The 102,073-nt window shown below is 38.9% G+C and overlaps 1 protein-coding gene across 1 annotated transcript; it reads left to right on the top strand.

Annotated features, from left to right (window-relative positions):
• The first annotated feature begins 19,995 nt into the window (after positions 1 to 19,995).
• Positions 19,996 to 101,651, top strand: CDC42SE2 (CDC42 small effector 2). The gene is made up of 8 exons (XM_063422444.1): positions 19,996 to 20,136; positions 20,999 to 21,065; positions 33,259 to 33,299; positions 34,995 to 35,059; positions 68,359 to 68,681; positions 94,748 to 94,849; positions 99,177 to 99,294; positions 99,733 to 101,651. The coding sequence occupies exons 5-7, from the start codon at positions 68,628 to 68,630 to the stop codon at positions 99,273 to 99,275; spliced, it is 255 nt and encodes an 84-aa protein (XP_063278514.1). The 5' UTR covers positions 19,996 to 20,136; positions 20,999 to 21,065; positions 33,259 to 33,299; positions 34,995 to 35,059; positions 68,359 to 68,627; the 3' UTR covers positions 99,276 to 99,294; positions 99,733 to 101,651.
• Positions 101,652 to 102,073: the final 422 nt, after the last annotated feature.

The raw sequence follows: 102,073 nt of genomic DNA, 5'->3' as shown, positions 1-102,073 counted from the left end.
AAACATCTGGAGCCAAGGCAGGACTGAGGTATCCACGTCAGGGTCTGGAGTGTCCATCTGTGTGGCAACATAAAGGCACCAGGGAGTGTAATGAAACCTGCCCACGCTGCCTGGTCCAGAGTGAAGAAGAGGTCAAATGCCACTGAGCTCCAGATGTCTCGCTGATTGAGCAGATGAATGTGGCTGTGTATCTGCAGTGCATTAGAGGCAGCTGAGGGTAAAAAAGTAGATGCTGTCAGCAGAAAGGACTAGAGCAGGTTATAGTTCCCAAAAGGCAGAGAAAACTATCTGGAGAGCCACAGTCAGGTTGTGCCATCTGCATGACACCACATTTGCTTTTCAGAGTGACTGTGTCTCTCTTTTGTCTTCTGCATTTAGCTGCAGGAACAGGACCACTGCAAAATTCAGCGTTGTTGGGTGTGCATTGGCATCCACAGCACAGAAGAAGCAAGGCGATGAGTGTGCACCACAGTGACTGTACAGAATAACCAGAGATTGCTCTGGTTTTAACCCCAATACCCTGTACAATGTCAGGGCACACAGGTGGGACGGGGTGAGAGATTGTCCAGGGAAAAGTGAGTATGGGTGATCAGCATCTATGCACATAATCACAACAAAGAGGACACTTCTTAAACTGGAACAGAATATGCAACATGAATAGCCAAAGGAGCAGAACAGCACTACCTTGCAGCTGGCCACAAGCAGACCTGTGAAAGGGGGCTAGGAAAAAGAGAAAGGTTATAGTGGCATGGCAGAGTTTCCTTATGGGGAAAATGTGAGCCCCTTATTAATGGAATCAATGGTTTGATCCTCCAGGGCACAAGAACAAGGCTATCTGTTTAAAAGTACTGTTTTTAATTATGCACTCCAGGACCTGCTCATGCACCTGGGTGGCCTTCTCTGCCTTCTCCCACAGTGTTGTGAAGATGTAACAGCAGAGGTAGTTCTCATTTCTCATCTTTAAATTAATTTCTCCCACAGCTTTGTGAAGACATATCAGCAGAGGTAGTTCTCATTTCTCATCTTTAAATTAATTGCCCCAAAGAGGAAGCTGCATGAAATAATGCCGGGAGGTTTCATTAGTTTGGTAAGAAGAACATACCTGTCTTTGCTTCTTTAAGCTGATTTTCCATGACATGTCAGCAGACCTAAAACCAGCATATAAAGACCTGGAGGAAAAGCAAAGGTCTGGGACTTTGGGTAATGTTGTGGAAATCATGTCCTCTTTTTGACAGTGTATGCCCAAGATGGATGTAACAATACTCTTGGGGGAGAAAGGTCCTGCTCATATAAGTCATGTCTTTGTTATTTAGTCTGTTTTTTGTACAAATAACTGTACCTTGTCATATTCATCTTGTAATGCCCAGTTTTAGAACCCTCTCCCTCATATGAGGAGACTGATGCCTATGCATGTGATTTGCATGTTTGTGTGAGCACTCACAAACATATACATGAAAAGTCTGGATAGCCCTATTGTCATCTTGTCGTAGGTCAGGCTTGGTAAGGTTGAAAGGTTACTTTCTAGTGGTTTTATAGTGAAACAGTAGTACTTTTTAGGGCTTTATAGCTAGAATAGGAAATCTGGGATCTGAAGAATACATCTGCAGGGACCAATATTGATCCAATTTTTCTGCTTCTCACAGCAGGAATTTTTGTTAGAAATCACTCCTTAAAGTCAATCCAGTGCAAAGCTACAATTCTCTGATGAATTGCATACAGTGTCACTGTGCTACAAAATATTTCACATGGAATGTATTTTCTGAGCAATAATTATCTGTCAGACATGCACTATCCATAGTAAAATTGGGGAAATGTGCTAGTGCCCACAAGAAGATAGGAAAGATTATAGAAAACTGCTGGAAGTTTATAAATCACTGTAATAATTGTTGTGTGTGCTTGTGTTTGATGTTATACACTCCTACAACATAAAGAAAAAATACAGCCTGATTGCCTTCAGCTTGTCCTAGAAGAAGCTCTGAAAAGTATGACTGTGTGGTTAATAAAATGCCTAGATTATGGTTCATGATCTTGTGTGCTTGCATGTTTCTATATAGGTAATGCTTGAATGTCTGGAGCCATCAGGTGAGACTTAGCTCGTGAGGCTCTAACACTGGGGAGCTGCCCTTGCCAGAGCTGAGCTGAGCTCAAGGTCTGAACTGTGTCTGTGGGTTTCTTGCTCCACAGCACAAACTGGATGTTGCCCAAGCGTAGGGCTAGGGCTCTTGCAGGGGCACAAGGACAGGCCCAAACAATGCCTGCTGCACCATGCAGGTTTGTCATGCAGCTCATGCAGGCTTGTTTGAAGTCGGCTTAACCTGATGCTGACACTGGCAGGCTGTGTTTGACAAAATTACACTTCAACACCCGTAATGCTAAAGGAAGTTACGTAAGGAGACACTGAAGACATAAAACCGATTGGTTCTGCTGGTGCAAAATGCATCCAAGATGCTTATTTAGTGTATCGTTGTTGGATTAAGCTTCTCTATGATGGAACTGCCTCTGAAAAGGGGAATTGTGCCTTGCTCTCAGGAACGTGTTGTTTTTCCTATCAAAATTAGAAATTATTTGGCAATTGAGATAAGCCTGTGGATCTGGTTGAAAACTGTGAAAATTTCTTTCTTCAAGAAAGAAATACTGGCCTTCAGTAAGATCAGAGAGTTGATGCCTCGTGGCTGAGGGACCCCTACTAATGTGCAAACACATGGCAAATCTGAGCAGCTGGAGAGCACAGGAGGAGCAGAATTGCTTCTTTTAACAGCAACAGGGCCTAAAATCAGCTCAGGGTGACACCACACCCCCACCCAGGATTAACTCAGCGCTGCTTCTGACTCTCAGAGGATAACAGAGCACCTGGAAAGGAACAGCTAATGTCCTGTTTCATAAGGAATCTCTGTTTTGGGTTGAAAAAGTCTTAATGAAGCCACAGAAAATATATGCCTCTGCCTTTCCTAGGTGAATTGGACGTGACTGTCATTAATTGAATGTTTTTGGTTTATTGGGTTTTTGTTGTTTTGGGGTTGTTTTTTTTTTTCAGTTATAGATGGGGACATTTGCAGACTGGCTTCAAGTCCTCTAAGGTATTAGCAGTCTTCAATGGAAATGGAAATTTTCACTAAACTGGTACTGCTGTATGCTCATTATTGAAAGAAAACAAAGGAGGGAAAGAACATTAGATCTAAATGAACATTAGATCTAGGCCCTCCCAGCAGCTGTAACAGCTCACACTCCCATTGAAAATCACCTGAGCATATAGTTTTGTGGAGCTGATGTCTTGCTTTATGACCTCTGCCTGCCTGCTCCCAGAGAGTTATTATGGATATCTATCACATAAAATTTCTTAATTTACCTTGTGGTGAACAGCATTGAACAAAAATAACTTTGTCTCTGCATTGGTAACAATATGAACCAGTTTCTCTTTCTTCACAGAAGACAAGCTTGTTAAAAACATCAATTTTTATATAATTAGCACTTGTTTTCGTACCTAAAATGCCTTGGTAAAGGAAGGATTTCATGGCTTTCTAAAAGCTGTACTCAGAACAGTTGTCACAAGCAAACTGATTCATAATCAATGTTGCCAGGAAGGCATGCTTGAGGCAAAGGAAGTATGTGGGCAGAGGAGTAAAATAAGCCCATTAAAGGAAATAACAGCTGCCTCAATATATAGAAGTTGCTGGTTATAAATATCAGTAATATGGAATTTAGATCAATTATAAAAATGAAATTTATTGCTCTGATGACTGATGCGTGATTCTTTTTTTCTCTTTATTCTCCTCCCTTCCATACCATAAGGTTCCCAAATAAGACCTAGATCATGTGATGGATATATGCTAGCTATTGCCACTTGTGAAAAAGCTAGAGGCATCTAGACAGAAGGACAAATCCATTGCACTTCTGAATCTTGTATCCGTCACACTTTTTGATGTCTAATTTAGTGGTGGAATGGAGTTTGTAGCCTTGGCTTTCTCATCACTGCCTGAGATAAACTGTGTGCTAAGAAGTGGGGCTCATAAAGGCCATCATTACTAAGTTCTCAGCACAGAATTACATAAGGAGAAATCAAGTGCCAAGGTTAGGCTGTTCCTTTCAGCTGGTTGACTTTCTATCTTTTACTGGACCTCCAAGGAACTACCTACCTCTCCTGACTCCTTTCCCTAAAACAGCCCTCATGTAAACCATCTTTTTGGTGGTTTTGTTTGTTTGTTTGTTTTGTTTTGGGTTTTTTTTGGTTTTTTTTTTAGTTTAAAAAATTGGTGAAATTTAGATGTATCCTTTACTCAACCAGCTCTTACCCCCTAGTGTTGCAGTACAGTGGTACAATATAGCTCATAATAGCTGAAACTGATTGGTAGTGTCAGGCAGACTGGCAGTGTTTTAGGAAAAGGGAACTGCACCATCAGTTAAAATGGCTCTGGGGAAAGACCCTTGAGAGATGGAGAGAGAGGGAAAGGAAAGGAAAGGAAAGGAAAGGAAAGGAAAGGAAAGGAAAGGAAAGGAAAGGAAAGGAAAGGAAAGGAAAGGAAAGGAAAGGAAAGGAAAGGAAAGGAAAGGAAAGGAAAGGAAAGGAAAGGAAAGGAAAGGAAAGGAAAGGAAAGGAAAGGAAAGGAAAGGAAAGGAAAGGAAAGGAAAGGAAAGGAAAGGAAAGGAAAGGAAAGGAAAGGAAAGGAAAGGAAAGGGAAAGGAAAGGAAGAGTGAGTCAGGAGAACAGGGGAAATTGGCAGAGTGACAAGCACCTCTTCTCAGCATAATTTTCCACTTTTCCCAAATGCTCCATTTCTCAACTTCAGAAAACCTTCAAATCAAGAGTCAAATTGTATATACACTAAAAATTTTGTTCATTTTCAAGATACACCAAAAAGGATGAGCCAGACAATTTTAACAGATTAAAACCCTTGGGAAAAAAGTTAAATGGCTTATATTCTTACTTTGGGGTTTCTAAACTATTCTCTGCCAAATTTACCGAGACCAACAAATCTATGAGGTAAATTCTGCAATGAAGTGATTATAGGTCTCTACTATAGTACCAACCTGCAAAGTAGCCATGGTCAGCCAGCTGCACAAACCCCCGGCTCAGACCAGGGTTATGTCCATCCCTCATACTGTACCGAGTCCATCAAGGCCTGGTCAGTAACACCTGGCTCTTGAGAGACAGTCTGTACTCATTAATTGCAAAAGTACTTTCATAGTAAAATGTAGCTGGCGAGCTTGGAAAGTATTTCCATCCTCATTTGACAGGTGGAGTAACAGATGTGGAGAGGTTAAGTGGTTTATTGAAGGTCTCAGGTAAAGTTGGTGGCAAGCTGAGAGTGTTTCAAGAAGACTAATTCTCATGACCTTGATCTACATGACACTCTTTGGGAAGCATCTCATTATTTATACCTGCCTTTTTTTTTTTTTTTTTTTTATTTATTTATTTTATTTTTTTTTTTTAATAGAGATAATTAATTACATGAAAGGAGAACTATAAGAAATGGTAAATTAAGAGAACAAGGCTAAAATCATTAATAAAACATAGCAAATTTAGTGCTGAGAGACTACTATGTTGAGTAAACTGGGAAAATGAACACTACTAGTCCTGGCTTCTGCAAACAGAATTTGTTAAATTAAAAACTGGCACAAGTGATTTTTTGCTGCATTTCCAGATATGGGCTTAGTTTCCCCAGCGCTGTCCTCCATGTATTCATGTTTTAAATCATATAAACTATGACTTCCTGAAAATAAAAATAGCTTTGTTAAACTTAGACTTTTAATAAAGTACATCAGATTACATGAGGCAGGAAAAGTATTTCTTTGCATAATAAAAGCTTCTGGCTAGTAATAAGACATTTTAAGACTTAAAACATTTGCAACATCCTCTCATGTTCAGCAGTTCAGCTCTAAATGGAGTGAATGCTTTTTCTTTCCACAATTAATTTTCTCCTCATAGTGAAGTTCAAAACAACAATAAAACATTAAACCCTCAATCTGAATTGTTCTATCAGACAGAGAAGTGAAACAATGTAGAGAAGGATCAGCATTTTGTATTTTCTTCTCCATGCACAGCAGGAATCTGCATTCAAATTTGTGAACAGTCCTACTGAAGGCAATCTAAATATTCCCATACTAGGGGATAAAGAAGAAAAATACGTCTTTTTAGCTTGTGAGACAGATTGCCATTCTAGAGTTATCCACAGGCAATCTCTTAGGCAAAACTGCAGCTTCTGGAGGTGGACTACGAGGTCATGTGGGCAGCATTAAACTGCTGGGCTACCTGCACTCCCTTGAGAACAGGCAGGTTGAGTGCAAGCAGCACAAAGCTAGAGCACAGTGACAGGCAGTGTCAGACACGAGTGGCTTAGCACTTTCAGACTTGTTAAATGAATGAGACAACTTGTCTCTATGAAGTTTGACATGGATGTATGAAGGGCCAAGGCCTTAGCAATGTAATTGTTATTGCAATTATATTTTCAGGGAAAAACTGAAAAGGAAAGCTAAATCCTACAAATATCTCCTGAGACCCAAACATAAGCAATGTACTATACCATCTTGCTGAGTTTGTTTGCAGGCCTGAATCACAGAGGATTGCTTACATTGCATTTTGTCTGTTCACCACAACATGGGTTTCAAACAAGTTAGGGAATTTGGTTTTTATTCTTGTTCTCTCTTTAACAGATATGGAAACCCTTTGCATCATCAAAGAATGAATGTTCATTCAGTCTAATCCAGGGAAAATCACATGCCAAGGAGATTGTTCCCTTGTTGAGGAGGATACTGAGGGAAGGGCCCTTCTTCCATGGGTCCTTTCATTCCTCCCTGCCAGTAGCTCTCGTTCTTTCATTTCTGCATTGCTGCAAGAGGTTTATAACTGTTGGCAATTGCAACCCCACTTCATCAAAGACAGCAGAGTGAAGTGACAACTGGGAAAGATGTGTAGGAGAAGCAGCAGCTAACACAGCTTTCTATAGCACCCTGCTGCCAGCCTGAGGAGACATTACAGAGCTATTCACAACATTTTCTGCAGTAGTTATTTTATCTGGGATAATAGAAGCACAAAATGAGAAAAAGTCATCTTATAGAATTATCCGCCTTGCAGTATTGGCATATTGTGACTATATAAAGACAGCAATCACTGAAGTTGCTTCAGTTGTTTCTCTCCAGATAGCAGCAGTGGCAATGACCCAAAAATACAATATGAATTGCAGCAGAACCACTGATACAAAATCGAATAAACAAGAACAATGGGCATGTTTTTAATCAACCACTTGGTCGGTTACAGGCAGTTTTAAAAGGTTAGTTTTACGATTACTTTGTATTTATACGCTGTTATTTGCAATGTGCTGCTGCTAGTACATACCACTCACTCAGTTTGAAAGGCACTTCTCTGGTTTTTTATATCCTCACAGGAGTATGGATTTGTTGAAGCCTCATGGAAATGGTTCTTTCTCTCTGTCAACCATGCATGCATGCACGTGGATTTGATCTAAATATTTATTAATTCTCTGTAGAGAATATAAATACAACAATGCAGTCCTTGTATGGCCAGGGTCTGGCAGTCTAACATTTCTGAGCAATATTGAAGTGAAATATTCTATGCATAGCTGTTCAGTTTACATCTTTTATTGTACATCAGTGAATTCAGGTGGCCTAATTCAGTTTTTAGGGCACGCTACTATATTTTGAGATCTCTGTGTCGTAAGAGGTTTATCTGAAACTTAAACAAGTATATATAAAAGAGGTTTCCTTTTTGTACTGACAAATGAAGATCCAGCACTAGCTGTCTTTTTAAAACATTTTCTGAAACTGAATCTGTCCTGTTCCTGGATTATAAATTTGCATGTTTGATGCAGAGGTAGTTTTGGGAAGGGAGAGAGGAATTTTGTAGCTTCAAGAGGAGGGTTTGGGGTTTTGTGTGTGTGTGTGTTTTTGCATTCTTTTTAAGTCTCATTTGAGAGAAATGGTAGTAGGAAATTTGTAAAGGAAGACCAGAGCATATTTAGTTATTCTGTTCCTGTACCAGATTGTCCAGGCATAATAAATGGAATACAACCCCATGTCTCTAATTTAATACTTTGAAAGTCCCTCATTCTCTTTTTTGCCCAAAGTAGACAACCATTCTGTCATTAAAGTTCTTTAAAGCTGCCAAAGCTTAACCCAGTTCCCACTGAAATAAATGGGAATTGTTAAATTGATTTAAGTGGGAACAGAAATAGGCTTTAGGATAGGTCCTTCCATTACTATTTATTTCCTTTTATTTCATCACATTATGTCATCATAGGTACATCTGCATTCCTGGGGAAATGGCCTAGGAGATAAAGAATTTAATTTCCCAGGAAAGCTCACATTATTTTCCAAATTTAGCATGAGTTGGGGTGAAAAAAAAACTTGGAAGAGCCCTTCAAATCTGTCCTGTAATCCAAATTAGTTAGTACCTTGTTTTTGTTTAAACACCCATTAACATATGCCTAGATATTAAACTTGATTTCCCCCTGCAAATATCTTAGAAAGAATCTTGCAATACCAATCTGTAAACTTTTGCTAGAGGCTAGAATTTTTTTTTTTTTTGTCAAAAAATCCCAACCTTTTCCAAGTGGTGTGAATTTGCTGGTGTAACATTACACGGAAGGCTCTGGCAACTATGTGGAACAGGTTTGAGCAGCATTGGTTGCCAGCAACATGTCTTTGCTGTTGTTCCCACTTGTTTTCCACATTACTGAAGTTCTCTAGCACCGATGGCACGCGGGTTAAAAAATATCTTTAAACAAAAGCTTAGTGCCTGAGAGGATTTAAATAGTTTTTAAGCATGATCCTACTTTGCCTGGGTAAACTGGTCTATTTTCCAGCAAGACTGTGGTTTTAACAGTGATCTGGCTATCAGCACTTGAAGTGCCATGGGGACAAGGCCTCAAAATCCAACCACAATACATAACCAGATGCTGACAAAACTGTGAGCACTGGGGGCAGGAGTTACGAATCAGAACATCATTTCCAGTCTTACTCTCACAGCTCCCTTGGTTTTGGTGTCCTACACATCCTCCTCCACCCAATAAAGCCCACGACAGCCTGTGTGGGGCTCTTTGATGTTTTGAATTCCTCTCTCCCAGACATGGCAATGCAGTGTGTTAGCAAGGAGGATGTCACAGCTGGTTTGGTTTTGCCCCACAGGTAGGCTGCAATACCCTTGGTGAAGCAAGTGGTGGTTAACTTGTTTCCAAGCTTGTATTTGGACCTGCAGGGCTAGAGAAACAGAAACCAAAAGGGAAGGAATCACCTGGCAGAGCCAAAGCACCAGAGTACGCACTGACTTTCCAAAATTACACATCTTTAAATCCTCCAGGACACAGTCCTGTTTAGATATCATTGCCACGTACAGCTCAGCTGTGGGCTGTTTGAGGAAAAAGCCTTTTACAGTTTCAGTCAGGTACTCAGCACAGTAATCCTTGGAATGTTTTCCTAAATATAAAAATGAGTGGGATATTTTATAGAGTTGCTCCCTGCTGCTGTCCTCCACATTTTCATTATAACTCTTCTTATTTAACTTTATTCTTGTTTGGTTTTGGTTTCTTATGTGCACTGTAATCAGTCTCTTTGTCAGGGATTTTTAAACTGGAAACACAATTCATCAGTAATTTGCTCGGACTGTTTTTGGGACATTAAAAAAGGTATCCTTTGTACTATTTAGCAAAGGGTAGCATGTTAAACTGCTGAACCTGGTCTGGTAGAATACCTAACTGGTATTCATACACTAGTGCTGTGTTTAAAAAACGAACCATACAGGATTGAATAGCTGAAATCTACTCAGACACAATGAAAATTCTATTGCTTTCTAATACGCGATGTCCCTGAAGTTGTTGTAAATTACAATGGGAGTTCAATATCTGGAGCACCGTCCAGATTTAATTTGGAACATGAATTACATTTACTACCCATTTAAAGCTTAGATTGTTTTTAAGTTTGTTCCCCCAGTTTTACCATGCAGTTACCATGCCTGTTTTTCCTTTGCAGTTACTCAGAGTCCACCAGGCTCTACTCAAATTGCTAATTAGCAGGAGCTGAATACTTCTATTTAAAGGGGAAAATCAGGTGTGCATTCCTTCACTTTTTTTTTTTCAGAGAAACTTAATTGCATGAGTTAGAGTGATTTTTTCATTACTTTCACCTCAAATATTTTCTTTAAACAGTTCCAGAACAAAATGGAGGTAAGACTTCTGTGAGACACGTTACGAAGCCTGAATGTTCCAAGATTTCTCTGAGTGAGTGGAAGGGAAGGTGTTTCTCAGCACTGCAATCGCCTTCTGCTGTGCTACTATTGATGTCCCACTAAAAAAGGAGGTTCCAGGAATACTTGCAATGCAACAGAGAGCAATACGTCAGTTAAAACAACTTTTGTGCCATTTAAAGTGTTTGTTGTCATAATAAAGCATATTTAAAGTATTGTCTCACTGAATGAACACCTGATACAAATACCACTGCAGTGGGAAGGAAGCTTTGGTCATCTCACTCTCACCAGTACCAATGTACTGCACTGCACCTGTTGTTGGCTGCCAGGTAGAACCCTGAAGGCACAGCAGCAAACTGCTGCCACTGAGTGCTCATAATTCTGAAACTCACTTCTCCTGACAATTCTCAGGACGGCATAATTGATTATCTTGTAGTTTGCAAGGTACCAGTTAATTCAAACAGCTTAACTTTTTCCAAGGCATCAAATCCCCTTAGTTTGAAAATACGTTTGTATTTTCTTTTGTTTTTCAAAATAGTAAGATTGTACTTAATTCAGCTTAAATATCATGATGCTCTGATATGTTAGACAGAAATGTTGCTACTGAGAGCTCAGCAGTTGCATCTGAGGAAAGCTTCCCATGTTTTCCATGGTTTCCTGACAAAAGGAAATAAATTAACTATATAGAGAAAGTTTAACCATTGATTAAATGATGTTTTCTCAACTTTGTGCCATAGGGGAGAAAAGGCAGTCACTCAACACACAGAGGAAATACAGTTTAACAGAATATTTGGATTACAGTGTGATTAGATGGCAGATTTTATTGCCACTTATACTGCTAAAGACATAAAGCTGGAAAAAATGCATTCTGGCTGCCTGTGGTAAGCATGGTTTTCATCATGGCATTTCCTAGGCCAATTCTCCCAAACGCATAAATGTGAAAAATAAGAGATTTCTCTACAACTATTTTCCTCTTACTCTATTTGCTGTATTTCCCAGTTTTGTGCTACAGTTTTTTATTCGTTTGTTTGTTTGTTTTTAGTTTTTGTTTTGTTTCTGCATAAGTTAGGCTCTTCTTACCTTAGTTCAAATCGTACATGCTGCACCTATCTGTGCGATTATCACAAAAACCTAAAGTCACAGATCTGTAGACTCTACAAGTCTGAGCAAAAGAGGCCCAAAAGATAAGAGAATTACTGTCCAGGAGGTGGAAACCAACAGAATCTTGTTTCCCTTTATTAGGAGGTGGAGAAATTACACAGTAGGGACTTCCTGAATGTCTCCTCTACACTAAATACTTTGGTCATCTGAGTTTTTACCACACACCGGGGAATCGATTGCAGGATAGAAACTCTGAGAAACCAGCATATATGGGTTACAGAATTCATGGAACTTCATGCTGTTCTCTTATTGATAGTCCATCTTAGTCGTATTTCAACCTATATGCATACTTTTGTCTTTTGTAGTTTTGGCACAGGCTGAGATAGCTCTTCCTTTTGCAAATCTGAGGCTAGCATTCAGAATGGATTCTAACATCCATTTCAACTTCAGGAAAATGTTCTCCTACACCATTGTCAATGTTATTTTCTAAGTGGGCTTGTGTGGTTCAGGAATGAAAAGGCAGGTGTTTGGGCACAAGCCTATGCAGACATTCATGCCCTGTTGTGGCAAATTCTGTCTGTCTGGCAGTGCTGCTGGACGTGCAAAACTGCACCTTTCCCAAGAATGAATCAGTGAGGCTGATGGCAAGATGATAAAAATCCTCTGTAACCTCACACACACATTTTCTGGGGCGTGAATAACAGCTGAATTTAATTTTTGAGGTGACTTCTTATATGTTCTGGCTTGACCTGTGAGTCTTCCGAAAGACTTCCAACTCTGCTAGCAGTTAGTGGGATTCTTGTTATAGGAAAAACTCAGTATGGTTTTCCAAGCACATCAGCTAGTTCTGCTATGAGCCCCACCTCTTCTGACCAGTAATGTGGACAAGAAATAAACACCTGTACTCATCACTGTCTGAGATCCCAGCTACAAGTTCAAAGCATATGCTTCAGGCTTACAGTCACTGTTCAGATGCTGAGGGCGGTTGTTTTCTTCTCATGAATATGAATATCCTATTCAAAATAAATATTGGCAATCTGTGGTGGCCTAAGACTGAAAACAATTCCAAATTAATCTAGCAGGTTGTCAAGAGATCAAAAATACCAGCAGTGTATGAGTTGACGCAACTTAGTTCCAGTTACATAAACCAGGAAAGCATCTAATGGAGTGATTGATTGCACAGCAAATGCTACTGCAAGAGGCTTTTAGAGTTAACCCATCATTTTAGGTTACCTTTCCATTAGCTGAGTAAGACTTGCCTAACATTAAATAATTAAATTTAACTAGCTACAATAAACAGCATAGGAGAAGAAGAGCAAAATCAAAGGAAAAATTACACTGTATTTTATAAGATGGAACTGAACATGAAAGCCCCTGGTGTAAAGAAAAAGTTCCCAAACACACACAGCCCTCTGTTAAAGCCTGAATTTTTTTACAAGGTGAAAAAAATGGTCTCACTGAACACAGCAGTATGTGTTCCACTAAGTCATTCAAGTTTTAAGGTCAGTATCAGACTGAGGTACCTCCCTGTGTTTAAGAACCAAGGAACATTTAATGGATATGACAGAATTCACCTTACAAGCACAAAATACCCCTGATGCTGGATACACCATTCTATTTTGTTTTTTAGAAATCAGAAATAGAATTATTCTGAATGTACAGGAATTGCTAGTTTTCTTTTGATGTTCCTTTCTTTTTGGTGATGTGGCAAAATGGGTTCAAACAGCTTGAAGTAAGAAAAAGCAATGGAGCTTTATATTAGATGAAGATCATATTTTATTAGATGAAGGCTTACCAACGTGTCATTAGTCCTCAGTTACACTGAGTTGGTTTATTGCAGGGACAGGTAGCTTAATAGTGGTTGGAATGCGAGTACACCTGGTTTGTAATTCAGAACAGGGTTGATGCAGTTGCATTGAAAAAAACCCAAATGAGTATAAACCTTTAGTGGAAATGGCAATTAAAAAATAAAAAAATGTAGCAGGAAAGAACTAAACTCATATCAGCTTTCAAAAAGTGCTGGCTGGATGCTAAAAAGTCAGAGGGCTTTTTCCCAGACAAATAAAAGTTTCCTTGGAAAATACTTGAACCTGGCTAGCAGCACTTATGAGATAAGTCTGTAAAACTGTGGCATTAGCAAGGCCCAAGGAATATTAACAGCAACAGTAGGAAAAATTAGATGTCACAAAGGATTCCAGAGTGTTTCCTCCCATTCCCAGACCATCCTACCTGTTTTCATATTAGCATGTTGCAAAGCCTCTAAAATGCAAAGCCTGCTTTTTACTGTGCCTAATGGAATGCCCCAATCTCTGGTTAACCCGGCAAAACTATATTTTCATAAAGAGGAAACCAAAGTTAATCCCTAGAGCTTCAGAAATAACAATGATTTTTAAAAGTGTGGAGTTGTTTATCATTTGTATCACCATAGCAAGAAGATAAGCCAAAAAATTTCGAGTTGCAATGCACAAACATAGCACAAACATCACAGAAATATGCAACCTAACAGACCAGACAGCCAGAGGGTGAGAGAGGAAATAATTAAAAACTTCCAAAGCCAGAATAAAAACCAAAGGAAGTCAGAGAAAATACATTAGGAACCTAATTACCATCAGAGTTCTTGCAAGTGTAAAAAATGCTATTGTTCATGGAGTTTTCTTGCTGTCAGAAAAATAGGACAATGAATAAAGGTATGGAGATACTTAATTCCAGGCTCATAATGAAGCGACTCTATCACTGCAGCTACTTAGCAAAGCTCTTTTCTGATAGAAACAGTACTATTATCTGTGAAAATCCCATTGGATTTCCATTTGGTGAGTTTCTTTTGTTTCAGGATCTTTGTTTTATTATGCAGAAAAGCTCTGAGCCACTTTGCCAAGTTCAGGTCTTTACATGTTGAGTGAGTAGTGAGTCAAGAGGACACACATTCTTTTCCATTCTCCCCACAGTTTTCTGGTGAGTGGTATATCTGCCTTACACTACTGGGTGAAAGAGCACCTCAGCTTGTGTTTCACATCCCTGGATCTAATTCAGAAAAAGACATATACTACCTATAAAGCCTTGAGGGAGCATGCACGGCACATCAGCTTCCACATGGGTAGTTATTAAACCACATACAGATTAAGAGTTTGTTGGGACTTCACTTCACAGCACATTTAAACAGAGGGTGAACAAAAAACTGTCAGAATTCTTAACATAAACCAACTGCATAGCTAGTATTTGATGTATATTGCCACATACAGAGCAGAATTGCTACTTTTAGTATCGCCATGACTACTGATCACTTTCTGCAACTACATGTGAATTTTTATAGTGCTTGAAACAAGTCTATGTGCTTTTTGTAGTTTTCCCTAGTACAACTGAGTCTCCTTTCTCATTCTATACAGTAAAAATTAGCTATTGTCCAGTTTTGCCAGTTCTTCTCATACAGCATCTTATCAGCTAGGCTTTTCTCTGAGTTCAACAACTCCCTGGTGGTAAACGTGCAGTGAAGGTGCAAGTAAGGTGTCCTTCATCAACTGCACATTGCTTGCAAGATCTACAGTGAACTGCTAAATACTCAAAGCCTTCCTTAACATCCTTCTTCAAATATAATTGTTGTGTATTTGATGAACCCCCCCATTGGTCTTTTTTTCCTATGCTTTTGCCAAATCGCAGAAACTCAGATAACTTTTTAAAATAAGCAGTGCAAGTGGGTTTGAAGCTCTGTGTTACTGGAAAGAGGCTAACATCTACAACAGCCAGGCTGTCCTAATAAAGAGAGAGCACCTAAGAGATAACTGGCTTCCTGCCTTTGCGATGCTCAAAGACTTAATCCAGCCCTTCATCTCAGAAGAGATGGCATGGAGTAAGTATGCCTTGAACCAAATTGCTCCCTGGTTTGGGAGCAGGAAGTCTGAAAATACTTTGTTTTAATACATGAAAGTCAATTAACTGTACTCAAGTCCTATGTCCAGCTAAAGCAATCCAGATTTTCTCAGCTGCCAGAAACCTGAGATAGGCCTAGAATTTCACATTTTCTATTTCAGACACAAGTCACTCACTGAGGGCCAGTGTAAAAAGTGAATTACAAAAGTATCAGAATAGAATGCAAAAGGGATCAGATTTTTAAAAACTTAGATATAGCAAGCTGTGGGTCATGGATGACTGCTTTGCAGAAAGTGCAACAAAAGAAATTTTTTTGTTTATAAATGAAGCCCATTCAGTGGGCTGAGCTCCCCTTAAAACTGGCAGCTGTGACTGGAGTCTCCTTCTGCACTGGCCACGAACAGACCCTTGCGACTGACTGAGCAATCAGAGCACAACACATTGTCTCTTGTTAGCTGAGACACATTAACAGGCCGTATTTCTGCTTCCTGGCCTCTGGTAGCTGCAAAACAGTGTAAGTTTGCCTAGGCTGCCATCATGAATCACAGAATCACCAATCACTTGGTTTGGAAAAAACCTCCAACATCATGGAGTCCAACCTTTGACTGATCACCACCTTGTCAATCAGACCATGGCACTGAGTGCCACTCCCAGACGTTTCCTGAACATCTCCAGGAATGGTGATGCTACCACCTCCCTGAGCAGTACATTCCAAACTTTAACAACCCTTTCCATGAAGAAATTCCTTATGAACGTATAAGAGTAGACAGTTGCCACAGGTGAGAAATGCAGGTATGGTCAGCTAATGCAACTCAGTGAGTAGCTGTCTTCAGCACTTTTAATTGCTGCTACATACCTTTACTGACATGTATATGGCTACACCAGAAATGCTGTGTTCATGCACTACTATTTAGTCACACTACTATTTAGTCACAGTTAGCGTGTGCATTTTATTGCTCATTCGAAGAAGCAGACAACACATTCTTAAATTTGTAGTGATAACCTAAATTTTCCCTTTTAAAATCGATCGTTTCTTTTTTCACAGACACCATCAATCCCAATAATGATAGATTTCTCTATCTGTTTTGTTTGGTATGTTAACTAGCAAATATTCTGGACCATAGAGTGGGAAGAATGTAATTTACTGTGAAAGGTTCATATAAATGTTATTTCTGCCTGACCATTCCTTTCAGGCTTTGGCATGTGGCCCTGAGGACAGCAGGAGAGGAAGAGGTTTCTGAAAGATAAGGTTCTTGCCTGTCTTAGGATATGGGAGAAGTTATCATCATAGGATTTGGGGTGGCTGAAAACAACACAGACTCTCCAGTCCCAGAGACAAAAGAGGGCAATCTTTATTTTACATTGTCCTTTTCATAGACAGTTCCGAGCAAATGAAACATGACTGGATACTCAGAACAACACCCCTCAAACACACTTGCGAGTAAACAGCAAGTTGGGCAAAAGCACCTGCAAGGACCAAAACCAACACCTCTGGAGACTGTATTTCACTTTCTAGGACTGTTATGATTCCTCCTCACAATTTCTCAGGCCAGTGTGAGAAAGTTATGTGACTCAATTTCTCACAGACTCTGCTATTGCTGCCTGACCTCTTGTTTTCAGCATCCACAAGAAGTAATTATTGAAAGTAGTCAGTAATATGGGCAAGACTGTCACTGAAGAAAGAAATCAGGAGAATTGTCAGTATTTAATAAGAAGGACATGAGAGAGATACTTGGAAAGTGGTAAAGGCACCATGACTGCACTTTCAAAGAACTAACCATAATAAAGCAGAATAAAAAACTAGATCAGAGCACATTTGTCCAGTTCAATCTTCTGAAGGCCTGAGTTCACTTGCAGGCACGGTTGGCTCTATACACAGTTTGTTCTCACACATAACGTGATTAGTACTCTGTTAGTAATGATGGCAGCTGAATTTGTACCACTGCTGCCAGAAAAAGCCTGGCACACGACTGTCCTCTGACAAGCATTTGGCATATGCTTTCACAGTGCAGATAAATCTTCTGGCTCTGCTGCTAGACCTGGTTTGAAGGGGTTGGCTTCTTACAGGTGGCCATGCTGCTGGCTACACAATGTCACTTTGGGCACACCAGTGTCTGTTGAGACACTCCGTGAGAGCAGAGAGGCGTGAAACTCCGAAGTGATACCAGAAGCATCTAACACAGATGAGTGTGGATGCACTTGACATATCTTTGTTCCTGGAGAGGAATTGCTGGGGGAACAGTTGAGACTGTGTGTAATCACAGTGCTTGATGAAAATGTCACAACTCTTTAGAATATAATGGTACTACTACTGTGAACAGTCCTTCAGGATACCATTACTGTGCTAGCAGTTTTGGCCAAAGATTTTTATGTTTTGCAATTCACCTGCTCCTGGAAAACTGGAAGCTCTTACATCACATACTTTCAATGTACATCATTGAAACAACACATTGCATGGTGTTCCCCTTATTGGTTCCTATGCTTATGAAACCATTTCTGCTGATGTTTTATGTGTAAATATTTTATTGTCAACATTTCCATGTAAGTACCCATAATTTTCTGTGCAAATTCAACAAAATTTCTTTTAGCATGTCTTTTTCAACATTGCTTTGCTACTTCTCACAATAGTTTTTCATGAGTGGAGTCCTGAGAAAGAGAGCTTGAGAAAGAAAATGAACTTATGGTTTCAAACTAACTGGATCTGCACCAAAATTCTGGATTAAGTTCCTGGTTTTGCCTCATACTATATATATACAACCTGAGGCAAGGTATACTGTCTCTTTATGCCTCAATTTCTCATCTTGAAAGCAGGGGTAATAATAGTTTCTCTACGTAACAGGATTCTTGTGTAGTAAAATCCATGAAGAGTAACGATAATCTTCAGCGGAATGGAAATAACAATTGCAGCTGCTCTTTGCAGGTATAAAAGAAGGCTGAGTGCCATGTCCTGCATTGGGTCTCGGCAAACTCATCCAGCACTGGGGGAGAGTGGTGCTCAGCAAAAAGGGACTTGGGGGTGCTCGTTGTGAGGCAGCGTGTGCAAAGGCCAATGGCATCTTGGGCTGACCCAAGAACAGTGTGGCCAGCAGGACAAGGGGAGTGACCATCCTCCGGTCCTTGGCATTGCTGAGACTGCACCTCGAGTCTGATTCACTTTAAAAAGGACATTAAGGTGCTGGAAGAAAGAGCAACAAGGTTCATGAAAGGACTAGAAAATATATCTTATGAAGAATGGCTGAGGTAGCTGGGTTTGTTTACTCACAGGGGAGATCTCATTGCACTCTATAACTCCCTGAAAGATGAGTGAGGTGGGGGTTGGTCTCTTCTACTGTGCCTGAAGTGATAAAACCAGGGGAAATGGTCTTCAGCTAAAGCAGGAGAATCAGATCAGATATTAGATTCTTTTTTTCTTTTTCAGTTAGGGCATGTCAGGCATTGGAATAGTTTGTCCTAGGAGGTGGTGGAGTCACCATCTCTGAAGGTGATTAAGAGGCATCCAGATTCGGTGCTGGATGATGTAGGTTAGTGACTTAGGGGTTACACTGGTAGTGGGCTGATGCTAGCACTTGGCAATCTTAGAGGTCTCTCTCAACCGTGATGATTCTAGGGTTCTAAAGAAGGGTGTTCATCATCTAAACACACACAACAGAAACACCATCTGCAGGGCACTGAGCTGAAACTGGCTTTCAGTGACTGGCTCTTGAAGGGAAGATCGTATCAGGGCTTGCCTGATGGAGGCGCTTCTCACACTATGTCCTTCTGAAGGCAAATTAGACTCAAGCATATTGGTGGGCACAAAGCCCTCTTAGAAAAACATACAAAATTGTAGAAACACAGTCTGGAGAAATACTAAACCATAAACATGTTAATAATAATAATAATAATAAAGTATATTGCCACATTTTTTTCGTTTTAACTCACGCCAGTGAACCACGGATGACATGCAAAACCAGGAAGAGTCTTGCAGAGGAGAGATGGCAACCTAAGTGTTTCTGTAAAGAACCATGGCTTGATAGCAACACGGTGTCACTGGCTATAGCTCGCAGCCATACTTCTGCACCCAGCAGGAACACCTGATATTTCATATTCATCGCGTTTCATATTTGAGTCATGCTTGCCACCTTTAGCATTTTCCCTTTATTTTTTACTTTGAAAAGACAATGTATGATCTGTTGGAATGGAGCGGAGATAGCTCTCTTCGAGAGTCGCAGGCGCCCCATACCTATTTTGAATCAGTAAAGCAGCTACAGGTGTGGAGCCCCCATGATGACTCACCACCTCTCTGCCAGCAACCGAAGTGACTGCCGAGGGAATGGGGCATGTGGGACGCGGAAATTCTACCGACCCGCAGAGTGGGCTTGCTGCTGTCAACAGCTGGGGGTCAGAAGACAAATCCCCTTCTCATTTCCTTGTCCGACCACAAGCACACCAGCTTTCGTGACCTGCTTTCCGCTACTCCTTACGTGTGGATGCCAGCACATTCTGGCTAGGGAGCGGTCAGCGCGGGGGTCCCAGCGGCGGGAGCGGCGCGCAGCGGGGCGGGCAGGGAGCGCTGCGGCGCTGGCAGAGGTCGGGCGGCGCGGAGGCGGCGCAGAGGAGCGGGCGGCACAGCGATAGCGCTGACGGGCAGCGGCAGCCGCTCTTTGTCCCCTCCCCTCCCCGGCGCGCCCAGCCCAGCCGGCAGCGCGGAGCGGAGCGGGCCGGCCTGGGGATTCCCTCTCCGCCGCGGAGGTCGCCATCTTCACCCCGAGCTCGCCTCGGACGCTGCCGGCCGGGCTCCCGGGGAGCTGCCGGGAGCCTGCGCCGCGCCTGCCCGCTGCATGTGACCGGCGGGCGGCAGCGGCCTCCTCCGCGGATCTCGGCTGCGTCCTCCTCCGCCCCCGGCGCGGCGGGAGGGGGCGCGGGGCGCCCGGCAGCGGGAGACGGAGGTGCCGGGGCGCGGCGGGCACACAAAGGAGCGGGCTCCGCCGTGGGCAGCGGTGAGTGCGGGGCAGCGCCGCGCCGATCGCCGCTCTCGCCGCCCTTCCCTGTACCTGCCGGCGGGCTGGGCTGCGGCCGCTGCCTTCCCCGGGGGCGCGATGTGTGTGTGTTTATGTGTGTGGGGGGCTCTGTTGCACCGCCGCCGGGGACCGCCGGCGTTTCCCGCAGCGCCAGCCCCACGGCCGGGCAGCGGCGGGCGAGGGCCGAGCGAGGTTCCCGGGGGCGGCGGGGCCGGTGCTGGGCGGGGCGATGCGGGGGAGAGGCCGGCCGCGCCGCCTCGGCAGCGGGCAGTGCCGCGGGTGATGCTCAGCCGGGATCGCGCTCGACGCTCGGACAAAGAGGAGCGGTCAACAAATTTTGTGGTGGGCGATTAAAAAGAAAAAAAAAAAAAGAGAGGGGTTTGGGCTTCCTGGGTTTTGTTGGTTTTGGTTTTTTTGGATTTTTTTGGCTTTTGTGAGGCTTGGGGGAGGGTGGGTCGGGGCTTTTTTTGTGGTTCTTTTCTAATGCCGTGCTCCTCCGCGCCATGGTGCGAGCGTGCGGGAGAGGGCAGGTGCGGCGGAGCAGGCAGCGGGCCTGGGCCGGGCCCGGCGCTGGGCGTGGTGCCGCGGCGGGGATGCCGCGACGCCGCCCGCCCTCCCACCCTGCCCCGAGAGCCGTGCGAGGCCCTCCCGGCGGGGAAAGGAGGGCGCTGGGGTGCTGCGGCAATGGCTTTGGTGCTCATCTAGCGAGGTAAATTAGCGCTTAGCAGCGGCTGTTTGAAATGTGGCGCTTGTCTGGTGGAGTGAGCGTGCGGATTTCAGGCAGTCACTCCGTGTGCGTGAGTGACCCTGTGCGCTTACCAGAATTGTGACTCTTCCCTAGGAGAACGTTCCAGGAGAACGTGAGGCCCTGTGACATTTAACTCTGAAGCTGGATATGCATTAAAACTGTAAGTTTTCCAGGTTTTGTTTCTGAACTTGGATTGATGAACAGAGTGATTATTTCATGTCTGCGAGACAAAAACTTAAGGAGACCGTAGCCAGACTTTTCCCATGCCCCTTGCATATATATATGTCCCTCCTAGACTGCAATAACTGGTTAAAAAATAGAAAAGAAAATCTGGGAGAAAGTGATGCCTTAAGCTCTTGCTTTAGGTATGGTTATGATGGTGGGTCTGACTTAATCTTCCAGGGCTGACAGTCAGCCTTTTAGACTTAAATCAGTGTATAGGAAATACATGTAAGTGTAATACCAGCGTGTTTCCCTGTATATGACTGAAATAACTGAGATTAGATGTTGCTTTTTCCTCATTCATTAGGCATATTTAGTCAAGTATTTTACTTAGGTGGTCTGATTAATAGCAGCTCATTGAAGGTATAGATATATTTCTGAATTGTTTTTTACAGTGTTAAAATACAGATGCATTTTTGAAAGATGTAATTAAATATTAAGTTTTTACTGTAATAACGGGGTTTTTTGAAAGGTGAAAAGGACTGTTGTCGATGAAATTGCAGGAAGTGATCAAGTAAATGACTACAAGCACTAATGAAATAAATAGCAGATCAAATAAGCAATGAGATAATTCACTGTACAAATTTAGTATATACATAAATTCATTGTATGTCAATAGCTATATTGACATTGTATGTCAATAGCTATATTGCTCTTTTAAATTTGGGTCCTCCCATTAACTTGAGTGAGAAGCTGGAACCTGGGTATAGCTATCTGGGCATCTAAAGTGATTTTGCTAATAAGTATGAGTTATTCAATGTTCAAGACACTTCCTGGTGAAGCTGCCCTATATCTAGGCCAGAGTTGTGTAGCCTACAAATTACATCACGCAGTCCATATAATGTTATATGGCATTTGTGCACCAGAGGAACAAAGAACTCTGAAACTGTTGTTATATGTAGCTTGCCCAGAAATATTACAGTTAAATGATCTTTTATTCAAAGACTGTTGTGCCAAAAAAAATTGTCGGTTTACTTGTACTTTACTTTATACAAAATAAATTTCATTTGGAACCTGCTAGTAATTCTGACACTATGAGTGTTTTGGAAGTTCTGTGGTGGCTTGGTGTACAGTGAGGTTGTCTGTGGGAATTTTTGAGGACATGGTGACTGATCACAATAGAGAAAAGACAGTTAGAAATGTTTCAAATATCCCATCATCTCAGAAAAAAAATTAAAAACACAACAAAACAACAAAAACCAACCAACCAACCAAAAACCCCAAAAAACCAAAAAACAACACCCCAAAACACATCACCAAAAAAACCCCACTTGAGTTGATCTGGAAACAGGAAAAGGAGATGAGAAATTGAGTGTGTGTTCCAAATTTCTTTCAGTATATTTTACTGTGCCTTTTATATCAGAGCTGTATATCAGAGCTTTCATTGCAGTGATAAAATATTAACCCTAAAGTGGTTTCAAAAAATCAGATTGTGTGCCATGGAGTTGTTACAGTAAACAAGAAAGATTAAATGTCATATTTCATCTCTTTCCCCAACAAGAAGTTGCTTTTCTGGGAGTAATGGTGGTGAAACAGTGCTAATCAACAGTTGTTGCTGTAATTGATTGTCCACTACAGAAGAGTCCATGTAACACCTATTAACTTGTGCAAGTTTGCACAAACCCTTAAAATACTTGTGCTAGACTTTTTGACCCTGAGGTGGGCAGTGAAGGGGCCTCTTTTTCGGCCTCTTGAGTTTCTCCACACTGGAATCACAGTGCACTATTAGAAAAATACTTTTTCCTTTGCACCACTGACAAGGAAGAACATATTTCATTCTGTGATATGTCTTTGAGGTAGCAGTTTCTTGAAATTCAGGATTTGTTTTTCAAACTATTAGGAAGAGCAGTGAGATACTTGCTTTGCTTAAGGTGATTTATAGACCTACCTTTTAGGCATAAAGCATAATGTGAAATTAAATTACTCAATAATGGAAAAAAAGAACCCTGGTGTTGAAGTATTCCCTGGAGATACTGCTGTTGAACTTTTTTGGTTGTTGTTACTTTCATTTTCAGTGAACTTAGCTTGACAAATTAAATGTAAACTTAGCATACCATACTGCTAAGGAAGATCTTGCGCCAGTCTGTTTTGCATACTCTGTCATGTTTCGTTTTAGCTCGGGACAGAAACCCACTGGGTTCTGGTCAGTGTCAATGAGTGCTTGGATAGAATTCAAACTTGACTAATTTTCACTTTTGAGTGAAACACTTTGCCTATTCAAATTCATTTTCAGCAACTCAGTTGCAGCTCTTGATTACACTTGACAGCCTGAGTCCAGGTAGTGAATAGCAGTTTATCATATAATTCATTTGTGCAGTGTATGTTTTTCCTAGGTATGATTCTAGCAAGCATGACAGACTGTTGCCTTACGTCAACATGTGTAAACTCTTATCTTTGGTCACCGCCTTACCCCTGGGTGTGTGTTTCTCATTCTAAGCCTCTGTGTGCATGTAGATAGAGAAGTGGATGGAGGCTAGCATGGCCCTTGTTCCTCGTGCTATATTCATTAAAATGTGTTTGTTACTACCATATCTGTTTAATATTACCTGTTTTGTGTCTCCTAGCTTTAATATTGGCTTTGTATTGTACGGTGAATAAAAGTGTTTTAAAAGAACTTAGGGTGTAGTAAAAGTGTTAGTCATTGTTTTCGTACTTTCGTGAGAAAATTGCTTTCTTATATATTCTGAAGTGCTGTAGACAGTTGACTGCTGAACCATGAATGCCTGTTTCCAATCCAATTTTATCAATGCTCAAAGTATACTTAGCAGGGTAACATGAAGGAGTTATTTTAATATTATAGCTGCTGTGTTACTTTTGTGTTAAAAAAAAAAGTGTATATGATGTACGTATGTGTATATGATGACTGCACAAATAAATTACTTTCTTTTTTTGACTAGACTAGATGTGGATAGAAAAGCAGGCATACGTGTAACCAAGCCTGGAGGAAAATAAAGGAGAGAGGGGGAGGAGGAATGCTGCTGTGAAGGATGCTGGTGTTGAGATGGGTGGATTGGATTAATTTTTCTTTAAAGAACATCAGTTCATGTGAAGTTGATTTTGAGTATTCACAGTCACTTAAAGGTTTCATGTTATTTTGATGAAGCAAGGCTGTCTTGCATGATGTCTCATTTTATTGTATGTCTAGCAATGATAAGAAATGTTGACACATTCAAGAAAGAAGCAACCTGAAGCAATTGAATATGAGTAAGAGAGCAATCAAACAGCTGCACTGAACATGTTTAACTGAGGGCTTCACATAAAGGACAGATTGAAGAGGAAGTTTAGCAGCGAGAAAGCTGCCTATTAGTAGCAAAGTGAATGTAGGAAAATTAGGCTGATGAGTGTCTTATGAGAGGGTCTTGGCTCAGTGCCTGTTACATAGATGGGTAACTCTGTCTGAGGACTCCTTTGGTCTTTCTCATGTTGAATGTTTTGTGTGTGCTTAGAAATGGATGTGTGAAATGAAACTACTAGACCTAGGGTAGTGATAAGATAAACAGTAGTTTCTGTTGACTGCTTCTTCTCAGCTCCAAGGGGAAGAAGAGCTCTCTTGTCCATGTAGAAGGCAAAGTTTGGGGAGTGCAGACCTACTTCAAAGCAGTCTTTGTCAGCCATTAACAGAATGGCTTAGGGAGGAGGGGTAAGGAGGAAGATGTAAAGTGTCAATGCAGTTGTCAGCAGGTTTTGCTGGCTTCTTCCTGGAAACATAACTGAATTATATTAACTTCCTCTTCTAATTTATTTAGTTTTCTGTCCAGTCAGATTTCCACTGTCATGAGGTGTCAGAAGGAGAGCTGCTTGTATGACTTTTGGGAAGGTCCTGTGCAGGGCTAGGAGCTGGGCTTCATTATCCTTGGGGGTCCCTTCCAACTCAGCATATTCTGTGATTCTGTGGTACCTTCTGTCTGCATGTGCAGGAGTGCACGAGTGGGGTGTGGGAGAAAGCGAGTTGCTGGTCAGTGCACTGCCTCAAGAGCTAGCAACTGCTATACAGCTTGCTTCTGTATTGCGGCTAAACTATATTCAACAAAAAACTGAGATGGGTCTCTGTGAGTTGTGTTCAATGGTTTACTTACTTAGCTCATGTTCGAAGTAGGGATCATATTATAGGCTGACATCTAGTAATGTCAAAGGCCTACTGAGTTGCAGTTACCTGAGCCCTTGGTCTGGTGCCATAGTTATTAGAAAACAGTTACCCCGGTTCTTGACTGGACACAGCTTGAATCCTTTCCCCACCACACATGAATTGTAACAGAAGTGTGCTGACCTGTGATGAGGTTTGTTTACACCAATGCCTCTGTGTTGGGGAAGAGGTGCTGGAGGAGAAATGGCAGTTCATCTTTATAGAAAAGGAGAAACTTTGATATAAACAGTAAGGGGCTTGTAATGCTGGGAGAGTATTGCACATGGAGATGATCTAATAATCTTTCACTCAATAATAATCACTCTGATCTAATAATTTTTCACAGCTTAACAAAGTGCTTTGAGTTGTGCTTTAGGCAAGCAGGGATAAAATACTGTAAGTATCTCTAGTCATTTAGGCGAAAAGAAAGACCTATTTGTTTTATCAATATATAAATAGTACAAGGGCAAAACTGTGCATGAACCAAGAAACTGATTACAGACTGCATCATGGTTTGCTGAGTATTTTAGTATCTTGTACTTTTTTACAAATCGCTGTGCAACTCAACCCTTTTTTTTTCTCACTCTACGTGCCTTGAATTTTATCAGTTATTACAGAGAGTTCAGAAATGTTTCCTTAGGAAAGCTTTGTTTTCAAAGAATAGAAAGTGTGTTGTCTCCAAAGCCTCCTCCATTAAAATCCCAACTGTCCTCAGAGAAAAAATAAATGCGTACCTTTAGACTGAGGTTTGTGAATTCTGTCTTAAATCTAGTACCTTTTCTGTCTCAAAGTTCTGGCTTACCTTTTTATGGGCTTCATATGCTTTTCCTATGCTTCATTTTTGGGATGGGATCTTTAATCATCTTTTTTGTACTCACTCACTGAATTTGGAGACCAACTGTTTAAATCTCATGCAAAAATAGGACTTCTCTAATTTGCAGCTGGCTTCCTTGTCAGAACAGTCACACTGCTTAGTATTGAAATATTATATGCAGAAAGTGTCATGTTACATTTATTGGTTGCTTTTATCTTACAGCTCATATTCGATAAATCTTGTGCTGTCTGATAACATCTCTTTTAATTGGCCCCATGTGATGCAGCTATTAGCATCAAACACCATTGCTAGAGGAATTCCACCTACTCCTTTAAAGCTTCCTGAGAACAGTTTTTCACTTGAGCTCAACTACCTATTTCTTCTCTTAACCCTTCAAGTGAATGGTATCTTGCCCTGGTATATTTGCACTGAAGTTCTTTTCTAGTGAGCTGAGTTTTATCAAGTTCGTTCTGCCTTGATATAGTTAAAAAAAACTAGAATTGATGTAAGAATGTAGTTTCAAGTTAAGTAGTCCTGTTCACTTGAACTGTATAAACAGATTTTGAGATACAGTAGAAGCTGTTTCCTCCAGCCAAAATTACGTGTAAGTATTTCAGAATTAGGAGTTTACCCATTTTATTTGGTGTAGACATATTCAAGAAGTCAGTGTACAGTGGACTAGAAGAAAGGCTTAAATTGCTTATTTTAAATAACATCTAAATTTTAAGGGGAGAAAGAAGGAAGCACAGTATAGTCTTCTGCAGTTATTATTGGTACTTCATGCACTCCTTGCTCATCTGATTTTTTTTTTTTGGTTTGTTTTGTCCTCAAGCATATGCAAGGAATAATTTGCAGAGGTAATAGAGAACTAAGCCATGATGCATTCCATTACTTTATTTCTTTTTGGTTAGTTGGCTTTGTCCTACCAAAAATTCATCTTGCAGAGATGTTTAGGTGATGTGCTCACAGTAGGAGCCTGTCACTGGTACAGGCAGGGTTTGCTACGTAATCAGGTCTTTGTTTCAGTGTTGAAATAGGGACTTTTTTTAAAGGATAGATCTAGGTGTGTTCAGCTCTGCTATTTCTTATATTTGTACCCTGTTTTCTTCTAAGCTGTCTAGTAAATGGCAAAGTCTTGTGATACTCTTCAAAAACCTTAGTTCAACTTGAGACTGCATTGAGGTGAATTGGAAGGGGTAGTAAGTACAGCCAGTTTCACTCTGTTGTAAAACATGTAGACCATCCTCTAGGGTCTACTGTATCCAAGCTTCTTGTAAGCTTCTGTAGAAGAACCTCTAAATCCTGCACTAGTGCCATCACTTTCCATGAATGATTGTTTTAAGTGGTGTTTTCACTTAGTACAGGCCTTTTCTGGGAAGTCAGCAGGAGTGGTGACCTCCTTTCAGCTCTAAGCATTGCAGGTCAGACCCTGTCTGTGGTTAAATTAATGGTAAAGCTTTCGTTGAGGTCCTAAATTCATTACAATTTAAAGTCTGCAAAACAAATTAGCTGCATCTCTGCAAGAATGCATTTGCAAGGGTGATACTGGCCATCAACCAGCAATTATGCTGGAGTCTTATTCCTTGTATTTTTCTTCAGTAGAATTGCAGATAGTTGTGTTCAGAGGTGCTTACAAACCAAAGTGTGAGCACTGTCAGTTTATTTATAGAAAAAATACAGATACTGGAGGTTGTGGCAGATTTGGTTCTTAATATATTTATTATTTGGTTGGGGCACAATTGTCACCTTTGCTTCCAGTCTTTTGTTCTCTGTGTTGTCAGGATATGTATGTATTCACAGTAAGATCATCCTTATTTCTTAATATTTTTATTATTATTATTTAGTTCAGTTGAAAATTGTAATACATAAAAGGAAACTGCATCAAGAGTGATCCCACTTGGGAGAAACTCACAGCAGGTGCAGACCTGTGATAGTCCAAACGTGTGCGTTTTGATGAAATAGCATGTAAATCAAGAATTCCATTAAAGAAAACCTTTTGTTCTGAAAGTGACACTTCCACAGATCAGCTAGGTACTCCAATACTGGCAGAGGTAATGGGTGATTCTAGATTATGCTTTTTATACTGTATATATGCTACCTCTTTTTTCAAATACTTAAACTTTGTTCTTTTTCTTTCAAGGACAGAAAGTGTGATCTGCAAGCTTTGTTGCTTTGTTTCTACTGGTTGAGATCATGTTCAGATATATTTGTCAGTGTTCTTCTGTACAGACATTTTTATCGTACCATTTGTGACTTCCCGTTTTTTAAAATGTAACTTGTGTTTGCATCTATTCAAAGATGCTGAGGGCATTTCAAATGCAGTACTCTTCTGAAGTCCCAGGCAGCAAATTTTGCAAATCACCATGGCAATGTGCGTGTGGGAGGAAGGCTAGTTGGAATCTGCATTAACAGAATCTGTTAATATTACATATGCTCTGTGGCACTAGCACTGCTTGTTCTTTGACATGCATGTTCTTTGACAGCACGTTCTTTAATTAAAAACAAAGTAATGTGATGGAATTAAAAGCCCCTATTGTCCGATTTTTAATCCTTTTTTGTGTGTGTGTGTGTTTTTCTGGAACACATCTACTGAAATCATCAGATGTGGGTAACTGTGGAATCTTCTTTCTGTTCAGAAAATGGCATATGATAATCTTGTAAACTGGCAAAGAATCTCCACAATTTCTTTGTTTCCTCTCTGAGATGTATGGATAGACTTAAAAGTCATTTTGTTATACCTGGAGATGTCTACCAAGAGCACTTACTACTGATAGTGAACGTCCTAGCGATTTCTGCTAAAATGTTGTGAATGTTTTAGGTTTTGGGTAAGCATATTTGGATTCTTTTGTACTTGCCGTTGTTTTCTCAGACACAGAATTAGTTCTGAAGTATCTTCAATACTAGTTTAGGGGTTTTTTGATGAAGGAGAACTGTGTTCTGTTCTGAAACTGGTTCTTAATTGCCCTTAGTCAGTGTTGACGACAGATAAACTTATAAATGCCTATGAGTTTGTAGGAAAAGTGGATAAAAGTTAAAGCTGACCTTTCTTGTCTCTTTCTTACTGTAGTCCAAATAAACTTGGAAAAATTGGAGACTTGGATGAAGAATAACTTATTTTCCCCATTACTATGTTGGTTGTCTAATGTCTCAGAGTAGGAGAACAATAAAGACTGAAGGATGTAGAGGGGAAGCTGAGGAGTGGCTGAGGTCACTCAGTTTGCTGGACCTGGAGGAGAGTGAGGAGAGACAGAGACCTCATTGCAGTCTACAACTTCCTTGTGAGGGGAAGAGGAGCAGCAGGCATAGATGTCTGTGATGACCAGTGACAGGACCCGAGGGAATGGTATGAAGCTGCTGTGCTAGGAGGGGTTTAAGTTGGATATTGGGAAAAGTTTTTTATCCAGAGTGTAGTTGTTTCCTGGAAAAGGCTCCCTTAGAAAGTAGGCACAGCACCAAGCCTGACAGAGTCCAGAAGTGTTTGGACAGTGCTCTTGGGCACGTGCTGTGACTCTTGGGGCTGTCCTGTGCAGGGCCAAGAGTGGGATGATGATCCTTGTGGTTCCCTTTCAGTTCAGCATATTTTATAAGTCAATTAAATTGGAATTACTCGCAATAATTTACTAGCTTAGAAATACCAACCCACTGCTATTGAGATTCATAGGCATTGATACAGGTTCAGAATGCAGACCAAGTCATTATGATTTTGTTAGATGGCCAGGGAGAGTGGGCTTCTTATCTTGTTCATTGCATACGTAAACCTTACAGCAAAACGACCAAGGATGGGGGGTTGAGATGCTCTTGCTGTATCGGAGTTCAGATGAGTCAGGATGTTCACAAGAGCTGCCTTTACCACCAGTGGGGCAGAGTTATTAGCCTGGTGTGACGTGAACATTCAGACTGTCCTGAACTTGGGAGGTCATCTGGAGATCTGAGCCATCTGTGCGTGCATCCACATTACTTGGTGCGTTTTGTTTTTACAATGCTATTCACTTGTTGTACACAATCTGCCATAGTAATAACACTTATTACTGTGATATTTTTCTTTCAAAATGCCAGGCCTCCTTTTGAGAGTGCAAGTGTGGGAAGTGATGACTTTGACAGTCTTTGCCTTAGGAAAACAAGATGTTTTTTCAAGGCTGCTTTTGCAAGGGCTGAACATCACTGTATATGCAGTGTAGTCATTTGTATATCTAGTGACTTGGTGGCTCCATTTTTTTGCTCTTTGAGGATAAAGATACTTGCTGTCCACTAGATTATCTCTCTTTATAGTTCTTTAAAAGACAAAACTTGAGCATCACTAGGGCTTCAGACAGTGAGCTGTTGTAGTTTCAGGTGGGATTTTTTTCACTGTCATTCTCTTGACCTGTCTACGTACAGGATCTGTAGTAGCACACAAGTTGATTGTCACCTGGGTGATTTAAAGCAGACAGCTAAGGGATTCTTGGTATTAGATTTTGAAGAAAAGATTTAAGTAAACTACTTCCTTTATCTGATTAATCAGTGAAGTTACTCGTGTCAGGTTTTTAAAGTCTGTACTGGCAGGTGTGAAAACAGAGTACCTGCTCTGGGAAGCATGCTGCTAAATGCACCTCCCTCTCACTCCTTGGAAAAAAAGAAAAGCCTTTATGGTAGTAAAATAATCTGAGAAAGAAATATTAGTACAGATACTTTTTCTTTCACTTTAGAAAAGTTTAGCCTCTCAAACTTTGTAATACATAGAGAGTTTCTCCATACTCAAAATTCAGTGTGTCTAATTAAAGTAAAATACAAGGCTTCATCCCTTGGGTAGCTGAATTTCTGCACTTTCTGTTTCTGATCCCAAGGTACCTTTCAGTCTTCTCCCTAGAGTGTTCATACAGTGTTAAGTGTTCATCTTCTAAAGCAGACATGTGTGTCTCTGATGAGGCAAGGAATTTCATTAGAGAGAGAAGAAACAGGAAAGCATGATGCCAGTACAGATAAACATGACCTGGACACCAGTGTTCTGGGTGGCTGACTCCTACTAGTTTCTTGGAGAATTACTTGCCTTTTTTTTTATGACTTGTGGGGATTTCCGGAGGCCAGCCAAAATAAATACAAGCATTATAAAGTATTGAGATGTCTTGATGCTGCTATCTTCTAAGGATCTCTTGAGAACAGTATTTGAAGTGAGGAAAAGGCATTCACCAAGTTTAAATAGGCTACTGTCCCAAGTCCTCTTCTAGGCTAAGTTGGTGAGTAGAAGTATCTTTCTCCTAAAGAAACAGTGTCTTTGTCCTAAAAATGTATCTTAAGTGTAAACTCCATCTCCATTTTGTCCTCTAAGGAACTCTAATTTTGAAATTTATATCCCTCTGATTGGAGTGGGAAAAACTTAAATGAACCTTTACAATTTTTTCAGCTTATCTCTAATGTTACATAACTTATGGCTCTTTTGGTGCCAAATATGCACAGCTCTAAACTCACTGACATTTCACTGACTCCATTCATTATGGTTCTGTATAATTAATTGCTGTGTCAGTTGCAAGCTTCATAGTGAAATAATAAAATATGCTCTATGGTCTGTAATTTTATGTATGCATGTGACTTTGCCTTTGACTAGAATAGAAAGAGGATTGTAAATCTCTTTGTATGAGAGACATATGGTATATGTCTACAGAGATAAAAATTACTTAGGTGCAAGATTATTCATCGGTATTTTTTCCATTTTTGTTTTTAAGAGCTTTCAAAAGGATGATGAAGTTCTAATGAAGACAGTGAAACCCAATGCAAACTTTAGATTTTTATATTCTAATGGATGAAACAGTGAAACTGCTGAAGTTCACTGGTTTTATTTCTTCCAACAGACAGAACTGAATGTTTGCAGGCTATTTAACTGTTCATGTATTGTAAATTCATGGACTCTTTAGCTTAGAAAATATTTTTCTTTATGGTACAAATATATTTGTAAAGTTTACACTCTACATGGGTAGTGTTTTCAAGTTCTGCGTCAAATTTCAACCTGTTTTGTGTAACTTGAGAACAACTTATTAGTGTAGCTCCATAACATTTTCTGATCTCTGAGTTTGATATTTAGGAATAGCAATATTAATTTTATCAATTCTGTTGATGCTTTTGATGCTTTTATAGCTGTTCCACTAAAATACACTTCTTTGGCATTGAGGTTCTCTAAAATAATGTGTCTCTCTTATTGCAGAAGCACCGTACTAATAATAATGTTTCACTTTTCCAAGGGAACCCATATCTCATTTACCCTATTGGTTTGCTTTTTGTCATCTTTGTTTCCATACACAGGTTTTATAGTGAACTTTTCATAGAAGGCTAATGTGACCTACAAGCTGGGATGGACTAAGTAAAATAAGAAATTGTCTGAGCAGATATCAGGATGACAATGAAATCAGCTGTTAATGTGACAACATTAGTGATTTCTTGTAACTGGTTAAATCAGTAATGTAATTTTTATTTAGAAATACAGGCTTGAAAACAAGGCTTCACACAAGCATACAGCCTCAAATTCTCACACAAATGATACCACTTAGACAAATGTTTGTTGTAACAGGCTTTTTTAATGAATGTGATGTGGACAGGTCTGCTGAAAGCTGTCCAGAGTTAATAGAAAGTTGGCACAGCTTGATTAGTAGTTTGCCTTGGCAGTACCTGCAAACAACTACTTTTCCCACTCTACTGTCATTTAGTAGCCTTTTGAGCCAAAAGCCTACCATTTATAGAAATGATTTTGTTAATTAAATTGTCCATTAGGATGTAGGTTTAGTCTACAGGCTTCATACATCTGGGTTTCTAAATAGCTGTGATGTGATGGCTTAAAACCAGTGGTCCAGATCATCTTATTTCTGACTGATTTTTTGACATGTTATTATACAAGGATGGCTTTCACTGTTCTGTCCTGCTGCTCTTCAGCACGGCCCTAGATTTGTAATGCTGAAGCTTAGGAAAGTCATGGTGTCTGTTTTTCTTTAAGGAGAGGGGTGGAGGAAGACATTTGGCTTGGAGATTGTAACTATAGATATTCTTATATCTACTGTTACCTCATTTGTATAAATGTTATTATATATTTAAATTGTTTATTCAGAATTGGTCTCTACATGCTTAGGATGTTATGTATGCTATTGTTGTGTTTTCCTTGCTAATTTCTCATAATGCAGTTTTCTCTCAGTGAAATTTATTAATATGACTCTTTCTCCATTTTGCTTTCAGTTACATTGCATTTGAGTGAGGAGATCTGCATTTAACTGCAGGTAAATTACTTTTTTCTCCTATCTATGTATCAGATATTGTCCACAGAGTCTTTAACTAGAGGGTAGTTAACTTTCAATGACAGTTCTGTTATGAAATTGGCATCTACTCCAAAATACATACTTGCCATTCTGGATTTTTAAGGATTTTATTTGCTTTCATATTGGACTTTCATAGCTCTTGGCATGTAATACTATGCAAACAAGTTTATCCCTTTTCCTTCACAACATTTTTCTTTTTGTTTACCATTTTCTGCATTTATAGTCTATTTTACCTGCTCTCATCTGCCTTGGCTCTTGGTTTCTAGCCCATAATTTTTCTGACAATCTTCTCTCAAAACTACATGGGCAAAGATAAAAACCCCTTTATTTTATTTTTAGAATCTGTCTTTGTCAGTCTGAGAAGAAAGAGAAGACTCAATTCCCTATTTTGTAAGCAAGGAAGGGCTCAGATATGATAAAAAAGCCCCTACTAACAGTCAGCAAGCAAATGCCTCACCATATAACATGAAGGTTAAAACATGGGGAACCTCAAGTGTAGTAGCAAGATGGAGTTTTTCGTTTGGGGGATTGTTTTGCTCAGTTTTGTTTTGGTTATTTTAATAAAATCTGCAAAACATTTCCCTGTCTAATGTAGGAAATGTACAAAATTTCATTTACTACCACATTTACCTTATTTTTATATGCGCATTTGAAGTGTGAACAAGATTGTTTAGCATTTTCAGCTTTCCTCAAAGGCTTCTGTCTGTTTTGAAACACATTTCTGATATGTCAGTGCTGTCATGACTGTCATTGCAGGTGGAGGCTCTGTGAATGCCAGGGTATTCCGGTTTGTTTGGGTTGGGTTTTTTTGAATAGAGGTTTAACAACACTAAATATTCTGCTGCTACTTCAAGTAGCAGTGATTCTTCTTGTCACTCAGAGCCAGCTCTTATGAACGTGTTTCTGTTATTGCCTGCAGTACTTGTAATCCGTCCTTCCTTTTACTGAGAACTGCTGAACTCTGTAACAGATGTCATGGACATAATTCAGTAACAAACTTGTTTGCTAAACCTCACACACTTCATGGTATTTAACTGCCAAGTTACACATTTTTATTGGGAGCTAGTACAAACAGTTATTCCCTGAACTACCTGCTGTTACCAGTAATTTGAAATTTGATCACTAAGAAAGATTGTTTAGCTAATCTTGCAAAAATAATGTTGGAATATACATACAAGTCCCACACACCGTTGCTAATATGAAAGTCTGACCCTATCAAAGGAAGCAGCCAAAACTAAGGAGATACTGCTTTTGTACCCGTGTTCCTTATTTAGTTCATGTAACTAGTGTCAAACAGATGCATATATATAAAAATTATTTGTATATTTTAAAGAGTGTGTAAATGTACTGGGATATAAGAATGAAGAGGACCTGAGGGTGCACAAGTCAGTGAAAGTTTTTTTCAGCACTACTGTCAACCAGGTAGTCCATAATCCTTGAAATCATTTGCAAGTGGGAGTAGCTCAGTCTACTCTGACACCTGTGGTGCTTTGCAAAGGAGAAGCCTTGGAGGAACTCCTGACTTTCCGTCTTGGTAGCTGTTTTTTTCCTAAAACCGTGAAGGTACATTGCTTTCCACTGTGAATAGTTTGGATTAGGTGCTGTAACAGATAGTAGCTTAATGCTGTTTTTTTCTGTTTTTTCCTCACTCTCTAGATTTGGGGATACCTTCACTGAATAACTTGCTGCTTAAAGAAAGTAACAGAAGTTGGGAAATTCAGGTAGGCAATATTTTCAGTTTATTTTTCACTTTAAATGTTGATACAAATATGTATGACAGATCTGTATATACTCATTGTGGTACCAAAACCATCAAAGCATGATATAGATTTTAACCTTACTAAGATTGAATGTGGTTTCAGGGCACCTCTTGTAAACTCTAAGCAGCCCCTGATAAGCCTCTGATAAGAAGTCCAACAGATTTATGATATTCAAGCGTTCTTTTTGCTCATAATTAAATACAGTTATGTTCATCTCTAATATAATAGGAGGTCCAGGTACTTTGTAATGCTCAATAAATGTAACAAACTATTTTTGACAGTGTTGTCTTGCTGCCCCAACAGGCTCTGGTATTCGTGGTATGTGCAGCCACATACACTTCAATTTCTTTTCCTGATTTTCTTACCAAGGAAAAGTTTTGATGGGTTTGCTAATTGCATCTATTTCAGTTCCACTTCATTTGTTTCAACTAAGGCTTCTAAATAGATCTCCAATAGCTAATTCTTATATAAGATGACAAAATTATTTTGGAGTTATTTGTGTAATAATTTTCATGGCTTTAGTAATTTAATTTGCAACTCCATATAATACAGTGTTGTTTATCCTGGTTTGCTCTGATTTTAAGGATCCATCCAGCTTTAATTCACTGCTTCCTTGTTTTTCCTTCAAGTACAGGTGCTTTGATGTTGTGTTAAATAATGTGTAGGAATGGCCAGTGGTTTTAATTACCTGAATTTGCCTCCACCAAAATTCTCAGATAGATGTACTCCTATTTGGCTTCAGTCACTGATAATGATTGTAGCACATTTATGTAGCGTTAGTTGCTGTGAATTAGAGAATACCAATGGAACAGTTAAACCCTGAAACTACTGCTGATTTCTTATGAGCTCAATTCTAAATAGCAGTTTTAATTTTAGAAGCTTGTAGTTCTCCTTTAATATTTTTATTTACTGTGTTCATGTTTTACTTTCTAAAGATCCAAATGAACTGTGTGAAAAAGGATTCTGTTGGATATCAGTACATTAGAAAATGTACATAAAAAATCTCTTACACATAATGTTTCTGCAGAAATAGATATAACTTGTGGAGCACATTGCAAAAGTTCTCCATGTAGTGTTCTATTTTACCTTTCTTTCTGCTTGGGATCACCATTCATGTAGTATGTAATTCAAGTAGCAGTAAAAATTGATGCTTTACCCTAGAAATACTCAAAGTACATTGAATCGTGTTTAAATACTGGCAAAATTACATTTTACACTTTAAAATACTGGTTAGTGTTACATTTTCTGTTTTATTCTTCCTGTCTCCCTTCCCCCATGCTCCTTTGACAACTCTGAAGTGTTTTCAGTACGACTCATGATACCAGACATGTTTGGGCTTATCCTTCATGTTCTACACTTCCTCTCCATTATCACCTGATCTTTTTAGCTCCGATTTCGCTATTACTTGTAAAATGCTTCTGCCAGAGAGTCTGGGGAAGAAAGTCTGCACAGGAATTTACCCTGGAGAAGCATGTGACAGAAAGGTGATTGTATTATTAGCATGAGAAACTGAAATGTAAGTGACATTCCCCACTGGGAGCAGGAGCTGCAGCCTGTTGCTGGCCCTGCAGCTCCTCCCCTGGCCTGCTGCTTGCTACTGGGACTCTGGGGCATCCCCAGATGTTTTGTATGCCCACCATGTGAAAAAATGTTCCACTGCAGAATGAGAATGGGTTGTGCAGATGGGGAATCTCCTTCCTTCTGACTCTGTCAGGAAAGGGGAGAAAGAAAGAAATCGTAGCCGAATCGTAGTCAGTAGCCCAACCCTAAGGTAATTTTTAAATAGTTTTAAAAACTGCCAGCCCCATAAAAATTCACAGCCAGAAAAATCCCGGCCTGTGAGGGTGGATGGAAGGGGGAAGAAGGAAGGCAAGTGGTTGGGTGGCATGTGTAGGGGTGATAAGGGTAGGTAAAAGATGGTGATAATGTCTATTTGAGAAGGAAGTCTCAAACAGACATCATCTTAGCCTCTGAGTCTAAGACTCAGGGAGAAAAAAAGAGCTATGTTTAAAGCCAGAGAGAAGCAAGGGCTGTACGGCAAGTGAGGGCTGTCCTGTAAGCAGCAGCAGCAGCAGGAGGGCACAGGGATGGATGACAATTGGTGCAGAAAGGCAAAAAGGGAAGAATCAGAACTTCTGGAGCAGTGGTTCAGTGAGTGGTGATCCCCACTGGAGCAGGAGCAGACAGAAAGCAAGGAGAGCTCCACAGTGCAAAGATGTGTATTTCATTCTTGTGTCAGAAACAAGTGAAGTGCAGTGGGTGTTTCCAGCCGGTTGGCTGGCCTTTCTGTTCAAGCTCCAGAAGTGCCTGCAGGAAGCTTCAATCACAGATCAGGAAGTACAGCCTTCCTGACTTGCCTTGCTGGCAGCTATGAAGTTGGTGACAGTAAAATCTCCATAAACACCTTATGATGGGGACTATTCCAGATTAAAAAAAAAAAAAAAAAAGCCTTAGATCCTAGTATTTTTCTTCATTTATCTTAAGTTTTTGAGGTTCAGAAATTGAAAGGATGTAAGATAGTGATGGACGATGCTCTAGCACCATTTCCTGCTGCCTCCTTGCCTAGAACCCTGCAGCTTTTCCTTTCCCTGCCTCACTGCAGTTGCGTGGGTGGCCTTGCATCTTTGTTCACGTGCCAGAGTTTTCTGTCGCATGACTCTGACCACGTGCTTTGTGGATGTCCTTCCAGTCATGTGAAGCAGAAGCATTCAGGCTTGTGGCTCTTCTTCATAGTTAGTATATTCCTCATCTGGCCTCATGATACTCTTAAACATACACTTTCCAACTGTTTAGGGAGAACTTAAAAAAACTGAACAAAACCCTTCAAAAATGTGTTTTTCTCAAATTCTTCATTCTCATATTATTCATCCACCAAAGTTCTAGAATACTGAGGTGAGGGAAAAGATGGGAAAAAAATTCTCTCTTGAAAAGGTAGTGTCAAAACTGTAAATTACTTAAGTTTGGCAATGTAACTTTGTTCCCTTCATGTCTGGCACTAAAAGCTGGTGCAGCATTCCTGCATTACTCTTTGCATCCAGAAGCCCTACCCTAAAATGCTGGTGGACTGTTTGTGTGTTGTGTGTGCATCTTGATGCCACCACACATCTTCAAAGTCTCGATTATGTCTTTGATGTTTCCTTGCTTTTTATAGGATTTATTTTCAGATTTGGTTCATGGGCTGTCTTTTCTGCGCAGGTTTTTAGTTTCCTGCATAAGGAAATGTTTAGACTTCACCCACCACACTTTCAGTAATTCTCTATGACTCTAATTTTCAGTTTAATAATTGATTCATTAATTTGGAGCAATGCCAAAAGGAGAAATTTTAGTTCATTTATGTAACTGAAATTTAATTCAGTGCTTTTAAAGTAAAAAGGGCAAAGGAATTTAACATTTTGTTTCGTGAGGGACTTTTGCTTTTCAGTGCAGCTTAACTACCTTTAACTTCTGAGTTCATACGATATCATCGTATTAATCCTGTAGAATAACTACAGTAACAGAGGTAGAAAACCTTCCTTCTGTTACTCCATTTCAGATGCCCATTTGTGCAACACATTTCATTACTGCTGGCTTTTGTACCATCTGTATTTGTATCTGACTGTCCTCCAATTCCTTCGTTGTTAAAATTGGGTCAAATCACTGGGGTGCACCTGAATTATCTGATGATCCAGCTTCTCATATAAGTGTTCAGAAATGGTTTAGTTTATTTCCCTGAAACATTTTATTTGCATTTTGAGATAGAACACAGCTGATTCAGCTGAACTATATTAATGTGAAAGTCCACAGTCAGTTTGTTTTCACTTTTCACAGTATGTGGAACTTGAAGCACAAATTCTCTGAAGCTTTGTGGCTTTGGAAGCCATAAAACAGAGGAAAGATAGGAATTAAAGTTTGTTAATAAGAGAACTGCAGTCATGGAAACCAGATTTCATTATACCTGTCTGTATGAAGAGTAGTAAACAAAAAGTAGGTTAAAACAAAAAGTAGAAAAGTGTGTAGGGAATATTGGTTGATGTCTAAATTATATACTTAAACTGGTTTGCCCCTCTCTGTGCTGTAATGGGTAAGAAAAGGAAAGCACAAGACACACAAGGAATTATGCTGGGAAATACACCTGCAGGATGTCTAGTTTCTGTAATTTGAAATACTGAATATACACTTGAGAGATCTTTCATTTTTGGAGTTTTATAATTCGAATCCACTTTATATGACAGATCAAATAGTTCTCTTGTATAAGTGTTTTTTTCTCCTGGAAGTTGTATGCGATGATCTTTTTCTTAAATTGGCTAATCTTACGTACAGTGGGAAATAAGACTTCCTGAAAATCCCATTTCCTGCCCTCTTACACTGTACTTTGCAACCCATTATTTTTTTTTTTAATATGTGATTTTATACTGGAAAGAAATGACACAAAGCATAAGAGTAAAATTCTGGCTTTTTCCACCTTGAATAATCACATCCCCCAAGAAAATGCCCTGAAGTCCATTCAATACTTAATGTTTGGGACAAAGTGCTCTCTGCAGAGAGAATGCCAAGGACAAATGTCCTGGGTGTGCTTGAACATTGGCATCCTGTTTCGTGGGAGAGCCTGGGCAGTGTTAATAGTCCTTGTTATGTTTACTGTTTGTCTTCTGTTCATCAGATTTGTGTGTGCAATGCTGTCTGTTCTCTAAGGCTGCCAGACAATGCATCAGTGTTACACAGTCAGATTAGACTGGTGTAGAAACGAAATAATTAAGGACTCCTATTCTGCAGCATGAAGTTACTTGAAATACTTAAAACCTAGGAAGTTAGGTAGCTCAAATGCAGAGAAAAGCTCCTTTGAAACCTTAAGAGCTGGCTGAAAATGAACACAAGCAGGGGAGATCCGTTTGTTCCATTAACATATCTAAATGTTCTTGAATTGTGGGTGGAGCTTCTAATAATGCAGCTGTCCATTTTCTTGAAAGGAAAGAAACGGATCCTATTCTGTCCTATATGAATGATCTAGTACAAAGAAGGAAAGAGCAAGTAATGAACAGACTTGTACTAATGGCAGGATTTAAATTTCAAGTTCATCTTTGCCACACAAAATAGTCTTGCAGTCTGTATTTTGGACCAACAGTTGGTGCAGCACACTGAAGGACACAGAATGGATTATATTCTAGCTTTGTTCTTAACATTATGTGCAGCTTACTGTGTACTCCCTTATTAGGAAAAGCACTTTAACCTGTGTCCTTGAAGGAGTGATGTCTTCCAATATGCACTTGTTCAGAGTTTTGGCACATAGACTCAGAATACTGTCTTGAAAATTTTGGTAAAGTTTTCCTTTGGACATGCAGGTTTTACAGACTTCTTGCTTCCTTTCTGTCACTTCACAGAGACCTAGTTTGCATGTCTGCTCATGTCCAGAATTGTTTGACTGGGCTGTTTGGGTGCTGCCTTATGTCCAGGAGACACTGATCCTGTTTCTTGGAATATACTTCATTCAAATCATATTAGGCTTACCATGAGACATCACTTAGTTATGTAATTAAAAAAAAAAATACAATGAGTGAAGCAATATCTTGCTGCTCCTGCCCCCCTTTAGCATGAAGTAGTAGCTGTAGTTTTTTCAAGAATCTGGTTTCTTCTTTTGGTCAAGGCAATTCAAAAGAAACGCGTCTTGTCTTTAAGTCTTTCTCTGCATTGAAATGTATATCAGTCTTTAATCCTTCCAGTCTTTCTTCATTCCCAGTTATTAATCCTAGCAAGAATGTTTCCTGTTGCTGAGTAAATTGGGGAGGAAGGGTAAGTAGGCCAGTATTTCCATTATTCCTGTTGCATAATAAGATCTGCGTCTCTCTGACTGTATTATGCATGACTGACCCTCCGTTTGGGGCTGGTTTGTTAGACTTCATTTCAAGTGTTTGTCAACGTTTTCTTTGTCAGTCATGCTGGGCCTCACGTGTGGATCAGTTTGGAGGCTCAACTGCATTTGTACATCCTGGGCACATTCACTTGTTGGTGCATAGTTGGAAGACCTGTAAGAGTGGATGGCCTCAAGCTGTAACTTTAAATCCCATTGACAGGCAGAAGAGGAGTGCTGCTTTTGAATTGTCTCAGGCAGGAGAATGGTGGGGAGTTTCAGTAGCTTCGGTGGGGTTTTGTTTGCTTTTTAGTTAACATGAGTGAAGTAAAAAATGAAAAAAAAAAAGCTCCCTTTTTAAGACCGGTTTATGCAAGGTAGTGCTAGTGTTGTGGGAAAGATGCTTTTGCTGTAGTAAGGAGGAAGTGTGAAATGGCTCTTCTTAAAGAAGACTACACGGGTGATAGTTACTTGTTCTCTCTCTCTCTATATATATAACCTTAGGCAGAAGAGGGATGGGAGGCACAAAGAAACATTGTGATTAATTGCTGGGAGGCTGAAGCGCCAGAGGAGTTGTTTGATATGTAAAGTAGCAAGCTAAATCTGTAGCTGAGTAGCACCTGCATCTCAAAAAATCTGCCAGGAATGAGTGGAAACTGCTGGGTACTTGGCATGTCTCACAATCTGACTTTCCATCTGAGTTTTGAGATGCTTCTGACATAAGGGCTCTAACTTGAGAAGCCACAAGGGACTGCTGTATTGAATGTTTTCTGCCTTGTAATGGACTGTGATTTAACAAGTAAATGAAAAGCCACACAATAACATGAATCTCTGGTCCCCACTGATTTTAAAATGCAGATCCCCAGACTAGTGTGTATATAGGTGTTACTACTTGATTTAGTTGTTGTAATGAAAACAAATCCATGGAAGTTTGCTGAAATTTCACTTTGTTAACAGAATTGCTATGGAAGAACAGCACAGCTTACTGTCAAATTTTTTTTTACCATCAGATAACCCAGTCTAGAGAATGATTTTGCCAACAAGTTCTTTCTCGTAAATACAATGGTTCCTTTGTTTCTGTATCCTCTTTCTTTGGCTGTCCATCTAGCTCCTCCATATCTCCTGCAGCTGTCTTTGCCTGTGAATATTTAACATTTCAGCAATGCTTTTTAGTGTAGTGAGTTGTCTGTTGTGCTTTTACTTCACAGTCTCAGATTATTTTTTGTTTAAAACCAAACAAATCTCTCACCCACTTATTTTGTATCATAAGTAAACTTCAGACCTGTTTCATAAGTATAGTTTGTCTCTCTCTGCTGTGCTCTGTCTTGCTTCTCCTCTTCATCTCTTTCCCCCATTAAAGCACCAGCCTTTCCTGTTACCTCCAGTACAGCACTAACCCTTCCTGTTACCTTTCTGCTTCTTCCTTTCTGCTGCTTGTGTCTCAGAATAGCTGTAGTGGATCACTGTGGTGGTTCTGTTAGTTTGATGCAGGATTTGAAAGCTCATGGATAGCCTTTCCTTATCAAGTCCTTCATAGTGGGTGGTACAGGAGAAAGACTGTAACTCTTTCTGTTTTTAAGGGCCTGGGAAAAAGTGGATAGCTCTGCAAATACTGACCGTAGTGCCGTTTACAGGGAAGGGAGTTGATATGTGTTACAAATTACAGAATGGTTTGGGCTAAAAAGGATCTTTGAGGTAGTATTGGAGACTCATGGATGCTTTGTTAACCTATGTCTTGGTCCTATATATTGGTTTTCTATGACTAGTAACCCCTTGTAAACAGACATGTAATTCCCCAGTGTAAAGTTTTGTAGCAGAAAAATCTCTGTTATATGTCCCAAAACAAACTGTTAAAAAGGCATGAGGTTGTTCTAGTCTCTAGAGGTTGATATACTTTCATTTCCATATGTGTTTAAAGAAGTCACGTAGCATTTACTCACCGGAAGCTTTACAATAGAGTAGCACTGCAGCTATTGCTAATTTGGTAGTTCAAGCTGAGCTCAAGTGTGGAAGTGGTTTTTTGTTTGTTTCACTGCCTTTTTTTTCCTCCTTTTTTTCATATAGCTGAGAATTCTCTAGAAGCAAGATTCACATATGTCCAGAAATAATAGCTTGTTTTGCAGAAGCTTATGATGTTCTGAGGGTCTGTTTAATAACACACTTACTAGTAACATGCAGCTACAAAAGGAACAAAAGTCTATCACTTAGTAAATAAGGAGCAACAACATCTTGGAAGACCTGCTAAAAGACTTTTCACTATATCATTGTTGTGCTATTTAGTATTGGTACTCTTAATTTTTGATAAATTGCATTTTCAATAGTACAGTAAAATAGGATATTTGTCAAGAAGTGAAAAAATGTACTTTATTGTTTTCAGAGTTTTTACAAAAATCCTAAGCACTGTGCCTTTTTCCATCAAAATGCCAGTACTGTGTTAGTCGAAGTTGATGACCTCTGTGCACTGACTGTTATTGCTGGTGTTATCAGCACTGTCTAAATTTTGCAGCTCTCTGGGATATCAGTATATTAAGTTAAATCAGCCTTTTTTTTTTTTTAGAGCGATAGGATTGTGCACATCTCACTAGAGCAGTTGAAATGCTTGAGATATCTATCTAGCTATATAAAAATATACACACCTGCTAGTTATTTTCAGGTGTTCAATAATGGATATACTAGTGACATAAAAAGAAGATTCACTGTCTTTTGACAGGCGTCAGCAATATTCACTACATTGCATGTTCAAGAGCTGCAGTTATTTCAGCATCACCATGTGTTATTCTACTACTCTTCTCTTATCCCTCTTTATTTTTCTAGTTAATTCTGTCTTGTGGGCTGCCTAAGGTAAAATACATGTGTTTTTTGTGGTAGTTTTAGGTTTTTTTCTTGGACTCAAGCTGATGTATGTCTTTAACATGGAAATTGAAATTCTTTCTACTGTTCTGTCATCCCAGTTACAGAGCTATGCAGCAGGAGGAGGAGAGAGAGATATGAGATAAGGCTAGATGAAGGAGCAGGTGGAATCAAATACTGAAATACATAGTATTACAAGTAAACAATGGTACCTATACTATTTCTTGATCTTATTTTGTTTCTGCTTTAAATATTTATGATATATTCACATGATGGAAGAAACCCCACAATTGTAGGTTAAGAAAAAAAATGAAACGTTTTGTTGTACTAGAAGTATTTCACTCAGGGTCCTTGAATAGTATCAGTTGTGTTCCTCAGGATTGGAGGCTTTACACGGAACTGAGACAATTAATTGTAAATGTGCTGCTTTTTCTAAAATGTGAACTTCTATTTTGTTGAAAGAAGATTTGCTCAACTCTGCTTTCTTTATGCCCTTCAGAAATAAACAGGAGGCTCAAAGACCTCAGTAGAACTACCAAGGGGAAGCAAAGGAGGGAAAATCTAACCTGTTTCTCAGAAAGCTGCTATGAACTAGACTGGGCTGTCCTTTGTTAATACCGAGTTAAAACAGCATGCCTCTGCCTATGGCCCTTCCAGCCCTAGGTCACTATTGTCAGACCTTGGGGCAGGTACCAGCCTTTCAGTTTCAGACTGTATCTGGAAGTCATCATCGCCTGACTATTCAAGTGCACAGCCTTGCCAGCGTGCTCTGGTAATCTTGCGGGCAGGAAACAATGGAATTCATATTGCCTTCTCTGGAGACTTGGTTTCCTCAGAGCTGGCACAGATCCTGGAGGTTTCCTCCACTGTCCACTGTTGTAAAGAGACAGATCTTCAGGTACAGGACTGCTGATTTGATAACATTAAATGAAAAATTAGTCTGGCCATTAGTAAAGGCCTAGATAAACCATGATTTCCTTTCCACCTTTTGCTGTGTGATTGTCTGAGACCCTATGTGAGAACGCTTTTCTACTCTATTTAATCTCTGCATCTGCTATTAGTGTAGGACTGACAATCACTTAATTAAAGTGTATGTGTAAGATGTACATGAAATAAATACTCTTTTTCTGTTGTAAACTTCTTACCTGTACATAGCCACAAAAACATATTTTATGAATTGCTGTGTGTTGATACTCAGGGTTCTCACGAAGAGTTAATGTCTTCCTTTTCTCTAATAATTTTCTGCTCTTCAGCACTGACTTTTTGCCCTGAGAAAGAGAAATCCAAAATGAAAACAATTAATTTTGATTATTTTCTTTCTTCTGACACCAGAAATGCTAAACAACTTCTTCTTAGGAAATTGCTGACAATATTCTGGCATTTACAAGCAAGGAGATACCAAAACCCATCCAAGAAATAATTATTTCCTAAACATTTCTGATTTTATTTATTTAGCTACATTTTCTGAATGGAAACACTGCCTATAGCCCTCTCCTTCACAAGTGAATGGAGTGAATCTAGCTCTTAATTCGAATAAATATGGGGAGCTTGTTCAGTGTGAATGAACAGTGAACAATGCTTTAGAACACAGCATGCTATCCTGATTTGGCCACTGAGTCCTTTTCTGTTTTCTATCTTCAATCTGTATGCCCCAGAGAAGGCCACATCTCTTAAACAGAGCTCTTTCTGGAAGACTGGGTTTATTGGACCGTTGTCGCTAGCTTTGGAAAGGTCTCATCTCAGTAGCTCTTAAGTTGAACTGCAGTGTGAGCTCTCCATCAAGTCACGAGTCAAGACTGGATCATAAACGAGCAGCTTCTGCAGTGTGTCCCTGGCAGGGAGCAAAGGCTGGTGGTGACAGGGAGGTGGCAGGGAGGCCGGGGAACCGTGCCTTCTGCAGCTCCTCCTGTCAGTGGTCACGTCTGGCGAAGGCTTGCCTGCCTGCCTGCCTTCTGGTGGGGGAGAGGGGGGAACGCTCTTATCTGGAGGCTGGGAGTAGCAGATAATGGAGCCCTTTGTGCCCCCCTCCAGAGACATGTGCCTCAGCAGCAGTGAGCTGTGCAGCTGCAGCCCTGGCAACACGGGCCTGCAGAAAGGAATGGGGGCTGCTTCCCAGCACACCATGGCCGGGCGGTTAGGGATGAGCCAACTGCACGGAGAGCACAGTGTTTAGATGAACCTGTGCGCCTGTTATTCTTCGTAGGGATATATGTTTATTTTAATTTTGACCCTTAGACTGAAATATATCCGTGTGTCTTCTAGTACCTAGATAAATCAATGACTGAAGACTGGCCAGTGTCTTTGTTGCTTTTAGGAGTGTTGATAGTGCATTTTCTGGAGAATTCACAGTGTTGCGTGGTACAGTGCAGAGAGTTCACTGTCACCGGTTAAAGACCATGCAAGAAGTCAGTTTGAGCTGATTTTCATAATGTAGGTGCACAAAATCCTTAAAGAGGCAATGGTTTAAGAAAGGAACTTATTTTAAAAAGTGTACTGATTTAAAGGGTTATTTGCACTGGTGCTTCTGAAGTGGTTATGCTTACTGTGGCAGATGTTTTCTAGAGAAACTGATGTTAAATATTTCATTTTTAAGGTGCAGCAATCTGATCTATTTCCATGGGAAGTTCCAGGAATGAGTTGAGGATAACTCTACTGATGAGAGTATGACAGGCTTCAGTAGTTACCTAGCTGTGGATTGGGATTCACAAGTCACAATTTGGGCTGCATGTCTGGGAGAGAAGGGGCGTTTGTTCGAGGGAGAGACTGAATAATGAATACCTTAAACCAAATGATCTGTGTCTGAGTGGCAGACAAAGAGGGCTTTGGGGCAGTGACTGATTGTTCCGTGTGAAAAGACCACAGCCATATCTGGCCTGCATGCTGAATCTCACATATGAGCCATCACTCCTTATTTCTCCGGAGAAAAAAGGGGAAATAAAATCTGCTTAGGAAGCAAGTGCACCTTGCCAGTGAAGGTGCATCACTGTGTGATGCTTGTCTAGTTACTGAAATGAGGAAATTCTGATTATTTTAGTTCTGTTTTACAGTCTTTTGACAAATGCAATAGATATTTTATAACAAGTGATGTACAGATCTTTGTTCTCCCTTGTACTTTCGTCCTTCCTCGATGCAGTCTGTAATATTTGTCCTATAGGCTGATTGTAAGTCACAGCCCAGAGCAAGTGGAGCAGCAGATGTGGTTATTCCTGGATGTTTTCTGATCAGGGCAAAATGCTGACCTGAGGCACTTGCAAGTGCAGGACTGTTCACTTCCACGGGCTGTGCTGCACTATTGTCCTGCACAGGAGCTGGGTGAAAGCTATCATCACGTTAAACTGTTCAACCAAGGTTTAATGAAGCTTGATGGTAGAATGAATGAGTTTCTGATTTCTTGGCTTCCCTTTATTCTGCCTCTCAACCTGAGCACTGAAGGTGAAAGCTAAGGAGAAAAGGAACATGTTCCTTGGTATATTTGTCGACTTGGTGTAAAATGCAGACAGAAGGGTCAAGTGTCAAAATATTTGGAGACATTTTGATACTTAAATTGTAGAATTCTATGTATTTTGTTGTGAGGCGTAGGAAAAATAGGGGAAACCTTTTGGCTTGGGAGAGAATTTGAGACGGTACTTTAATATTTAATATAGTAATTATATCTTGTGCTCTTTTCAGAAGTTGCTAGTGAAATAAAAGCTACAGATTTAAAGTTTGACACCATATTTAACAGTCCTTTTCCTTTATTTGAGAAGGAAAAACATGTTCAAGGGCAACTTTTATCTAAGTGCATATTTCTTACACCTTAATCTTAACTTTCAGATTAAAACTGTTATCCCAGGCAAAGGAATTGGTGTGTGGTTTTTGGGTTTTGTTTCCAAATATACAGAGCGAATCTTTGTCAGCAAGATACAAGGAAAATGTCTCCCACCCCACCCACACACAGAGAAGGAAAAATGAACAGTTTTGTGACATTGAGGGAGATAGGACCTTGTTCAAAACAGAAACTGTTTATGGTAAATTGAATTGTCACCATGCAGCTTTTAGTTGCTTCTTTGATTTGAGTTTATTTACTTAAGTCAATTACACATGCAGATTTGATTGTACCCTCCAGCAGAATTGTAATGACTCAGCAACAGATCTTTCACTGGGAAGGATTATACAAATGAAATACTATTATGTTAGTAAATAACTCCAAACAAACAAAACCAGACAGAATTAAGAGCAGTGTGAAGGCATGAAACACCTTTCTTTTTTTTCTGTGATGGAGAGGCTTCCACTGAATTTTACAGCTTAACTTATGATGATAATGGAATTTCACAGCAGTTCTGTAGTGTGCAGACAGAGTGCTAAAGCAAACTGCAGTTTGTGAATGTCATTATGAAGATATTTACCAGTTGTAAATATCAGTTGTATATTTCAAAAACACTACCATGTCTTTTTCAAAAGTGTCTGCAAAGCTTCTTAAGAGTTCAAGGTAACTGGAGATAGGGGAAAGCATCTCCATAGAGCTAAAAAAAATAGTGCATCTTCTCTCATAGTCAAATAATCTCTCATTGTACCTCGTTTGTAGAAGGCAGTATGCTAGTTTGGGCTATTTTTGTCTTTTCAAAACTCGTCTAATGCCTGTTTTGTGGTCATTAGCCACAGCAGTTCTAGAGAGAAAACGAAGCTGTTGTGCGAGTCAGTGGTTTCTGTCTGTGCGTTGCTGCAGTGGGGGCATGGGACGAGTTCCGCTGTGTTAGATGAGACTGCCTCTGTGCTTTGAAAGGAAGGCGTGTGCTGGCCATGGCACTACCAGGAAAAGCAGTGGGTTTGTGTATCAGGAAATTCTCACGGTACGTCTTGTTTCTCCATAACAGTGGGAGCCAGGATGATGCTTCTGAGTATATGTTTACCTTGTGGTCTAAGGAACTAAGTAGTCGCCAAGAGAAGTAACTGATTAACTAAGTTTACCTGTCAGAAGAGTAGAATGAGACACCACATGGTGAGGGTAGTGTAGAAGGTTCTGGAAAAGCGTTTACTTTCCAGGCTTAACTTGAAAGCATCTGATCTGAAGTCCATCAGGAGCTAAGCCTAATAATTTACTGTGCTGTCTTTGGCTGGTTTGGGTCTCGAAGGTACCTGTTAGTCCTTCCTGTTACAAAGCTGCAATAGTTGTATTTTGCCATTTTCCTTGTGACTTTGTCATGAATGTTACAAATCTGCCTGTTGTGCTGGCTGTCTGAAAAATCTGTAATTGATCTTTAGTAAAGGAACTTGTATTTCCCTGTTTCAAGTGGGTAAATGGTTTTGAATTATGTGAGAAACACTCGAGTCTTCATGCTTATATTTATTGAGATTCTTACTCTGTGCGGAAGCTGCATTCTTTTCATAGTGAGGCAGCACAAGTATTATACTTCACATTTGTTATTCAGGACTTTTCAAGTTATCAGCAGAAGTACTCCATGCCTTGTGATTGTTTTGGCATGAGAAATACTATGGTCAAAGCGTTTATTTTTTAGGCTTCACTTAGGCTTCAGCTTAGGTCAGAAGGTTGGGAACTAGAGGGAAGTATGTTGTGTGTGTATTATTTGCCTTCCTTACCTGTTGGCAAGCAAGCAACTAACTAAAATAATGCAAGAGAGATTGCTTGGATACAGTATGCCTGTATGTGTCACAATTGCTGATATGATTTTCAAATATGTTTTCTTACAAATAATCTCATTTCTTCTCTTTCCTCCTACCAAACAAATTCTCCAGAACTAGGTGTTTGTACTTGAAAGTGTTTATTCAGTGTGGATAAGCAAATATTGACAGGTAACATGATGTCCAAATTGAAGTGCCTGCAATGGGGGAAAAAACATAACTTCATTGATGTGGCATTTTACAGCAATAAGACTTTATTTCATGCTGATAACACCTGCTGTAAGTAGATACTATTTTGATCAGTACAGAATTTAATGTTTAGTGGATCATTTTTCCTTGCCACATGTGTTCAGTGGAGGAGAAAAGTACAGATATTTTTGAGAAAGAAGAGAAAGCAAGAAAGAGAAACATCTGAAGGTGGTGCTGGGCTAGTGTGGAGACCTGGACAACACGGAGCAGAAGCAGAAAGTGAAAGCACAGGCTCCTCTGTTAACAAAAGTTGTAGGAACATAGAAGGATTCCGTAGCAAGAAGAACCAAATTCTCTTTCGATGGCTGTTTTTCACCATCACTACATAAAGAAGTGAACACAGTATGAAAGGGCTGCTTGGCTTGTTCTTTCTGTTTTGTTTTTCAGCTTTTTGCTCTTACTGCTACTGTCCCCAGTATTTAACATGCCTGCTTCATAGTGCAGAACAGGAAGAACAGAGACAGCACAAAAGGAAAAGCACTAGAGACTGAGAATTGTGTGGCTTGACACACCTTGAGGGCAAATGTTTTGTTTGTTTGAAATAGCAGCAGAAAGGTAAAAGTTGCACACAATTCTAACATTAGTTTCAGCCTTAACAGCAGCATCCTAGTGCAAGTATCTTGAGGAATATGCCTAGTAGTTTGGGGGTCACTTTTCCCAATTTCTGCATCCTCTGTCACTCTAGTCTATTTATTTCTTTGAGATTTGAGCTGTACCAGTTCAATCATCCTACAGAAGCTAGACACATAGACAAGAACATCAGAATAGTTATTAATTTTTTAAAAACCCAAAACATATGGAATGCATCCATGGCAAAAATGTCAAGGTAGATTGTGAAATAGGGAAAATTACTACAAATCCTTAGTTAATTTATTTCAAAAGAAAACAATGTCTTTACTTGAAATGTCATTCATAATGAAAATAATAGTAAAAGGCTAGTGATGCACTAGTTGCCCAACATGCACACTTCCCAGATGCTTATTTATACTTCATCCTGTATCTTGCCTTTTTAAAAGTGAGGTCTCTTTGAGAAAGAGGGGAGAGAAGTTAAGGGGACGGGGCAGGATAAGCAAGTGGTTGTGAACTCTAAGGAAATGAAGGGGCATATTTTTCAAACTTAGATGGCTTAATCATCACAATAACTTTCTAAGGGCACCAATGGATACTGCATCATTTGTTTTCTTCAAATGGCATTTAAAAATAAATTACACAAATGGACTAGAGGTTCAAGATCTTCGTTATTACTTTAATGTCTCTTTGTATAGAGTATTTGTTATGGTGTTGTGGAGGCCTTTTCAGATGAGAAGCACACCTGTCCATTTATCACTATTTCAGTTTGTAACTAGAAATTCCAAAGCAGACTACTTTTAATTAATCTGGCCTTTATCTACACAATGAAGTTTCAAATTTCAGGGAGGTTTTTTCTTCTTATTAGTTTACAAAATAAAAACCCCAAACAAACAAAAGAAGACTGAACATTCAGTCAGGATAAATACAAAGCAGAAAAAACATATTAGTGGCCACAAATCTACCAATGGCTTAACTATATATTTCTTTTTTTATTTAAAAATATAGTTTCAACTATATTTTGCTAGGGAAGGAGCAATTGTGCAAAAAAATGCAATTCTAGCAAATATATCCTTCAGAAAACAGGATGTTATTAGGTTTTTTAGAACTTCAGTAGGTTCCTTCCAAACTGTGTTTTGTTTTTTAAACCTGTTTTTCTTGTGCAGGTTTTCTCACTTACAAAGCTTTTGACTCTTATTTGTAATCTCAAGCTATAAGTATAAACTCTGTATCATGAGAAAAAAATGAGGCATTTTAAAATCCTTTTATGTCATATGAGAATCCTTTCAAAATAGAATACAGAATTCCAGTGACTCAGACAAACCCTTGTGTTAATAAACAGTGAGAAATTGAGTGTTATGTGGCACAGTTACAGTCCTGTAGTCCTGTATTTTTGCCTGTTTGTAGCAAAGACAACAAATCTGCTTTCACATTTTGCTTGGTGTGTACCTGGCAAGTAAGAGTTGATAACTCCTCTGACAACTGTGTGTGTGTTTTATTAGTGTTACCTAAAGAAGAGACTCACTGTATCCATTTGGGATTTGTTAGATGGTAGAGTAAGTTTTTCAAAGAGCTGCAGAGCTTTTATAAATACATAAGATTGACATAAGAGGAATGAGGCTACTAAGAGTACATAAAATTTGCTGAGTATACACTCTTAACTCGCCATGTGGATACTATAATTTTGCCTTTCTAGTGGAGAAGTAGTTTCCGTACACTGGAGTGTATTCATATTATATATCCTAACTTCAGTCAGTCTTTCCACTTCAAGGAGGATTAAACCTGGTCTTCTCTTAAAATTATGTTAATTGAGGAGCAACATGTGCCACTACCAGACATGCAGAGGACTGCTTCTTATGTTTGCTCTGAGCAGAAGTCACTGGATCTAAGATGATGAATCATGCCTGTGTTAGAATGCTGGGAATATATAAAGATGGGAAAAAACCCTAGGCTGCTTACCTGCCTGTACTATTTCTCAAAGTTTTGGCCAACTCTTTCAATTGTTTTTGAATCAATTTCCGTTGGTTTGGGTTTTTTTTTGTGTGTGTGTGTTTGTTTTTTTGGGGTTTTTTTATAAAGTAGTTTTTTAGCATACATCAGGAATCTTTTCATTTCTTCCCCCACTGAATAATGTGATGAAACTTCCACTACTTGACTACTGAGACTGTTGTACAATTAATTTTTTTTTTCTTTCCTTGGCTTTCTGGTTTTTCCCCCATACCATTTAATGTGATTTAATAGATAAATTTATTAAGTCTTATTACAGTAGTAAGGGGGACCTGGAGTCTGGCTATGAGAGTGTAAAAGTGCTGTTTGGCAAACCTGCTGAAGAAAGTAATAACCCCGTTAAATCAACAATGTCCATTGTGTTTTGGACATAATAATTATTTTTCTAATTAAAGTTGTGTTTTATGCCTCCATCTTTCATCTGAAAGCATGATCATGCAGATAAAAGCCTTATGTGTTTGATAAATAAGCTAGATAACTTGATGTCATGTTTTTCCTTTATAATTTAACTTTGATTTTTTTATTTGTTGGTGAAAGCACTGTACTGGTCTCTTAATTGTTCACAGTGATTAAAAATACTCCATTAACAGAGGACTTTCTAGCTCTCATCAACTACTATCTATGCTCAGCTTAGGCACCTGTTTCCCTTCGGTCTTTCTGTGCATTTGACAGACAGGTGTCATACAAGGTGTTTCACTTGGCAACATGCTCTGAGCTTGTTTGTGCTATGTTGTAGCTATTGACAAGTCACTTTGTAATTGTAGAATAGAAGCCATTTGTGAGCACAGTGCTATTGTAAAGCATTTACTTAGGCCAAACACAAAATCTCTAAAAAATCTCCCGATTTGTTGTTGTTGTTGTTACATTTTATGGAAATAATTATTTTAGTTTTGACATGATGCAGCTCTGATTCCTTTGTGCTGGATAGCAGTACATTGCATTTTTCAGGAGAAATAACATTGTATGACTAATTTTTAGCTAGGCTGTGTGGCATGACTCTGCTTTGCAATTATCACATCTTAAAAACAGATTTAGCTCTGGATGCCCAGCTGTCAACCCTACAGAGATGGGCATGAAGTGGTTGAGGTCCAAGAATGTGTGAGGGGCAGGGAGGCATTTTGGGAGGGGCCATGCTCTGAGGCTTGGTCAGTCTGGGTCATGTCTGTCTGTGGGAGTTGCAGCAGCTGGTCCAGACTCACTTTCTGCAGTCTGCTCCAGAATTGTCTGGTGTAGCTAACACTGCTCTGCTTGTGGAAGTCAGCTCCCTCAGATGCAGCCACCCTTGGCTGAGGTGCCATCATGGGATGTGGATGAAGTGTAGCACAGTGATTATGCATGAGATCACGTCTCAGACAACTAAACACCTGCCCCTTCTGTAGGTATAGTGTATGTAACCACCGGCAGATCTAGTCTCATATCCAGTGTGTTCTTCATTGCCTTGTTTTTTCCCCCTTTCCAGAGTATGTTTTCTGATTTCTTCATTGATAAATTAGTCTCTAATCTGTGTATTATGTTAAAGACACATTCAAAGGGAGAAGTTGTTATGTAGGAGCGTGACTAACTGAAAGCTGAAAGGAATTAAGCAGCAAATGCAGTCTGGCCTTGAGCTAAATAATTAAATACCCTTACTTGGGGCCAGGGAGGATTGTGATGTGATTCTTTGTGAGCTTTTTTTGTGTGGTTAAGATTTTTTTGGGAACATTTTATGTTGTTGTGATAGCTGCTTACTAATTCAGAATAGAACTCTCTGATCAGTCCAAGAAAATGAACCTGGTAAGAGGATCTAGGCACTTTGTTAACTTTTGTTCAGTGAAATTGGGGTCTAATTAAGACTGCAGATAGCACAAGCACTGTGTTTGACTCTGCACTCACAACATGTCTCTGAACACTGGGTAGCAGCATAGAGTTTTCCTAACTGCACTTAATTGAGAAGCAGGAAACTTTGTTGTCAGTTGAGTTTTAGCGTACAGAAAACATCTTCTTCCAGCAGTAAGGTTAACTGTGAAGTTTACCTTCACAGTACCTGGGTTAATTGAGACAAAAAAAATTTGTGTCATTTAAATCCTCTTTAAAAGAAGTGGTGTTTAGTGGCTGGCGTGACTCAGCTTTGCAAATGTCATGTTCTGCCTCCAGTGAATATAATTTTTATTGTGTGACATGAGCTTAATCTGCAGTGTATTGGGAAAAGAGTCATAGGGTGTTTCTGATGCAAAATATGCTTAAGAGCAAACAAAAATAATTTTTAAGAAGAGAAACTAACAGCAGGTGCATGACTACATCAAAGCCATCTGGCCTGGAATACTTCTGCAGTCAGAATGAATGAGTAAATGTAATTCAGGTGAATCGGATTTTGTTTGTGGGGAGAAAAACAAAACCTTAGTAATCTACATGTCCATCTGTTTTCTCCTTCAGCTTTTAAAAACGTCAGCTACCTGCACTGAGGGTGCTTGCAGACCTACATAACATCCACGAGGCTGTATATGAGGGTGGAAAGCTGTGTGAGGTCCCTGACCCAGGGCTTGCCTCCTGGGGTGAAGTCTGGAGCAAGCTGGATGCCCAGTGGCTGCACCCTTGGCCAAGAACCTGCTCCAGATCTTACCTGTGTACCTGTTGATCTGCTTATTGTGCCCTGCTGTCACACAGCCCAGAACTTAAGCAAACCAAATGCTTCTGTTTCACAGAAAACTTTCAAGCTGATGGTGAAATAGACACCACCACTAAAGTTGTTACCTTGAGGGTGGGCAAGAGAGACCACATGCTGAATCCAGATATATCCTGGAAAGTTTCTCTGGCTGTGTTCTGAGGAAGAAAACAGGAAATGTTCGGGTTTCATGTCTTAGTCCTCTCATGCTTATTAATGTAACTTACAGAAAATACTTTGCATCACAGAGAATAGAGGGTTCTTCAGTTGACAAATTACATTTTTCACAGTTTATTTCATAGGAATGTGGTTTTGACAGTTTAATAAATTGAGGTTTGGTTGATTTTTTGTTTTTATTAAACACCCCCCCCCCCCAAAAAACTCAGAATGTAAAAGAGCATTTTTTTATGCTGTGAAGCATGTTTTGAGCATGTTTAAACAAATTTGATTAGTAGGCTCTTCGATAAGATAGGACAGTTTGTGACATGGGATAATCTGCAATTTATTAGTGTATTGTTGCCAGACTGAGTTTATGTCTATCGTATTATATCCTATCTGTGAATGTGCTTGTTTTTTGAGAGGATGTTGCTTATATTTTCTGTCTACTGTATGACAGTACAGTTTCAAAGTTGTTAATAAGACTAGGAGTTCACTGCGGAGTTCAAATAGTGTCATCCTGTGGTTATTTGATGTCAGAGTACACTTTGCACGTTACTTATTTACTTCCTTATAGCGAGCAGCTAAGAATGGAGACACATCAGGTTTCTTCCATATTTAGTGAAAAAGTACTGCCAGTTTATGGTTTTGTCAGCAGCTTTCAGTTTCTAAAAGAGCTGAAGTGAATCTGTTTAAGATTTATTGGTATGAGCAAGCTAATTTAAAGCTTGTAGGAAAAATTCCTTACAGTCTTGACACTTTTGTTCTAGGTTTTCCTTTCCCTGGATACCTGTCAATGCAGGTAAGCCATACACCACTGTATATGTGGGTGTTTCCTGTGAAAATCAAACAGTTTGATGTTTGCAATGGTTGCACTGGTTGTACTACAGTGGCTGTAGAGCTCAAGGTGAGTGTTACTCTGCCACTGAGATATTACCCACAGGACATTTTTAACAGTAATAGCCTTTTTGTGGGTACACAGGGAACACAAGTCAGTGTTCCTTGGCAAGATAAGCAGCTCATTTCTGAGGAGACCATCTAGTTTCCTTTGGGTTCAGATTGCAGAACAGCAGTAACTGTTCTGCTGAGAATATCTGCTTTGTTAAAATGTTTCTGGAACATTTTGAAACTCCCTTTTTTGTTTCTTAACTAGGTCAATAATTCTGATATCTTCAATGAAATTGCATTGAAGTGTTGAACATCTGCGCACCATGAACATTTTGTGCACCACTTTATTTTAAGCTGACTATATGAACTTTGTTATTTTTCTTTATATGTACAAAGGATGGCATAGTGTCTTTTGGTCTTAAAACTGGACATCTCTGCCTGGTTTCCTATTTTATCTCTCTAAATTTTAATAACTTGTAATTGAACTTAATTTGGTAAAGTTGTTCGTATTTTCCAGTGTATAAAATGCCATGTGGCAGGTGAACTAAGAGAAATCATGGTTATAATGTTAACTAAAAGGCTTTTATTAGTGATTACTTGGTGATCAAGTTACTATTAATGATTGAATGGAAATTAAGTGGTAATCAATTAAGCAGTAATAGAATGCAAACTAAGCAGCGATTTAACCCAATTTTCAAGGTGAGAAGGACTGGTAACTACAGGCCTGTCAGTCTCACTTCAGTACTTGGTATGAGAATTATTGAAAAACATCCTAAGGATAACGCAGTCATTGGTCACAACCAGCATGAGTTCATGGGGGGAAAGATCTGTTTGCCAGGCTTAATTTTCTTTTACAGAGTAACCTACCCAGTTGACTAAGCAAAGCCAGTTGATGTAATCTTTTTGGATTTCTGTAAAGCTTTTGACACTGTCTCATAGTATAATTCTGGAGAAAATGTCAAGCCCACAGCTGGATAAACACATCCTGTGCTGGGTGAGCAGCTGGCTCATGGGTCAGGCACAAAGGCCTACAGTGAATGCGGTGACATCAGACTGGTGACCTGTCCCTTGTGGGGTTCCACAGGGCTCCATCTTAGGGACAGTGCTGTTTAATGTTTTTAAAAAATGGTCTGAATGCAGGTATTGAATAAGTTGCATTACATGAATTAACTTTACCCATTATACTAAATTAAGAGGAGCTGTGGACTCCCTTCAGGGTGGAGAGGCTCTGCAGGGAGATCAGGATAGAGTAGGAGCTGGGCAATCACCAGCCAAAATGTAAGATGAGCAAATGCCAGGTTCTGCATCTGATCCAAAGTAATGCTGCTTGAATATACAGATTGGGGAGTAAGAGTCTGAGAAGCAGCCATCCAGAAAGAGAGTTGGAAAGAGATCTGGGACTTGGTTTTATGGCAAGTTGAACATGAACATGAGTCAGCAGTGCCCTGGCAGCCTGGAGGGCCAACCCTGTCCTGGGCTGCATCAGGCACAGCATCACCAGCCAGACAAGAGAGGGGATTGTCCCACTCTGCTTTGCACTGGGGCAGCCTCACCTCGAGTGCTGGGGGCTGTTTTGGGTGTCACAATTTAAGGACATAAAGCTATTAGAGAGGGAAGGGTGACCAAGGTGGTGGTAGGTCTCAAGGGCAAGACTTCTGAAGAGTGGTTAAGGTGACTTGGTTTGTTCAGCTTGAAGAAGATAAGGCTGGGGGAGTGACTGGTTCTGTTAGCTCGTGGTAAGACACGGCCTAGAATCCTTACTTCCTGTGAAGATACAGCCTAGCAGAGTTCTGCACAGCAGGACTGACTCCCGTCAGACCTTCTTGTTGATGATGACTGAGCTAAAGCACTCTTCACTCAGCATGGGTTCATCCATCAGGGACTTGCCAAACAACAAACTTCATCTCCAACCAAGAAATTGGTAAACATCTATCTATCACAAAATAAAAGTTAGTGAGGCTTTTCAAAATTTTGTTTGTAGTTACATTTTTTTCATACTCTGTGGAGGTAAACATTTTCATCAGTGTAAGCAGCAAGAGCTCTCTGTTGTCAAGTACGTATTTTAAGGAGTAAAGTAAACACTCAAATTCAACTCCATATTAAGGATCATTTCCAGTGAACTTCAATTTGGGAAAAGGAAAAGCAAAGAGCAGTAACTCCTTTTAATTAATGTGCATTATTAATATGCATTATTTCAATCAAGCAGAAGTTTGAAGATAATCACAAAAGAAGATATGTTGGGAATTACAGTATTTCTTCTGTGATAGAAAACTCTGTATAGGTTCTAGTGTTATTGCTGATAATGAGGTATAACTGTGCATGTATAATGTCTTAGTCCAAGCAACTGTATGTTCATAACTGTGTGTATGAAAAATCTGACAAGTTTCTGATTTTTCTCTCTTTTCTAAATTTCATTCTCTTTTGAAAAAGGAGTGGTCCTTCCAGCAAAAAGCCAAAATATGCTGTTGACTTGGAAAATGTTGATTCAGACTAACTGCAACTGTAATATATGGTTTTTGGTTTTTGTTACCAGGTGTCCCTTGAAACTTTTTTCAGTTTGTAGTTGTTCTGCTTAGTACAGGCTGTCTGTCTGAAGTTTGTAGAGGTAAAAGCTCTGGTTGGTGGTTTTCCTACTTGCTGGATAGAGCATGAGAGCCTTAGCCATAGGAATGAAATACTTTATGATTGTTGCAGTTACTAATTGCAGGTTGTGTGTGGGGCTTTGTATGGACACGTGCACGCACATGCAGTCATAGTATTTACCAGATTTCTTGTGTGTAGAAGTGGCTAAAAGGGGTTTTCTGTGCTGTGGAACTATAAAAGCTCTCTGCGTGTTCCTCCCAGGATCTGTATTTCAGTTCATTGTTTTCTTTGCACTTGTTTAAGTGTTACAGAATTAGGACACTCTTACATGCATTATGGTGTGCTTAAATTGTGGTACTTGGACCAGATTTCTTTGTATCTATAGGTATGTCTGGATTTTCCTTTCCCGTAAGTGACTTAAGAAATGTCTGGAGGCAGGGGAAAAAACATTTATTGCTGTACACTGCTAGAAAAAGATGAAACCTGACCCTCCTGTCTAGGCATCACTTTGTGCTGTGTGTTACACTTCAATGGGTTAGCTAATCTCTGGCTATTAATGAAGAAGAGGAAAAAGCCAAGCATTTTACCCATTTTCTTCTTCTCTGCATGGTCTGGTCTGAAACCACATAATGCTATGGTAAGGATTTTTACATGAATTCAGGTTTCTGACCAGAGCATTCTTTATGAGACTTGCTTTGTGAGTCTACTGGTGCTGCTCCCCATGCTTATCTTTGGAGCAAAATTCAAGCAGGCCCAGTTAGCACTTGCCACCGCTCACAAGTTCTAAAACTTCATTGCCTTCTGGCTCTGCCATATGCCCCAGTTACCTCCTGCTCTTGCTACCAAACTTGGGTGGTATTTCTTCACCATTTTCCGTCTGAAGATGGACTGCATGTAAAATAAAGTGAGTGATTAATATACTGTTCTCAAGTGTCTAGTCAGGAAAAATTGATACCACTTCAGATCAGTCAAAGCCTAATTTAGGCTTGTGTATGTGAGGCTCTTGTGTGAGTGCTCTTCTGTGTTAAGATGCAGAGTGGTCATTTAAGTCAGTTCTGAAAGTACGGTGCACTGGGCAGTAACAAGAGACTGTACTGCTTCTTGGGAATCTGTACACTTGAAAAAATGGACTGCAGGAGCTCACAGGTCTCTGCCTACAACTTCTGTGAGTACCTACTCCAGAAGACATGAATTGCACTTCTACTCTAGAGTGACCCAAAGTATCTTTGAAAATGAGATTTGTCTTAACTTTTAAGTTTCTTTAAGCCGTCTTCCATGTGCCTACATGTGGATGCATACACAGAGTTCAAGTCATCTAAACTAATTAATAACAGAGAAATCATAAAATGGCTACAGAACAAATATTAATAACTGATAAGGCCTTAAATTATAGCAGATTAAAAATACGCAGTTCTGTTGCACTTTGAACAAAAACCTACTTCTGTTTTGTTGTTTGCAAGCTGTGGAACTGAAAGTTAAAGCAGAGACATCCTGCTGATGCACTCTTCCCATTTGAAGCATGCATTGTCTCATGCCGAGGAGGACTTGAAGAGAGATAATTCATCTGGCTTTTCAGGTGGCCACGTGTGAATCCTGGGTAGTTTCATGGGATAACAGAGTGAAATTGACTTATCCAGCCCCACAGAATGTGAGACTGCTTCTGCTTACTGCATTTGGTCTCATAATTGTTTTGTACTTGAATGGGAGATTGAGAAGTGATGTCCAGGTATTAGATAAATTACTTGTAAGTAGAATTGCCTTGTTAAGATTTAGGCTTTGGCATTCTATGATCTCAGACCCAGGGGGAGGCTGACAAAGCTTGGGAAGAAGAATGTACTGCTGATAGTGGAGAAAAACAAAGCAGAATTTATGTGCCACAAGGACTTTTGGCACAACTCCTACAATAAGGAAGAAACTAATAAAGCAAACACAGCAACTGTGCAGAGACCAGCTCCAACTGGGTAAAAAGTAATTCTGGCACAGGGAGACAGGGACCACTGACTCACAGCCCACCAACTAAAGGAACCTACTGACTCAGGAGAAAGTCTGAACATGTGGACTACTTAGCATGAGAATCATTTAACCAGTAGAAGGTATAATACTAATTAAAGTGAACTTGTAGCCAATGAGCTGTGATTTCTTCGTGTGCTGAGATGTATAAAAGGTGTAAAGTTTTGACGATCAGGAAGCCGGCCTTTTGTGGGTTGCCACCCAGCTCATACTTTGCACAAACTAGAATAAAAAAATCCCTTGTCTCAGTGTGTAGATTGGCACTGCACACCAGGCATTTTGGACAACAGAAGTGGCAGCAATAATTTAATGAAGTGCATTAAGAGGTCTTTAGGTACAACATCAGACTTACATTGCAGTGCTGGTTAAAATCTGCAATAGTGGTGTGCCATAGTTCATTTTTTGACATGAAACTCTTACATAGTGTTACGAGTTTGCCTCTGAGCTCTTGCGCTTTTAATGACCCTTTTCTTCTCTTGTTTGCATTTACTCTTTGTCCCAAGCTTTCCTTGTAAATTGCTTTGATGTGTTAGTTTCCTGTGGAAAAGGGACCATTATAAATGCTGTGAGTAATGCCTTTTATCTATTGTCATACTAAAAGCAGATGAGGGTCCCTTCAGTGTCTTGTATGGTCTTCCATGTAGTATGTCATGAGCATAGACTGTTCCATTCTCTCTAATGCTGCACTATTTTTAAAATGATGGTCTCCCTGGATGGCAATCTTGAGGATTCCCCATCATTACTGTAGGAGTAATAACTGGGCATTCTTCGGGAAGGTTAGTTTCTTTGGGGGATTTCTTTCCATGCTTTACAGAAATTGTTGATGGTTTGCCTTGAACCATTACTTTGCCCTGTTTATTTTTTTCCTCCCTGACTGGTATTAGCTGTTAGAAGTAACAAGGAAGCCAGCTGAGAAAAGCATTGTTTTTCTTTCCACAGAACTTGCTGCTTAAGAAGAAAATGTTATTGACCAATTAAAACTTTGTCTAACAGCTTTTTTTTTTTAATGCATACAAGGAATCAGTATGAAATCAGTTTTTCTAAACTATAGGGGTGAATTCTCAAAGGCTTCTCACTTGTGCTTAGCTGACTGTTCTTGGAGGTAGGGGAAAATATGCCTAGACTATGTCTTAGGTAGGACAGAACATATTTATTAAGTCTTTGGTTTGCCTTCCTGTTATTTAGTAAAAAAACCTGGATTATTAGTTTTTTCTTAGCCTTTCTGTATTTTCATAGTGCAGAACTATTAGATGTTCAGTGCTGTGGTTTCAAGAGAAGTAGGTTGCCGTGGGCATGTAAATTTGGGGAGCAGCATGAGCTGTTGTATGAGCTCGTAATAGTATGAGCTATAAATTGGCTGTTTCAGAAAGATGCATTGAACACCTATATATCAAAAGTAGTTATTAATTAAAGACAGGGAAGCTTTGAAATGGAACTGGACGTGAAGAATTTTAATGTGACTTGGTGGTACTGTCTTTGTTGGTTCTGTGCACAAAATAGTAAGGACCTTTCAAGGGCTGGATCCCTCAGGTGAAATAAATAAATGTTTTATATGGGCTACCTCAGGCAGTTGCCAATGGGAGTGTAAAAAAAAAAAAAAAAGTAAAAACATTTAAAGGCTTTCTGCTTTAAGGTCACAGCTGGCACTTGCACATGTGTTTACTGTCACACCTGGGGAGCTGTTCTTTCCTTGACAGAATTGTGTGTTTTCCTGCTGTCCCCTTCTTTACAGCTCCCTCTCATGCCATCAGCAACTTCATAAGGAAAACCTAGTATTTCTCCTTAGAAACTCGCTGTGGTTTCCTTCCTTTGCTGCCCTTCCAGGTGGGTGCATTTATTGCAGAGGTGCTTGTGATGGCTTGCTACAAGTTGAAAGCACAAAAACTGGAGATGTTCCAGTGAAAGATATGATTGTTCCTAAAGCTAGACTCTGTACTATTAGCAACAACAACAATTTTTAAAAAATCACCCCACCTGTATCCTTTAAGTAAGCTGTGAATAGTACCCTCATCCTATTCCTGTTTTCATCAGTCTTTCAAACCTTTAACATAGAAGCAAATTGCCCATAAATAGTAATTGTTTATGGCTATTAGTTTGAGTTGAGCTTGATTTGAAGTACAATCTGTTTCTAAACTAATGAAAACTATTTCAGCATTAATAGGGGCAGAAAATAAGAACTGACTCCAAATGACCAATAATCCCAAAATAAAACCCCATAGTCTTACCACTTTAGTAATAATGTCCAAAACTGTATCACAAAGACCTAAATAAAATAACCTTTCTACAGAATCAGGACATATGCATTCAGGATTTAAAAATGTACAGAAGGTGTAACTCAGACTTTGAAGAAGATTGAAATGTCTTGAAACTAAACCCTAAGACACTTGGGAAGCACTAAGGCAGAATTGATATGGGAAGATTATGATGAAATGAAAAACAGATTTCAACCTTAATCAGGCTTTGGGTTGATGGTGAATGTTTTCTTTTGCATGGCAAGAGTTATTGCAGCTCAAGTGTCTCAGGATTTGAAAGTGCAAAATATAACTACTGCATTAAAATCAGTGTCAAAGTGCCCAGAAGTATCTGTTCTTGTGGTGGGGGGCAATGGAGGAAGATCACTTCTCTAAGTTCAGTGCTCTGATGAGATAAAGTTTTTGATACAAAATTCATGAATGGAGGCAACTTTCTTTTTAGGTTGTCTTTGTTCAAAACGTTTTGCTTCTTGTAGATTGTTTTATTTCAAAAACAGAGACTGGCAAGTGGATAAACACCTCTCACTTCTTTTGAGAGCTGGAGCGAGTCCTGTGGTTCCTACAGATGTAGGTGTACGTAAGTGTGTACGAGCACAACCTCTCTTGGTTTAGTCCCCTCCTCCCCTCATTTCTGGTTGCCACATAACTTTATTTAGTCATCATCAAGAGGAAGTAGTGTGGCTACAATAGAAATTTAAAGTGCAAAATGTGAAAGAAATCTTAAAAATACACTCAGAACTGATAATTTTCTATTTAAAGCTTGCAGGATTGAAAGAAATGATAGCTTTTCAAAGCCTTTAAGGTTAAAAAACCAAATAAAAATATCTTTGTATTTCATGGGATGAATCTCCTATAGTAAGTATAACTGTAAAGTTTTTTTGCATGTACTTGAGACTAAAATAGTGGTAGTGGGCTTGGTCATGACTTTGTGCTTACATGTGCTTACTATGGCACATCATGCTGTATCGTGACAAACCATGACATGACATGATTTTTGTTCATGTTTCATAGGAGGTTCTTTGTTTGTTTGTTTGTTTTTTGGTTTTTTTTCCATGCCCTTTTCCCCCCATTCTCCTTAAATAGTAATCTGAACTTTGGAGCAAGACTAGTTAAATTCAGATGCTAACACCTGTAACTTTTTTTCTCTTCCTGTGGTTTTATTTGCTTCAAGTGATTGTCAAAGAGCGTTGTTACCATATTTCCTGTTTAAAGCCAACAGTATGCATTCAAAGGATATAGAAAGTTCACCCTTAAAAGGAACTATATAGATGCCTTTTTAAAAAGAGCAGGCTGTTCTCAAGCTGTATAATTCATAAGTAGTTTTATTCTCTGACTGACTCTCCATAGCATAATGCATATCCCTGTTTGGATCAGTTAAGGCAAATGCTGTCTAACCTGCTCTCTATCAATATATGTGAAAAGCCTAGAGGAAAAAATGATGTCTAAGTTTACTTTTTCTCCTTTCCTGCTCTGTATATTTCTCTCGGAAAAGCTAATACTGCTTTAGTAAGGAAAATGGATGATACTGTAACAAAATGTGTTTTGCCCACTATTCATTAATGCAGTGCTTGCAACTACTGCCTTTGTAACTAGTATTTAACAATAAGCAGTATTTTTGGTTTTTGCATTAGACCAGCCACTGTGGAATAAATCTTAGAGTAATGAAAATTGCCTTATTGGTGTTTCACTTTAAATTTTAAACAATGTGTCATTTTTTAAATCTTGATTTCTTCATACTTAGAATGTCTATAGATGTTATGAAATTGATATCATATCTAAGATATAAGAGCCTTAAAATATAAAAAATTTGTTCTACATGATAATCCTGTGCGTTTTTGTAATGTGAATAATCCACTCTAAAATAAATTGCATTCAGAGTTCAGAAAGTTGACATGGGAAAAGCAAATCAGTGTTTCACTACTCATTGCTGTGATAAATTTGTGATTTAGACAGGGTAATTGTCTTGTCTTTTCAATGTGAACTCTACAGTGTGCTGCCGCTTTGAGCACCATAAACTGGGCAAAGAGCAAAACCAAAGGGTGACAGAGCTGGTACTGTGAAGTGTGTTCTTCAGCCTCTCTTGTGCTCTTCATCTGGCAAGTCTGTGTAGACAAACTGCTGCAAACAATGCCATGTTAGGGTGGTGGGACACTGGCACACGTTGCCTAGATAAGTTGTGAATGCCCCATCCCTGACAGTGTTCAAGGCCAGGTTGGTTGGACCCTGAGAAACTTGGGCTTGTGGGAGGTGTTCCTGTGGAAGGGAGGCTGGAACAAGATGATCTCTAAAGTTCATTTCAGCCCAGACTATTCTGTGGTTCTGTGGAACTAGATGTGAAATACTCCATATATTTTGAGACCTCATTAATTGCAGCTATGCCTGAGGTGCAGTTCATGCTTTGCAAGAACAATTTCCCATGAGATTGCTAGTGTGCTGATATTACATAATTACCTGACTAGAATATGATGTTATTTTCTTTCCTTCTTTCTTTATAACAAATAATTTGGAAAAGAACAGCAGAATTTTCCTGTTTCAACTGGTTCTTTGAACAAGCAACTGGCAGTGTAAGAGGAGTTGTAGTGTGTTGTTATCAACATCACAGCACCAGTATACCTTTGTGCTTTCTGCTTAATTGCTTTTTCTTTCTATGTTGGTGCAACAGATTATACCTGATATTTATATGAACTTGATTCCTGTAAAAATCATTTGTTTATCTGACTGGGAAGGTGTATGAAATTCCAGAGCTCTAACAAATACTGCTGTGCATTTGTTTGCCTTTTAAGAGGTGCAGTTAATGTCAGTTTTCTCCAGACATACTGATCTGTCAACTCCGTGTTTTGATTAAAAGTCAATGATTGAAAAAGTGCTAGTGATTGCAGAACTACCAAACTAAAGGCAAATGTAACACTATACAGGGTACAGAACTAAAAAATGCCTTTTTAAGAGTAAACATGTAATCAGAGCTTATTATTTACAATCTTTGACTTGGTTTTGACATTTAAAAGCTCTAGATCATAGGCAGGGTGTCAGTTTTGACTGTCCTGCATGCAGAGAGTGGCTGTGTAGATCAAGACTTCTGCACCCTGAGGTATTCTCTAACCAGGAAGAGCTTTCCAGGCTCACAGGTGCCCACACAAGCCCCTCAGGTTTGTTCCCAGGGCTTCGGCTCAGCACAGCGCTTGCAGTGCGCTGGAGGAGTGTGCCAGCTACCAGTGAACAAACACAGAGACAGATCAACAAAAGCAATCTCCCTGCCCTTCAGTGTGTGTCTTCTGTACTTGGGTGTAACAGGCAGATCAAAGTTAACCCTCCATGAGAACGAGAATTTGATATGTCAGTTCTGGACTTCGTCAAAAAGAGATAGTAAGAAAGCAATAAGTATCATAATTTTAGGAGTCACAACATCAGAATATTGGGGCACTTGTAGAGCAAGAAAAGCCCACTGCACAATACCCATTTCTTGCTTTAGCAGCTTACAATATCAAACTTCAAAATGCTAACTTTGAGTATTTGATTTCTCAGTTTCTTGTAATCTGAACAGCTGACATTGGGGGTGCACTGGTATGTTTTAGAATGACTTTATGGCTATCTTAGAAGTACATCAACCAGGTCTTAAGGACACATAAGCTGTACAGACACTGGACTAGAATTGTCAAATGTTACAAGCGTAGAAGGAGTGTTTTATTTCTGATTTTGTAACATACTGAATCAAATTTAGAAAATAATTGTGTAGCATGCAAATTCCGAGGCTGCAGAGAACAGCAGAGTATTTTGCTGTGAAGGTTTTCTGTGTTATTCTTGCTATTTAAAGTTAATGAAATTTCAGTCACCTTAATAATTGAGAAAAGGAGTGAGAAGCCACCTAATTATGGAGTGAGAACTTTCTTAGAGACTTCTATTTTCATTCTTGGATTTCACACTACTGGTTTTTAAATCCTGAGTTTTATTTCAGTTTCCTGCTTCATTTGTGGGATTTAGATGGTGATCTTAAAAGCAAGAAAGACGTCTCTAAAGTAGTGAAAATATGTCATGTTAGCACTGTTCCAAGATCTTTTTTTTTAAGTGCCTGACAAGCAAAAGGTTGTATAGAATTTTTTTTTTTTTTTGGAGTGGGGATTGTTTGCTTGGTTAGGTTTTTTTCTTCCCCTCAAGGTATCCTGTTAAATAAAATTGCTTTTTTTTTTTAATATGGTGTTAGCAACAGGATAACCTAGCAAAGCATGTCCCTCCTTTCCTATCCTGATCTTTAAGCAAGGAATTCCAGAAACAGGCAGATAAACCTAATTTTGACACTGTCAGTTGATTTTTCAAAGCTAGGAGGCGCGACTACCTCGCCTGGAATTTTGCTATTCAGATGTTGTTACTGCAGCGTGCCTTTATTTCTGAAAGAGCTTCAGTTGGTGTCTTAAAAGCTAAGAAGTGTGAGAGCTTCCCAAAGGCTTTGGATACAGTATGGGAAGGGTTCTGCTGTGTCTTTTCCATGTGTGTTGCACACAGTAGTCCTGGAAAGTACCTGGCTAGTCGTGGCCACACAGTGCAGTGACTTGGCATGTGTGAGGTGAATGAGGGGCGTCGTTGCTCATGTGCTTGGCACATGGAGAACTAATGAGGGTGGTGGCAAAGTGGAGCTGCTCTGCCACAGAACGTGTGTACATATGTATGTGTAGTTTCATGTGTTGCAGGGAGCCTCCAAGCCACTTCATACCGTGAGGAATGGCATGAAAATAATGGTTGTGCAAACATCTGTGTGAGTGAAGATGCAGTCATATAGAGCACTGTTAAGGAGTATGCCTGTAAAAACTTCTAAACGCTTATTGTCTCACTTTCTCTGCAAGTAAAGTTTATGATATGCAGCAAGATAAGTGAAGTCTCACAGGAATTTTTATTGCACTCCTACTGAAAGAAACCAGAATGGAGGTTTACCAACAAACATTATTTGAGCAAAGGAATGGTTGGCATCTGGAGCCTCATTTGTTCCACTTGAGGAGTTTTAGAGGTTTAAGGAAACAATTTCAAGTTCTACAACTAATACACTATTTTGAAATCAGCTGTAAATGAAGCATAGGGTAGAAGAGGGTGGAAGGAAAATACTTTATGTTGAGCAGGTCCAGCCATTTTGAAAATTTTCCATATACAGAAATGTATTTGCTTCCTTGACATTTAGGAGAGCATACTTTTGACTGACAATTATGTGACAGGGTTGAGGTTAAATACCATTTAAATCTCATACTGTGAATGGACTGGGTAGCTTTTCCATCAAGAAATATGATGTGTTAACAGGCAAGATTCCCTAGAAGCATAAAGGGGAGTATGGGCAATTACCACTTTCTGAAATGATGTTTGAAAGTTGGAAACAAAATGAGATCACTGCCAAAAGATTGGACACTCATTGGACAATTCTTGATACCACTTCATCTAACCAAAGCTAGAATGTAAGTCTTATGCAGATTTATGGTGTATGCCCTTTTTGGTAGTCACTGTAGAAAAAAGCACGTGACTTGTTTGCTAATGTCTCTTTAGTCTGTGATTCAGGCTATCAGTGGTGTGGGTGGCTGGCTTGGTGCCTAAGATTCTTTATATTCTCTCTTTTTGATTAATGTACTTCTGTTTTCAGGTTCACGTAACGCTAGGGACCAAAGAAGCCTGTGTAATATTTCTCTGGTGCTGGGATCAACCTTCTGGAAGAAGACTCTAAAATAACTTTTGCCTTCAAGTTCTTTGTCCTGGGACTGACTTGTCTTTGGAGAAGAGCTCAACAGAAAAGAAGATTTTCACATTGGAGCCATTAAAAATAAACCTATTCAAAGAACGTGCTACCTGCAGACAGACTTACAAAGGTTGAGTCCTGCTTTTCATCCGTGTTCCCACTTCAGACTGTAAACGATGAGTGAGTTTTGGTTGTGTTTCAACTGCTGTATTGCAGAACAGCCTCAGCCTGTAAGTATGAATATTGGCACTACTTTGTTTTTATATAATTACCTAAATTTTTCACATTTTAGTTTTCTTATGATACTTTTTTTAAAAAATTAGGGCTATTTATCCAAGCTTGGCGCGAATTAATCAATTAACTGATACCCTGCCTTGATGGGGATCAAAAAAAGTTTGTTCGAAACTGCTGTTACTTTTCTGTCCTTGAGATCAAGTCTATCCAAAGTCTTTGGAAAGAACCTGTATTTGTTGGAATTAAAAAGGAGGGGAAGGGAAAAGGGTGAGGATGAAAAGATTCATCCTCAGGTAAACTGTAATTCTAGAGTAAATAATGTTTTAGTGGAGATGTGTAAATATTCTCACGTCTGTATGACTTAAGGCCTGCCTTTGGGTGTGGCTAGACAATGACAGTAGAAGGAAATGATTGCTTAAAAAGTCCAAAGTGAAATCCAGTCCTCCACCACCTTAATTTAAAAAAGGATTTCATCTTTAACTGTTTGGTTAGTTTTTAGATTAAATCTTAGAAGAAGGGGTGCACTCATAACTACTTTTTTCTTAATAAGATTTAAAATGGCTGTTGTGTGGAAAAGTACATAGCAAATGGTTAGATAAAAGAAAATTTCAAAGCGTATGCTAGGGAAAAGAAAATACAGAAATACTCTTTGGTTTCATATATTTTTAAGTACTTTAGAATGTGTTTCTGAGTCTAGTGCTGTTGGAAGAAATTCTGCCTGCATGAAGGTGAAATTAACCAGGAATATTGTTAGGACTGTGAGGAGGGTCATTGTATGGTGTGACATCCAGATCAAATGAATATACAGAAATGACAGTGGTCATACAGTAGTTTTACAAATATGTTCAAAAAAACCTAACTAATTACTGCTGGTAGTATTACAGTAACCGAGAGAAACCCAGAGTGAATAAGGAAACCTCACATCAATATGCTCAGCCACTGATACTTGGCTTTAGGGGGGCCAAAGGGTTGGAGAAAAGCACCTCATATTAGGCATTGTCGTTGCACAAAGCCTGAATGCCAGACTGATAGCATGCAAATATTAAAGTGTGACCATTAACATTTTGAGCTAATGAGTGCAGATTTATCTCAATCTTAGTCAAGCAGAGCTATGAAAGATGAACTGTGAGATACCAGCATGGGAAACTGTGGTCCTTTCCTCTTGCTTGAATACCATGCAATCCTTTAAAATGCTAGCTGTACCCATATAGAGCCAATGTTATTTGTCTCAGTTTTTGAACATATATTTGAATAAGATGACACAGTTCAAATTATTTCAGATAGAAAAATGGCATATTCTGTTCATTTTTGAGAATCCCAAGGCTCAGTCCTTAGAAAATCTTGACTCGAGTTCTATGATCTGTTTAAGTTACTGCCCAAGAAATCCACATGTGTCAGTATGGTGGCGTGTGGATAATGACTCATGAGGCAGGTGGACACTGTATGTGGAAAGTGGAGGAAAAAGAAGCAACCCACTATGTTTCTGCTGATGTGGTGATGTGCATTGGATTGATAATTAAAACCATCCTTGTGTTTAAGATACTAATAGCATTAGTTGAGCACTAACCTAGTTTCTGAAATGTGCCTTTCAAATGCTGTAAGGAGACTTGCTTGTTTCCAAGTGCCAAAATTCTTCAGGATATGTCTCAGAAAAAAGAGATGTGTGTCCTTCTTGGCATGCTTGATGAAAGGCACTTAGTTGTCCTTCCCCTGCAGTTACTCATCTCATTCTGCTGTGTTGTATTGTACAGCTGTTGTTCTGCCATGCTTGGTTGCACTAAGTGGAGTGTTTAAACAGACACTTATGCCTCTGAGTAAGTACAGGAATGTTTTCCATTTCTGACAAAAAGCAAAGCATGTACTGTAGGTCTGAGACAAGTGATAAGGAAGCGGTTTTCCCTGACTCTGCAGGTGTTGTATGAGTGCATCTTTGAGAGACTTACGTGCTGAAAAACATGCTAGTTTTTAGCTCCAAAATGCTGTTACATATTTCCCCATTGTATCATAAACCAAGTGAAACATGCAAACTTGAATAAAAGTTGTCTGTCCCCTACTGTGCATTTAACTTGTCAGTTGAGTCCAGTTTCTAAGGAAAAATGCCTAATCTGCCCAGTCTCATTTATGTGCCTTCTTTCATTTTAACTCCTACATCTCAGCTTTTTCATGGCTTGCCAAACAATGTCCCAGCCATTTCATGTTCAGCCATTGCATGTTGAGTGGCCTTCTTCTTTGGAAGGACTAATATGGTCTTGTAGCAACACCAACAACCATCCTCTCAAAAATGGACCTTGAAAGCAGGAAGTTAATTTGCTACTTGTTCTGATCAATGTTTAAAATGTTCCTTCTGTTTTTACACTTAACGTTTATTATAGAATATCCTGAGTCAGAAGTGACCCAAAATGATTGTGGAGTCCAATTCCTGGTCCTGTGCAGGACAGCCCCAAAATTCACTCTGTGTGCTCAGGAGCATTGAACAAATGATTCTTGAACTCTTTCAGGCTGGTGCTGTGACCACTTCCCTGGGGAGCTTGTTCCAGTGCCCAACCACCCTCTGGTGAAGAATCTTTCCTACATCCATCCCACACTTTCCCTAACACATCTTCATGTGTTCCATCAAGCCCTGTCACTGTTCAGCAGAGAAAGCAGGATCAGCACAGCAGGAAAACCTTGTCCCCATCATGAGTTGTCTGTCCATCCTCTTCCAGGGCCTCATGCCAGTTGTGTAAGGGCACTTGGGAAGGTGAGGCAGCCTGGGAGAGAACTTGCCTGTCACCACAAGCAGTAGTAGCCTGATTCCATTCTGTGTCTCCTAGGTCCCCTCCTTCTGCCAGAGGGCATTCTCTGAAATGATTTTTTTCTCATTATCTTTGGCAGGTGCTGATATCTGAGGTACCTTTAACGTCATGGATAGTGACATAAATGTTAACTGTCTTTGCAAGAGGGGGAAATAAAAAGAAAGACTCATGTTTCTGTGGTATTTTTAGCATCCATTGAGCTAAGGAGTTTTTTTCTTTCTTGAAATCCAGGATGCCAGAATTGTCTCTGCTTTCTGCTGGCAAAATTCTAGCATACTATATTTGAAATGGTCAAATACAGCATCTTTATTCTTTTCAGCTGTAGTGCACTTAACATGGGAACTGTACATGCACGAGTCCTTTCAGTGAGTTTTATGGAAGAACAATAAGAACACATTACATTGTGAATTTCACTACTTCTCTAATAGCATACCCCAGAGCAGAACACTAACAATGTTGCAGTTATATACTAGTGTTCTTTGAGGTGCCTTAAATCAAAGAGAGTGTTCACGAATTACCATCATCTTTTGGTGAAATGTATCTTGGCACAGCTTTTAGACTTTTGTCAGTGCTAACTGGATGCACCCTGCTGCTGTGAAATAAAACAGCTGTCTTAGAAAGCAGTGTTCTACCCTCTTCTCCTAAATGTTACTTTGGGTTGCTAAATATTTCACTTGGTGTATCCAAAACGGCAGTACTTATGAAGGCACGTGTTGGAAGCTGGGTCTGTAAACTTCTCTGAAATAGAGTGATAAAATGAAGAAAGCAGGTATTCAAAGCAGCAAAACTAATTAGAGATGCAGCTGAAGAAAGCATGTGCCTGATGGTGGCTTCTTACGTGCTGAAAAACATGCTGGTTTTTAGTCCCAAAATGATGGCTTCTTAGTAGCCTGAGGTTCTTACCAGAGCAGAATCTGAACAAAAGACAAGGGAGAGTGTTCTTGTGTCACCATCTTCACCATCTAAGGCTTTTTTTTTTTCTTGATTCGTAATATATTTTACCTCAGTGAAGACTTCAACTAGTTGCTTTCATATCTGTTTTCATCATACCAAGGAGGAGATACTGCTCTATTAATAAATATGTCCAGATTTTCTTGGTGGTTTAAGTAGTCTGAATTCAGTTTCTTATGATCTGACCTTTGTTTTAGGAAAAATAGCACTTTCTGTGATTGCACCAGTTTTCTTACACCTCCCACTGATATCCTTGATAGGTTCTGTAAGCTGATTTTCATTTCCCAGTGCAAGATTTTTCACATGCCTCCTCTGTGTTATCGTCTCATCCACTGCTGTTTCATTAAACTCTGCCAAATTCCCACTACCAGTGGCATTGCTTGATAATAGAAGTTTAGAAATCGTGCAGATTTTCGGAGAAAGTGTCTGTGGTTTCTTTCTTAGGCTAAGCTTGTCACCTACACTAGGAATCTGTTATTTTCCTATACTGCTTTCTTCCTGGTCTGTCCATTTTTAACTTGCAAAGTTAATTTTTGGTCTGAGAAGCCTTTGGTCATGATCTGGTGCACTCCCACCTGATTGGGCCAAAGCTCAGTACAGTGGAGCTTTTCAGTTTGTTTTGACCTTGCAGGAAAATTACTGCTCTGCTTCAAAAGAATAAACTATGCTCTCTTCCTTCTGGCTTCAGGCTTCCTTCCCTAGTTAATTTGTTGATGTTTTGTTGCTTGTCTCTTGTTTAGATCATTTCCATTTTGTGTTTTGTCAAGGGGCTATTAGAGTTTTGTTGCATGCTATGCCATAAATGTTTAAAGTGGTTTGGAAAGTGGTTTGTTTAGTGTCTCTTTTGATGTATGAAAGTGGTTCGACAGGTAGGTGTTTAGAATGGGGAGGCCAGTCTTAAAAGAGAGGCAAGAAAAACCCTGCTCCTACTGCTGTGTAACTGAATGCTGGGTGCTTCAGAAGACGTAAGTGATCTTAACCCTGGTTACTTAAGGAATTATCTATGGATGGATATGGTCAGCCCTAGCTTGTTTCTGGAGAAGGAGTCATAGATAGAGCTAAGATTGCATCTGACACTGCAATTTGTACAACTCTTAAAAAGAAGAGTTAAACGTTCATTGTGCCTTACAACTGCAGAACAGAACTGCACCCCCCAGCAGGCACACGTACCAGCTTGCTTTTGAAGAGGTGCTGGTTCAGGCTCCGAGTTCAGTACAACAGTTCTGTGCAAGTGCTGCTTCCGGCTTAAAATACCTAAAACTCAGGCCCTCTTTTTCATTAAATTCAATCAGTCTGCTGCATTCAGTAAAGCCTATGAAAGATTCATGTGAAAGATAACAACCTTAGAGAGCCCTCAGATTTCTGAGTTGCCCTACTGAGTTACATTTTGAGCCGCCAGTTTAGGTGCTTGAAATTCTTTCCTTTTCCTATTCAGTGCTGTTGTTAGAAGTTGCTTGAGGGAACACCTTATCAAAGGGGGCAGAATCAAATAGGCAGCAAAATGCTTGGCTTTTCTTTATAAACCTGATCTGCCTGTATGGCTTTCAGCCTGATGGAGATGCTCTAGATTTTCCTTTTACCTTTAAATTAGCTGCCACACATCTTAAAATATTTTTTGTGATGTTCAAGTATTAAAATGTTTACAAAGAAAACAAATGATTTTCCATTTATGTATAAATACCTGAATATTTTGTGTTCTTTTATTATGGCTGTGAAATTTTTAGCCCTTCATTAGCTGCACTGATGCTATTTACTTAATATAATACTAGTTGATGACATGGAAAATAGCTCTTTGGAAGAGGCTGGAAACAAGAATTATGCCAGCTTTCTGTTGATGAGAATATGTCTTGCCGTTATCAACATACTTGAAGAAGGATGTAATATGCTTTTAATATCTCCAGGCTCCACAGGGCTCAGGCTTTCCACTTAAACATGGGCAGGAAGTAGATTGTGCTGTTTGTTGATCTGGACACCAGTGCTAGAGACCTTGAATTTCTTGTATCTTGTTTCTCTTAATCTCCAAATTTTTCAGTGGAAAGGCTTTTTCGAGAGCAAAACCCTGGTATGAGTCACTGACAAAAGAGCTTCCACAAGAACTAGTTGATGCTGCCAAGCAAAAGTTGATGGTTTTGCAAACAACCATGGAGACTGCTGAAGCATTTCCAGTGCAATTTTTTGTAATTTTTCTGTAATTTTTCCAATGGCACTTGAAGCTATAAAGCCATGGTATTTTTGGTGTGCCTTAGTTCTAATGTTTGTCGGTTCATTTTTATCCTATTCTGCATTTCATGTCAGAGCAGGAGAGGTGGGGAAGTGTGAGGATTTAGGCGCATATCTACTTGCCAGCATCTAGAGACAGGAGTAGCCTGGACATAGCCTGAGAGATGTGCACTTCCATTGACACTATTTGGAAGTATGCTTTGTGTTAGTGAATAGAGAAGTCAGTCATTGCCCTGAAGCTAAGAGTTCAGCCTTTTGGCTTTAATTGCTTTCAATGTGAAAGGGAGTGTTGAGACTAGAAGCTTCCTCTGCTGATATCTTACTGTATTTTTATTGTAACTTTTCTGGAATGGATCTCAGATATTCTGTTGGTGATAATTCTTATGACCAATATGCAATTCAAAAAATATGTATTTTTAAATGGCTGTTTAAAGATCTTTGCCTGCACTTGTATTTTTGATTCCCAACATTAGCATTTCACAGTGCTGAAGGTTTTCCTTTTTCAGACTGTTCCTCAGACCTCTCTGGTTCTGCAGTTCCTGTCATGACACTTACTAAGGCATGAGATATGCACAATACCAAAATTCCCATTTACCTACAGTAATACTATTCTTCACTGTTCTCAAAGATCCTGAATTCATAAGGTATCCATTAAGCCAGAGACTTTAATAGGTAATCACTTGCAATTATTTTCTTGCCTTTGCCTTCAAAGTGGCTTAGCTGATCACTCTAAAATGCTGACTTCTGTAAATCTGTGTTAATATCCTGCCACAGAAGAATATTCTCTAGAGTGAGGAGAATAGAAGAGTGGAGGCAGGGCAGAAAAGCTGAAGCTGTCAAATGCGCTCGGATGCAGATTAGGGGAAGTGATGACTCTCTGAACCCGTTGGATATTTTTTTGTTTGTCAGATAATTTTAGAGAGTTTTTTTAGTTGCTTGGATATATCCTCAAGAGAGCTGTAGATAACTCTAGCCAAGGAAAGATACCATCTCTCTTTGTGTTTACTCTCTCAAATAAATGTGTAACACTGAGTAATTTGTTAATATGCCATACTCTGAAAGTGACTTGACATCAAAAGGGATGAGGCTTACATGGAATTTCCTAAAACAGTTTAAACTACATTATCTCTCTTACTGCAATTGTAAATTCAGCTCATTACATCTTAGAAAATAGTCTGGCTTTATAATATGTCTTTAGCATGGACAGGGTCTTATAATTGCTTTTCTCTGGCTTGTGGTATAACTTTTTCAGGGTGAACATAACCACCCTTGATGTTCTGCTTGATAGTGTATCATAAAGGACTACCTACTTCATAGTTCATGAGTTTTGGTACTGTGATGCTCTCAAATAAGACTTTTAATTTTGCCTTATCTTTGGCAGGACTGCATTATGATTTATGTGTTTCTAATCTGCATGAGATGGTTTCAAGTTGGTATGTGGCTGCCTTATCTCCAGAGATTGAGAAATTAATTGAGACCAAATTGTGGTTTGTCTTTTGAAGTTTGCCTGGACCAGCCTTTCTTTGGTGACATAGGGTGACATTTCGTGCTGTACTGTTCAGTCAGCTGGAGTATTCTGTCTCTGTACAGAGACGTACAGAGTTCATCTCATCATGGTGCATAGGAGGAAATAGTTATTGCTTGTTGTTTATCAGTGTCTACATTCCCTCTGGTTTACATCCACCTCTCTGAGCAGGATGTGGTGTAACACAGAGCTTTGTACTTCAAGTTCGTTAAAAGAAATTGTGACCTTTGAAAGTATTGTACTTACTTAAAAAGTAAAAACATTTCCTGTGGGCAGTGTGTCATGACTGCTGAGTGTAGGTAAATGCTCTGGAAATTTAGCATTCCTTTATTCTGACCTCAGACAGCTCCAGGTAGGTTCAAGTCTTGCCTTTGCTGAAACCGTCCAGTTCTGTCACTGATGCTGAGTTCTGTTTTCTTGCAGTTCAGGCTTCACTCATTTGAAGGTTCAACACTACAATTCTTGTTCTACAGCTGGAAGGTGTCAGGCTGGCTGTTTGGAGAGCTGCATGGTGGTCCATCAGTGGCTTCAGAATCTGTGACCTTAAATTTGGAAAGAACAGAAAAATTGGGATGTACAGGATGATGTAGTGAAAAACTAATCTAATTTGAATAAAGCGGAGTAAAATACTTTCAACAGGATTTATGAATAGATGTTAACTGGAGCTTGCACCAGAATGATAGAAGGCGATACCACAATCAGTTTTAAGAAAGACAGTTGCATAAAATGTAGTTATTAATCTTCACCCTGTTATGTATAGTTGCATTAAACTTATCTTTTGGGGTGCTCTTTTTTTATTTTGCAAACTGAAAAGCTGATGCTTTTGGGGATTAAGTTGCCTCAAGAAAGCACATATGCCTATGTTTGACTGGGAATTGGAGCTCTGTATCAACAGAGTGTATTACTTATGGAAGAAAATTACTCTTACGATATATATTCTAAATGTAGGTGGCTTACAGGCTGAAATCCAATTGAAGTAGATTGATTTTTGAAAGACTAGAGTAAAATCTATATAGGACGTGTCCTATTTAGCTGTTTGGAACATCACTTTAAATATAGCTTGTACTGCGGTTACTAAAACTCCATTTAATTCCTAGGCTCTCGGATGGTGGTCAAATACTGGATTACTGTTAAAATGCGAGAATAAATCCTGCCAGGCACAATTCCAAAGGATCTGCCAGGATATGTGAAGGCACACGCACATACGTGCAGGTGCACGTATGCAGCGCACTGGGCTGCTGGTGTTGGTGGCAGCAGCTTGGCATTGCTGAACTTGTGAAGAGTGGAAAAATGCCAAAGCAAGAATAGGCATGCTGATCCACAGAGCAGCAGGCAAAAGAGCTTACAGGCCTTTTACTCTCCGTGGAAGAGTTTCAAATGCATGTTTTCTCTTTTTAACATCAGAACTAAACTTTGAAAATTAAATGACTTTTGGGTTCATAATGCAAAGAAAAGAAAACTTGGGGGAGGAAGGAAAAAAGCTGCAATGCGTGTACTTCAGGGAATAAAGAAACAATATTTGTGTGTGAGCTACTTAATTATTGCTTTTAAAAACTATTTGAAAACCTTTAAAAGATGTGGTAGTAGAAAGTATGGATTAAACTGACTGCTGGAAAACTAGAAATGATGCAATTGAGGCCTTCTTGCGTGGTCCTACTCCTAAAGAAAAAAACCATGTGCCATGCATCTCACATCACTGAGATTCAACTCTTTTAAATTCAGGAATAAAATGCCAACATTTCCATTATTAAAGGAGATTAGTGTTCCTACACAGAGAAGAAAATGAAGAGGAAGTTTACACCTTTTCATACATATACACCTAGATTAAAACATGACAAAAAACTGACTGAGGCGTGAAGTTAGGTGTGCGTTAGCTGATTTAGTGATTCAAAAAGTTGAACACTGTGGAGACTTCTGCAGGTTGTAAACTTCAGGTTCTCCTGCATAGCAAAGACATTTTTTATGATTTTTGAAAATATTTGTTGCATTGTGGGTTGGGTTTTGGTGTTGAGTTGAATTTTGTTTGGCCTGTTTAGTTGGTTGTGGGTTTTTGCTGGATTGTGGGGAGGTTTTGGATGGGGTTTTGGTGGTGGTAGTGGGTTTTTTTGTTTTTTCTGTTGTCGAGGTTTTCTTCTTGTTGTTGGTTATTGGTGGGGGGGTTTGTTTGCTTTGGTTTCTTTTTTGTGTGTTTTGGGGTAATCTGCTGAATGACGGCAAAACCCAACTGCCAGGATATTTTCCTTGGTGCTTCTGGGATCCTGCTGTCTGCCAAGATACTCTTGGATGCTTATTAGTAGTTTCTATGGGGCATGTGTATAAGCATCATGATTTTCTTTGAAGGCAGCTCATCTTGGGTGTTAAGGCAAAAATTTATTCTAGCTAGATTTTAAAATGCATGATGTTAATTCTGGATTACACGCTTTTGGTTGATTTTGTTTGTTTGTTTGTTTTGGTGTTTGTTTTTTGTTGGTTTGTTTGGTTGGGGTTTTTTTAGGTTTTGTTTGTTTATTTGCTTTTTCTTTACTTACTAGATGTTCATTGTAAATGGCTTTTTTATATCTAAAGAGATCATAAAATCAGAAGAGTTTCTGAAGGGACCAATATTCAGGTGACATAAGTGGTGCAAAACATGTGCTGTAACACCTTAATCATCCCCCAAAACAGTGAAATTATTCTCCTTGCATACTAGTGGCATGTTTCATATCACCAAAATCATGTTTTGCAATATTTGTCTGTTTCTCAGTGCCCCTAAACTGGACACCAGTGTAAATTATATTCACTCACTTTAGTCAGAGAAAACAGAAGAGCTTACATCAGTCTTATCTCTCTGTATGATAGGAAAAGTGACCAGGTACCCTAGAGTACCTAACGTTACATAACAATTTACATAATTTAGTGTTCCAGAATTAGTCAACTCACATTATTGCCCAGTGAAAAGGAAAAAAAAAATAAAGGGAGAGAGATTTTATTTGGTATTGGTGTGTTCGTAAGTTTTGTCTAAAAAGACCAGCAAAGCTTTCCCTTTGAAAGATGCTCTGAGACAGCTCAAAAACCTGGTTTACCCTAGAGTTGTTTGTTGATCACTAAAATGTACATAAGTGGGTGACTCTTAGAAGAAATCACGTTTGCAATTCCAGTTGCCAGCTCTACAAGCTCCCTGTGTTCAGAGAGTCAAGCTGAATCTTTTCCCACACTGGTACAGTAAGCTTTCAGGCTTTCCCTGAACAATCCCTTTGCTTCAGCTCACTGGAATTCAGTAAATAATTTGGTCATGCCCAAGAAGGAATAGAATTCAGCTTAGATTCTTAGCAATGTTGGCTCTGCAGGCATTGCAGGGGTGAGCATTACTGACAAATTATTTTTTATGACCAAACATAGCAGATACTTATTTTTATAGTGCATAAGACAAGAAATACTGTAGGAGGCACTGACTGTGGTATGGTGTGTGCTTTTACTATTATCCCAGATAAACAGCCAGATCTAAGTTTTGTATTGTAGTTTTATATAGTTTATGTAGTTTAGTTTCTTTAAAAGAAAATTACCTATAACTATAAAATTTCTGAACATAGAAAGAGTGGCCTGAAAGTAAAACTGGTTGGGAAACAATTGGGAAGGGCAGAAAAGTTTGAATTTCTCATTATTTTTATGTAGTAATCCCTAAGAGGGTATTTTGAGTGTCATGGTAATGCTGAATCCTGATATTTTGGGGTGTTTTTAGCTTTGCAGCTGGAAAATAAACACCTTTGTGGTGTTCTTAGTGGAGAATGTTTTCCCTTGAGCTTTGACAAATATTGGATTCATAAGTTGTACTCAAAATATATTTGCATTTCCAGTATGCATTAAAATGAACTTCAGAGCTTAAGAAATTGCTTTAAATTGTCTGTAATGATGTTACAGAGAAAACCAGAATCACTTCTTGTCCTGAATTATTTTGATGTAGTATACATCTCTCCATAATCTAAAACCATGTGTCGATGTCTGTACGTGACAGCAATTGTAGGTGGCTGCTCTAATGCCTCTGTTTAAGGATATTGGCAGACCTTTGAGGAAACCTGGAGAGATAGTGAAGCAACGTTAAGGCATAGAAACTGTGCAGGAAATATGGGAAGAAAATTAAATTCTTGGAAATTCTGTGTCTTGATCATGGAATCGTGTTTCTGGGTGGTACAGCATGATGACAGTGTGGCATAGGGAACTCCTATGCCTAATAATTGGATATGATCGAGGTTTAGTAGTTGCCATGCTGCCAACCCAGTAGTTTGAAACTTTTTTTTTTAAATTGGCATAGGTGCCATAGTCCACTGAAAACCTGTGTGTTAGTACCTGACCTGTTTCAGGTTATGAAACACAGAGTGGTGGTAGTAATATTTTAGCTTAGTTGTTGGTGTTTTTCTTTAATTTAGGAACAATGTCTATCTTCTTACGAAAAATTGTATTCACTTCTGTATTCATAGCTCTAGTTTTTAGGAAGATGGAGTTATGTCCTGTATTTTTAGATATCACATGGTTCCATTTGCTGAAGAGTAAAATAAAAAATAGGTACTATAAATAATCTACACTTATTATTATGCAGCCAGTTTAGAAATTCCCAGCCTGCAGCTCTTCAGAAAATGTGATTTTGCTGTGTATGTTTGTCTTTGTACTCCTCATTCTGACTTTAACTGTAAATCTGTAGCCAAAAGCTAATGTTGGATGTGTCTTGGTTTTGGTAGAGGCTGACTACACTAGCAGAACTGGGAAGCAGTTGCCCTGAAGTTGCCAATAATACATGAACCTGGAGGAATCTTAAATATCTTAATGGTGCTCAGTGCTGCAATACCAAAACTTCCTGTTCAGCTTTCAGAGAACCATGCTTTCCTATTCTTTTTGTCATAAGAATCTCCAATATTTGGTTTTATTCTGGCAAGATCACTAGATCTGACACACTGAGAAAACGGCACTGTATGTTTTCTGGATTTCTACAGTGGATCCAGCTTCAGAATTGCCAGTATTAGGCTGAAGGAATTGTATGTAATGGTACCAAAAATTATGCAAGTAGGAGACATAGACAATAACAGAAAATCTGCTTTTGCAGGAATAAATTTATCATGGATAACTTGGTGCAGAAGACCTGCAAGATAAGGAAGGATAGGCTTGCCACAGAAACGGATTAGTAAGTGGGAAGGTTCTCCTGAACAGTATGAACAGCCAACACTAGAAATGATGGTGTGATGTTGTTGATACTACTTGTGAGTCTAGCAGCAAATTATGACTAGTGAATGCACCTGACTTTACAAAGTTTCTGTAGTGCAGCTAGTGGAAGAATAAGAAGCTATTTCTGCTACTGCTCCTAAATACATTTTTCGAACAACACGGAATTTAGAGGAGTAGATGGGACAAAGAAGTTAGTAATATGGGGTACTTCTTTACTTGATGAAATAGAAATAGTAATGATAGTTTACACTCAAGACCTCTGGAATTATGGCATGCCTCAACAAGACTACACAAAAGGGTCTCTACATGCTTGGAACTGGTGTTTTCCTTTTGATGAGATTCTGGACCAGACAGTAGAGATTCTTTTGTTTTTCCAAGGAAAGCAGGACACTTCTTGAAAGGCCTTCCTTTTTATGTTCCTTATTGTAATAAAATATGTAGGCTTTCAGTACTTGACTAGTTTTCCTGCACTATGGCCTTTTGTTTTTGCTGTCTGTCTTTTGAACCTACAGATTTTCAATGGCACACCATGTTGCTCCTCCTTTGCTGCCATGCTTCAGTTGGAACTTGTTAATTAGTTCCTAAACAACTTCCCTTCTGTTGTTTGTGGTATTTGCTACATGTCAGGCTTAGGCTTTTGTGTTGCTGCTCTGTGTCCATGATATTCTGAATATGTCAAAAGCTGAGCAGAAAGCTAATTTAACTCTAAGCACAGCTGCTGGTTTGAACATTCCTTAAGACTTAGTGGTAGACTACTTTCCCAGAGATGCCGCTAGCCATGCTCTGTGGGCTTGATGCGTAAGAATCTCTAAAATACCTACTGGGCCATCCCTTGCTAAATTGTCTTGGCTGCTGGCTGTATTGTCTTTTTATAATTTTGTGTATAGTGTCACCATTTCTACATCCACTAGTGAGATCACTTTTCAAATATGTAATTATTTTTTGTGGTGTGGGAGGAACATGGGAGGCTGTTCCTGCTTTCCTTGTGTAGGTTCTAACTCCTTTTTTCTTTAGTGCCTCAAGCACAAGCAAAGACAGACCGTCACATTATAATGTATTTTGGGATTTTTAACAAAAATTTTACAATTTTTTTACAAAGTGATTTGCCTAAAATGAACTGGATGAACAGACTGACAGTCAAATTTGGGACCTTTGCAAAAGTCTTCACAGGCGTAAGAAATTAAATGGCCACTGAAGGAAATTTGTGATTCCATGCTTACGAATTCTTCACTCCTACTGCAAATCAGGGTATCCAAGGCCATGTACAGCACTCATGCTGAGGACGTAACTGCTCAGTATGCCTTTGGAGCAGCAGGGACAACCCCGAGACAATGCTGAGGTCACTCAGGTGACAGAGAACTTAGCAAGGAAACACCAATGGGAAGATCTCTAGAAAGGTCAGCCGCCAGAAGTTCAAAACTGTCTCTCACAGACTGAGACACACAAAGCTGTAGTGGGATTACTTCCCTTAAAAAGAGATTTGTACAAAAAAAAAAAGGTATCTACACTTAGAGCAAGTTCATTTTGATAAAACTTTACTGAGAAGTGGTACAGTTTATCATTAGAGAACCAGGAAAATATTTAGGCATTTTGTTGCATAGATATATATCAACAAGAAGCTGCTGCTGTCTGGGCAAAGTAATACCAAGTTTCTAAGATGATACTCACAGAGGTGTGGAAAAACTCATTAATTCACTGTGTGTGTGTTTGTTGATTCCTGAGGATATTACTATTAAATGTTGTGGCTTTGTTTTTGCCTGCAGCAAAAGTACTAGATCTTCCACTCGTTAATCCTACTGCTAAAAAATAAACAGTGCCATAACTCACAGAAATCCATTGCCTCCCAGTAAGGGAATTACAATGAGTTGCATGAAGAGATTTTCTGAAAATACCACATGGATGCTGATTTATTGTCATAGTTAAAGGTGAATCACAATGTGCAGGCTTGTGAGAACATACAGCAGTACCTTTAGGGGTATTACCTTCAGTGCAATGGATGCTTTAACTGGTCCAGAGAAAGTGTTAGGCTTATTAAGGGATTGGTTTTGTATGGTGAGTGTGAGCATCGTGTGTCTGACAGGGGCTATTACATGTTTGGAGGTGATATTTCAGGTAGTTTTTTGTTCTTTTGCTGTTCTGCACTGGAATTTGGTATGTGCATATTATTCCAATGTAGAAGATTATGCAGAGTGTACAAAGGAATACAGAAGGCTTGCATATAATGTACCTTATGCAACATGTGTGCCTCCATCAAGATGCAAGTGTGTTCAGACCCCTGCACACACAGGACATAGCAAACCTCTTTCTCTTAGTCAGCTAGCTCTAGGAAGCCGTATTACAGCATGGAAGATATTTTTTAAAGAAAACTGTTTCGATACTGAGTGTTCTTAAGCGCATCCAAAGCTTTTGTTTGTGTTGTATCTGGGGCAAAAGAGACATTCATTTGGCTGAGCAGGAGGGGCTACATGTTGTAATCCTGCCAATGTCCTCTAGAAAACTACAGCTCTCATCATGCCAGATGATCCTTGAAGTATTTCCTGTGTCCTGTTGGGGAAGGTCAGTAAATGAAAGGAAAGAAAGCTCAACATGTTACAGGTCGTGGCATGTTCTTAGCAAAACGTTGAGACTTGATTTTTGTAAGAAGCTGTTAGAAGTTTCCAGAAAGTTTGTACTGTGGTGAGTCCTTGTATCATTTGTTTAACCTCTGTTTTATGTTATTAGCATTTTTGGTTACTGGGGAGAATATACAGGAAAGTCAGTTGCAGCCTGCTCTTCATCACCATCTGAAGCTAGAGGCTTGTAAAGTAGTCTAGATGACAAGACATCTCTGGATGCCATCTGGTGCAGTGCAGCTGCTCAAAACAGAACCAGGTAGACTTGACTTTTGCAGGATCAGGATCAGTTGTGTTCTGGGGATCTCAAAGGATGGACATTCAAATTCACTGGGTCCAGTGTTTGACCAGCTACATAAGTGTTTATTGTATTTACATGTTTAATCAGCGTTTTCTGTATTTTAACTGTGGGCTGTGGCTTCTCAACCTGCCACTGTGCACCTTCAAGGCTGTCTGTCTTCTGTTCCCTCCTGTATAGGTAGTGGAAGACCATTAGGGCCACAAGGAGATGTCTCTTTTCTTATGGGTGAACAAACACACTATTTCAGTATCTCTGCCTATGTTCTATACAGCACTTTTGGTCCCTTATCTGTGTCCTAGATCTGGATTGACCCTGAAGTTTCAGTGATTAACTTTATTTTCATCTGTACAGGCTGGTAACAAGCACTTGATCCTAGCAATAGCTAAACTGTTGGATGTTACTCAGCTGGGCAGCTGCAAGGATAGACTTAATATGTTAATGTTCTGATTTTTGCTGAGAAACTAAATCTGGTGTCACAGACAAGCGTGTCTACAAAGGCTGGAAAGGGACTTTTTGCAAGGGCAGGTTGTGGTAGGACAAGGGGGAATGGCTTTTAACTGAAAGAAGGTAGAATTAGGTTGGATATTAAGAAGAAATTATTTACTGTGAGGATAGTGAGGCACTGAAACAAGTTGCACAGGGGAGTTATTGCTGCCACATCCTTAGCAGGCGCTTGGAGCACTTGGACTTTTGGTGTGGTTGGAAGGTCTTGAGAAGAAGTTGGAACTTTGTGGGGCAGAGGATGGTCTTTAAGGTCTCTTCCTATCCAGACTATTCTCTTAGTATGATTTGTTGCTTTTATCATGCTCTACTGTCCTTTAATTGACTACCTGGTTATCTACAGACTTCACAGTCTAAAGACATTAAAGCAGTATAGTTACTGTAGTAGAAAACTAGTGTGATTCTTTTAGATTACTGGTGTTTTTTAATACCTTTTTAAAAAATAATGTTAAAGAGACAATAGTAATAAAAATAAAATTACTAGAAGGATAAGTAAGTTAGTGGACAAAATGACAGCCAAGTTATAAGTTGCAAATGTAATCTTAAAATTTTACTAATGTGTATTTTGAAAAGGACAGTGCTTTCTAGCTAATGCCAAGGAATAGATTCAGATTTACTATGTAACTTAAAGGTGGTTTAAGCATCTGGAATGGAACAAGTTCCCTTTCATGTGTGAGCTAAACAAATTTCTTGAAAGACGTATTGTCTTCCAGAGTCATTTGACCTCATCTGGCAATTTTTTCTTGTTTATTTAGAAAACATAGGCTACAATTGCCAGTTTTGTCATATGATGACTCACATCATCATAATATCATGGAATATTGTGTAAACAAATCAAAAAGCTTATACTTCAGAAGATAGAAGGTGGTGAATTTGCTGAAAAAAATGAGCTGTTTGTGATAATATACAATCCAGTTTGAGGTATAAAGTTATGAAATAGATTAAATTGATCAAAGGTTGAAACTTAAAATCAATCTAGAAAATTTGGTGATGTCACCTCTGCTGACATTTTAGATTCTTTTATTTTCCCCTCAATTTTGCTTTTTTCTATACATGAATGGAACTGATAGTTGTTTTGCTGAGGAGCTCAGACAATCAGATTTCATCATTTTTTTTCTGCTCGATTCAGTCAGCACATGCCAAGGGATTTTGCTGTAAAAGCTAAATCCAGTATATACTTGATAATCAGCTTATTAGATGCTAGTTGTAACAGGTCACATTATTAAAAAACTTAGCTCTTTTCAGTCCTTAGTCTCAATTTGCTAACTCCTTCAGCTAGAGAAATCATGAGGCATCATGAATTGTTCAAAACTTAATGAAAGCTGAGTGTTCTGGAAACCTGCTACTTACCTCTGTTGCTTAAGAGCTGGCATGAAAGCCTGTGCCAGTTTTTTCCTGCTTCTGTTCTGATGAAGCCATAGTTTGCAAGACCCTTAATCTGTTGGGAGTCTTTAAACAACCTGATAAAAACTGCCCAAGTAGTAGACTTGGGAAAAATGCAGTTTAGTGAGTGTCCAGCTTTGGTACCTTGTAGTTGATGGAGATCACAGCATTGGTCAGAACATCATTATGCTGGTCTTAGATACCTGATGTTACTGCTTTAGAACAAATCTGTCACTGAAATTCAGTGGTTTGGAGGCAGTGTCTAGCATTTCAGTTTATCTTGCACATTACCTTAGTTGTGCATCTCTTTGTTTCTTCTGTGTGGGAGATGTTTTGACGTGAGGCATTTGAAACTCATGGGTCTACTCTTGCTTATTCAGAGAGTATGTGGGCTCCTACACTTCGAATGGTCATTGTCACTTTATGGTTCAAAAACTGAATTAAACACTGAAATGTTAAACATATGCTAGTGCTGACTAGAATTTTAATATTACTTTGTATAGTGTCTCTTTCATCAACTTTTGTATAGTACTTGGAGATTGTACAAATGATGGATTCTGCAATGTAACTGCACAGATTTAAAACAGCTGAAAAAATGAGAATACCACAATATTCGAGGAAATGTATAGGGATTTTGCAACCTTTCTTCTTGAAAAATATCACACTGACTTTATGAGGATCCTATATATCCAGCCGTTGGTTTCACAGTGTTAGTCTGCTACTGAGTGATTTAGTTGTTTTTAACATACATGTTTTTCATTGTTTTTAACGTGAATCTATAGGTTCCTAATTAGAGTGGAAAGTATGGAGAAATGTATCTTAAGCACACCATGCACAAAAACAAATAGGATACCCTTGCCCCTACATCCCCCTTATGTAGAGTTTGATGTGAGACACTACAGCCTTTGTAGGCAATTTTGATGGGTCAGTATTGAGAACACAGAAACATTACTCAGACCACAGCTTGTCTTGAGACACATTCAGACGTTCTGTGCACAAGACTATTTTGGAAGTAGAACAGCATGTGTGTGGGAGGACAGAAACTACCTCTGCAGGGTGATCTGATGCTTCCTATTCTGAGCGAGTACCTAGCCCTTCCTGTGTGTAATCATCTGGAGGGTCAGATGGGTGCCACAGCAGTGTGAATCTTGCTGCGGGTATCTTTTCAGAACAGATACAAAAAGTATGAAAGGTCAAAGAACGAATACAAAGTGAAGGATTTCAGTTTCTCCTCTAATCATCCAAATCTTCCATCCTGAAACAGTTCACTATCTTGATTTTGATTAAATCAAAAAATCTTCTCTTAGATTTCTGTCTTGGAATTTTTTTTTTATCTTTGGCCTGCACTGCTTTTGAAGTTTCAGGTGAGATTTTGAATACAAAGCTAGCAAATGGCTCTGTTTCAACAGTGCTATTGTTGAAATGTCACTTCCTCCTCAGGGAGGAGGTAGGAAACGCCTATCTTGATTGGTAAAAAGAACCCAAAGTAAATTTGTTGGTTAAGAGTTTGCTTTTTTGCATTGGGTAATCCTGAAATCAGCACTAGAGTAAGCGGTAACAGAAGTTCTCCAAAATGGCTTGTTGTTTGAGGGTTATTTCTGAAACATCAAACACAAAAGTTGTGAGACCCTCTGATAGTTCCTATTTAACTTTTTTAAAAAATCCATATTATCAGTGTCTCGACAGTGCACCCATATTGTGTGCAAACAGAATACAGTGAAAACAAATACAGCAGGTAGATACAGAGGAAAACCAGGAGCATGTTCCTCCTTTACATTTGCCCTATCGTAAGAATAGCAGTTGTGTTGGCTCTACTGGGATTTATTTTGCTTTAGGAGAGTTTGGGATTTGGAATGGTTTAGTATGGAAAGATGTATTAGCACTAGATCTAGTGTTAAAAGAGTTAGATGTTGTGATTAAAAGTTATTATGTTTCATTATGTTCTAAATACCATACTGTTACTTAAAAGTCAAGCTTGTGAAAAAGTATCAGAGAATTAATTGTTTCTTGGTGTATTTGATGCCATTGTAATGACTGACAGTCAGAATTAACCCTCGTGCTGTGGAGACAAGTGTTTGAAGCTGTGCAACTTTCTAGTGTTTATGAATGCATAGTCATCTTTTTGCTTTTAAAAAAGAAAACTTTTTGGAGGCAATAAAATGTTTGTTCTCTGACCACAGAAACCCATTTTGCAAAGCAACTCTTTATACCGTGTAGATGGATCATTTTGTTCTCTGCTCACCAGGGAGAGTTTCTGTGTAGGGCGTTAGCAAGTGAATTTATTAAATCTTGAATAAGGCTTTGGAGAGGAATTAAATGTTCTTTAGTTAGCATTTGCCAAGAGAGATAAGCCTGTTTTATGACAGTATTAATTTAAGGAAAGGGGAAAACTATTTTTTTGGCTTGGCAAGGTTGCTGAGCTTGGCAGCCAACAGTAGGCATTGCTGACTCCATGAAGGCAAGCCTAGCAGGTGAATGGGGCCCACTGATGTTCCTGCCATAACCCACTCAGATGTGGAGTGTTATTAATAGCTTGATCTACACAATCTGCACTTCTTTTAATTTTATGATTTTAATAGTCTGAAATTAAAGAAATTGATACAAGACTGGGAAATTTAACTTGGAAGCTGATATTTTTACTCTGTATCCATTGAGATGCCAAAGCATGGTACAGCTTTTTTTTTTTTTCCCTCATTATGTATCATGCCAAAATAATACGTCATGAAAAGTTATTGTGCCATGAAGAATAAGCAGAAATTGTGACAAATTGAACAAAAATTCCTCTTCTACAGATAGTTAAAACAAAAGACAAGACAATCTTGAGAAAAAAAATGGATATGGTTGGAAATAAATCATACAAAATCGGACTAGATAGATCAGCATGTTATTTCCTTTCTAATTTATTGTACTGTGCCTTACACTTTTGGGAAACAGGTAAATGTGGAATGACAGAAAACATACCTTTAGATGCATGATATATTAATATAACTTAAATAATGCGTAAATATGGTATGTGCAGTGTATTTTTACTGCATATGAAATAAGACAAAACTGTACATATGAAGCAGTAACTAAAGATTACCCTCATAACATCTGGGTAAATGCTAAAAAGTTGGCAATAGGAAAGTTATCCTTCCCTTGTGATAACTTGATGATATTAGCAAGTATTAATAAAGAAAAAGTTCTCCTTAATAGAAACATAACTGTGTCTGTCTTAGTTTTAGAGAAGAACGATTAGAACAAGGATTTACTACTTGTGACTTATATCCCAAATTTTGTTATTCTGAATGTGAGGTGCAAAGATGCAGCCTGTCCCTGCCACTGAATTGTTGTTCATGTAGATGTTGAGGACAGTAGGTATTCTGTTGCCTAGTTTCTTACGGTTTACTTTACTGAGATCCTAAGATATAAAAAGCCAGGACATCATACAGTGGATAAAGAACATTTCTGTGTGGAAAAAGAGAGTTGTCACTTTTTCTTGTATTGTAAAGTGGGATAAAGTAAATGAATAAGCAATAGGAGAAACCTGCCATATGTGTGAATTTTAATAACGAAGCATTGTTTTCAGAGATTTTGAATTCACAACATTGCAATAATATATCATCCCCTCTGAATTTCTTCAGTTTCCACCATGCATTTCTTTATGCTTTAGTGCACATTCCTCATCTGCACCTGCAGTACCACTTTCATCTGAGGGCAGCCTGCTGCAGGTAAAATCCATGCAGACTTTTCTGTTGTAGGGTCCTGTGCAAATGCTGTGTGTCACATTTCACTTATACTTGGATTTCTTATATTTTTTTAGCAGCCGTCTCAAAATATCTGGTGTAGAAATTGGCACAGTATGCTCTTCTGGAGCTTAATGGATTCTTTTGCTTTTCATACCTAGCAAACATAGGCTGGCACTTGACTTTGAAATATCTTTGTATGAGACTTCATACAAAGGTAGACCTCACTTGCAACTTGAACTTCTAGCAGAAAAATAATTGTCAGCCTCCCAAGATCTAAGTGATATCAGTTAATATTTTTTTTATATGTTTGGGGCCTTGATGTTGCTCTGCATCTCTTAAACTTTTTTTTTTTTTTTTGGGGCGGGGGGGGAGGACCTCTCGGGAGGAGCAGAGAGGGGTACTGCGGAAAGGAGAAAATATTCCAAAACTTGTGTTTTTCATACAGGCAGAGAGCTTGCCTAATTCAGAATTGCTGCCGTCACTTATGAAAGGGCTTGAGCTAAAGAAGTGCAGCCTGCCCTCTGGAAAAAAATCTGTAGATAGTGAAAAAAGATCACTTCTTCTCTGAAAGCCAAAAATACAGGGGAGTAAAAAGGAAAGTTTTTGTATTTCTGGACCCATCAGTGGCAATTGTGTGTTTAAAGAAATAAATTACAGTTTTGAAGTTCTTGCAACAAGTAGTCTTTGGAACTATGAAAAACAGCATTTCAATGAAATGTTTATAGCTTTGCTGAAGGGTAGGTTAACTACATGGAATGATTAGTTTGCCTTTTTAGTCAAAAGTTTAAAATTGTTTGAAGTTTCAAGAAACTTGCAGGGTTAAAATATTTTGTGTGATGCAACTATTGGAGGCCATCTTATTTCTCATCTGGTATTTGAAAGGAAATGCTACCATGTGGGTGCAAAGCGTCACTCGCAGGTTAAGAATAGAAAAGATCAATTTTTAGTTCATTTCTATGGTAACTGAAATGTGATCCAATTTCACTGCATCTAGTGCACATTCAAAGCAAGGCTTCTTAGGTGGGTCTTCAGACTACTTCCATTCCTCTCAAGACATTTAACACACAAGCCTGCTTCTGCTTCAGTTGCAAGATCAGTTCTTCTTTTCATGATGTAAGGATTGCCCATTACGTATTCTTCAGTTTTTGTCAAGGGAACAAACTGAGGAAAATTATTACCATTAAATTATGGTACTTCATATTGCACTTCTAGGATCCTTTTACAGGTCTTTTCCTCTCATCTCATCGTTGTTGTGCATCTCTTTGTCACCCCTTGGCCTCCTAGTAAAAGGTGAAGTGCTTTGGCACAAGGCAAAAGGGAAAAATACTTAAATAGATTTTAAACTTTTTTTGTCCATTGATACGGAATGTTTTAGTAACTTGACCTAAACTGCCAACAAAGATAACAGTCAAGTTAGGTAATCATAATATGAACCTACTTCTATTTCCCTCCTGCTAGGAAAAAAACCACAAGGAACTCAAACAGAAGACACAGGAGTCATGTTAGGCTGACGTGGTTGGGGCATTTACTTGTCGTGTCAGAAACATCTTGAAAACAAAGTTTTAGATGATACAAATACTCAGGGTTGTGTGTATATGTTGAAGTTTTTTGCACTAGTGTCATAAACATTAATTTGTTTTATAGATGACCTTTAGTCACATTTCATTACTACTTATTACTAGATTAGTGGTGTGTAAATGTATTCTAAGTGTAATTATTTATTGTATGATATCAAGCAGTTTGAGGTATGGGTGAAGCCTAGTGGGATTAAATATTGCTGAGCCCTGTCAGCATTTTTTATTTCCTTCTAACACAAAGTATATTTTATGTCTTCCCCCCCGAAAGTCATGGTGATTAACTCAGCTGATCAGCCACAGCTTCTGTGGCCCTGGAGAAGACAGGGGCCACTTCCCAAGCACAGTACTTTCAGTGCCAAGAACACAAAATCAGTTCTTCACCACAACGAGTCAGTCACATAAAAAGGCTTGTGAGCTGCACAAGGAGAGAGCATGGAAAGCCACAGATGGTAGAGGGAAATGACAATAACTACGTTTAATTTCTTCCGAAGGAGGAGGTGAATGTACTGCTTCTCAGCTTCTTTCAAAATCAATTTACTGAGAAAAACCAATCTTGTGTTAATTCTTACTGTATAAAACATTGTTATGCATGTATTCTTACAGATACATGACCTCAGAAAATACAACTTCAAAACAAAATCCTGGAAAAGCTAATATTTATGATGTCTTCTGTAAAAGCTTTGTAACCTTTCCAGACATGTTCCTCTACTGCTTTCTCTTGTATTACATTCCTCATAAAGAGGTGGATTTTTTACAGTGCCCCCCATGTCCCTTTACACATTCTAATTGGTCATTTTGGTTCTGGCTGAGACCATGTCTACAGGAACAGCACGTTCTAGTAGGTTCAGCTGTATAGGACAGCAGAATAGTTGCTGCTGGGGAGTCACGATGTGCAGTAGATGTCTTGTGATCTGCTCCAGCCTGACTCACCTGGTTCATTGGCCTCAGTATCTGTTAGCAATGGGAGGACATCAGTTAGTTTTCCAGTTCAGCTACATCCAAAAAAACATCTAATTTGTGCACTCCAAGGTTAGTCTGAAGTTAAAATTGAATCATAATAAGTGAGAACTGATGAAACTGCTTCAGAAGCATTTTCAGGATCCAAGCTAAAACAGCAATGGAAATGCAAGCTGGGTACTCCTGCAGAAAAAAAAAAAAGTAAATAAATTTATTTGCTTTCACAGTGAACTGTTTTAGTTTAGCACTGCATTTAAATACTGTTCCATAGCTTCATGGAGCTCACATCAGTGGGCACATGTCAGGGGGTAACAGGCTGATGGCCTCTGATAAGGAACTCACTTAACATAAGAGAAGTGGTTTGGTGGCAGTGCAGTTTAACTAGTGGTTACTGGTTGACTAGCTGACAATTAGTGGAGAATCATTTACAGTCATTCACAAGGTCCAGCACTTTGTTACTTGCATGCCAGTGATCTTAGCAACAAGTTAAGGAGTAAAATAAGTTACTTTGCACAAAAAAGAAGTTAAATTGTCATAAAAACTCATAAACATGATAAGAAAAATCTAAAATGTTTGGGTGTGTCTACATCTTCTCTGCATCAAAACTCTACTGAAATGAAGAAGTTACGAATGTATTATTTAGATACATAAATTTGGCTGCTATTTCTTTAAAAGAGGGAGAGGGGCAACTACTCTAGACATGACACAATTTTAAGTGTTTGAATTATTTTTCATATTTTTCAGTGTATTTTCATACATCTGCCTAGATCATCATTCTGTGTCAACATCACAGCATATTGCAGTATGGGATGAGTAAATACAACTTCTTTTACATCTGGAATACTTTATTTGATCGATTGCTTTTGAAAATTCTTTGGAATTAGAGAATTCACTAGTAGTTATAGCGTAAATCAGATCATTGTATTAAGCTGTTTTTTCAGAATTTTATATGTTCCTCATCCCAGCTATTCATAGCATGCAAGAACATACTGAAACCTACTGAAATCTGGTTTTTGTAAAAGGGAAAAGGTGGAGGACAGGATTAAATGTGTTCTGTACTTGCTGGCTAAACCCTATGACGTATTCTCATAGCTGTGGGCTCTGATTCATAAAGATTTCATCTGTAGCCATTGAAATAGTAGCTAGCCCAGGCATGCACCTTTGTGCCTTGAGTCTGTGTGGTCTTAAAGTCTCATAGCCAATTAGAAATAGAGTAATTAAAAACAAGATTGAATGAACTTTAGGGTAACGGGAAGGTTTCACTTGAGCTCAAGTAATTTTTTAGCTGTTAAATTCTACTTAGTACAATATACCTTAAACTGAGATACTGGAACTGCTTTTCATGGCTTTTTTTTTTTTCTTCTTCTTGTTTTTTTTCTTTCCAAATGCAGGCTTTTTTCAGAGTATGGGCATGTGGTGACTACACACTGCATGAATTGCTCTGTATAGGCTCCTGGCTCTGGCCTAAGAAATGAGGATAGAGTTTTCTTATTTTTCTCCTTTAGATGCAATGCTTAGTTGGAGGCAGGCAACCAAAACAGCTTTAATTAGGGAAATTCTTTACTGCCTCTAATCTTTTTTTATTTGCATGTTATTAGATTACTAAAAAACGAAGCTGTGACTCTGAAAACTGGGAAGTAGAGGTTAAGCAATTGTTGCCTTCTGTCACACAATGTAGGAATCAGAGGAGTCCCTGAGCTGGCATTTTGCCTTACTCTACTGCACTGCACCCCTTCAGCTCACAGCTGAGAATCATACAGACTGGAAGTTATCTTGAGTATGTGGGTTCAGAGTTCAGTAAAGATACGTCCGTGACTAACCCTGATGAAACTCGAGGCACTGTTCTGGACATTGCCATGAAGTATATTACAAATAGTGACATCAGGGCATGCAGCTAAGAAATTCCATAAGTTAGTGGCTTCACAGACTGTTCTTAACACACTTTGATCCCTAATTCTTGTTTTGAATGACTCAGATTTGATCTGATGATTTGAATACAAATATAGGCAGAAGTTACTGTATGAAACATTGCAAATATTGGTTAATAAATGTGGAATTTAGTGAGGTTATTTACAAATATTTTGTTGGCCTAAACATTAGGAGTGGTATCTGTGCTTGTCTGGTACACATCCTCCAAAAAGGATAATAATATTACTGTTTTGGTTAAACGCAGAATTTGGTCTCTGTTTTTTGACTCTGTTGAAATATCTTAGAGTGTATGCAATATCCTTCCTATAGATGGTTAACTTCTACATTTATGACACATACTGGTTTTGCCTTTTCAGTGAATCTCAGATGGTTTCTTTACCTTCCTTTCAGAAAAGACGACGGCGGATTGATCGAAGCATGATTGGGGAGCCAACAAACTTCGTTCACACAGCTCATGTAGGATCTGGAGACCTATTCAGTGGAATGAATTCAGTAAGCATGAGTGGATGAACATCATTTCATGTTAGACAGAATACAGGAACACTGTATTTTTATGTTGTAGCTGAAGCCATGAGTCTTTCAACTGTAAGAAAAAATCAGTATGAAACTGAAGTATGACCCCATAGCATTTTAATTCCAAGTCCTAAAAACTTGAATTCAAGAATACTGAATATGATTTTTTAAATTCCTGTATTTATTGATAATGCGTAAATTATGTAGAATACTTTCTAAAGCAAAGATTCACTCTGATTATATGTATGAACCAAGATAGATGTATGCTTGAAAATATACTCGGGTATATATAGAAAAATCCAAGTGTCTTAGAGTTGACCAGGTTTCTTACCTTAAATGCCTCAAGCTGTTTTAAATATAGTTCATGTAGAACTCTAACTTACTTCAGTTTATGGTGCACACAAATTTATGTTTGGGTGTTCTTGCTGAGTGTTTCTATATTCTGTAGCCCTGTTTGCAGTGTGAATTAATTCCAGAGCAAGCAGTGTCACAGGTAAGATTTTGTGGCTTCCTGTAGAAGACAGGCACATTAAATATTTTTAGCTCTCTGAAAGTGAAAAAACAGAAGCTAAGATAGGTAATGAAAATGAGCTTATGGAAATAGATGTATCTTGTACAGCTTCAGATTTCTGTGAAATGTCAATCTGTTTCTGAGGTCAATAATATAAAATACAGAAAATGGTTGTATGCAGATGAAAAATATTGACTTAATTAATAATCTTTAAAGGAAAACGTATTTGGAGATGACAAAAATTGTTGACATAGAGAGAAAAAATCTCTGTCAGAGGTATCAGAATAGAAAGCAGAGCAAAAAAAGACAGTTTTAATGTAGACAAGGGAGGGAAGTTGTTTCAACTAGTGTAAATTGGTCTTATTGAGATCAGACAAAAATTTTTGTAATTCAGCATGTAATGAGGAAGGGCAAAGCTAGAAAATTCAGTATTAAAAAATGCACTATATTTTCCCAGAAACAATATAGTAGACGGGAAATGATTTTTAGTATGAGCTCTGTAAGAAAGTTAAATGGCCAAACACAGATTCCATTTGATAAAATTTAGTTGAAGCCAATTCCTTATTTAATGCGTAAGTATTACATTAATATTTAAAGCCAGTGTAAATTGAAATAATAAACTGATAATTTTAATTAAGCTTTATTTTTTATTTTTTTCACTTTCTGCCTGTTTGTCTTGCATATTACCCAGTTTATCTCCAGATAGTATGTAATTGTTACTGTCTCTCTACGTAAACTTTTTTCATTTTGAATGCTTGTAAGTAGCTCTTTCTCTCTCCCCCTTTTTTTTTTTCATTTGGATAATATGCTGTGTCAGTGACCAGAGAGATTTTTCTGATCCTAGATAGAAAGTATGTGTATGTAAAAAATAATCATTCCCACACTCCTTCTTCGGGAGCTCAAATCTCTGCTTTCTCACACTGCATATTTTTTGCCTCTTCTGTGGTGGTCTCCACATTCATTCTTTGCAATGTAAATTCCAAGATTACAGTGTTAACCTTGACATGTTCTTCTGCTGCAGAATTGCCTTTATAATATGGACATTATATTCTTTCAGGAACTTCTTTGTGCCTTCTTTTTCTAGATAGCTTAGGTGAATACCTGCAATTTAATTCCTGTTCTCCCACTTAAACTTGGTTCTTTATTCACTTTCTTTCTGCCCTGTGCCTTTTTTCATCAGCATTATTCTTTGTTATACATTTTTACGATTCTAACTGAATAGTTTTCTGACTATTCAGAGTATTTCTGAAATATTTTGGGTTTTTGTTTGCCTTCTCTGTAGAATGCCTTGCCCCTTTGTCAGAGGTGTACTTAAACAGCAGGAGCCCTCTGTGCACTGTTCCTTGTTCATTCCCATCCCTTTTTGCCTATTTTGCTTTCACAGTCCATGGTGAAATCTCTTCTGCTGCCTTATATTCTTCAGTTCAGTCTTTGATTTCGTGTATTTCATGTACTTTTCCATTGTTTTGTTTCTCAAGGTCTGTCTGTGCTGTTTCCTAATTCTGAAAGGGAGGGAAAGAAAAGCAAAGAAGGAAATCTAATGAGATACATAAGCAGCACAACAATGTGCATGATCCTTAACGGGTACAATCTCTTCCCTTTCCAAAAGTTTTAAAATCCTTAAGTCTCATCTAAATTAGACATAAGAGAGGAGAGCCTTCCTGTTACATATCAACACAAAAAAGGCTATGGCATCTTTGGCAAACAAAAAACCTCAAAATTTGTATATCACAGTGCTTGTTCTTGTTGCTCAAACAGCCTCAAAAGGAGGGTGCTTCAGAAAGAATGTCACCTCATAAGCCTTCGAATGTTCAACCTTTTTTGCTCAGCAATTTAAACATTGTATGTCTCCTGCAAAAGTTTTTATATACAAAATAGCTACTGAACTGTTAATGCAGACTAGTTTCATTTGTTGCATTCTCTGTTTTAAGAACAACGGTGTGCATTTAAGACTGATACTTCCTTATGCAGTAGCTCATGTGACTCATGAACTGGAGAAATGAGTCTTAACTTTTTGAAATACTCATAAAAGCTTACACTTTAGCCTTGCAATTTGTGCTATTTGCTGCTCTCCAGAAATTTTCAAGTCTCTTAAGCAAGTTGTGAGGCTGAAAGGGGATGTGGCCTGGAGATTTTTGTAATTTTTTTTCTGGAGTCAGAGTTCATTTAGATAAAACTAACAGCATCCTATATTCACTCTTGTGAATACATTTACATACAGATTAATTATTTTCTGAGGAAAAAACCTAAATTCAAACTTTGGGGTTTTTTTCCACAGGCAGCAGAAGATGCTAGGTAAAGATGAGCAGTTTGGTAAAATGTTCTTAAATATGTCCCCATGCACTGAGTGTGCACTCAGAACACTCTTTTACTGAGTTTGTGGTCTTTGATGTCAGATGCACTAGAAAATTGGCTCTAAACGCTTTTCCCTGAAGAAAAATAAGATGGTAATATTGCTTTGCTGCAGCTGTATCACTTACTGTAGCAAAAGGCCGAAGTATAAAATGGTTTTACATTGCACTGCTTAAATACATAAAAACACAATCTTTTGCATAGCCTTCCAATATGCTGTATTGTTGAAGATAAAAATCGAAAAGACAGCCTTTTTTGTCGCCTAGGTTTGAAAAACTGCATGGAAGAATGAGTTTGCTGATGCATTCTGTACATATGCATGTGTTTTGCTTGCTGTGGAAAAAAAAGAAATTATTTCCTTTTTCTTTGTAGACAGGGAATATCATGCAATCTCCTGTGCTGTTTAAATACAGCTTTGCAGTGATGTTTTTAGATCTCTGTAAAGGAGGAGAATAGATGAAATAATTGCAAGTGATGTCCTGCAGGCATAGCCTTGAACAAATGTTATTTTCCACTCTTTGTGTAGTTGTTATGTGTGCTCTGGGATGCAGAGAAAAAGGGGGCAAACCTTTAAGATTCAAGTTGTCTTCCTGCAGGCACTTGTTCATGATTTTTTTGACTCATTCCACACAAACATGAGAACTATGGGTTCCTTTTCTGTTTGTTGATAGAGGCAGTGAAAATCATAGCAGGATGTGCATGTCTTGAAACATGGAGCATGAAACAGGAGGCACGAAGGGTGTGCCCCTATGTATTTATATGCATCAGGCTAAAAATACCTTCAAATCAATGATGTTCAGGGAAGTTCAGATTGACTGTGGTTTAAAAAATAAATGCCCTCCATTTAAAGGAACAGGATCAATTAAGGGAAGCACTGCATATCATGTAAGTAGATAAATTAAAAATGTTCCACAAACCAAAAGGTCCTTTTTGATTTAGAAAATCCTAGTTTAGCCCTAATGATGTAATGATCTGAATTAGCCATACAGGTATTTGCAAGTTGGCTATTAAACTTTTAACATAATGATGTTAACTTAATGATGAACTTATGGTTCATCACACTTGCTGGAGAACGTTTTCCATATAACAAGACAAATTTTAATTTGTCAAGTAGAGTCAATGCCAGTAAGAGATTTTTTTTTTTTTTTTTTGATTAATAAAGTGGGTCAGTGAAACATGAATCAGGCAGTATTCTTTGGGAGAGATGAAAAACTTGCCTCAGCACCACTTCTTTCATCTCTTCTGCTGAGCTATGTGCTGAAGTTAAAATTTCAGCAAGCCTTGGATGTACGTGTCCTTATGCAAAAGTAATGTAGCTTTGCTGGTAATAAAAGAGAACTTGGAAGCTAAATCTAGAGAAAAAAATAAAATCAAAAGCAAGAAGATGCTACATTTCACTGTCTTTCTTATTTCCTCTACCCCTCTTTTCCCTTCTATCCCCAGGTCAGCTCAATTCAAAATCAGATGCAATCCAAGGGCGGCTATGGAGGTGGCATATCTGCAAATGTTCAAATGCAGCTGGTAGATACAAAGGCAGGATAACCTTGGGGATAACTTTCCTGTAAGTATTTTGTTCTACATTTTAGGCACTGTTAGAGCAGTATAGAAAACAAACACACTGCTTCATAATTGAATTTTATAGGGCAATATAATTGCCCTATAAAACCCTGTGTGTTTATGATGACCACTTATAAAAGCCATTTCTGAGTAAAAATTTAGGTATCTTGTAAGAATGTAATTTTTCACAGAATGGACAGCAGATTGTTCTGACTGTATCAGTCTGACCTTAAGCATGTATCAAAGGGATATTGTAGGCCAGTCTTCACAGGTGAAGTTGTAAAACAAATCTCATAAAAATTTTGTGATGTGATTATGGTACCATTTTTGCAGTGGTTCCTAAGATGTATGGTGTTAAGTCAATGTACAACAGTATTACGGTTGGAAAATGGTCACTCAGAATGCTCAAGACTTGGTTTAATGCATGTTTTCTGTCTTTTAGGTTTATGTGAGTTCCTGTATCTTCTTTCCTGTGTCCTCCCTTTTGCCTTGGTGACTGCTTTCTGTGCTCATGAAAAGAGAAGTGATGGCTCATTGTTCACCCTTTGCGATTAGTCCAGTGAAAAGTTGCTGTTCTGCTCTGATGATGCCATTTATCGGATTGGTCCAACTGTGCCTTTCAGTGGCATGCACGCATTGGCCTCTGTCAGTATCATGGCCATAGAGTTTAGGATTGGTTGTTCCCTTTTAGTTGTTTTAAGGCAAATTAAAGCACCGACCTTAGCTTTCCTCATTCCTCAGAAATACTAATGCACAACATTCTGTTGCTTTTTAATCTTTTAATCTTTTCTCAAGTAGTTTAGAAATGAATGAGTTTCCACTAATGTCTTCAATCGCCTAATGTTCACCTAATTTTTGAAAGGTCTGAGACCTGCAAGCACAAATAATTATTTCGTACAAAATCAACAGAGTAGATGACCGCATGCTTTGTGAGGTTGCTTTTTATGGTGGCCTGCTTGGTGCTAAAAGAAAAAAAAAATTGCTTACTGCAGATGTGAAAAATTTTGCTGTGGCACCAAGTCATGCCTGTTTCTGAAAAAGGACTTGTAACTTAGCTGCTTCAGAGGTGTGTCTTCATTTTATTTTTTATCCAATTGGTCTTGAAATAATAAAGAGAGAGCTTGCATTCATGAAGCATTTGTTGTAAATGTTCGGTATATTTATTTTGAAAGAGCTGACCTTGAGACTGAAACCAGTGTAGTACGGTATCTAAGTGTTGTGGAATCGCCTTAGTCTATTTAAACAGAAGAGCAACATGTTTGGCTGCTTCTTTTTCTTTCTGCAGTTTTTCTTAATTTACACCTGTACAGTCATTTCCAGTAGCAGCATGTCAGACTGCCTGCAGTATTGGCTGAAAAGTTCAGTAGACCTTTCTAAGTAGTTGGCATTTTCTCTGTACTAAATATTTAGGGGCCATAGAAGTTGCTAAGAGCAACATACTAATCTGGCAGAACAAGTGCCAATGAAAACAACATACAGGGTGACTTTTTGCTAAGTCAGTAAAATGCCTTTTGCTCAGGTTCCAAAGCATGTTTCTTTCACATGTTGTGAAACTGCATTTCAATATTGCACTGTTTTCAGATTATCTCTATAAATGGTCCCTTTTTTCTTGCTGGTGGTTTTAGAGAAGTCAATTATTTGAGGCCTGGTTACATTAAATTTTTATGTGGGGAAAAGGCCCCAAACCATCCAAACAAATAAGGCATAACTGAGCCTAATCAAATCCATTTTTATATGCAAATATGCATGTAGACTGTTGTCATAAATGATTCTTTATTCTATTTCTATTCTTTCCCTGATTTCACATTGCAACAGCTGTCTGGTTGGTTTAAATATGTATGAACCCACCTAATCTTCTCTCTCTGTAAACAACTCATAAAGTACACAGCCATGGAGGTAGTTTGCCTTCCCTAGGTTGTATTTCAGTGGTAGATGTCGCTTATCTGGTTGAATAGTTCAAATTAGGTTGGTTAGTATTCAGTGATAAAGATACTGAGTCCTGATGAGACGTTCAATTGTCTGGATGCATAAACACATGGCGGTGCACTGACACATATATTTTTTTTAGGGGTTAGCATTCCCAATGCCATTTTAACAATGATTCTTAAATATACTACGAAACTATTACAAAATTATTTGATCTTTGTTATTGGTAATTGCAGTCTAAATTTGCTTGCCAAACCTATCTTGCACTTGCCAAAATGTTTTCAGCTCAATAGCCAGGAAAAAAATTGACGTATTTTTATAACAGACATACTTTTTTTGTACATTGTGTTCATTCTTGAATAAAGTCAGTTCAGTGTTGGCTTGTAGATATTAAAAGGAAAGTATTGACTTTGATTCAATAAATGTTTTCTTTCAGTTTGTGGCCTACCCTTTCTCCTTTCCATAAATTGTATTTGCCTTAGAAAAACACTTGCATCTTACAGACAGATTTGTGGTGAAAAGAGTAACCTATTAGTGTCAATAAATAATTTGCAGGCTTGAATTTTTTCATGTCACTTGACCCTTTTGTTGCTGAATGGATTAAACCATGATTTTATCAGTATTATTGTTACAGTGATTTAACATGTATGCCAGGGGCTTCTTCAAGGAGGGGGGAGTGTCTTAAAAATACTTTGGAAATCTTTGCTTTTGACTGCAACTCATATATGTGTTACTTTCCTGATTGTGCTGCAGATTACTGTGGTGATCAGAAAAAGACTTGTTGCCATAATATGCTCTCCTGCATTAAAAGTACCTGCAAGGCATAATATTGCCTACTCTTATTTGGGTCAGTTAAT

This window comes from Prinia subflava, chromosome Z (genome assembly GCF_021018805.1).
Source record: "Prinia subflava isolate CZ2003 ecotype Zambia chromosome Z, Cam_Psub_1.2, whole genome shotgun sequence".
Taxonomy (NCBI): Eukaryota; Metazoa; Chordata; class Aves; order Passeriformes; family Cisticolidae; genus Prinia; species Prinia subflava.
The sequence above is the reverse complement of the archived record's forward strand: the minus strand, read 5'-3'. Positions and strand labels throughout refer to the sequence as shown.

What these genes read in the sequence shown, in the direction of transcription:
- CDC42SE2 (XM_063422444.1), top strand. Translation starts at nt 68,628, where the DNA reads ATGAGTGAGTTTTGGTTGTGTTTCAACTGCTGTATTGCAGAACAGCCT. An exon ending in TTGCAGAACAGCCTCAGCCT is followed by an intron (nt 68,682 to 94,747) that starts GTAAGTATGAAT and finishes CCTTCCTTTCAG; the next exon opens with AAAAGACGACGGCGGATTGA. An exon ending in TATTCAGTGGAATGAATTCA is followed by an intron (nt 94,850 to 99,176) that starts GTAAGCATGAGT and finishes TTCTATCCCCAG; the next exon opens with GTCAGCTCAATTCAAAATCA.